The sequence below is a fragment of the Eschrichtius robustus genome, chromosome 7 (assembly GCF_028021215.1).
Source record: "Eschrichtius robustus isolate mEscRob2 chromosome 7, mEscRob2.pri, whole genome shotgun sequence".
Lineage (NCBI taxonomy): Eukaryota > Metazoa > Chordata > Mammalia > Artiodactyla > Eschrichtiidae > Eschrichtius > Eschrichtius robustus.
This window is the reverse complement of record NC_090830.1, coordinates 76,285,869-76,408,459: the sequence shown is the minus strand read 5'-3', so window position 1 is coordinate 76,408,459 and position 122,591 is coordinate 76,285,869. Positions and strand designations below refer to the sequence as shown.

The following is a 122,591-nucleotide window of genomic DNA, read 5'->3' as shown; positions in this document are numbered from 1 at the left end:
CTGAATTTATGCTAATGAGGTGGGCTTGGTGGGCTCCAGGTAGCTTCTGGATGAGGGCTTGTGGCACCAGAGGAACCCACCCAGGGATTAAAGGGTTGGAACTTTCAGCTCCACACCCCCGCTCCAGGGAGGGGAGTGGGGCTGGAGATGACATAATCACCCATGACCAATGAGTTAATTAATCATTCCTACATGATGAACCTCCAGAAAAACCCCTAAATAATGGGGGTTCAGAGAGCTGCTGGGTTGGCAAACACATCCGCCTGCAGGGAGGGTGGCACACCCCAACTGCATGGGGACAGAAGCTCTGGACCTGGTACCCTGTTCATTTGTATCCTTTATAATAAACCAGTGATAGTAAGTTAACTGTTTTCCTGAGTGCTATAGGCCGTTCTAGCAAATTACTGACAGTGAAGGGGATGTGTGGGAACCCTCGATTTTGTCACCAAGTTGGACAGAAGATTGGGCACCCTGGGTACCCCATACTTGTGACTGGAGTCTGAAGTGGGGGCAGCCTCGTGGGACTGAGCCCTCAACCTGTGGGGTCTGGGGCTCCATGTAGTTAGTGTCAGAATTGAATTGAATTGAATTGTAGGACACCTAGCTGGTTTCCAGAGAGTTGGAGAATTTGTTGTTGGTATGTATATAAGAAAAAAGAAACCCACCATATTTGTTGTCAAGAGTGTTGAGAGTAAAAACAGTGCAAAGACCCAAAGGTGCCAAGGGCTGGGGTCTTGCTTTAGAGGAACTTGTGCTCTCCCTGGGGGGACAGGCTGGCAAGGGCAGAGGATACAGGAAACCCTGCGGCTGCAGCCAACTCGAGAGCAGACCGATTCCAGGACCAGGGAGGGGACGGGAACGTCTGGGCAAGTGGGCAGGCCCCAGTGATTGGTGGGATCCGCTCCCTTGGCCCCATGTTGCTGTGGGCTCGCTGTGGAGGCCTCTTTTGATAAGGCCTAGGAATGGAGTAGCCACACTTTCCTGCCTGGAGGGCCCTCGACTCTCTGTCTGGGGTGGGGATGAGGCATAGAGGCATTGCAAGTGGGCGGAGTTGATGCCTGTTGCAGGCATCACCAGAGAATGTCAGGGAAATATTCGTAAACAGTACACTGCTGCACAGCCACCGGGCATCATCATTGTTCTGAAATGCACGTGAAGAAGAAAAAGAAGGGGGGAGAGAAAGGAGGAGGTGAGGGAGAATAAGAAGGAGAAGGAGAAGAAGGAGGGCAGGGGAAGAGAAGGGAGGGAGGAAGAAAGGAGAAGGAAGGAAGGAAAACTCAAAACATCCAAAGTGCTCTCCACTGGGTTGATATTTTACAACTCTCGGCGCTATGAGAAAGCATCCTGTCACTCCTTGGCTTGGAAATACCCTGAAAGTTCTGAGTGCTGGACAGAAGCCATCTCACTATTACAAAGGGACTTGCTCCTGGCCCCAGGGAGCTGGGATGTGATGCTAAGGACTGGCTGGGGAGGCCGCCTGGTGTGGTGGACAGAACTGGAGCCAGATGGCCCTGGGCTTGGATGCTGTTTAGGCATCCCTAGGAAGACAATTCTGGATTCCCTCCTCTGATCATCCCAACCTAACAGCCTTCTATGAGGCCCAGAGGGGGGCCCTGTAAGTAGTAACAATTGCTCTCAAAAAGCTCTGGCTGCCCTCCCCCTCCCCCCAGCGACCATCTCCTTGAGCCTAACACACAACCCCGTGAGGTCGGTACTCTGGTTAGCCTCATTTTACGTATGAAGAACCCAGGGTGCTGAGAGGTTAGTACCTTGTTCAGAGTCATGCAGCTGATAAGCGACAGAGCCAAGATTCAAATCAACGCCTTTCTGCTTCCAGAACTCAGTCAGGGGTTCCATGAAAGGAGGTTGGGAGTGGGGAGGAGGCTCACATAAACTCCTCATTTCACCCAAAGCCTTAAAACCTGTAGGGGATTAAGCAATAAGAAGAGCCTGCACAGCAGGAAGACCACCAGGTGGAGGCTGAGGCTTCATCAGGCTGATGCTGCCATCTCGTGGCCTTTCCCTGTCACTGCCATGCTCCCAGGCTGGGCTGACTCCGTGAATTTCCTGCTTTCTAGGATTTCCTGGGCCCCCAAGCAGGGCACGTGGCTCCTGAGAGATAAGGAATCGTCCATAACTGCTGACCCATAACTCTCTGCTCCCACATCACTAGTTCAAGTCCTAACCACCTTTCTGGCTCAAACCACCTCTCCTCTGCTTTGCTCAACTGCTCCCTCTGGGGAATGTTCTGGACCTCCTGGAGGCTCCAGCCCCCAACCCCATCTGTCTCCCCTCCCTGCATTGGGCATCTTCCTTCCAGCCTGAACCAGCTTAGATCCCATAGCCCATCATTTCAGTAACATCTTGGCAATACCCTCAACTCCCACGCCCCTCGTCTCCCAGTGGCACTGCCGGCCAAACCCCAGGTGAACCCACCTACACCTGAGCGGAAGAGCCTTGCTGGAGAAAGTCCCCAGCAGGCCAATGGCTCCACTCTAAATTCATGTCACCAACCTGGGATGGGCCTCCAGGATACCGGCAGTCCCACGACACGTCTTATTTCCTGCTCTCCACAGGAAGGGCTGCCATCTTCCTTCTCCACTCATCTCAAACACCTGGACACACCCCATAGTGAGATGGCCTTGCCTCCTGCCTCCTACTTGGCAGAGAAAACAGAAGCCACCAGAGAGGAACTTCCTCATTTCTCAGCACCAAATATGCTCCCACCTGCTCCTGTTTTTCTATCTTTCCAGTTACAACAGGAAAGTTGCCCTCTCTGTCCTAGGTCTGCTCCCCCTCCGGCTCCAGATCCCAACCCCTCCCCTTCCACCAGCTCAGGAGCCTTTCAGGATCCACTGATCCTTCTCTTTCTTACACCTTCAACCTCACACTCCTTAATGCATTCTTTCCACTGTTTCTTTTGTGTTCTTGTTTGACGTTTTCTGATGGAAGTATAACCTACATATAGCCTAGTGTAAAAATCATAAGTGTAGAGTTTATGAATGTTTACACAATGGATGCATCCATGCCACCAGCACCTGGATTAAGAAATGGGACATTACTAGTGACACGAGCTGGAACCTGTGACCTTTGCAGTAGTGGATGGGGGAGAAATGGCTCCAGGGTGGACCATGAGAGCTGTTTTCAAATATTTGATAAGCTTTCAGGGACTAGAAGACTTAGACTTATTCCTGTTGGTTCCTAAAATCAACCCCTACAGTGAAAATAAGTAAGCACTCAAATGTCAGCTGTTATTATTACTGTTAATAAGTGATGAGTTCCCTAACTCTGGAAGTATTCAAGCAGAGATTGGTCAAGCCCATGTGTGGGCCATTTTGAAGGGAATTCTGGCATCAGGTGAGGGTGGATTAGATAATGGCCAAGGACCCCCACCTCTGCCATCCTAGAAGTCCATGAAATGGATCCCAGTGAGCCCCTGCAGTTCTCAGGGGCTTCCCTGCCCAGTGTAACCCCCTTGGGTTATCACAGCATTTACCGGTGTGAGTGCAGGGCATCTGTCCCTGAGCTCCTGGTCATAGGGGAATCGCTGGGACCTGAGGGCTGGCAGCTTAGCCCTGCCCTGGGTTTCATCAGGCAGAGGAGAGGCTCCTGGGAAGAGGACCACCCAAGGCTGCCATCCCATGGAGGGATGCAGGAGGGGGGCTGGGGCTGGTGCCACTGTCCTTCTGATGCATCTGGGGGAAAGCAACGCCCAGGCAGGGGCCTCTCGGCAGTCTGCAGAGAGGGCCAGGGGCTCGGGACCCTGCCCCAGGCAGCAGAGCCCTGAACCAGAGCAGCTCTGAGCCTGACCCTCCACTGCTTCAAAACCTCTCCGCAGCTCCCACTACCTAGTAGGTCCCAGACTGGGTGGGCCTTGTTTGGCCTACCCAGTATTTAAAGAAATTTGAGCCAAAAATTACAAATGGAATGATTTCCCATGCAAATCCTAATCCTGGTTTCTGGTTTCTAAGAGCAGGAGCCTGGAGCAGCCCTGGGTGCTCACCCCTGCCTGGCAGCCACCGTTTGAGCCAGTAGTGACGGCCTCCCTTTCGGGTGGGCTGTGGGGTCTCGGGTGAGCCACAGTCGCCACTTCCCCCTAGCACCTCCCTGTTGCGCTGAGGCCAAATGAGAGAAGCCATTTAACAGAACACTTACCCTCCTGTTTCCTTGAGACCCGTGCTGCTAACGACAGTGGAAAGTGGGCAGTATGCTGAGACAGCCTATGTTTCAGGAAACAGCCGAGAGGGCACATTTCTTTGTGAAGCGTTAATAAGGCTGCTTCTCTTGTTCACATGACCGAGCAGCATGGATCCTGGAGACGTTTCTTTTTGACCCCTGGCCTCAGGGAGCAGATCCGTGGGTGAACCTCGAGTGGGTGGCCTTATGGGGAGCCATGCCCCTGTGGCAGGTGGGTCAGCACGGCCCCTCTGTCCTTCCCAGACTGACCCTGCCCCTTCTCTGACTCCACGAGCCCTTTGCTCCACTATGGGCTTTCTCACCTCCGTACTTGTCATCACGCCATTCCTGCCACCTGGTGGTCCCTTGGACCCAGCCCTCCACCCCATCTCCACCTGCCTAGATTCCACACCTTTCAAGGTGGGCCAGCTGGTGACCCCTCCCTTCCTCGTGCTCCCTCGTGCTCTGTTGGTGTCCCTCTCAGGCTGGCTGCTGCTCGGTCCTGGTGTACCCACTATGAGAATTCACTTTTTATTCCACCGAGCGGCTTGAGGGCTGAGTCCAGGTCTGATTCACTCCCCTCGGCACTCCCTATGCTGTGCAGGTCTATGGATTAGATCAATAAATATTGACTGAATTTCCAGATATCCAGACCTTCTCCTTGAGGAAGCTTCTTAGGCCGAGGAGCTGGGATGGGCAGATTCAAATCACCCACAGTGAGGCCTGGGCTGGGCCAGCCCCTCGGGGCTGCTGGAATAGCACAGACTTGCTGGTGCCACCCCCCTCCCTGCACCCCCCCCCCCATCTCCCAGGTTAGGGTCATTAAGAGGACACCAGCACACACCCCTCACACTCATGCACACACCCAAATAGGGCCCTGAGGCCACTTTAGCACCTCCGGCAGACAGCAGCCTTCATATCTGGCCCATCAGCTGCTAAATAAAAGGACAATAGCATCTTCTCTTTGTAAGAAGTTTCATAAAAGAAAATTGCTGCTGACTTTTGCCTAAAAGCATCTTCCACAAAACGCATAATTGAGAAACTGTCTGAGGGAAACCAGCCCCAGCATTCTAAAACATCTTTGTTCCAGAAAGTCTTTGTGGACCCCAGGCTAGTTGGAGCCTCTCTGAGCTTCCGTGGTCCTCTTGCCCACTGGTTTCCCTGTTTCCCTCTAGGCCGTGGCTCCGAGAGCCACGTGTGCTGCCCGGACCTGGCACCCAGCAGTGAGGGGCACTGGGCCGAGTGAGATGGGCAGCAGCGTGGGGGCCTCTGCCTGCCCCACCAGTTTGTGTGTTGAAATATCAGGGCCTGGCGGTTCCTAATCTCAAGCGCCTCCTGTCCCTGCAATGTTGATCCAGGGCAGGGATTATGGTTAGAAATGGCGACCTGTTGAGAACAGTCCCTAAACTCTCCAAGAACCCAGTTCAGGGAAGGCCAGGGCCTTGGTGTGAGATGCTTGTACCTGGTACAGGAGGCGACAGCTTGCTTGAGGGCAGCTTTTCTGACTAAGTGACAAGGGAGGAGGTCGGGAGGGAGAAAGACATCCCGCTGTTGGGAGCAGGGAATTGTTGGCCGAGGCAGTGAATGGGGGCGCAATGGGAGGTCAAGGGGGAGGTGTGGAGAACAGGCAGCGCAGCCCCCAGTGACCTGTAGAGGGCGCTACCAGGGCCTTAGTTGAAGAGGAGGTTGGAGTTCCAGGATGGATGGGTTGAGCCTTAGCAACAAAAATGAATCTGTCTTAACAACAGCAAGGGAGAGAAAAGTTAGGGACCTCCATGGAGACATCATTAAGGGAGGCTGCTATCCAGCGGGGAAAGATGGTGTCAACAAAATGAGTATCTGAGCAGTTATTGGAAAAATAAAACTATTTCATGTTTATACCTTGAGGGCTTGAGACTCTTGAATCAAACCCATTATATTTAAATATTTACATGAACAAATGTATGTTTGTATATGCATAGATCTTCCTGAGGCGATATATAAGAAAAGTAGCAATTGCCTCCATGGGGGAGGACTGGGGACTGGGGAGGGTGGGAGGGAAGGGGGTGAGACAGGAGGAGGAGGATCTACTTTTCACCTATTCTTTTGTACTTTAATTTTTAAACCATAAGCATTATCATATTTTGAATTAAAATGGGCAAAATTTCAAAAATTTGCTAAACGGCAGTGGATGAGGCCTTCCGGAGTCTGATCTCAAGGCGTCGGCTGGGGTTGGAATGGACTTTTTTCTCCTTTTGGCCCCTAGTGGAGGAAGGGGCAGCCCGTGGCCCGTCCAGACCCAGCAACCCTTCAGGGGCAACAGCGGGTGGCCTGAAGATTGCTGGCTGTGCCAGGCTGGCTGGCATGTGTGGCAGCCTTTTCACCTCACTGCTCTGCTCTAGGGCATCTCACTGGGCAGCTACTCGGTCACAGGGGTGGAACTAGCCCATCTTCTGCCTGCCCCTGGTTTTCCATCATCCACCCTGGGACAGTGACAGAGGAGGGTCCAAGGGGTGGGGCTGTCACACCCCTGCCTAGAACGAGGACCCCCCCAGCCCCAAATGACAGCACTACAGCAGCCAGAGAAAACTTACAGAGCAGCAGGTCAAAGGCCTCCATTTCATGGATGAGGAAACTGAGGCTTGGCGAGGGATAGTGACCCCCTCAGCATCAGGACTAGAACCCAGGTCTCCTACTTCCCAGGCTGGAACTCTTTGCACCCCACCAAGGAGCAGGTGGCAAACAAGGCCCTCCTGCTTAGGTGGTGGGCAGAGGGGGAGAAGTTTTAAAAGGGTACCCTTGACTCCTGGGGGTACCCTAGATAATCTACTTGCCTATGGGGGCTACCTGTACAAAATAACTTCCCTCTACCTGACCTTGCCCACCCCCTCCCTGGGCTGCTGCCCCACCTCAGGCTATTACCCCTTTCCTTTCCTACATACAGACACACACACACACACACACGAATGTGATGGCTCCAGGTACTCTGGGTCCCCAGAAAAAGATGACAATCTGAGTGGTGGGTCTGTGTGCGTGTATGTGTATGTGCCTTGCCTCCCCCGCCTCCCCCACTAGGCCATAAACTTGCAGAGGACCCAGACCGCAGGTGCTCCCTACCCACAGTGGGACAGACAGGCCATCCTTGGCATACACCTTAGAGCCACAGGTCCCTGAAAGTCAAAGCTGGCAGGGCCCTTCAGGGCATGAAAAGTTTAGAAAAGGATCCCATAATAGATAACTAATAAGGACCTACTGTATAGCTCAGGGAATTCTACTCAATAATATGTAATGGCCTATATGGTAAAGAATCTAAAAAAAAGTGGATATATGTATATGTATAACTGATTCACTTTGCTGTACACCTGAAACTAACACAATATTGTAAATCAACTATACTCCAATAAAAATTTTAAAAATAAAAAAGAGTGCCATGGCCAAATACATGTGGGACACCCTGCATTATGAGACCAGCTTCTTCACACAGGCCTTCTCAGAGCCTTTAATGTGCTGTGACTCTCTACTATGAAGCCAGAGGGTGCTCTTACCCCAAACTTTAGAGATCACAAAATTTACCCACAGAGCAGGCAATGCATGCTGGATAATGTTGGGACCACACTCAATTCACACAGGGAGACCTGAGGTCTACAGGGTAGAGGGGACCAGGGCCACTGCCAGCCGGATGACACCATTGTGCAAATTAGCAAAAAGAAATCCCCTCAAACATTTCCAGGACTTGCCTGGTGGCGCAGTGGTTAAGAATTCGCCTGCCAATGCAGGGGACATGGGTTCGGGCCCTGGTCCAGGAAGATCCCACATGCTGTAGAACAACTAAGCCCAAGTGCCACAACTACTGAGCCTGCACTCTAGAGCTCACGAGCCACAACTACTGAACCCATGTGCTACAACTACTGAAGCCCACATGCCTAGAGCCCGTGTTCTGCAACGAGAAGCCACCACAACGAGAAGCCCGCACACCGCAATAATGAGTAGCCCCCGCTCACTGCAACTAGAGAAAGCCCGCGGGCAGCAATGAAGACCCAATGCAGCCAAAAATAAATAATAAATAAATAAAGACATTTCCATCTATAGGAAAATTAAAACCAATGTGTTGATGTTATTAGAACAAGAACTTTTACTGCCATCTGCTGGAAATATCTCATAGTAAATACATAAATGTACAATCTGTGTAGGAATGGCACCACCCTCCCCCTTAGATATGGCATTCTTGTCCAGTGATTAAGCCCAACCATGCATGACAGCCTTGGGTCTAAAGTCACATAATCCCAGCCCTCCCATCATTCCCTTTCTGCTGGCATGATTTTCTTATGTCTCAGGTGAGTGCTCTCAACTGACCTCAGCCACAGCCCCAGCTGGGAAACACTCTTCTGAACTTCTCAGAGGCAGACAGGGATGCTGAGGGCTTCATGTCTGTTGCTCCTCCCGCCCACCACCTAGCCCATGACAGGCTCAAATGACTGACTCCTGAACACATCCCATGAATGCTTACGCACTGAGAGCACTGGCTGAGGAGCAGGGACTGGGATCCAGAGGTAGCATGGGCTCTGACTTGCTGTGTGACCATGGGGAAGTTCTTATCCCTCTCTGGGCCAGTCTTCCCTTTTGTAAAATTAGGCAGTTGAACTTGATCACTTCCAGGAGCTCAGAGAGCTCTGGCAATGACCTCCTGGCCCCTAACGTGTGGAATTTTGAGAAAAGCAGGAAGGTCATTCCCAATTGCTGATAGAAAGACATTCAAGAAGACAGCCGATAGGACTTACCTGGCAGTCCAGTGGGTAAGACTTTGCCTACCAATGGAGGGGGTGCGGGTTCAATTCCTGGTCAGGGAGCTAAGATCCCACATGTCTCAAGGCCAAAAAACCAAAACATAAAACAGAAGCAATATTGCAACAAATTCAATGAAGACTTTAAAAATTGTCCAAACCACTAAATAGACATTTCTCCAAAGATATACAGATTGCCAACACATGAGAGGATGCTCAACATCACTAATCATTAGAGAAATGCAAATCAAAACCACAATGGGAAAGGAAATAGTCAATCAAGTCCAGGAAGCGCAGACAGTCCCATACAGGATAAACCCAAATAGAAACACGCCGAGACACATATTAATCAAACTATCAAAAATTAAATACAAAGAAAAAATATTAAAAGCAGCAAGGGAAAAGCAACAAATAACATACAAGGGAATTCCCATAAGGTTAACAGCTGACCTTTCAGCAGAAACTCTGCAAGCCAGAAGGGTATGGCAGGACATATTTAAAGTGATGAAAGGGAAAAACCTACAACGAAGATTACTCTACCCAGCAAGGATCTCATTCAGATTCGATGGAGAAATTAAAAGCTTTACAGACAAGCAAAAGTTAAAAGAATTCAGCACCACCAAACCAACTTTACAACAAACGCTAAAGGAACTTCTCTAGGCAAGAAACACAAGAGAAGGAAAAGACCTACAAAAACAAACCCAAAACAATTAAGAAAATGGTAATAGGAACATACACATCAATAATTACCTTAAATGTAAATGGATTAAATGCTCCCACCAAAAGACATAGACTGGCTGAATGGATACAAAAACAAGACCCATAAATATGTTGTCTAAAAGAGACCCACTTCAGACCTAGGGACACATACAGACTGAAAGTAAGAGGATGGAAAAAGATATTCCATGCAAATGGAAATCAAAAGAAAGCTGGAGTTGCAATTCTCATATCAGACAAAATAGACTTTAAAATAAAGACTATTACAAGAGACAAAGAAGGACACTACATAATGATCAAGGGATCAATCCAAGAAGAAGATGTAACAATTGTATATATTTATGCACCCAACATAGGAGCACCTCAATACGTAAGGCAAATGCTAACAGCCATAAAAGGGGAAATTGATAGTAACACAATCATAGTAGGGGACTTTAACACCCCACTTTCACAAATGGACAGATCAACCAAAATGAAAATAAATAAGGAAACACAAGCTTTAAATGATACATTAAACAAGATGGACTTAATTGATATTTATAGGACATTCCATCCAAAAACAACAGAATACACTTTCTTCTCAAGTGCTCATGGAACATTCTCCAGGACAGATCATATCTTGGGTCACAAATCAAGCCTTGGTAAATTTAAGAAAACTGAAATCGTATCAAGTATCTTTTCTGACCACAATGCTATGAGACTAGATATCAATTACAGGAAAAAATCTGTAAAAAATACAAACACATGGAGGCTAAACAATACACTAATAAATAACCAAGAGATCACTGAAGAAATCAAAGAGGAAATCAAAAGATACCTAGAAACAAATGACAATGAAAACACGATGATCCAAAACCTATGGGATGCAGCAAAAGCAGTTCTAAGAGGGAAGTTTATAGCAATACAATCCTACTTCAAGAAACAAGAAACATCTCAAATAAACAACCTAACCTTACACCTAAAGCAATTAGAGAAAGAAGAACAAAAAACCCCCAAAGTTAGCAGAAGGAAAGAAATCATAAAGATCAGATCAGAAATAAATGAAAAAGAAATGATGGAAACAACAGCAAAGATCAATGAAACTAACAGCTGGTTCTTGAGAAGATAAACAAAATTGATAAACCATTAGCCAGACTCATCAAGAAAAAAAGGGAGAAGACTCAAAATCAACAGAATTAGAAATGAAAAAGGAGAAGTAACAACTGACACTGCAGAAATACAAAGGATCATGAGAGATTACTACAAACAACTATATGCCAATAAAATGGACAACCTGGAAGAAATGGACAAATTCTTAGAAAAGCACAACCTTCCAAGACTGAACCAGGAAGAAATAGAAAATATAAACAGACAAATCACAAGCACTGAAATTGAATCTGTGATTAAATATCTTCCAACAAACAAAAGGCCAGGACCAGATGGCTTCACAGGTGAATTCTATCAAACATTTAGAGAAGAGCTAACACCTATCCTCAAACTCTTCCAAATATAGCAGAGGGAGGAACACTTCCAAATTCATTCTACGAGGCCACCATCACCCTGATACCAAAAGCAGACAAAGATGTCACAAAAATATAAAACTACAGGCCAATGTCACTGATGAACATAGATGCAAAAATCCTCAACAAAATACTAGCAAACAGAATCCAACAGCACATTGAAAGGATCATACACCATGATCAAGTGGGGTTTATCCCAGGAATGCAAGGATTCTTCAATATCCGCAAATCAATCAATGTGATACACCATATTAAGAAACTGAAGGATAAAAATCATATGATGCAGAAAAAGCTTTCAACAAAATTCAACACCGATTTATGATAAAAACCCTCCAGAAAGTAGGCATAGAGGGAACTTGCCTCAACAAAATAAAGGTCATATATGACAAACCCACAGTCAACATCATTCTCACTGGTGAAAAACTGTAACCATTTCCTCTAAGATCAGGAACAAGACAAGGTTGTCCACTCTCACCACTATTATTCAACATAGTTTTGGAAGTGTTAGCCACAGCAATCAGAGAAGAAAAAGATATAAAAGGAATTCAAATCAGAAAAGAAGAAGTGAAGCTGTCACTGTTTGCAGATGACATGATACTATACATAGAGAATCCTAAAGATGCTACCAGAAAACTACTAGAGCTAATCAATGAAGTTGGTAAGGTTGCAGGATACAAAATTAATGCACAGAAATCTCTTGCATTCCTATACACTAATGATGAAAATTCTGAAAGAGAAATTAAGGAAACACTCCGGTTTACCACTGCAACAAAAAGAATACCCAGGAATAAACCTACCTAAGGAGATAAAAGACCTATATGCAGAAAACCATGAGACACTGCTGAAAGAAATTAAAGATGATACCAACAGATGGAGAGATATACCATGTTCTTGGATTGGAAGAATCAACATTATGAAAATGACTATACTACCCAAAGCAATCTACAGATTGAATGCAATCCCTATCAAACTACCAATGGCATTTTTCACAGAACTAGAACAAAAAATTTCACAATTTGTATGGAAACATAAAAGACCCCGAATAGCTAAAGCAATCTGGAGAAAGAAAAATGGAGCTGGAGGAATCAGGGTCCCTGACTTCAGACTATACTACAAAGCTAAAGTAATCAAGACAGTATGGTACTGGCACAAAAACAGAAATATAGATTAACGGAACAGGATAGAAAGCCCAGAGGTAAACCCGTGCACATATGGTCACCTTATCTTTGATAAAGGAGGCAAGAATATACAATGGAGAAAAGACAGCCTCTTTGATAAGTGGTGCTGGGAAAACTGGACAGCTACATGGAAAAGAATGAAATTAGAACACTCCCTAACACCACACACAAAAATAAACTCAAAATGGATTAAAGACCTAAGCGTAAGGCCAGACACTATAATACTCTTACAGGAAAACACAGGCAGAACACTCTATGACATACATCACAGCAAGATCCTTTTTGACCCACCTCCTAGAGAAATGGAAATAAAAACAAAAATAAACAAATGGGACCTAATGAAACTTAAAAGCTTTTGTACAGCAAAGGAAACAATAAACAAGACAACCCTCAGAATGGGAGAAAATATTTGCCAATGAAGCAACTGACAAAGGATTAATCTCCAAAATGTACAAGCAGCTCATGCAGCTTAATATCAAGAAAACAAACAACCCAATCCAGAAATGGGCAGAAGACCTAAATAGACATTTCTCCAAAGAAGATATACAGATTGCCAACAAACACATGAAAGGATGTTCAACATCACTAATCATGAGAGAAATGCAAATCAAAACTACAATGAGGTATCACCTCACACCAGTCAGAATGGCCATCATCAAAAAATCTACAAACAATAAATGCTGGAGAGGGTGTGGAGAAAAGGGAACCCTCTTGCCCTGTTGGTGGGAAGTTAAATTGGTACAGCCACTATGGACAACAGTATGGAGTTTCCTTAAAAAACTAAAAATTGAACTACCATACGACCCAGCAATCCCACTACTGGGCTTATATCCTTAGAAAACCATAATTCAAAGAGTCATGTGGGACTTCCCTGGTGGTGCAGTGGTTAAGAATCCGCCTCCCAATGTAGGGGACACAGGTTTGAGCCCTGGTCCGGGAGGATCCTACATGCTGCAGAGCAACTAGGCCCATGCGCCACAGCTCCTGATCCTGTGCTCTGGAGCCCATGAGCCGCAACTACTGAGCCCGCGTGCTGCAACTGCTGAGGCCCACGTGCCTAGAGCCTGCACTCCGCAACAGGAGAGGCCACCGTGGTTAAAAGCCCGCTCAGTGCAGTGAAGAGTGGCCCCCGCTCGCCACAACTGGAGGAGGCCCGTGCACAGCAATGAAGACCCAATGCAGCCAAAAATAAATAAATAAATAAATAAATAAATAAATAAATAAATAAATAAATAAATAAATTTATTAAAAAAAAAGAGTAATGTACCACAATGTTCATTGCAGCTCTATTTACAATAGCCAGGACATGGAAGCAACCTAAGTGTCCAAAACCAGATGAATGGATAAAGAAGATGTGGCACATATATACAATGGAATATTACTCAACCATAAAAAGAAACGAAATTGAGTTATTTGTAGTGAGGTGGATGGACCTAGAGACTGTCATACAGAGTGAAGTAAGTCAGAAAGAGAAAAACAAATACCGTATGCTAACACATATATATGGAATCTGAAAAAACAAAAATTGGTTCTGAAGAACCTAGGGGAAGCACAGGAATAAAGACGTAGATGTAGAGAATGGATTTGAGGACATGGGGAGGGGGAAGGGTAAGCTGGGACGAAGTGAGAGAGTGGCATGGACATATATACACTACCAAATGTAAAATAGCTAGTGGGAAGCAGCCACATAGCACAGGGAGATCAGCTGGGTGCTCTGTGTCCACCTAAAGGGGTGGGATAGGGAGGGTGGGAGGGAGACGCAAGAGGGAGGAGATATGGGGATGTATATATACATATAGCTGATTCACTTTGTTATACAGCATCAACTAACACAACATTGTAAAGCAGTTATACTCCAATAAAGACGTTAAAAAAAAAAAAAGTCCATACCAAAAAAATCTAAAAAAAAAAAAAAAAAGACAGAATACAACCTGAATTTTTTATTAGACTAGGAAATATAATTTATTTCATAAAAATTAATTTTGTTACAATAGGAATGCTAAATGTTATTTACAGGTTGTAGTTTACAGAATAAACAGAGGTGGGATTGGGGCCATCCCTGCAGCCCTGCAGCCCCAAGCACAGAACCATGTCCATGGCCCAGGCGAGTGGTCCAGCCCCTGGCCCACATGACAGCTGCTCCCTGCACCCAGGCTCTTGGTCACCTCTCCTCAGAGGGCCTGCTAAGGGACCTGGCTCAGCTGCCTGGTTGCTGGGGAAAAGGGACCAGAGGGTCCTGGATCATCCAGGAGTGGGGAGGGTCCCTCTGCAGCCCAGGGCACTGCGAGGGAAGGCCGAGGGAGAGGCACATAGAAGATACACCGACTGACCCTGTGGACTCAGAGAGGGCAAAACCAGGCACGCCAACCTCCAGATGGCCCAGCCTGGACGCAAGGAGGTCACACATGCACACACAGGTGGGGTCACGTTCCCGGAGAGGATCGCTGATGTGCCCGTGGATAAAAGCCCACGCACACACGCACACACGCACAAACACACCCCAGAGATGAGAGAGACGTCAACAGCGCGCGAGGGCCCTGCATTCCTGCAGCGGCACTTAATCTGCGGTTCTCAAGGTACTCGGCTGCGTGGGGCTACCTCTCAGGCCTGAATAAGCGGAGAAATGTCCATCCCACCCTGAGGCAGGCAGTCTGCAGACGTAGTCACAGCAGCCGTGGAAGATTGATGGAGCCAGCAAATCCTTTCCAGGCTTTTATTATAAAGCTGGACAGTTTGAACCCTCCCAGGAAGCTTCAGCCAATTGGTTCTGTGCTCCAGGCCCTGGTACACAATTTCTGGGAATCCGATTAGAAATGGCACCTGGGGGGCTGGCCTGGCCTCATCCACCAAGAGCTCCCGTCCTGGGCACTGAGGAAGCAGCATGCTTCTGAGGGTGGGGCACGGAGGAGGGACATGGCAGACCACCGTCAACTTCTACCCACTAGTGTTCCCATCAGGAGACTAGAATGACGTATCAGAGCCCAAAAGTCCTCAGACAGCAGCTGTGGGGCCTTGGTAGAAAAAGGAAAAGAGGCCCCAAGAAGGCAGTCATATGCCTGAAGTCACACAGAGGTTTAATGGCAAAGCTGGAGCTTGAAAGCTGGTCTTTGGACTCCAGGCTGCCCTCAAGCTACCACACAGGCCCACACAGCTCAGACTAGGAGCGAGCCGGGATGCTGAGCCTGTAATGGACAGGCACCCTTGGCAGGGAAGGCTCACTGCCTTTGTCTGAGGCAACGTCCACACAGGCACTGGGGTAATGAAGAGCCATGGTCTCAGCCTCAGGGGCCCAAGCCCGATGCAGGCCTGGCCCCTTCAGCAGCCCTGATAAAAAGGAACCCTCTCTCAAACCCAGCAGGCCCTTGACTGCCCACAGCCAACCCATTCCCCAGGGGGGCTGGTGGGTGGTGAGAATCCCACTATGATACATAAGCCCCCTAGTGCATGGCAGGGAAGCCAGGTTGGGGACAATGGTTGGGACTACAGCCCCCAAACCTGCTTTCCTCCCAGGAGACCAGACTTTCAAAGGCCAGGATGCTCATGGACCTGCTGGGGCAAGCCCTGGGGTCAATGCCCAGAGCTGGCACTTGCTTTGGCTTGGGTGCCAAGGAGGAGAGGCCTTTGACGTGGCCTCTGTGCCAGCTCAAGATTCTGGTTCCAGCCATCACCAGATGGCCCAAAAAGGGACCCTGATGGCCCCTTGGAACATCCTGGAACAGGCTGGCGAAGGGATGCCAGGCCCTCCACCCTGGCAACGCTGCCTGTCAAAGCTTCCTTCAAACTCTGTCAGACTGCGGAGGGAGGGTGACAGTAGGGTTGCAGGGAGGTGCCTGTGGAGATCAGAGCTGGGAAAATAGCCCTCCACCCTTCCTCCTCCACTCCGGGCCAGTGTGTAAAGCACAGCCAAGCAGCCACCTCCCAGCCTCCCATGCCACCCGCAGGGATGGCTGCTAACACGTTCCTCAAAGCCACACCGACCCCAGAAGCTCAGGCTTCGGCAGCTAGAGAGGCCCTCTTATCCACCCCTTCTGTTTTACAGAAGTAACCAAGCCTGGGAAAGGGCAGATCCTGGGCATTAGGAGAACGCCCACCTGCTCCAGCCCACCTGGTCTAGAGGCTGCTGGGTGGGCGTGTCCTCGCTGGCCTCACCCTGGGAGACAGATGTGTCCATGGGGCATTCTCATCCCTGACTTCTCTCTCTCTGTTAGGGCTCCCCTTCTGGGCCATGCCCCCTCTCCAGAAGCCACCAGACCACAGTACTGGAAATTCTCCCTGGCTCACAGCTGGGCTGGCCCGCCAACATTTTCCATCCCAGGGCCTCTTAATCTGGATTCCTGGGAGCCCAGACGAGACTTGGAGCACCTGCCTGGGGCTGTGAGAGGGAGGCAGGACTCCACCCCAAGCCAGATCTCAGGGCTCCTTGGCTTTACTGATTCAGCATCTGCTTAAGATTTTAGAAAGAAACATGCGACCACAGCTCAAACCTCATCTGACCCTGTAGAACTGTGGAAGCTGAGGCCTTGTTAGAATTTAGTCTAAGATAAAATCATTAGCAGCAAAGTGTTCCCTATTCAGTCTCTCTCTCCCTGATTCACACACACACACACACACACACACACACCCCCACACACACACACACGCTCCTGGCCAGAACCACGAGCATGCCCACACTCACCCATACTCAAGAAAAGCGTTTTCTATTTTTTTTGTGTTGTTTTTTCATTTTCTTTTTCTTTTTTTTCTTAAAAAGGACTTATCCAAATATCTGGATAATAAATCATTTGCGTTTCCTAAGAAACTGGGTTTTCTTTTCCCTTGTGGTTGTGGTGTTTTTCTTCTCGTTTTGAGCCTTACTAGAAGTCTGAAGCTTTCTTTCTTTCCTTCTTTCTTTCCTCTTCCTTTTTGCTTGTGGACAGGAGAAAGCAGTTTGTCTGAACTGTACTTGACTCTTCGAAGAGGAAAACAGTGTGAAAGGAGAAAGGGGCTTAGGGAGGAGGGAGAAATCAATAACTGCGGAAGAAAATGAAGAGCACAACTAAAACAGACGCCCCCAAGAGACCCTGGGGCAGAGGGTGGAAGGGCCACCTCCTTGCTCCCCTAGCTGCCTCCAGAGGCCCCATCCCCATCCTGGTTCCTGCACAGCGGTCTGAGGTCAGGAGACAGCAGGAGGTGGAGGAGGACCGCTGGGTCCTCCCAACAACAACGTCCATGGATTTCCTAAGGCTGGTCGTGGTCTGGGGGTGGGGCAAGGGGAGGAGGAGGAGGAAGGGCGATTCTGGCTGTGAGCTTGGGAGCAGAGGAGGCCCAACTGCCCCACAGGAGGTTGCCCTGGGCCTGCCTGTGCCAGCCACCTGCTGGTCCCTAACAGCCCGCGGGTTTGGGGCAGCTCAGCAGTCCCCGTCGGTGGCCATGGCCACCAGCATCTCACTCTTGCCCATCTCCTCCAAGGCACTCGCCAGGCTGTTGAGGTCCCCATCGTCCTGCTGCAGAGCTTCCCAGAGGTCGAGGATCACACCCGTGGGGCTCGCTTTTGTGGCAAAGTAGTTCAGGTACCTGATGGAGGGAAGGAGAAGGACACTGGGCTCCCAAAATGCTCAGCCCCTCCCAGGAGCCTGGGGTGGAGGGAGCACTGGGAGTACATCCCAGGAGCACCGGGACGGTGCGCTCTGGGCTCCCACAATCCTGGGTCTGAATTCCAGCTCCTCTGCTTGCAGGCTGTGTGGCCCTGGGCAAGTCACTGCTCCTCTCTGAGCCCCAGTCTCATCTCTAAAATGGAAACTGTCCTGCTCATCATCGGTCATCATCATCGTTATTACTATCATTGAAAGACACTGGTCCCAGGAGAGGCTGTCCAAACCTAGCACTCCATTCTCTCTCTCCATCCCACATTCGTTCTCTGCCTGCTCTCACCCGCCCCATGCACTCCCCTGAAAGCAGGAACAAAGCCTTTGACATCCTTATAGATCCCACCCATTTTTAGTAAGATGTCTTCTACATGGCATCTGCTCAATGCAGGTTTATTAAATGGTTTCTCAGTAAGTGTACCCTGACAATAATGATGACTAATTGCCATTATATTTATCCAGCATTTTAAGTTCTCCAGAAGAGTTTTGACACCAGGATGCATTCTGTCACCCAGCAAGCATTTCCAAAATACCTGCTCTGTCCTGGACACAGGACTGCTGACGGTGATCACACTTGGCTGGTATCCTGGCTTTACCTGATTCTCAAGGGCCAGCACCCTGAGCGCGATGCTCCTCAAGGAACCAGCTTCTCAGACTTAGCACACCCAAGCCTGAGCTCCTGGTCTACCGCAAATGGCGGATCCACTCCTGGACCGTCAGGCTGCCTGCCCCACCTGCCCCATGGGGACAGAGGGAGGGGGGCGGCTGTGGTCCAGGCCGGGTGGGCTGTCCCGACACTCACCGGTCCATGGAGAGCTTCTGCGCCAACAACCGCCAGTCATTGCCGCGCGAGTTGGGGGCGTCCAGGCTGTTGCATATCTTCTGGCGGATGGAAAGGGGGATCTTGAAGGCGTAGGGTCCCAGCTGGGTGGTGACTGCGCTGCTGGGGGCGGAGCAGAGGGCGTCCAGGGAGCCAGCAGGCGTCTGGAAGAGCAGGGGGCAAGGGTGAGAGGGGCAGAGGGCTCCCTGTGCATGGCTCACTGGGCATCTGCCCCTCCGGCCTTCCTGCCTGGGGACTGTGAGCTCTTGGAGGCTCCGGCTGCTCAAAGGGCTCCTCCCCTGGAAGGTCAGCTCTCCAGGGCCAGGGCTGCACACCCCCCTCCCCGCCCTCGGGGTGCACATGCTAATGCACTGCCTGGGCCAGTGCTGATGCCATCTCGTGATTACAAAGCCACAGGGGGCCTCAGCCCCAGTCTAATCCATGTGGACCCACTTTTACACAAACGCAAATGAAGTCTGGAAAGGAGAAGTGACTAATCCATGGTCACATGCCACGTTAGTGGTAGAGCTAGGTCTAGACCAGGGGTCCCCAACCGGTCCGCAGTCTGTTAGGAACCAGGCCACACAGCAGGAAGTGAGTGGCGGGTGGGCGAGTGAAGCTTCATCTGCCGCTTCCCATTGCTCGCATTACCTCCTGAACCATCCCCCGCACCAACCCCCATCCATCTGTGGAAAACCTGTCTTCCATGAAACCGGTCCCTGGTGCCAAAATGGTTGGGGACCGCTGGTCTAGACTATATCCAGTGATCTTTACACTGCACTGCAAGGAGGGCCTAGCACTGCTCCCTGGGTGGCCTAGGTTTTATAAACCTCAATCCGGATTATAGTGGTGGAGAGCCACAGGCTTGGGCCAAGCGTTGGCTTGATACAAGGTCCATGATACCTGCCCTCCCTAAAACCTTCTTTCTCACCTCCCAGGTGGGGATCCTCGTATCTGTCTCCCTGGTGGTTGTAAAGATTTGGTGAGATCTGGTACAGGCCAAGCCCAGGCTCGGCACTCAGTAAGTCACAGCTGTTAGCAAAGAGTGACCAAGTCCCAGCTCAGACTTGGGAAGTGAGGGGCACAGCTCTGTGGGAGGTGGCCTTTCCCCCAGATGAGGGGGAGCCTGGGGTCTGCACGCTGCAGCGCCCAGCCCCGTGGGGTGTCCGCTCTCCGGCCCTCACCTCTGCCAGCGTGGTGTGCAGCTGGAATATCTGGCCCTCCCCCTCCACCTGCCGCACGCAGATCTTGCAGGTGAGCTCCGTGGAGGCCAGGCTATGCCTCTCCAGGGTGAAGGTGCAGTGCAGGGCCTTCTGGCTGCCACTCCAAATGTGATAGAAGGGGATCTCCTGGGGGAGGAGAGGCAGGGTCAAGGAGGCGAGGCCAGCCTGCCCTGCCCTCGGGGAATGGAGGCGGAGGCAGGTAAGGGGGCCAGTCTCAGGGAGGGTTGGGACCTCTCCATCCAGGTGGGCAGAGGAAGAGGAGCTGGGCAAGGGCCCTTCAGTTGAGAAAGGGAGTATATGGGTGAGAAGGCACGAGTCTGAATATGTGACTGTGTGTGTGCATGTGCCTGGGTCTGGCAAGCCTCGTGGACTCAATGGTGTCACACAGATGGGCGCGTGCAGAGGGATGTGACCATCAGAGATTAGTTTGGACAATCTGCCAGCCATGAACGCTCTCAGAGATGGTAAGGTCTCTTTAAAGATGACGGGTACAGACACTTGTGTGGGGGAGTGTGTGACAGGGGTGGCAGGGGGAGGGAGACAGAGAGAGACACAGGGATGGGAGTGGGGACCAAGGCTGCAGGACCGAGGGAGGAGGCAGGGAGGGGAGTTGGACTTCTCTGGGCAGCCCCGCAAGTGCGCCCCTCCCCAGCTCCATCCCTCCCCCTCCTGCGGCCCAGCGCTCACCTGGTACTTGGCCAGCAGCTTGCTCCTCCAGTGGGCGTGGGGCATGTCGTGGAGGGAGAGGCGCAGGTTATGGTAACTGTCCTTAAACAGCAGGGGTTTTGGCTCCTCCACTAGGTAGCCACCCAGGGTTCGCTCCAGCTCCAGCACCTCCTGTGGGCCAGGGAGCAATGAGAAGGGGGAGCCCATCACATTTGGCCAAAGGGCCCTTTCCTGCTGCACGTTTGGGGCTTGGGGACACACGTGGGCAGAGGGAACTAGGCTGTAACATTGAAGGCAGGGAACCATCTGAGCCACGGGGCTGGGATTTGGTGAGTGCTCATAGAAGACTTACTGTGTGGATAGATGCATGGATGAATGGATGGAGGGAAAAATAGATGGATGAATGGACAGATGGTGGGACAGGTGGATGGATGAATGGCTTTACAGATGACTGAATAGATGGACTGATGGATGAATGGATAAGTAGATGGATAAATAGACGGGTTGACAAATGGATGGATAGACAGATCAACAGATAGACAGACAAAATGATGTGCAGATGAATATACAAATGGATGGGTATAGAAACAGAAGAACAGATGGAAGAAAAGATAAATGCGTGGATGAGTGAGGGCTGGATGGACAGATAGATTATGGACTAAATGAATACACAGACAGATGGGCAGAAAGTTGGATGGATGGATGGATGCATGGATAGATGGGTGAATGGATAGATGGGTGAATGGATGAATGGATGGACAGACGGATGGATGGGGATTGAATAAATAAAGATGTTAGCCAATGCCATCAAGCCAATATGTGGCAACTTCCCTCTTGATCTCCATTCCATTCTCTGACTATAACTAGATGTTAGCCAATGCCCTAATACCAAGGGATCCAGGCTGCAAGAGCATTTCCCAGGAGCCTCTAACCTATTATGGGCCTCCTGCAAGTTCAGGTCAGCCTGGTCCCAGCAGAAGATACTCACTCTCCCACAAGGCCTTTTAACCTGTGTTGCATCAGTCGGCAACTTGGAGTTTGAGACAAGTCACATGAGACTGAGAGGCAAAGGAGATAGAAAGGCCCACAGATCGTGGGCGGGAGGAGGCCTGGAGCTACAGGAAAGGAGAAGGCTTCATAGCAGCAGGGGATGGAAGGATGGAGAAGGAAAAGGGGTTTAAATAGGGCCAAGGCTCTGTGCTCTTCCACTGTTTGTCAGGATGAGACTGAGATCCTGGGGACTGGTGGGAGGGCTGGGCAGAGAATGGACAGGGTCTCAGAGGCTGGGGGGACAGGGTGGTACTAACACCTGCCGTTATCAGGTTCTAGGTGCTAAAATCTGGTCCCTTCGCTTTCTCTCTCTTCCTGCCCCGAACCCCTTCTCATCTGCCGTGCACTCCCCTCGCTTAAGGGCACTGTCCGTTCTTTTGCACACACTAGGAGCTTGGCTGTCAGCCGCCCCCCTCCCCCTCCCCCTGTTCCTCCCATCAGTCACTGTTTCTGTCCATTCTACTGACTAAACAGACTCCAGGCCCCTCTCCAGCTGTTGTCACTGTCTGTTGTCCAAGGTCCAGCTGCAGCCTCCCAATTGGTCTCCCTGCCTCTTGTCTACCCATCCCCACTGCGTAGCTTTCAAAAGAGCACCCATGAACAGGTGTCCACCGGGTCTCTGCCCCCGCCCACTGGATAGGTTCCAAATTCCTTGCCATGACCCTAAGGCTGTTGGGAGGCTGAGCCCTGCCTGTCTCTCCAGCCCCACCTCTCACACCCCTGCACGCTTTGGCACACAGAACAACACACCTGCCTCTGCATAAGCCGCTCTGTCTCCTGGAATGCGCTTCTTCCTTCTCTGCCCAGAACTCCCACCTGTCCCTTGGAGCTTAGGTCTAAGGTCAGCCCTGCTGTGAAGCCTTCTCAGACCCCCTCCCCAACAACCAGGACCTGCCAGCCCCTCCCAGGCTGATGTTCCCTTAGCCCTGCATCAGTGATCCCCTGGTCTGTCTCCCACCTCTAGCCCGCAGCTTGGTGAGGGCAGAACTGTGCCCAACTCATCTCTGTATCTCGAGGATCTGATGCGATTTCAATGTTTGAGGAACAAATGAATGACTGAATAAGGCTGATGGTGGCAGAGAGTGCCTGGCAGGTACCATGATCTTGAGGAGGGGGATACTGGAAGGTACCATGCAGCCGGCCGGCTGTGGGTGAGGTACCCGCAGTGTGCAGGCCTGTGTGGGTACCCATGGCCTGGCCTTACCTTCAGTGCTACGGGCGTGTCCTCCAGGCAGTAGACCCTGAGGCTGTACTCCAGCGAGGTGCAGAGGGCGGGGGCGAAGATGGCCAGCTGGAGCCGCTTGACTGCCGAGCGGGAGTAGGACTCACCCGTGAAGACGTAGGTGCCCAGCTGGTCCAACAGGATGTGGCAGGACCTGGCCTCCAGCTGGCAGTAGCAGGGGGTATTAAGGGTCTCCTCACCCAGGGTGACCACCTCCTGCAGGGTGACAGTGGGGGTGAGGTGGCTGCATCAGCCAAGGCCCTGGAGAGGGTCCAAGCAGGTTAGGCCAGGAAGAAAGGGGCTTCCTCTCAGCTCCCGACACCTCCTGGGGCAGGTTGGGTTAGGGGACCCGGCCCCCCGGCCTTGGCTCCTCACCTCCCAGTGGCCCTGGTGGGCCTGGGTCTTGAGTTGGAAGATCCAGTCACCGGCACTGACTTCAGCGCAGTGTGGCAGCGTGAGGATGACGGGGCGGCACAGCAGGAGGCCCGTGGGCCCGCAGGTCACCGAAGGGCTCAATACTGTCTGGGTCCCTTCCGAAAGCGGGCTGGGGTGGGGTGGAGGGCAGGAGGGAGGCAGTGAGGGAGCGTTGCTGGGCCCCCCGCTCTGCCCCAGCTCCTGGGATGGGAGAAGGCAGGACTGCACCCTGGGGGCTCCCAGAGGCCACGGGTTAAGGAAAAATGGCACCGGCCTTGAGATCGTTTCTAAATTTTTGCTATTACTCTGCAATATTCTCATAGCCAAATCTTTGCTCCCATTTTCAAAGCTTCTGCACTCCAGGGATGTTGTGGATAGGTGCTGCTAAAGTGCCCTCTGGAAAGCTGGTACCCATCCACGCTCCCACCGATGCACCGTGGGAGGGCTGTGTTCCCATTCTCTCACCAGTGTGAAGGTATTACGACATCTGAAAATATCTTTGCAAGTTGATGAAGCAAAAAGACTTCCAGTATCTTATGGCTGTCTGAATGACTGTTTCTGTGACTACAAATTAGGTCAAAGATTTTCTCATAACCTATTGGCCGCTATGTGTGTGTGTGTGTGTGTGTGTGTGTGTGTGTGTGTGTATAAGAGAGAGTGTGTGTGAATCACTTGTTCATATCCTTTGTCCATTTTTGTACTGAGATGTTCAGTTTTTCTTATTGGTCTCCCAAAGCTCTTTACATAGTTAGGATAGTAGCCCTTTGTCATACTGTAGCCAGCTGGTCAACTGGCTTTCAGTTTTATGGTTTGTTGTGCTGGTTTTGCACGGTTTAAATGTGAACATAAGACATAGCAATGTCTTCCTTGGAGAACAACCTCTGGCCTTAGGATTGGACTTGGAAGGGGAAATGGTGACATTTGAGCCCAAGGTGGGCAAGCAGCAGGGAAAGAGAGGCCGAGGAGGGGGCAGCCGGGCTGGGGCTGGGGTCTCTATACTCACAGGGTGTTTTCTGCCTTGTTGATGAGGAGGTACATCTCGTAGAACTTGCCCTGGGGAATGGCTCCATTGGGCACCAGCAGGCTGACCCCTAGGGGGAGAGGGAGGTCAGTAGGGAGGGGCTGGAGGGAGTCCAGGAGCTTAGAACAGGGGATTGGGAGTTGGCCCCCATCTTGGAGCAGGGAGAGAAAGACATCTGAGCTCCTGGTGGTCACCAGCAAGGAGTGGGGAGAGGGGACTGGGTGCAAGGAAAGGCCAGGTCACTGACTGCAGAGGGGCTGTCAAGTAGCAGCACAGGGGCCGCTGGCATTGTGACGGGGTGTAGAGATGGGGCAAAGACCTGGAGTCTGAAGGTGCAGTGCCAGCCCCAGCCTAGCTCAGTGTATGACGCTGGGAAACTGTCAACTCTGGCTCTGCAACCTGAGCTGGGCAGCCCTGCCTTTTCAACAGCACTCTGTAGGTTTGTTGACTACATTGGGGTATTCTTTCCCACTCACCAGATGGTGAAACTGAGGTTTAGAGAGTTCCCCTGCCCTTGTGAGGCAGAGGCAGGACTGGACTCCAGGTCTTCTATTTTATAATCACTTCTTCCCCTTGGGCCTCACTTTCCCCATCTGTGAAATGGGACCAGGGAAGCCCTATCTTCTGCTGGGTGAGTGTTGGGACTGTCTAGAGGGGACATGCTGAGGACAGACTGATGGGCGAGCAGAGCAGGGACCCACCTGTGTCGGGGATGCTGAGCCTCCCGCCCAGGCAGCCAAAGGTGCCGCTGACACTGCTCCCCGGGTCACGGGGCATGCCCAGGAGCTGCTGGGAGCCGAGGCTGGCACTGCGCAGGTGCAGGAAGTGGGCATCCCGGGCAAAATCACCAGGGTACGTGCCGGGTGGCAGGACTCCCAGCAGGTCAGCCCCGTCTGCCAGGCCTGGCCCAGAGCTGGTGGTGCTAGAGTTGTAGACCTTGATCTTGAGGTTGGGCAGGGGGTCCAGCAGGGGGGAGTTGGTCATTGGGATCTTGTCGGCCGAGTCCTGCAGGGCGTACATGGGCCCGCGGTAGATGCCCGCACTGGCAGTGAGGTCCGGAGGCACAGATGGGTGCAGGAGCTGCGGGTTGTCTGCAGGGCCGGGGGCTGCAGTCAGACCAGCCGTGCCTCGCTGGCCCCGTCCCACCCTCTGCACCTGCCGGGGGGCCTTCTTTTACAAAATCCTACCCAAACATCCAGCTCTGAAAGTTTCCATCGCCACCTGCGGCAGGAAGCTTAGGGACTCACCACCTGGGTTACTTCTTTCCTGCATCTCTCTAACCAAACTCATCCAGTGATCTTTAGAGAAAACTCTAGGAAAACCTCTTGAGGGAGTCAGGAGCCTCTGCTCTGGTCTGGCTGCTCTGGCTGGCTGCCACACCCCCTGGGAACCCTGCCTGCACCCGCCACCCCAGGCGTTCCCAGGTCCTTACTGGGCCTCGCAGTCTTAAAGTTGACTGGGTGGAAGCCGCCAGTGAGGGCGGCGGACGAGTCGGTGATGTCGGTGTCGAAGTCCCGGCAGTTGCGGCGGTATACGACCACCCCTACCACCACGAGGACGACCACCACCACGAAGATGGACACCACAAGGCCTGCGTACAGCGCCACATCCCCCGAGGACTCCAGAACTGTGGGGACAGGAGGGCTGAGTGAGGGCCAGGGGGCAGAGACCCTGGCCCTGAGGGAGCCAGAGATTCCCTTGGTCCCCGGGGAGAGGCAGGGCCTGGGACAGACTGGTGCTGTGCTAGGTTCTAATCTGAGCCCTGCCAGACAGGCTGGTGACCTCAGGCAAGCCTTGAAACTCTCTGAGCATCAGTCTCTATAAGTAAAATGGTCTAAATGTCCCTGCCCCCCTGCCCTGCTTCCCTCCCCGTGTGGCAAGGAGAGGCAAAGGGACTCCTGGAGTTAACACTCCCAAGAGTTAACTCATTGCTCTCTGCCCAGGAGGTGACAAGGCGCCTGTGGCTCAGTCACGGGACCACTAAGTGTCCTTTCAGAGCTGGGATTAAGACCTAGGGCCTCACTAGCAGCCTGCAGCAATCCCTATAGGACCCAAGGCCCTGGTTCCCGGAAATCTCTGCAAGTAGCCGCTCTGAGCTCACCTTCCATTCTGTGCTGCGGGCAGGAGGTGGGGCGGGGGGGATGGAGGGGGAGCAGGAGGAGGGGAATGAGATGCGTGGCAATGGGATGGAGAGGAGGAAGGAAGGGGCTCAGGGAGGCAACCCATGTTGACACTCCCCGCCCCCAGACAGGCTGCTGGGCTGGAGAAGGCCCAGCTCTGGGTGAGGGGCAGGTCAGGCTGCTGCTCAGCTAGAAGTAACTCCACATAGCTAGGCAAGGAAGTGTTGGGGTCCAGAGGTAGGGTCCGAAGCAGGGCTGTCCAACAGAACTTTCTATGATGATGGCACATCCCGTGTCTGCACTGTCCCCCATGACAGCCACTAGCCACGGGTGGTTATTAAACAACTAAAATGTGGCTGGCTTGACTGAGGAAATGAGCTTTTAAATATATTTATTTTCAGCTAAGATAAATACAATTTTCAAGCCACACGTGGCTAGTGGCTACTACACTGGACAGCACAGCCTAGCCAAGATGGCTGCCCTTCCCCCTTGTTTCCTTTGGGAGCTCCGGGAAGCCCCTGTCCACTCCCTCCCCTCCCCAGGGACCCTCGGAGAGGAAGGCCCGCTTTCCTTCCTGGTGGTGGCCTGAGCTTCAGCAAAGTAGGGCAGGGCTCTCAGCCCTCATTTTTGCCTGCTTCTATCACCTTCTGGACCCCCATCTCTCCTCATTCTTGGGCTCCCCAGGAGAGCTGCCGGAGAAGGTCCCCAGGGCTGGGCTCCCACCTCTCTGGGGGCTTTGCCTCATGACATCGTCACTAATCATGGGGGTCACTTGCCTGGTGATTTACAATACCTAATCAGTCACCAGTCTGGCCCCCCTGTGAGTTGCACTGAAGGCCTCACTACTGATTTGATAATTCCAGAATCATTTGGAAATTGTGGTTTAATTACCACACGCCAATCTGCCCAAGCAGCTTTACTACAGCGGAGCATAGCCCCTGGGGGATGGATGATGAGCCCCCAGGGTCTGACGCAGAGCAGCGGGCATCCCAAGGACCTAGGAGGCTTCAGTCGGCTGCTGGGGGCACAGTGAGGGGCACCAGGAGGGGCAGGTGTGGGCCTGCTTGCTGGCCCCCTCCCACAGAGGACAACCAAGGGGTGGGGCTCGGAGCACCAGCTCTGGCCAAATACTTAGGTTCGAATCCTGGCTGGATCCTTGGGTATCAGTTTCTTCTCCTATAATGGGAGGGGTCAGGATGGCATCCTAGGGCCTTTCTGTCAGCCGAGGGTCTGCCTGTCTGACTGTGATGAAGACCATGCCACATGCAGCGTCAGGTGCTGGGAACCCCGTGGAGGGCTGGTAGTGGGCACCTTCAGCTCTCCCTGCCCCTCGCCCTGCCCTGCACCCCACCCCCTGGAAAAGCCAGCCGAGGAAAACCAGGGATCCCCCCAGAGGAAAGAGAACAGCCATGAAATGGGACTTACGGTGGCTTTTGGGGTCACTTAGAGTTTTCTTATCTGTTGAGGGAAATAAAGGGAAAGACAATGACACAGATGGCAGGGTAAGGGTGGTAGAGGAGGTGATGGGGAGATGCATGGATGAGATGACAGAGTGGCAGGCGGGCAGGGGCCCCGAGGGGCTGCTCCAATGCAGGCTGGGGAGGGGGGGCCGGGGGGCCCTTATCTGGCTCCAGAGCCCCCACCCTGGGCCCTGCCTTCCAAGGACTCACTCTGCACGCACAGCCCGTCGGTGCAATTCTTGGAGTCAAGGAGGGTCCCGCTGCAGTCCCGGCCTCCGTTCTGGGGAGGGGGCGCCATGCACTCGCGGCTGCGCCAGTGCGCACACTCGGTGCTACAGGCCGACCACTTGCTCCACTCCGTCCACGCGCCATCGACTGTGGGGACACAGCACGTGGTGCATGGGGACATGTGCATGCACAGAATGCACACACAGTTATGTGTGCACAACACAGCAGTGCATGCACACACACACACACACACACACACAGTGCAGCAGGGAAAGAGGAACCCAAGACACACGCATGCCATCCAGAGAAATCCATGCCTCATGCCAGTGCAGAGACAGGAGCACCAAGTGGGCGAAGACAGCCCAAATAGACACATAAGGTCACTGACGCAGATACAGCCCAGGGCACAAGTGTACACAAAGAGGTACAAACCCAGGGTGAAAAACACCACATCAGTCACACAAACATGTCACCAAAGAGAGAGAACACAGACCAACCGATGGGGCCACAGAGTAACACAGAAGGAAGACAGGACTGCAGCAAGGTAGGGTCAGCGGCCAGGTGTGTCTAGCAGTCAAGGGCAGGAGCACAGGCTCTCTGACCCCAGGAGCCTCTGGGGCCCCGGCCTGGGGGCTGATGCTGAGAACCCTTGGCCTGGAGAGCAGACCGCCCACCCCTCAGACCGCAGCTCAGAGCCTCTGCCTCTGTCTCTCCCGCAGCCCAGGGCAGAACAGGAGGTCAGCGGTCAGAGCATCCAGTCCAGCCTGGTCAGCCAGCTGGGGGGCCCGGGACAAGCACCTTCTGCCCCCACCGTACCCCGACGGGGAGAGATCGGCTGTCCTGACTGGCAGAGCACAGAAGGCGGGGCTGGGGCTGGCGTGGGGCTGGGTGTGGGTGGACTGCCACCTGGCCGGTGGCCTTACCTGGGCACACGGTGGTGCAGGCAGTCTTCTGGAAGGCCTGGCCCTCACAGAAGGCGCCTCCATTGAGTGGGGCGGGGTTGGTGCAGGTCCGTGTGCGCTTCTGCCAGCCGCGGCCACAGCGGTTGGAGCAGGGTGACCACTCAGCCCAGCTGGACCAGCCGCCGTTCACTGCAGGGGTAGCAGTTGTCAGCAGGTTGGCCTGGCTCTTCGCCCCGTGGGCCCCCCAAGCCCCATCCTCCAGCCACGATGAGGCGCCTCTGCTGAGGCCTGGTCCTTCCTAGTTGGACCCCTCCTGCCTCCAGGGCTGGTGACTCAGATACCAGCGGGCAGACCTGGGCTACATCTGTCAGCACCAGAGGCGACCAAGGAGGTCACTGTCTATTCCCCACCCCATTGTCCAATGGCAAACAAAGGTTCAGAGAGGGCTGACACTTACACAAGGTCTCCCCATGAGTAATGGGGGGCTTGGAACTGGAACCCAGTACAGGGCTCTTTCTACAACACTCATTTCAGCCATGGCTCTGGCCCTCCCGCCCAAGGGGACAGCAAGGAACAGCTGACGGGCCTGAGCAGTGGTCCCTAACTGCTAGAACAACAGGCTTGGGGATGGGGATACTGACTGGGCCCTGCCTTAGCCCTGACTCTCAGAGAACTGGGTCTTCCCCTTCAGGGATAAGCAAAGGGCCTGAGAAGGGGCAAGTGCTCCTGGCTGGGGACCCAGGAGTCCCTGACTTCGCCACTAGCTTTGCTGTGTGACCTTGTGAAGGCACCTCCCCTCTCTGGGCCTCCTCTTCCTCCCCACCTGTTCACCAAGGTCCTGCTGGCTTCCGGGTAGGGAAGGGTCAGCTGTATAGCCCCAGGCTCTCCCCCTCCGTCGGCTGTGTCCTCCCCCGCCCCACCCCCAGCCCACTCTGGGCCGCACCATAGACAATGATGGTGGCGGTGGTGCTGCGGCGCTTGGCCACGATGTTCTTGGCCACGCAGGTGTAGTTGGCCGTATCTGACAGGCGAGCCTGGCGGATGATGAGGTTGTGGTCGATGGTGAGCAGGAAGTTGGTGTCCTGGGCGGGGTCAATGATGTCCTCATTCTTGAGCCATTCCACCTGCAGGGGCAGGGTTGCAGCTGTGAGGGCCCAGGGCCCGATCCCCTGCACCCTGGGAGTGGGCCCTCTCTTGGGGGGAAGGGAGGCCTGACCATAAACAGGACTGCAGTTCTAGCCATGTCCACCCACGGTGGTGACACAGGGGGCAGGGCCTCCACGGGCCAGGCACTGTGCTGGACACTACAGAACACAGTGCTTAAGATGACCACCCACCAGCTGAGTGGCCTTGGGAAGGGACTTCCACTTGGCCTCAATTTCATCAACTGTAAGATGACATTTAATAGCACTACCCATAGGACTACTGTGAGGATGAAATGAATCAGTATATGGAAAGTGTGGAGGCCATGCCTGGCTCACGTTAAGTATTGATACTAAATAAGAACATGTCGTCATCATTAACTCTGCAAACCGACTCCCTTAGCCAGGGTGAGAGGCCTGGCAGGTGATTAAAAACATGGTTCCTGGTCTGGCAGACCTGGGTGTGCAAATGCCAGCTCTGCCACTCACTAGCTGGGTCACCCTGGGTGACCGCTTCACCTGTCCCAGTGCTGTGTTCCCAGCCATAAGATGGGATGGCAATACCCACCTTGAAGGGTTGCTACGAGGACCAGCGTGCCGAGTGCCAGGCACATGTGGGAGCCACGAGGGGTAGCTATTACAGAAGGTGTCTGTCTGAGCTCATTTCCAGATGGGGGCCTGGGCTGGGGGGAAGCTAAGTGATTAGAGCAAAGGTTCTGAGCTGGAAGCCCAGGGTTCCATCTTCCCCAATCCTGTTCTGAGGTCCCTGGCAACAAAGCTGAGACGTTTCCCCATGCCCTGCTCTGACTAGAGGACCACCAGTGCAGGGAGCGGGAGAGAGGAAGCAGGTCTGGAACACAAGCAGGGCAGTAAGAGGACAGGTGGGCATCACCCAGGGATGCACAGGCCATGTGGTGCAGGAAGGGGTGATCAGCTTGTGGGCTGAGTTTGTGCTCAGACGCACGTATTATGATACACATAAAGCTGGGGCCTTGGGTTCTGGGTGGGGTGGGGGAAAATGGTGTATATGGCCACTTCTCTTGTAGGAGATTGAGCCTGGGGTCAACCCAAGGAGCCCTAGGGGTTCCTGCCCCAGCTCTGCCCCATCCTGTGGGGTTATGCCCATGGAGGGCCCAGCTGGGGTCTGGCATGCGCCGAGTTCTACAGAGGTTGCAGTTCCTTTCTCTGTCTCTAGCCTTGATATCCCCATCTGCGAAATGGGAGGGCTCTGGAAGGCTGAGGCATTGTGGCTGGTGGTAAATATCATGCCTGGCTGGCCTCTGCCATGCCCAAAGTCCCCCACGTCCCCACTCACCTCAGCCACAGGCACCCCCTCTGGTGGGCGGCATTGCAGGAGAACTTCATGGTCCAGGGGCACTTCCTTGCCCAGAGGCTCCTGATCGAAGTTCTTGCGCAGGTCTGGGAGAAGGAAGGAAAAGTGTTCCAAGGCACAGTCAGGCGGTGCAGGGAGGAGGCCAGTCAGGCAGAGCTGGATCCTGAAGGGCCCCATTCTAGCCACTAGGTGGCAGTGCACACCAAGAGAATGTTCACGGAGACACCCGGCCTTTACCTGGAGAACTTTTCCAAGATGGGGGCCTCACCAGGTGGACTCGCGGGAACAAGCTTCCCTCCCTGACTCTGGGATCCTATGCACATGGTGACCGGGGATGGTGAGGAAGCTGGCAGCTTCCTTATATAAAAGTAGGCAAAAAAGGGCCGTTAGAAATCCTGGGGCCAAAGGTGGCACAGGTTCTGGGTCATGGAGCCTTCTGAGCTGGCATCCCTGTGCCCTGATGTCTGCGTGTGGAATTCTCTCCCCAGGATCCACAGGGAAGGGAAAAGGGCCCAGGAGAATGGGGTGAGGGTGTCAGGGTGGCGTACATGCAATGCGGACATAGGCCCGGCGACTCTTGGTGGTGCCCGCAGAGCTCCAGGCCACGCACTGGCACCAGTAATCCTCCAGCCCAAACAGCTCCTCCACCTGCTGCCGCGACACCTCGATCTGCACCTCTCGCACCTGCAGGCCTGGGACGAGGAGAGACACGCCATCAGGGGGCAGGTCTGAGGACAGAAGACACTGGACATGGGACCATAATATCTCTCTCCTTTCCAACCCCCCGAGTCCTGTGGGCTCCTCTCCCAAGTGCCTCACGTTTCCATTTTTCTCATCTCATCTGCCTTGAGCCTGGCCCAAGCCACCATTGCAGCTCACATGGAAACTCAATGGCTAACCCAAGCCCTCTGCCCCCATCCAATCGACTTTCCACCCTGCAGATAGCTCTTCAAAAGGCACAAATGGCATGTCATTCCCCTGCTATGTCTCCAGTCATCCCAGTGTAAAGACCCAGACCTTCCACGTGGCCTCCAGGCCCTGCACGATCTACCCACTGCAGCCTCACCGGGTGTCTTCCAGGCCCTCATGTTTTCCTGGCCTCTCTAGCCACAGGGCCTTTGCACATCCAGTCCCCTGCCTGGAACTCTCTTCTGTCCTTTCTGTGTCCAGTGAACTCCCAGTCACCGTCAGTTTTGGGCTGGGCCTCACTTCGGAGGGAAGCCCCCTGATGCTGGCCCACCCCCACCAGCTGTCAAAGTACCGCTCAGCACTCCCACAGCTGCACTGGACATTGGTCTGTGCAGTTATCATTCCCCACCCAGCCTGATTCCCTCATGGCACTGACCATTACCTGGAACTGTATTATTTATTGACGTGTTCATGTGTTAACTGTATCTCCTGCAGGAGAATGAGGTGGGGCTTTGTCCTGTTCACTGCCGTGGCCCAGGGCCTGGCACAGACAATGGGCTCAACAAATATGAGGCAAGCATGTGGCCTCTCTCTGGTCATGGCTCAGGAGCCTGTGGGGCTGGAGTTGAGGGAAGGCCCCTCTTCCTGGGAACCCCAAACCTCTCAATGATTCCCTGCTAGGGCCCAAGGGCCTCCTTGAACGACTGGATCCACCAGCCCACAGAGAAGGAATCACTCACTCTTTGCCAATCCTCCCTTGACAAAACCCTCTACATTCTGGAAAGGGATAAACCCTCCTGGATGAGGGCACCCATCCGAAGCTCCTCCCCAAAGCTTGTGGGAGAACTATAAGGCCTCCTCCACCAGGAAGCCCTCCCTGACTACCCCCGTGGTCTCGGAATTCCTAAAGCTATTCCTCCTCGCCATCATGTATCTGAGCTCATCCTCTCATGGTTGCTTGTGGATTCTGATAAGCCCCTCAAGGGCGGGACTGTTGAGTGTACACATTGTAGTCCTGTGGCATGGTGGTTAGGTGGAGGGCTGGACTGCTTCTTGACAGGTTTGAATCCTGGCCCTACCTTCACTCCCCAACTGTGTGACCTTAGCTAAGTTACTTAGCCTCTTTGAGCCTCGGTTCCCTCATCAGAGTAAAACACTCAGGGTAAATTCTAAATGAATCATGGCAATTACAGCACCCAGCCCAGGCTGGACACAAATCTAATCTGGCAGCTCATCTGGATCTCATCCAGCCCCTTCCTTTTACATCTGGAGAAACTGAGGCTTGGAGAGGGTAGGTGGCAGGCCCAAAGTCCCAGAGCAAGTTGCCAGCAGAGCTGAGATCAGCTATCTGGCGTCCTGCCCCAGTTAGAGCTCTGCCCAGTGATGAATGACACCTCTCTGGACCTCTCCCAGTGAAATCATTGCCTTAACTCTCCTGCATCCTGAGGGAGGGGGGCCCTTGCACTGGGAGCCCAGACAGTGAGGAACCCCTCCTGGTGGCCAGGGATCTAAATTGGAGGGGGCTGGTGTTTGCTGTGGGTGGAGCACCAGGAGAGAAGAGGCTTCTTGGGGGACAGCGGCCCTGCCTGCTGGCAGTGGCTGCCTGGACTGCTTGCTCTACAAGCAATGCTGCATGGCCCGGGGCAGGAGAGTGGGGCCCTGCCCTTTATCCACCAGGCTGGGAGCCTGGAGGAGTGGCCCCTCTCAAGGGGGTCATCCATCCAGAATGTTTCAGGAGCACCCAACAGCTGGACAGATAAGCTACCACCCAGCAGGGCTTGACACCGTGGCAATGGTCACCAGCAGGCAAAGAGGAGGACAGGGGCCTTTGGTCTCCCAGACTTGGGCCCCAGACTAGGTGTCCCCCTCAGCATGATGGCCAAGTGGCAGGCAGTGCCTGGACCAGGACACCCAGAGTTGGGCTGCCTGCCTTGACCTGGCATGAGCTAGTGGGTGGGCTCGTCCCGCCTCTTTTGGCCCCCATCCTGTTTTCAGGGCTTCAGAGAGTGCCAGGGAGGGCTAGCGGTGGGGTTATACCTGTTAAACCAGCCACACTGCTGCCAAGGGTGTGGCCTGCTGGACCACTGTCCATTCTTTGTAGCTAATGGGGACAACAGTGTCTTGATTTCTAGGGCTGGCAGGACTTGTGTGCCTGGTAGCAGGGGAGTAAGAGCCACCCTGTTACTAATAATCACAGGGTCTGTGAGGGGCCCTAGCAGGATACACTGTCCCCTTGCCCTGAAGGGCCAGAGGGGCTCAGGGGGATAGAGAAGTAAGAATAGGTTTCAAGAGGAAAGAAGCCAACAAAAACCCAGAAAGAAGATGGAGGAAACAGGTGTTTATTGAGCACCTGCTGGGTCCTGGCACTGTGCTCAACGCTGTACAGGTACCACCTTGTTCCATCCTCACCAAGACCTGTTAATATCCCAGTTTATAAAGAGAGAAACTGGGGCTCAGAGAGGTTGAGTGACTTCCTCAGGGTCACACAGCCAGAGCATGGGGCAGCTGGGATATGGGGTTTTTTTTCCTTTTAAAAGTTTCTTTTTTGGAGAATTCCCTGGTAGTCCAGTGGTTAGGACTCCATGCTTTCACTGCCAAGGGCGCAGGTTCAATCCCTGGGTGGGGAACTAAGATCCCACAAGCTGTGTGGCGTGGCCAAAAAAAAGAAAAAAAAAATCAGATAAAAAATCCTTTTCTTGGGACTTCCCTGGTGGTCCAGTGGTTAAGAATCCGTCTTGCAATGCAGGGGACGCAGGTTTGACCCCTGGTCAGGGAACTGAGATCCCACATGCCACGGGGCAACTAAGCCCGTGCACCACAACCAGAGAGAAGCCTGCGCACGGCAACGAAGAGCCCGCACACTGCATCCAAGACCCGATGCAGCCAAAAATAAATAAATAAATAATTTTTTTAAAAATCGTTTTTTTATTTTTAGATTTTGAGTGAGAATGAGACTCCAACTCTAACTTTTAAAATTCTTGAAATTCTTTAAAATTTTTGGTAAAATATACATAACCTACAACTTACCATTTTAACCAATTTTTATGGGACAGTGTTGAATGACATTAAGTACATTCTGGGGTATAATTTTAGCCTGAGTGGTTCTGAAATCTGTCAGCTTTTCACAGAAAAATAGAAGTTGAAGGAGGAAGAAAGAAGGAGAGAGAGTGAAAGAGAGTATGTCAGGGGAGAGACACAAGAATGAGACTGAGGCAGAGAAAGAGAGAGACATAAGGGAAAAAAGACAGACACAAAAGCAGACAGAGATGAGAAGGGAGAAGCAGGAGAGACAGAAGGAAAGAAGAGAGGGCTGAAAAAGGAGGAGAAAGAAAAGGTCAGGGAAGAGATGGTAAAAATGAAATCAAAGCCAAGGCAGGCTCTGGGGCAATGGAGCCACCCCGAGCCTGGGGTCGGTTGGGGCTGCCCAAAGCTGGCCGCCCGCAGGCGACCTGCAGTGGGTGGCCCCCCTCCCTGGCCTGAGTTGGGGAAAGGATTTCCACCCCCGAAGGTCTTGTACTGTAAACAGGGGCTGGGCTCTGGGAGATGTGAGGAGCCCCAGGCTCTGCCTCCTGCCTGGGGTGGGGGGCCCCCAGGGACCTGCACACATCCCACGCTTCCTCCTAGTTTCCCACGCTTCTGCCACTCTCCTCTCCTGCAGGACTTGGGCTACATCCTAGCACCACCTCTATGATTATTTACTTAATATTTCTGGCCTTTTTTTAAAAACCTAAGCCAATTGATTTCTATGAAGGAAGCGTTGCATCATTACTGTGAACAAAAACAGTATCACTTCTCACCAACACAGAGGACCTGTGAAACTAGCGATGGTCTAGAATTCTGGTTGGGTGTTGGGGGCAGGGCTGCGATACAGAGCAGGCTCCTCTTCCTTAAACAGCAAGCACAGCAGGTGCTGGGGGAGCAGGGAAGAACCCTAGTCCCCGACTGGACCTGCTCTCTGATGTAAGCACAGGACGGAAGGAAACTGGAAAAGGGAGCTAGCTCTCAGCAAGGGATTTGGTGCTGTTTCACCTGGTCACCCAGTCAGACAGGGCAAGAGGCCAGGCCTTGGGGAAATACTGGTCCAGGGTGAACTTCAGAGGGGACACTGAGGCCCAGGGGCACCGTGGCTGTATGAGGTCTCACATGGAGCCAGGGTGGAGCCAGGCCCAGGACCCTCTGGGCCTGGGGTGACCCAGGGGTGCCCGGCGAGTGGGGTGGGCTCACCGGTGGCCTCGTCCAGGCTCTCCTGTGTGACGTGGTTGTTCTGGCTGACCCACTCGCCGTTGCACTTGAAGTAGATCTGTGTGGCGGGGAAGGCACGGCAGTGCAGCTCCACCGGCTTGTTCTTCACGATGTAGGCGTCCTGTGGCTCCCGCAGGAAGTGGGGCAGCGGCTCTGCTGGCGCCGACGGGAAGGAGTCTGGGAGCACCTCGCTGCCAGAATCAGTGCCTGCAGAGGGTGGAGGGTGGGAGGGCTCCATGAGGTCACAGGCTGGGAGGCCTGGGTCCCCTCCATCCCTTGGGGGCCCTGGCAGAGAGAGGAGGCTGGGGGAGGAGGAGGGGTAGGCAGCTGAGGAGACCTGCTGGGACGCCCTCTATGGCCTGGGCGAGGTCTGACACTCCTGTGGCCTCCGTTTCCCCACTGTGACCTGCTTTTAAGAGGCTGTGTTTTGGAGCCAGTCCCAGCCCTGTGATGCTGTGTGATTCTACTTTTTTACAGATGGAGGAGTCAGGGTGGACCAGGGAGGTGAGGTGACCCATCAGGGCAAGGACACCCCTCTCCAGCCCTCACCACCGGCCCTCCCCAGCCTCCCTCCAGTTTCCCACGGCGATGCCACAGAATGTGAAGAGCTGGAAATGGGCCTGAGGCTGGAGCTCAAACCAGGCCGGCTCTGCCCCGAAGCCACAGCTGCCCTGTGCAGCCCCAGCCAGCCAGGTTGATGGAAGCAGGGAGACAAGTCAGGGCCCACAGGGGCGAGGGTGGGCTGAGGTGGGGTGGCAGCACCAGGCCTGGGCTCCCTGGTGCTTGTTCCCAGAGTGCCGCCACCTCCAGGAAGCCCACGGCAGGCAGCAGCATGCAGGGGAGACCACCTTCCCTGCAGCCTCCCCCCAGACCCTCCCTTCCTCTGGTCTGTGGCTCTGATCCACCCCCTTTGCCTTTCCTGCTTCAGCCAAATCCACACCCTCAGCCCTATGGATGAGGGCACTTGGGAGGCTGGGAAGGCAGTGAGGCTGTGCCGGCGGCCATCTCCTCCCGCAAAGGGGCCAGATGGAACCCCTGGCCCCGTCCGGCTCCCTGGAAAGAACAGCACCTCGGGAGGTGAGACAAACAGGAAGGGAGAGGGGCCTGGCCACCACCAGTGTAGGGAGGGAGGGAAACCAGGCCGGGCCAGGCTACTGGTTTACAATCCACGTAGGAAAATTGACTTTCCAATGCCAAGCCCCAAACAATCAGGTGGCTGCGGACAAGTGGCAGGGGGCTTGTCCTCCTCTGCTAACTGCTCCCGAGGAAACAACGAATTAAGCTGCAGGGGTGCATGTGTCTGCCCAGCCCCTCGCCAGCCTGCCGCAGTCCTGTCACTGTCCCAGCGCTCCAGTCCATCAAGTGGAGCTGGGGCCCCAGGAGGCCATGGGTTAGACACGCTCAGCGCTCGGGAGCCCCCCTATGGGCAGAGGGGCCAAAGGGACACATGGTTCTTCAAGAGCAGAATGAACAAAACGTGCCTAACATGCTTTCTCAGTGTCATCTCCTTGTGGATCACGAGCTCCTGCTAAGACAGGGGCTCTGAGAAAATGCATGGGTTGTCACTGGCTCCAAGCTCTGGGCTGTGGGTGGGGTATGTGTGCGTGGCCTGGGGGACCGAAGGGGAAGCCAGCAAGAGAGAGGATGAATCCAGCATGTTCCCTGTGACCCATGGAGAGCCCTTAACTCCGACCTCGTTACTTTGTCTATGAAGAGGGCAGGAAAATGAGCACTCTTCCTCTCTCTGGGATCTTTTGAGGATCATATGAGATAAACATGCATGAGTGCCTAGGAGGAGCCTAGGTACAAATTGCTGCATCAAAATAGCAACTAATGCTTCCCTGGAATTAACTGCTATGTTTTCAGTTACATAGTTAACTAATTCTTGCAACAACTTTGTAAGGTATATTATATTGGTCCCCAGTTTACTGATGGGGAAGCTGAGGCTCAGAGCAGTTAAGCAACTTGCCCAAGATCACACAGCTAGCAAGAGGCAGAACCAAGGTTTGAACCCAAGAAACCAGACCTCAGCGTTGCCCCGGGCTCCACACTGCCTATCTTTGGAGTAGCTCCATAACACTGTGGGTGTCCCCATACCTGAGATTCCTAATAGACCCTGACACTGGCCGGGTCTCTGCAATTACGGGGGCTCTCTCATCAAAGGGCCAGCAAGGCCGGGACTGTTTTTCGTGTTTCAAAGCTGGGGAAATTGAAGTCCATCAAACTGATGCAAGGTCACCTGGTTAGTGGGCATCCAAACTAAGAACAGCACCGAGGATTCCCAAGGCCAGGCCAGGGCTCCCAAACACCTGCTTTCCTCTGCCAGACAGGGAGACACCTTCTCTGTAGGTAAACTGGCAGCCCCTAGGGTCTGGGAATGTGGGCAGTTCATGGCGAGATGACACAGTGCCCAGGGAGCTGGACATGGGTCTCCCGGTAGCCTGAGAGCTGCTCACTGTGGCCCTCCCGCCAGGCGGGCAGTTCTAGGGAGAGCAGGGTGGAGCCAAGAGGACTCCATGCCCACCTCCCACCACCAGCATCCCTGCTTCAGTCTCAGGCCTGAGGAGTGTAGGCCAGGGCTCAGGCTTCAGACTCAGACACCCCAGGGTCTGAACCAGTCCTGACTGGCCTCAGGCACCTCATCTGTGAAATGGGGGGACTGGACCCCCCTCTGGGGATGGCGGCCATGAGAGCAGGTATATGGGAACCCATGGATGCAGCTGCAGGCTTGCCCTACCTTCTAACCACACAGCCCCCAGCCTCCAGGTGACGGCCGCCTTGGCTCTCTGTGGCACTGTGGGCTGCACTTATGACTTTGTTTTATAACCCTAATGTGGCTCATTTACAAAGCAGGCGGAGACTTGACTGAGGAAAGTCAACATTAGACATCCATTAGGGCAGGAGGCCCGAGTCTGGCGGCCCCGTGCCCCACCCTGCCACCCCACCCCTCCTCTCAGCCCTGGCACGAAGACTCAGCCCTGGTCTTGGCAGGAAGACGGCTGGGCGTCTCATCACTGCCTCCCTGTCATTCAGGGCAGTGCTGGGTGGCTCTCTATGCAGCCACTGCCCACTTGCCCACATCCCCATCCCCCAGACGTCCTGCAGGAAACAAGGAAGCAGCAGCAGGAGCCGACCTGAGATTCTTCCCCACAGGGACCACCATGGACTACGTGCTGGCCGGCACACAGTAGGTGCTCAGTGAACACAAATTAAAGGTGTGTGGGAGGTGCTGCCAGGGCCTGGGTAGTGACTGAATTGGGCCCCTGTCCTGACCAGTGGACACGTCCCCTCCTCCTTGGCCCTGGCTTGGGCCTTAGCGGCTGAGGAAGGTTCTGCAGGTGTCCTGGAGGGGGGCCACCTGAGCCTTCCCTCTCCAGCTTGGAGGAGGAAGAATCATGAAGTTGGGGTACTTCCTGGGTACTCCCTCTGCCAGAGGCCTTCAGAGGGTATTTTATATTAACTCACTGAGTCCTGCAGCAATCCTTGACAGAGGTTCCCAAACTTTTTTGGTCTTTAATGTCTTGGTAATTTTTACCCAGTAATTTTACCCCAAGGCCAAAAGAAATTGCTAGTGGTTTTGTTTATTAAGTAGTTAGATCCAACCAGCTTACGTGTGTGTAGGTGTGTGTGTGTATATCCTAACAACTTAGTATCCATTAGGAAAAATAATACACGTAAATTGAAAGAAAGGTAATATTTGTATTCCATTCCTATATAGCCACAATAACTTATAATGGGGATATCTTGGACTCATAGTGGACATTGCTACCCTCACAGTTTGTCTCAGAGTACTCCCAAATGCCAAATTCCCAGCTTTGCAAAGGTATGGTGCCATCTAAAGGAAAGAAGTGTGTGTGACGCTGAAATTGTAAGCTATCTTGAGCTAGTAGTTGTTGTGGTATCTGGCAGCTGTCCGGTATTGCTGTGTTTCCATGGAGATTAAAAATATACCACAGCACCCCCTGTAGCATCCTAGGGTGCCTGGGCACACAGTTTGGGAACCACATGCCTTTGGGAACCACATCTCTATAAGTTAGGTACTATTATTAACCCCATACTACAGATGAGGAAACTGAGACCAAGAGAGTTTAAGTAGCTGATACAGGGCTATAAAGCTAGTATGTAGCAGAGCTGGGGAGCACATCCAGACAGGTAGACACCTGAATCTGACTTCTGAACTGGGAATTGGCATTTATGTCCACTATTTGCCAGATGCTTCAAATAGTTCATCTAATTTACTCCTCACACCCCCCAAGGTGAGCATTATCTTCCCATGTTACAGATGAAGACATGGGGCATCAAGGGACTTGCCTGAGGTCACCTGATCACGGGAGGAAGCCAGGCTTGGAGCCGTATCCCTCGGTCACCTGTCTCCCTGGCTTCACTACTGCTCTCCCCACTGCCCCGTCTTCACAGAGGAGAATAGAACACCTAGGAAAAGGTCCCCTAGGAGGAGGAGTCTTTGCCACTGCCAGGCCAGATATGAATTTCCCCCTGGTGGGAAAATGGCCCACATAAAGTGTGGTTTTTTCCAATAGCAGAATTCATTTGAACCTATAGTTGCAAAAATGCAACCTGCCTTTACAGCTGCATACACGAATGGCCTAGCTAATCCAAAATGAAGGTATGAAATAGAACGCATCCCTGCACAGATGTAACCAAAGATGGTCAAACATAGGAAAAGAACCACTGAAGTCAGGAGCCCTGGGTTTTCACCCCAGCTGGGGATTGGCACTGCTGTGTGGCCTTCCTCTCAGGCCTCGGGGCCTCTATCTGTCAAATCGGGAAGTTGGTAGAGCCAATCTCTTGAGCCCCACTCTGGTTCTCACACTTTGAGATTTGAAGATGCCTGATGGGGAATCTGTTAATGTAGGACAGGGCACTGTTGGGTAAAGTTTTTCTTCACGAAGCGAATTTGCTTAAAGTGGGGTCACCTTTCTTGCCAGTGTTATTCCTGGCGCAAAGACCCAGCACCTACTGGGATCCTAAGACACAGTGTTGGGGGGAGGCTGGGAGGGAGGAGGAGGAACTATTTGCTGCTGGGCTCTGCCAACCGTGACGCAGCCCACCCACCCTGGCCTCGGATGAAAATGACCATTGGAGTCTCTCTGGTGGGCACCATTCAAACCCTCGCTTCTCATTTACCTATTCCTGCCTGTATGGGGTGTCTTGTCAGTGGGGCTCACTTGGACGCACTGAATCACAGGGATAAAGGTTACTGCAAGGGCCATCTCGTACGACATCCCCCTGCCCATCAACTCCGTATCCAACCTTGACTCACATACCTCCAGGGATAGGGAGCTCACCACTGCCTTTCTCAGCCAGGCTCTCCTTTAGACAGATCTAACAGAAAAGCTTTCCTTACTTTCTGCTGAAATTTGCTGTCAGAGGCTCCAGCCATCGCTATAATTTCAGCCTCTGAGGTTACACAAAACAGTGAGCTTCCTCTTCCCCACGACAGCGTACCAGCCTCTGAAGGTTGCGGCCTGCCCGCCCTGGCCGTCTAGCCTTTCTTTCAAATATTCACAAGACACCGTTTTGCATCTCCTCACCACCTGGCTTCCTCATGGGCAAGTTCCATTTTGCTCACAATCCACTTAAAATGTAGGGAGGGGAGGGGACCAGGGTGGGGGTCTGGTGGCGCCTCCCTGCTTCTGGCAGCTCGAAGGCTCCTTGGCAGTTGTGGGTGGCTGCTTCTAGAAAGCAGGGAGCACACCACACGGTTCTTGGTGTCCCCCATGGGGTCCAGGACAGGGTACCCGTCCCCTGGGACAGGAGTGGCGCTTGCAGGACAGAGTGAGGAGTCTGAGCCCGGTCTCTACCTGACAGCAGGACCCGTGCCAGGCCGCATGCTCCTTCCCAGGGGCTGGGCCTGGGCAGTGCCAAGTGTGGAGACACACCTGGCAGGTGGGAGGTCCTGATGGGGTGGAAGTCAAGGCCACGGGCCTATTTAAGAGGTACCAGAATCTAAGCCACTAGAATAAGCAGAAGCCAGGGGCCTTGGAGATGAAAGAAGTGGGTTCAGGACAAAGGTAAAGAAACCATATTTCCCAGAACTACCCCTGAGAGGAGGGGGAGACTAAAACTACAGCGCTCAGACATCCCTGGATGGGAGACTGTCACTAGTTGCTAGGGGAGGCCAGAGGGGTTGTGCTTCCCTTACAGTGACCCTGAGCCTGGGGCCCAGACGGGACTGGCGCGTGGTGGAATGGGCTGGCCTGAGAGCCAGCAGACCAGCTCCAACTCAAATCCTCACTCTGCCACTGAGACCTTGAGAGGGCCTCAGTTTCCCCATCTGTGAAAAAGGGGCTAATAGGTAGTGCCCTGTCAATTTTGAGGTGTTGTTGTGAAGTCAGCTGAGAAAACAGATGCAAATGTGCTCTGTTAACTGGGTAGAGCCCATGCCCCAGGGAGAGGCATCAGACAGGAAAGCTTCTCCGGCTGAGCCGTGTGTGGGGAGTCCTGAAACCCCGCACCGGCAGCCTCCTCAGCCTATAGACACCTGAGCCCCTGTAGGCCAGAAGCACAGCAAGTCGAGTGCAGAGGCACCCGGAGCCCTGTTCTACCAGCTCAGAGAGGGGAAGTGACCAATGCAACATCACACAGCAAACTAACAGCCAAGCTGGACCAGAGCCCCATTTCTGGTTCACGGCTGAGGCGGGAGACAGCACAGCATGGCATGGCTATGGGTAAAAGCTTGGGCTCTGTATTTTCCCATGCCTGGGATGGAAACTCACTACCATCCATCTCAGCCAGGTCCACCCCTGGCCAATAGGGCAGAGACCTCAGAGGCTGCAGTGGTTTAGTAGAGAAGGCCTTGATACCCCTGTCCCCTGGTTTTTGTCCCCAGGTGGGTGACAAGGCCAGGCCTGGGACACCCCCCATCCCGGGCTCAACTGCAGGGGGTGGGCATCTGTAGCTGAGCAGGGCTGGCTGGTGCGAGGCGGTGCCCACACTGAGGAGCAGGACTGGGAGGGGAGAATGGGGGGCAGGCGGGAGGTGAGGGAGAGAGAAACGCCCCACGCTGGGCACATTTATCATCAGCAATCACAGTCTAGCCCCTGGACACCGGCTAATTCTCACCAGACTTGACCTCCCACTGCATGGAAAATCTCTTCCATTCACTGTGAGGTGGATGTGCTCAGTGGGGAGTGGGGAGAGGGCGGGGAGAGGAGCCCACTTATTATTATGTTTTAAAAACACACAAACCCCACATGGAAGGACCCCTCCCTGGACACAAAGCCCTTCTTCCATCTGGCCCTGGCTTCTGGCGGCTGTGGAGTTCAGGCTGGGGCCCCCTCAGAGATGGTTACAATGGCCGTTACTGGTGACAAATGGGGGCTGGTGGGCTTGGGGGGGCGCCGAGTTCTTCCTAACAAAGGAGGCCCCTTGCACAGCCCTTTTCCCATACCCTCTGCAGACCTGCCCATGCCCATGATGTCACTTCCTCTGCTGGCCACAGGAAGCAGCCTCACCAAGATGGCCAGCTGGGGCAGGAGCCTGCATCCTGAAGGGGTGTCTGGCTGATCCTGAGAAATCTTTCCCCTGGAAGGACTTGGGACAAGTGAAGGATCTGATGGGAGTCTGGGGACGAGGCCCCAGGGCAGGTGCAGAGCCCTGGCATGAAGCCCGGGCCCCATTTTCTAGGGGTCACATGGCTTACAAAACAGAGAGAGGACACTACAGCTCCTGGGTCATTGGTCTATCCGCAGACTCTCAGTGGTACCTGGGGAAGCTGTATTCCCACCGGCCCAGACCCTCCCTTCAGACCCTTCCTCTGGCCACTGGGTTCCCTCGGCCTGGGCCTCAGTCCCTCTAGGGCCAATTTTTAGTTCCCCTTCCAAGTCCTATTCACTGTGCCTGGAGGTCTGGGCCCTGAGAAGGGGGCATTCTGCTTCCCCTTCTTCTCTTAGACAAGGAACGCAAAACCCCCTCATCCACCACCCTCCAGATAATAACCATTTATCCAGCACACAATGTGATAATAAACATCGACAATATAATAATCCTGTGAAGTAGGCGTTCCACTTCACAGATGAGGAACCTGGGGCTCAAAGAAGTGAAAAGCCATGCTCAGGCTCTCAGCTACCAAGAAACAAAGCTCTTCCCATCAAAGCACAAGGCCTCCTTTGGCCCACGATGCCCCTGAGGGACCAGCAGGCGGCAGCTATTGTTTCGCCCATTTTGCAGATGAACAAATGAAGTCTCTCCAGAGTTCGCTAGATTGCTGAAGGGGAAGAGGGTCTCAGCTTCCTGACCCCAGCACTTGGCCCCCCTTCCTCTGTGGGCCTGACAAGTCTTGGACTTGTATGGGATGCCCCAGCCAAACAGAGATTCATCCTAGCCTGGGAAAGGCCCGCTGGTAGCCTGGTGCAGCCCCTAAGACGTCACACTCAGACACACATGCTCACACCAGCAGACCCACCCACGCCCTGCTCAAGGTCACAATCCACAACCAACTCCCCTGGACACCCAGAGAGCCCCTACCAGGCTGGGACAGTGGCTCCTTTCTTAGGGCTGCTGATGTCAACTTCAAGGCAATGGCAGTGACTCTGGCCTGTGGGGGACCTGCTATTTTATTTGGTCATCTCTCCCCCATCCAGAGTTGGGATGGGGTGAGCTTGAGTTGCAATATCAGACTCCACCAAACACCCAATAGCTTAGGTCCCCACATGGGGAGACCCCCCCTTTCCCTCCCCTGCATCCAACCCATGATGCTGCCAAACCCTGATGCTACCAGGTAAACCTTCAACATGTGCTTCAAACTCCACGACTGCCCACCACCACCTCCTACCGTCTCCAAGCCCACGTTGCCCGGCCCAGAATCCCTTCACTGTGCTCCCTTCTTCCCCTCTTGCCCCCTCAAATGCACTCTCCTCACAACAGCTGGGGTAATCTTGTAAAATACAAAAAATCACTCCCCTGCTCACACCCGCCAATGGCTTCCATTTGCACCTGGAATGAAGTCCGAGCCACCACCGAACCCCCAGACTTCAGAGGCTCCAGGCCACCCAGGCGTGTTTCCTGCCCTTGTACATGCCTGGTTTATTCTCACATCAGGGCCTTCGCTGCTCTCTCCTTCTGAAATATACCTCTCCCCGCCCGTCTCCTGATATTCCTGGGCTGACTCTCTGTCACTGAGATCTCAGCGCAAATACCAGTGCCACCTCCCCCGTGAGGCCCTCCCTGACCACCCAGTGTAAATTCACCATCCTTGACGCTATCTTCACATTGTCCTGGTTTGTTTGTTTTTCTTGACAGTGTTCATCTCTCTCTGGAATTACCATCTCCATGTACTTGATTGTTTGATGTCTGTCTGGACAGGTCTACTCTCTGGAAGGCAAGCTCCTTGAGAGCCTGGAAATCCTGTTTGCTCGTTTAGCTGGGCCCACTGAGGACACAAGACTTTCTCCATCTGTGCCGCCCAGCCTCTCTGGAAACACCTGGGGTGGCAGGTGGGGGTGGGAGGGAGCAGCCAGAGGAGGTGGGCATAGGTTGGGCTGACCTGGGCCATGGGAACCAGTCACTTTGGAAACCCCATCCTGTAGGATGCCACCAACTGATGGAACCTCAGGGACCATCTAATTACTGTCCTCTAGGATGGAGACCAGAGAAGGGGTGGGCTAGCCTTAGATCACAAAGCACCTGAGCAGCAGAGCCAGTAAAAGAAACTGGCCTCTAGACTCCAGGGGGAGTGAGGACTTTATTTTAAAAATCCTCCTTTTCTTTCTAGTGAAACTACGTTTTTTCTTGACCTCTTCTGATTACAATTTAGGAAAAAATGAGGATGACGATAAAAATCACCCATTCCCATCCCCAGGTGACCAGAATTAACACTGGACATTGGTCCTGACTTTTTTTAGATGCGCACATATTTTGTTACTTACTGGGTCTTGCCAGACACAGTCTGTGTATCCTATCCTTTCTTTCAAGGCTGTTAACTGAGGACTTTTAAACCACAAGCGAAGCGCACCAGGCATCTCCCTCTCCCTCTCTCACAGTCACACACGTCACAGGGGCACACGCCAGCTGGGCTGACTGCTCCTGCATGGCATTCCGGGTTGTTGGAGGAGCTGCAGGATGCAGAGCTGGTGTGGGAGCTGCTAGGCAATGACATCAGGATCTCTTTGCACATTTGGGCGCTGGGCAGAAAGATGTCGGTGTCCTGTCCCTGTCTCCCAGAAAAGTCAAAATGCCCATGGGTACAGCCTCTGGCCCAGGGGCTGCCTGACGGGTTACATCCCCGCTGCCCTTCCAGGTGAGGTATCCCCAGGCCGCCCTGGAAAGTTCAGGGTCAGGGCTGTTCTTAGAGCGCCCCGAGGCATAAACTTCCCCTGCCTTCCCAGCGTCATGCTCTAGGGTTGAGCCACCCCTCCTCGCAAAGGGGAGCTGGCTGCCAACACATTGCAAAGTGGAAAACCTGTGTGATCGTTGCGAGCTGCCATCAGCACCGTCACCACACCTGGCCAGACCCCACCCCAGCGCTGGTGTGGGCCCTCTGGCAGGCACCAGGAGGTGGCTCAGACCCTGGGCTGCGGGGCCCTTAGAACTAAGTCCAAGCCCTTCACTTCCAGAGGGGGATCCTGAAGCCAGAGAGGAGCAATGCCTTGTTCCAGTGCAAACAGCCGGTCAGTGGCTGCAGCACCTCTGGTATCTTGGCATCACATTGGCATAAAGAGAATCACAACAGGGAGAGAGGAAGAGGGGTGCCCAGACTCTGGCCTTTGTCAACCTGTGAAATGGGGCAAGGGACAAACCGGGAGAGGTGAACAGAGAGGTGGAGAGTCACAGCAAGAAGGACAGAGAAAGAGAAATCTGAGAGCACCTGGCAGTGGCGGGGGGTGAGAGGGGCTCTGTTGGGGTCTCTTGTACTTTTCTGAACCTGGAACCCACTTGGGTTCCTGCTTGGGGCCCTGGAGGCAAGCGAAGAAGGTGACATCCATCTCTGGCCTTCCTCCACACTCAGCTCTGCCTCTTCCACAAGGCCGGCACCAGCCCTAAGGCTCCATGGGCCCCAGGGAAGGCAGACCTTGCAGATTCGGCTCCCAGGAATACCCTGCAGACCAGAGGTAGGGAGTAACTGGTCTCAGGTCACACAGAGGGTTGGAAGCAAAGCTAGGACTGGAATGTGGGCATCCGGGCACTCAGCCCAATGCTCTTGCCCTTGCCTCTCTCTGGTTCCAACAGTGGGGAAGACCCTAGCCCTGAGCTTGGGTGAGCAGCTGAGCTGTCAGGGGTGGAGATGTGGGGAGACAGGTGGCACTGGCCCAGGGGAAGGCCTAGATGGCCGCGCAGGTGCACCTTGAGGGAGACAGGGCAGGGACTCACCCCCATTCCTTCATTCATTCATCAAACATTTTCTGAGTGCTTCCCCTTGATCATGCCTATAGCAGGATCTGGAGAGCAACAACCAAGCTTCAGTTCCACCAACAAGAAGCTCACAACAAAGGTTCAAGGTTAAGGACCCAGACAGCCTGACTCCCAGACTCATGCTCAGTCTGCTTCCAGCCTAGCCCCACAGCCATGTGATGGTCCTTCTGCCTGCTGAGCCACCATCAGTGCAGAAATAAATCTACAGCTTTGTCTGTAGCTCCCTCCTTCTCCATCAAGGAGTCAGTCCACCTCCTCCAGGAAGTAGGCTTTGACTACTTCTGCCTTGACGACTGTAGGGATTTCTCATTCTCCGGCTCCTAAAATCCCTCGTATTTCTTAGGCTGAAGCACACTGGTGCTGCCACTGGCTCATGAGGTGACCTTAGGTAAGCCACTTCCCCCTGGACCTCAATCTTCCCTTCTGGGAAATGGGGCCACTTTGATTTGCTTCACCCTCCAGGGTTGTTGGGAACATCAAGGTCAGAAGTGTGAAACTGTTTTGCCAGCTGGGCTGCCCTGTGCATTTGCTAATTTTTATTATTGCTTTTCGCAGTGAGAAACAGTAGGCGTACTTTCTCTGGGCTGGCAGGGGCACTGGCTGACATCTTGGCCAACAGCTCCAGGGTCTCCCTCCGGGTTTGAGGTGCCGGCCAGGTGCCCCACTCCCCATCCCCCACCCTGCCCCGGCCTTCCAGCTGCTGCCCAGCCCACTCTGTGATGACACAGAGCTGCAAAAGGCTGATGCAAGCTGGAAGAAGGGAATGAAACAGACTTGAGTGGGGCGGATGGAGCTCCACCCCCAGACCCGTGGGACGCCGGGCCCGGCCCCTGACTGCTTGTTTGCACCTGCTGATGTAATCGCTGGGTCTCCTTGGCTCAGGGCCAGGCCTGCTCACCTCGGCCTTCAGAACCAGAGGAAGGGTGTGAGGTCACGGCTGCGTGCACCACGAAAGGGCTCTTCTCTCGGGGGGTGGTGACTGGGCCCCAGTGAGGGCAGAGGGGAGGAAAGAGCCAGAAAAAAAGCATGAATAAGAGCACGGCTCAGAAGTAAGTAGGACCTGGGTCAACCCCAGCTCTGCCACTGTGCCACTTCAGGGGACTAGTCCCATGTCGCTGAGCCTGGACATAACAAGCACTCAACTTGTCACTGTCTTCTAGGGATGTCTCAAGGCGGATAAGGAAGTCTGAGAGAGGAAAAGAGAAAGGATGGAGGCGTGGTCCTGTGGAAAGAAAACACCAGAATAGTCCTGGGCTGGCCACCAGCTCACTTCCTGGGGCCTCAAGCTTGTTGATCCGTAAAATGGGCACAACATCTCTGTAGGCCACCTTACAGAGTTGGGGCCGGAGGTGTGAAAGTGTGACGTGACACTAAAGCATGTGGATATCTCGGGGGACCTGGGGACAGTTGGGGAGAGGTTCTTGCCGGGAACCTGGGGCTCCCAGAAGCTGGGTAAGGAAGGTGGGGCTGTCAGCTCTGCACTCTGCCTCGCCTGGCCTCAGGAGCCTCCCCTCGGGGAGAAAGGCACGGAGAGCAGCACACACCTCCCCAGAGGCCTCCAAGGAATCGTCAAAAACGCACAGGTGACAAGGACAAGAGCCAGGACCCACTCCTGGAAACTGCAAGGCCACCTGCATGCAGTCGAGGGCTCCCCGCCCCACGAGCCCAGGGGCTGGGGATTGCCCTGTCTCCAGACTATAATTCTCAAATCTGGTTTCCCTGGTGATGCCTTTGCTCTTTCACTGAGAAAGGGTGGGGGAAGAAACAGCCTCACATAGTTCATGTGTCTTTTTGTTTGACACTGAAGGCAAAAAGACAGGAACCAGCCAGGTGGGGAGGAGACGTCCATCTCAGCCGTGCCCAACTCCTCAGCCCGGGAGAGAGGGGTTACCTTTCCTAACTGGGCCCTCAGTTCTACTTGGTTGCACTGGATGGGGAGTTGCACTCCAGCTGGGATTCGTGAGCTTCCCTGGCCACAAAGACCCATCTTTCCCTTTAGCCAACCACAGCTACTGTTTATAGGCTAACCCACTCCCAGGCACTGCGCAGATCACTAGGAGTACATCACCTACCTGAATCCTCCCAACAGCCTTCGAGGCAGGTATCTTATTCTGATCCCCAATTTGCAGGTAAGGAAACTGAGAAACAGAGAGGTTAAGTAACTTGCCTAAGGTCACAGAACAGGGCTGTCAGCGCTTCAATCTGGATCTCCCTGACTCGAAGACCATACTCATTAACCTCTATGCCAGTGGTTCTGAAACTGCAGCATGTCCCAGGATTAGCTGGAGGCTTGGTAAAACCTCCGCCTCCACCCAGAAGTTTCCACCTAGCAGGTCTGTGGCGGGGCTTGAGAACGTACATGTCTAACAAGTTCCCAGGTGCTGCCGCTGGTCCACTGCTCGACACTCCTGTGCCTCCCAACAGAAATATAAAACACTTAGCACACATAATGGTGCTTAATGCAGGTCAGCTCCTTTCCCTGAGCACTTCTCTGATTCAGCTGGAGACCTTTCAAGAGGAACTAGAGGAATTACATGGCAGCATTGGTGCCAGTTGCTTTAGCTTGAATCAGGCCCCCGTGTGTGGTAATCAAGATCATGATACCCATCACCTGCACCTGTGTTCTTGCAAATTACTTAGCCTCTCTGGGCCTCAGTTTCCTTATCTGCAAAACGGGAGTAATAATATTTCTAGGAAACACACTATACACACAAGTTGCTTAGAGCAGTGCCTGGCACATCAAAAGGGCTTATTGAGTATAAGCTGCATTACTTTTTTTTTTAATTATTACCATTGTTACTATCTACTTCATCTATATTATCTTTCCAACAATGTCTATCCACCTCCACTGTTTACCTACAGTCACTCAGGGGATAAGTAACTGGCCCAAGTCACACAGTCGCTAAGCAGCAGAGGGAAGATTCTGAGCCGGGTTTGGGACTCCAGTGGTAGAAACTCTCTACCACGAGCAAAGAGCGAAGCCCACTCTGGCTGCTTCCTCTGGAAAGGATGAAGAGCTATTTTCTTACTTATGTTTCCTGTGCTTCCTTCTAAACCCCTAAGCTTAGCCCAGGGTTCTGTCAGTGTCACCCGTGAAGGGAGAATGTCTCCAGTAGGGAACCAGAGGCTGTGTCAGCCACCCACACTCAGTGACCTTGGGTGGCCAGACCCCTGCCCTCTGTGTCTGTCCATCTATCCCCTGCTTGCTCCTCCTTACTGGGCACCCTCGAGGTGCGAGGGTTGGCTTGGCATTGGCTGGTCCAGGTCCTGTGAGAGGGGACGGTCACTTGTTTCTCCTGAGACTCCCTGCCCCCATCCCCCCCCTCACGGGATCCCCAGTTCAAAACAATGGAGGCTTCAGGGCGCCCTTGATGTAAAGGTTCAGTAGGTGGCTAATTTTAGCTGAGAAATACTCGGCATTTTCCCAGCTGCCGTCACTGCCGCACTGTGCGCTGGACAAATGGCCTAGGTTTTCCTCCCCGATTGTTCTCGGCCGGGGGGCGAGGGGCTGACTCCAGCTCAGGACAATTCCCTTTGTGTCTGCTTCCGGGTGACTCTTAATAACTCGTGGGGACAGCCTGAGCTCTCAGGCCCCTGCCCCCACCCTGGCTACAGGGCCCCTGGCTTCATAGTCAGGGCATCTCAAAATGCGGCACTGAAACAGGACTTGCTGCTCACCCTCCTCACCTCGCCAGGGGTGGGGGCAGAGAAGGAGGGCTTGTGGCCTGAAGGGGCCTCCTGTGGACAGATGGGGAAGCCAAGGTGCAGAGACGGTGTGACCGACCTAAGCACAGCCCGGTGCTCTTGGCACCAGGTGCAGGAGAAATCCCGCCGCTGTCTAAGCTTCCACCCAGCACGGGGACACCTCAGAGTGTGAGACCCCAGACTGCAGGCCTCCCATTCTCTTGGCCTCCAGTGGAGACACCTGCCCTTCCCCCACCCCCCTCACCTGGCTGAATCCCTCCGTCCTCAGGTCTCACCTTGAAGGTCACCTCCTCAGGGAGCCCGGCCCTGACTGCACCCTCCCAACTATACTGCGGCCCTCGCTCTTCCTCCGGTATTTCTTTTCCTTACTGCCCTCATCACCTTTTCTTAGTTACGCACTCATTGTGTATTTCCTTATTTAATGCCAAGTCCCCACCAGATTCTGGGGTCCCAGGGGCAGATACAACATTTAACCACCTGTGTGGGCCCTAGGGCAGGGTCCTGGAGCTCCACTGTGCCAGGGGAGACTGGGGGTCCCGGGGGAGTAGCTGGGGGCACTCAAGGCTCAGAACATTCGATGTATTCAGCCGTTTTCAGCAGCAGGATGGCCTAACTGGCACTTTCTGCCTGGACACCACCCCTGGCTGGATGACATGTGTATGCCCACTGCTGACCCCCAGTGCCAGCTTGGCACACAGCAGATGTTCAATAAACGCTTCTCGCATGAATGAATGAACCTTCTGGGCTCCTCTGGTTCCTCCTCTCCCTGAGGGAGGAGCCCCGATTCGACCTATGCCCCACCCTTCCCATGGAAGGCTCTGGAAGCAAGAGAAATGAGGCGCCTTGGGGAAGGCACCCACGGCCCAGGGTGGCCCCACCCCCGAGGGCTGTTTGCTGGCCTTGCAGCCCCCAGCTCTGCCTGGCCCCCCACTGCCCCAGCCAGGACCCAGCATGCTATAATTAGAGTCCTCCTTCCAGGCTCCAGTAATGAGGGGTGTTGGGTGCCAGCCGTAATTACAGCCTGGTTAAAGCGAACAGGAGCCGCCCCCAAGCCAAATTACAAAGTCTGCAGCCGGACTCCCTCCTGCCCCGCTCCCTTTTTATGGGGCTGGTTACAGGGAGGGACCGGGGAGTTGACAGAGAAGCCAGCTCAGGCTGGAGCTGCGGTTTCGGAAGAGTGGAAAGCCGAGGAGAGCCCAAAGTCTGGCCTGTGTTGCTTTGAAACTGTCCTTGCACCTCCCCCGGCCCCACCCTCATCAAAAATGCCCTTCCAAAGCCGAGGTTGGGAATGAGCAAAGAAACCAGCTGAGGCTGCTCTTGCAGTGCATTCACATCCTCGCCCCCATCTTGGGGCTGAGCTCTCTGCCAGGCCAGGCTAATGGCTCCCCGCACAGTCGTATTTCATGGGCACAGCCAACATCACCCCTGTGTTACTAACCAAGGTTCGGTGCTTAACTAACTTGCCCCAGATCACACAGCCGGTAAGAGGCAGACCCAGGGCTTGAGCCAGGCCCACACAGGGAGAAGGTTCTAGAGGGTAGGTACATTTCATCTTGAGCCCCCTCACTGCACCGGGCATGGGGTGGGGCACAAGGAAGGGCTCAGTGAGTCCTGAGAATGATGAGTTTTGCACATCATTTGAGAGGTCTAGCTGAGTCCTCTCCCTTTTAGAGATGGAGAAATAGAGACTCTGATTTCCACTGGTGTCTCAGGATCCAGAGGCAGAGCTAGGATGTGGGTGACCTTGTTGGTCTCAGAATCTCAGGATATTAATATGTAAGGGCTATAGAGAAAATCTATTTCAGGGGCAAATACACAGCAGCCTGGCCCATCCCAAGGCTGTGATAGACATCACTAATTGATCATCCATCATGGCAGGCCTGGACATGGCCTCAGATTCCTTCTCAGCCCAGGACCACACAGCCATACCAATCAAGCAATGAAGAAGATTCCACCATCCCTGATCTAATTAGTTCCCATTCACCCTCAGTTACTCGAGGGGAAAATGGAGCCCAGAGAGTTGGGGTGACTTGCCCCAGTAATGGGGTGACTCTTATTCCTTAATGACCCATCCTCTGTGGATGCCAACCTGCCACTTCCCACTGCACTCTCAGCCCAGCCTTGTCAACTCGGGGCTTCCTGTGTGGGAAAGACTCCCTTAAGGCTCCCTCCAGGCCCTGCAGTACTCACCCAGCTGGCTGATCTGCTGCTCTGACCAGAAGGTGGCTTTCATAAGGGACTGTGGGGGAACAGGCTTGCTCACTGGTGGAGGTGCCCCAGATGCAGCAGTGGAAACCTCTCCACATGGCCCTGAGCTGCCCACATGCCCCTTCCTGGGCCCCTTGGCTGGGCTCTCCTCCCAGCCCAAAAAGCTGGCTCCAGCCACCCCCCGCTGCCCACTCACCACAATTGGCCTGTAGTGACTCAGTCTCCTTGTTACCTCTCCTCCTCCTCCTCCCCATGTCTTCTGCCCCCGGCGTCCCCCGCTCTGACAAGCCTCTTCAATAGCGCCTTTGATCCAGGCTCTCCAGCCTCTTAAACAGGACGGCCTTCTGCCGTCAGCAAGGGGTGTTGGAAAGAGGTGGGTGTGGGAGGACGGTGACCATGACAGGACAGGCACAACCCTGAGGTCCTCACCTTCTCATGGCCCCCCAATCCCCCACCCCTAGCCTCACCAGGATGACCAAAGGTCCTGAGCTCAGAGGCCCTCCAGGGAAGCTGTGAGAGCCGCTGAGCTTTCTGGGAGGTGCCTCTGCCTCACCCAGCAGTGCCAGGCCTGGACCGGAGGGCATTTTCAAAAGGACACTTTAATTAGGGAACAGGGAGGCCAGCCAGCGGGATTATAGGCCACACCCGGAGCCGTCAGAGGCCTCTAAACTCCCAGGCCCAGCCTTCCTCTCTAGCCTCCACCTACTACCACCTCCTCCCTCGGACTGTGGGGACGGGAGATCCCTGAACAGCCCTGTTCGCTGCCCCCATGGTGGGGCCCCTAGAAAGGAACACTGGATGTCTCAGGTGTGGTTGCTTGAGCTGAGGTGTGGCTCTCAGGCATGGAAACAAGGGTGCTGAAGACGGCTGGCAAAATTGGAGAAGCCATGCTCAGGCAGGAGGCAGGAGCAGTGGCCACCCCTATGCTGGGCCACGAAAGGGACTGGGCACCGGAGACTCCACCCCGACCCTGTGTGCCCCCACCTCTGTCCACCAGTAGGGACAATGACAAAGGTCTGCTTGTCTCCTAGAGGCTCTGGCTTAAACCCAAACCATGCTGTTGTTCCAGGCGTTCTCCCCAGCAGACAGTGTTCTCCCACACCTAAGATGGGCAGCCTTGGAGCTGCCCAGGGCTGTCTGCCCCTAAATGTCAGGAGTGGGGCAGAGGGCCCAGGCCCACGGACCTGGCTGAGTTTGGCTGTGGCTGAGGCCCTGTGCCCACAGGTTTTCTCTGTGCCCTGAGTTCCTTCTCTATAAAATGGGGAGACCCATGTGAATCTCCCAGGCCTGTTGTTCAGATAAGCAGAGTCACAAATGTGAAAGTAATCAGCACAGGGCCTGGCTGGGCTGCTCAGAAAACTCATGCTGGACTTGGTTAGGGTTGAAGACCTGCCCATATACTAAATTCATCTCTCTGGGCCTCAGTTTCTTAATATTCAGGTGGGTGAACAGTGCATTCTTCTTAAAGATGTGAAAGTGTTTTATAACCTATAAAGGGCTGTCCAAGTCTAAGATTAGTCATTGTGATTTTTCTAAGGAACAGCTACACTTACCCTTCTTCCACCCTGTCTATGAGGTGAGGCTGGCCCATTTCTAACCCAGCTCACTTGTGTGAATCTGGTGACATCTGGCTCACGTGGCGCCATGCGGCCGCCTGCCCTGAGGTTCAGCCTATTCTTTGTTATCTGCCAGCTGCCTCTTGGACAGGGTCCTTGGGCAGGGAGGACAAAGGGGGGGCTATGGATGCTTAGTTCTCTGGGGAAGAAGTCTTTACCTATTAGGTGAATCCTCTGCTGGGCATCAACCCCAAGAGAAAAGGCAATGTTGGGGTGGGGACCCAGGGGACCCTGGGGGCAGACGGGCATGGGTGGGAGCCGGCTGGGCAAAGCCCATGCTTGGTTCCTCCTGCCCTTTCTCTGAGGGTACTCCAGCAAGGTTCCCTGGGATGCCCCCAGCTGTGTAACCTTGGAAGAGTCCCCTCCTCTCTTTGGAAGTACTTCTTCCTCTGAAATGACACTCTTCAAGTACATGGCTTATCCTGCTGCTCTTGGCTTGGCGGGAGTGGAGGGTTCTGGGAAAGGCAAAGGGAAGCCAGCCCCTTCACACAGCTCAGTGAGAGGCCAGGTATCCTGGAGGGGCCGCAGGGCTGGTCTGGAGGGACGTGGGGTGGCCTCTGGACACTCTAGAAGCAAAAGTGGTTGAGACCACGAGGGCTGTACCCTGGCCCTGCTGGCGGCCAGAGGTCAGCATGAGGCAACGCACAGATTCCTCCAGCCTAGACCCAGACCCGGGGAGCCCTGGCTGGAGCTAAGGCATCAGGAGGGTGAGGCCCTCGCTCTCAGTGGAAAGAGCCCCATGCACCCAGGAGAGACTCAGCATCAACAGCTGTGGGATTTTAGGCGTGAGGCTTTACCTCTTTGGGCCTTGGTTTCTTCACCTGTATCAGCCCCTAGCCTAGAGGATAACTGGGAAGAATGAGTGGGACCATGTGTGGAATACTTAGTACAACGACAATTCCCCAGTAAAGCAGTGCTGTTCTTGGACATGTTGCTTCAAGTCCCTGGGCCTCTGTTTTCTTGTCTGTAAAGTGGGCATCAGGACCTCACTTACCTCCGACAGATCACATGTATGAGAGGCTTCGGCACAGGCCTGGTGCGTAGCAGGCTTGCTAGGTGTCTGTGGAAGCCGCTGCAGCCAGGTGACCTGGCAGACTCCCCCACACACCTGGCCACAGCCCACCCTGGTTCCAGGGAGGGGACCAAGCCTCATCTCAGCCCTGCAACACGTGCGGGTTGTTTTCTCAGCCCTGGTTGTCAGGCCCCAGACAGCTGCTGGGCCCCCAGCCAAGGGCAACACCTTCCAAACCCACATAGCCCCTCTGTGCAGCACCTGGCATGAGGAGGCGGGAGCTCACCGCCCAGCTGGGGATGCCTTCCTGCCAGGGGCTGGCAGGGAGCCGGGAGCCCGGGGACATGGCCTGATTCTGCCCATTTCACAGATGGGACCCATCAAGGAGGCACTAGCTACCTACGTGACTGGTCTGGGTGAGCCCGGAGTGGGGAAGGGTCCAAGAGGGGCACCGGGGGTCCTTAGACCCCTGACCTGAGGCCAGCACCTCCTCTTCACCTAGATTTCCTCTCAGCCCAAATTGCCCGATTCACTTTCTCTTTGGGCAGAGTGATCCCATTTAACAGATAAGGAAACAGAGGTGAATGGTGGGCCTGGTGAGCTGGTGGCTGAGCTGGTGGCAAAGCTGGGGTTCAACCCCAGGGCTTTTCTCTTCCCACCGTGAGGCCAGGCACATCAGCTGGCAGATGCCAGTGGAGAAGAACAAGGCGAGATCTACGGGTGCCTCTCCACCTGCTCGCCCCTCAGTGCTAGGCAAAGAACCTCAAGGAGCACCTGCTAATAAACAGAGGGCTCCATCAGGGTGTGGTCTTCCAGGGTCCCTCCTTAACCTGCCCCTGCCAGGATAGAGGACACTAGACCCCCTTCCCTTCCCACTCCTGGGGCTGTCTCAATCCTCCTTCTTAGTAAACTTCCTTAATCCCCCTGCCCTTCCTTCTCCCTGGACCCTCACTGCCCCCCAACCACCAACTCCACATTCTCTACTTTGCCTCAACCTCTCTGCTTTCTTTGTGGTCTTCCTTTCCACTCCACTAGGCTCCACACTGGCTGGACCGTTCTTGTGACATCCCAAGGAGGCAGGGAACCTGGGCTCTTGTCTCAGCTCAGTAATTGACTGCTGTGTGACCTTGGACAAGTCCCTGACTCTCTCTGGGCCCCTGCTTGCCCATCTGTCATTGAGAGGTTAGGTGAGAAGTTCTGAGGTTCTGTGAATATCAAAACCTACCAAATGGGACTTCCCTGGTGGTGCAGTGGTTAAGAATCTGCCTGCCAATGCAGGGGACACGGGTTCAATCCCTGGTCCGAGAAGATCCCACATGCTGCAGAGCAGCTAAGCCCGTGCACCACAACTACTGAGCCTGCGCTCTAGAGCCCACGTGCCACAACTACTGAAGCCCACGCACCTAGAGCCCGTGCTCTGCAACAAGAGAAGCCACCACAATGAAAAGCTCGCGCACCGCAAAGAAGAGTAGCCCTGCTCACCGCAACTAAAGAAAGCCTGCACGCAGCAACGAAGACTCAACACAGCCAAAAATAAATAGATAGATAGATACATAGGGGAAAAAAAACCCTACCAAATGTTCAGATTGGCGTGCTGGTGGGCATCTGGGACCTTGGGCTCCTGGCTCGCCTCTCGGCTCCCCACTGGGGCCCTGGAGAAGCTGGTCCAGGGACTGGGCTGCCAGGCAGTACCACCCTCTGCACCCCTGAGTCCCTGCCTGGCTCCATCTGTTTTCTCAGAGCCTTCAATGTGCCTCTGTCTCTGGCCTCTGCCTCAGTTCCCTCTGCTCCCTATTCAGTCCTCACCCCATGGCAATGGTGGTTGCCCCGTCACTGGAGCCTGCTCCTGGCAAAATTATTTCCCTCTGTGCTGGGCTTCCATCAGTCAGTACGTACAACAGCCCAGGCAGGGCACTGGGGGATGAGGTGGCCATAAATCACAGTGGCTCCCTCTCTGCCAGCCTGGCTGCTGACAGCCTGGAAGCTCGCTGGCTCAGCTGAGTCTCCCTTCCTAGAGGAGTTGGGGCCAGGCCTGGAGTGGCTCTGTGAGGGACAGTGGCACAAACGTATGGCAGGCACACAGCCACTTACCCCATCACCTCTGGTGTATTACATTGTGATAGCAGCACCCCAGGTCCCTACAGAGTGTCACCTGGTGATCACTCAAGGAAGGGGACATGGTAGGGACCTTCCTTGGCAAGTCATCGTGACGCAGAGCCTCAGTTTCCTGGTCTGTAAAATGGGGTGGTCATACACCAACCCGACAGAGTTCATGGGAGGATTACCTGGGACCTGCCGACATATACACAAAATGCCACAGAGTATGACTCAGTAAATAATCACTTGCCTTCCCCCCTGTGTGGGCTCAGAGTTGGGAGCCGTGGTGGCCTGTTTGCATACCTTTAAAGCCACATCTCTTACACTATACTCTTCCCTTTTGAAGCTGGACAGGGACAGCTCTTTTGCTTGGAATCCAAACCGCCAGAGGCAAAACAATTCTCAGCAGAGCTGCTGGAGTCAGACCCACCGTTTGGAAAGGGTGAGAACTCAGCCCGGGCTGGTAGAGCACAGGAGTCTTTGGCATCCTCAGTAAACAAAGTTTGGTTGAGAAAATTAAATGAGATCACAGGGGTGATATTAAAAGAGCAAATTGCTTTAAAGGGTTTCCGCTGGCTGCAGATCTCCCTGCAGATGGATGGCGCTAATTACCAACAAGGAGTGGCCCCCTCCGTAAGACAGGTCTCTGGGGGCCCCGTGTTAGGGACTCTGGAAGCAGGAGCCCTGAGCTCCTTTTGTCTCCAATTCACATTCCCTGCCCCCATAATTAGGGGCACCTGGTGAATGCGAGCCTGCGCTGTCTGGGAAACACTTGTTACCACCTCCGATGCCCATGCATATCTGCCGGGACTTAGGATGAACTGAGAATAACTTTGCTCCAAATCCACAATACAGACACATGTGTCAAGGAGGGCATGTCTTCTCACCTAGAATTCTACTTCTGGGATGCTCTCCCGAGGAGCTCAACCAAGCTGTGTGCGTGGAGATGTTCACTGTGGTGTTATTTACCAGGGTAAATAGAGGGGGAGGAATGGGTTGAATAAATTAAAAGTATATCCCCAGTGTGGATGATTCTCAAGTATCAACAGTGCTGTGTATGAAGTCTATGTAATCGCAAGAGAAAGGTCCATGTAACCATGTTAAGTAAGGAGACCAGAGTGTGAATGGAAGCATTAACTTGGATTACACCATGAAACAAACCTGGGCCTGAGCCTAAAAGGAAACATACTAATATGTAAGCAGTAGTTGGGTCTGGGTGGTGGGATGATGGCTGATTATTTTTCAGACCTTTGTTTTCCATTATTTGGGGCAATATGGCAACATTATTTGGCCTTTATAAACAAACAAACAAATGCTTCTCAGTACTCAGAGGTACTGGGGAGAGGGCCAGAGCCTGGTGTTCTTTCAAAGAGCCTCAGGGCAAGTGACCTTCAGGCTGCAGTTCTGGAAGCAGATCGAACAGTCTAGGCTCATCAAATGCCTAATAGCCTAGGGGCTGGGAGCTTGTGGAGGCCAGTGGCCATCTACCCTGCTCTGTGCACCTGTCGCCCCAAGAAGGCCTCTCTGGGGATGTCCCGTTGCTCTCTGGTCAGGAAGAAGGTGGGGGGCAGGGAGAATGGCTGGCTCCAAAGCCAGGAAATAAATCTTCTCCCCCAACCCGGCCTCTCCATTCAGGCCAGCTTATTGATGGAGACCCAGGGGTTCTGGGGAGAGCGAGCTGCCTTCCCAGGATGCGTGAGAAAACTTCCCTGTGCTGAGCCCACAGCGTCTTGTAGACTCTGGGGGCCCATCCTGGAGGCTTCCTCTGGCTGTTTCCTGGCGTTGTCAGCCCCACAGCCGGTGAAAGCCGGGCACCCACAGTTCAGAGCCGACTTGCACTCCTCCCCCATCACCACAGCCTGCTGGGACCCAGGCCTTGGGGCGGGTAAGATGATCTCCATGGGCCTTATCAGATCTGATAGTCTGTGAAGGGAGGAGATCCCCATCAGCCCCCCTAGGAAATGCACCCCCCATGCTAGGTGCAGAGAGCCATGGACATTTGCATACGATTTACATTAATTTGCATAACCACCTGCTATAGTGGAAAGAGCATTGAACCAAGAGTCAGAAACCCTGGAGTCTAGTCGCAACACTACTACTGACTCAATGTGACCTTGAGCAAATCCTGTCCTCTCTAGGCATCAGTCTCCCATATGTTGAACTGGGGATGGCACCGCAGGTCTGTAAGTTGGCATGGCATGGTGGGCAGTAAGGACACACATGGAGCAAGCAGGTGGTCCCTGGGACCTCCCCCTCCCAGGTAGGGACCCCTACCTAGGACAGGTCCTCTCTGAACACCTCCTGAAAGACATCCCTGAGCCAATGCTCTGGCCTCCTGGGCCGCCCCCGGACCATCCCCAGGCTGATGGGTCCCTGGGAAGGGAGAGTGCTCATGGCCCTGCCCAGCTCCCCTGGCCCTCCCCCGCTTGGCAGCCTTTGGGAACGCAACAGCTCTGACACCCTGGAAATGCATTGAACCAAGGGCCAGGGAGCTTGGCAGGGCCCCAGGAAGAGGGAGGCAAAGCCCCTGGCTATCCAGGGATTGAGAGGACTTGCGCGCGCGCGCACGCACACACACGCGCGCGCACGCGCACACACACGCACACGCGCGCACACACACACACACACACACACACACACACACACACACACACACCCACCGCCACCACTGTAGCCTGGACCAAAACAGTGTCCAGTGTCCCGACATCTGCCATCCTGGCCTTCCCCGAGAGCCTGACCACCTTCTGCAGGTATTTCCTGGGCAATGGAAAAGGAGGAGGTGAAAAAAACCCTCATTCCTGGGAAGCTCAGCTGTTGCTTCTCCTTGCATCAGGATCTCTGGGGCACAGTGTTGGGGGAAGGGCAGGACGCCAAAACTCAGGGAACTGTCTATTCTGGCACCTGCACCTTGTGCGGTGGGGTGCCCAGTATGGTCGTACTGGGGTGGGGGTGTGGCCCTTCTGATACTCAGCCTTTGGGGGTCCCCTAAGGCTGGGGTCTACAATGAGCAAGTGTGGGGAGCAGAGGGCACAGGCCCAGAGCCCACAGTTGATGAGGGAATGGATGGGGGAGGGGGAGGAGTTAGAGCTCTGAGCTTCGAAGAGCCAAAGAGCTAAGAGGGACAGGGTGGGCTGCCCTTAGACCCTGGGGCCCTGGCGCTCACGCCCTGCCCTCCTCCCACCCTTTGACTTCTCCAGGAAAACCCTCTCTGCTCCCCTGACCCCCACCCCCTTCCCTGCCTGCACTCTACTCCCTTGGCAGAATAGATTGCTAGGGTCTAACTCAGGCCCTGGATGTCTCCGGAGCTCTCAGCCGTCTCCTCCCCACTCTGGGTGTACTTTAATGCCTCTAGCACCCACAGGTGCTGTCTACTGAGGCAAGTCCCCATGAAGGGGTCCAGTCTTGGGCAAGTCCCTTCACCACTCTGAGCCTGTTTCCTCCACTGCAAAATGGGAAAGATGCGCCCACCCCTTGCATTGTTCTGAGGACTAAATGGAGGCAATTTAATGCAAGCTCAGCACAGTGTCTGGCACATAATAAGAGCTGGAAAACGCTAGTGGGCTTTATTATTAGCAACCTCTTGGAGCCTTAGTTTCCTCTTTCGTACAATGCGATACAAGTCCTACCTTCACAGGGTGATTGTGAGATTAGAAAGGGATGAGAGACATGAATGCACTCCGTAAACAAAAGTGGGTGAGGCTGCGGGCGTGAGGCTGCTATTACTGATGCTGGGCCCCCTGCAGGGAGCAGGTCAAACCTTGCCCCGCCCTGATACAGAGCCACAGAGGGAGCCGCCTGCTGTAGCCTAGTGCTCTATCACCATGTCTGCTGCCCTGGCCCTAAGTCATCCCATCTGATGGATGAAAAAACTGAGGCCCAGAGAGGGCAACAGACCAGCCTACAGTCACACAACACAGTGAGTGCACAACTCTGAAGGAACTAGACCCAGAGAGATGAAACTCAAGATTCAGACACCACTGAAGAGAGCACTGGACAGAGAGTGCAGACACTGGGAAAATACTGTAATATATACGATAATTATTTTAACCCAGATCTCAAGTTACTTTTTTGTTAAGGGAGTAAAAAAAAAAAGAAAGCACTACATCTCACTTTGTTTACTTATAAAACTGGCACACCTGGTATACTTAAAGATGCAAAGTCCCAGAAAAGTAAGGTCGATATGAGAACAAATGAAATGGCTGGCTTGAAATATACATCCCCAGCCTGTGGATTTTTTCAGAAAAGAAAAGAAAAACTTAAAGAAAAATAAATAATCCCCATTTCTTCCCTGCCTGTGTACCACTCTGCAGCTGTGAGACTCTCCCAGGACAGGAGTTATTTCTTGGTTCATTCATTCCTTTATCTGCCCAGGACTGACTGTGGGGCAGGGGGTTCAGATGGGGATGGAGCTGATGTAGGGACCGTGTACACTCTGCAGCTTCCATCACTTTGCAGGCACAAGCGAAACAATCTGGAGACACAGTATTTAAAAGCAAACTTATTAAAGTGCAGGCCACCCTCGCCATGTACCAGCACGTGATGGATTCTCATTTCCCTTTGAAGGGCAAATGGAAAATCGCTCTCACCCATGGGGAAGGGCTCTGTGGCCTGTGAGTCTGAAGTCCAGGGCAGTTGCCAGAAGAAAATCCAATTCGTCTTTAAATGCCATTTACAGAGTGTTTCTATCACACCAACCACCCACAATATTAAAGGGGAAAAAGTAAAAGTTTAAAAACTGCATGAAGGGGCTTCCCTGGTGGCGCAGTGGTTGAGGGTCTGCCTGCTGATGCAGGGGACACGGGTTCGAGCCCTGGTCTGGGAGGATCCCACATGCCGCGGAGCAACTGGGCCCGTGAGCCACAACTACTGAGCCTGCGCGTCTGGAGCCTGTGCTCCGCAACAAGAGAGGCCGCGATAGTGAGAGGCCCGAGCACCGCGACGAAGAGTGGCCCTCGCTTGTCGCAACTAGAGAAAGTCCTAGCACAGAAACGAAGACCCAACATAGCAATCAATCAATCAATAAAAATAAAATCTTTAAAAAAAAAAAAAACTGCATGAAGACTTATGAAGACTGCAGCTGTAGGGATCAGCCTTAGACAGACACATCATCGGTGTATCTGTCCAGGCTTCCTTGACCTGTCGCCGTGTCCCGCTCACCAGCTGAGAAAGGATGAGGCTTGCCAGGTGACAAGGCAGAGAGTGTGTGTGTCTGTATGTGTTTATGTACGTGTGTGTATGTGTATATGTTTGGGAGTATGTGTGTACATGAGTATATGTGTTTCCAGAGTGTGCGAGTATGTAAGCACAGGTGGAAATTTATGAGCACGTGTTGGAAAATCTCCTGCTTTCCTTACCTTGACTCCCTTAGCAGGAGCCAGGATTCTCTAGTTCAACCAAGCAATGGAATGACCTCTGACAGATTACCTCTCCCTGCGTCCTAGTTTCCACATCAATATATTTGGAAGACTGAAATAAAACAGAGATAGCAATACTGTGGTATGATTGCTGTCATGGCTGAGCCCATGACAGGCATCACTAATCAACTGTGGCACTCTTTCTGATGGAGCCTGATCTTAGTCTCAGAACCAGCACAGCTCCTGGAAATCATTATTGCTTGTTCAGAGTTGGTAGGCAAGAGGAAACCTATTTGCCAACCCTGAACTCGATGGTCTCTAGAGTTCCTTGCACCTCTAGAATGCTGTAAGTATTCCCCTCTTCAGTTTCTACATGTATCTGGACTTACGTTAGAATCTATGGGAAACAGATTCTGCTCACATGAAAAGTTATAATCTATATCAGGGTGCTAGGAGTCAGAAGGGGGATAATCCTTCATGAAAGCACTGGAGAGTAATAACAAAACTTTGGGATTTAGCCCTGGATCAGCGATGGCAAATACCTGGCGTCAGCGCTACCATATTCCAATCCCGTGCCCAGAGCAGATGATGTGGCCCTAGAATTCTTCTCAACATAACACACCACGTAGTCACCCTCAGGCTTTAAAAACAGCCACCTAAGATGAACCGTTTTTTTTCTTTTTGTTTTTTGGTTTTTTTTTTGGCCACTGCTGCCCTAGATTTTGAGAAACAGGCTATACAGGCCTGGGGAAGCTGGGGTTATCAGGGAAGACTTCTTGGGAGAGGCAGGAATTAAACTGGGACTTGAGGAAGCACCCAAACACCCAAGCAAGACCAGACAGATGAGGAAGAGAGAGAGGCTGGGGCTGGGGAGGGGCCATGGCAGGGATTCCCAGTAGGACCCAAGAACATGCCAACCAAGGCAGAGGCGTCCTGTTTGGATCCAGCACTAGAGCTGGAGGGTCAGGGTCATCCCTGGAGACCAGGTAAAAGGGGCTCTGAAATCTGCCCCACTGGCACTGCCCCCTGATTATAGAGTGTTTCTATCATACCAACATGTGATAAAGGCATCCTGGGGAGCAGGGCCTGGGGCCCCCACAGGGTAAAAGACCTTCAGCAGCCAGGAAGCCTGGACCCAGTGGGGTGTACCACGGGCTCCCAGTGGCCCTGCCCTGCTCAGGAGTGGTAGGTACTTGTGCCATGGTAGACCCCTGAGGGGGCAGGGAGATGGGCACCTGTGGCTCACACATTTTCCGCCTGGCTCTCCTGGGCCTGGGCATGTGCTTGGCGAAGGAACCACCTTCCTACCCCATCCAAAGCAGCAAGGCCACAGCCTGGGTACCAGAGTGGGAAGCAAGAAATCTGGGCTCCAAAAGGCCCCACAGACACCAGGATATGTGGCCAGTATCCTATAAGGGACCTTTCTAGAGGCCTAAGTACTCTGTCCTGTGGCCTTGGTTTTTGCCTCTGTATGATGGGCTATCCCACCAACCATATGTCTGCAATGCCCACTGGGCTACTTGCCTCCTTAGCCACCTTGTGCTTTGGGGGCCATGGGGGAGGCATGAGGGGTGATGTGAGGGAGGGGCCAGAAACCATGCCAGGGGGCTCTCCTGGAGTTAGGAATGACAGCTGGGAAGCCACCCTCAAGGACAGCTCTAGATCCTAAGAGCCTTGCTGGAGAGCATGGTCTCAGCACAGAGCTATAAGATGCCTTCCCACAGGGCTAAGGGCCCATCTCAGCTGCCACTGAGCTCAGAAACATACGCTCACACGTCGGAACATCACTCTCTGTCACTACGGTCCCCACTTCCTGGGAAGCCCCCAGCCCTTGCAAGCTGGCGCTGGGGCAACTGGGCCAGGATTCGAGGGCAGCCAGGAGCTGGCAATCCCGAATGGGCTCCCCTTGGCAGCCTGGCTGTGTTGGAGCAAGAGCTCAGGCTGCTGGTGCCCAGGCTGCAAGACTCTGGTGCCAAGGCCAGGTGGGTAGCACGCCGCAGACACCCAGGAGGACTTTGGAGCTGGTGCCAGCCCTTGGCATGTGAGCAGGCTGGAGACGTGGCCGAGATCATGTTCTCACGTGTGCATCCCACCCTGGGGTCACTCAGGCGCCCATGTGGGGCTACACAAGGAGGGACAGAAAACCAGCACACAGAATGGCCCACCTGAACACCATCTGGGGCCCCCCAGCCTCTTTGCCAGAAGGAGCTATGTTTGGGACCACCTGGCCGACCGATGCACATACAGGCCTATGTGTACACCACTGCCTGGAGGAATAAGGAAGAATATACAGGTGGGAGTGGAGAAGGTAGGTCAACGAGGCATGTGCTTTATATCTTTCTGTGTGTGCTTGTGCGTGTGCGTGTGTGTCCTCTGCCTCAGTGTGCGTGCGTGCGTGTAAGAGGGTGCATGTCCATGTTCACTGTGAGTTCAGGCATCCTCCTGTGTGCACACAGGAACATGTGTGCAGGTCTGTGTAAATGTGCATGTGTAGGAGCCACTTTTAAAACAAAGACCCTGGGCTGCAAAGGAAAATGATGAGATTCTTAAGAACAGCGAGCGCAGCAGATACTAGCCAGTCTACTGGGGGCTGTTACACTAACTGCGTATCCATTCTGCCTAATACATAAATTACTAATGTAAATTAAAGCATAATTGAAGCCCTTTAGGCCCAAATATTTAAATTATTTAACAGGCAGTCAGGAATGAGAGAAAAAGGGAGGAAGAGCTGAGTTTAACACCCAGAGGAAAAAGTGCCAATTCAGGGGAAGAAGGGAAGGGTAGGCCTCCACCAGTTCAGCCCTCCTGGATGGGGGTGAGGATGTGCCAGCCCCAGGTGGAGCCCAGGGAAGGGAGGGCCCCTCCTGCTCCACGACTCCTCTCCCTGGGCTCTGTCTGTACTGTCTGCCTCCCTCTCTTCCTTCCTCCCCTCCAGCTGCAGCCTCCCAGGGCACTCCTGCCTGGGTAAGCACTGCTGAGGCAAGAAGCAAGGCTGCCTGCCCAGGGAGGGTGGCCAGGGGAGCCTGTCTTCTGCTTCTCAAAGGCTCTGCCATCAGGAGAATGCGAGCTGGTCCAGGGGCCCAGGGCCCTTGGACAGGTCCCCAGTGTGAAGGGCATCTTCATCCCTGAGACATCACACACATGGCAAGGCAGCCCTGGAAGAGGGGCTCGGGGCGGGGGCCGCTGAGTCCATCCCTCATCTCACAGAGGAAGAAGATAAAGGCACATAGGAGGAGGGTGATCATAGCTAGCCAATAGCATGTGTGGTGTTCCGTGTCCCCTCTTCCATTCCCTGAGGTCTCGAGAGGGGTCTCCCAGATACAAGTCGGTCCCCAAATCACTAGAGAGCCTTACTTCCCCTGGCATCAGACCCCAGGGCAAACGAAAGGAAGCATGTCTTTCCTCAGGCCCTCTGTCTGATGTCTATTGAACCTGCTGCCTGGTTTGCCATAGACCCCTGTGGCACAGAACTCCCAACATTGCACTGGCTCCAGTTAGGGGAATATAGGTATTGCTCACACTATCCAGGGCCTGGGAGCTGGGGGTGCAGAGGAGAGGCCCAGGCTCAGGTCCCTGAAACAGGTCCGTTGGGCTGGGGAGTGAGCATCAGGTTAGAAGTGTAGAGGTCGGGTCTGGTGGGCGCACAGAGGGCAAGGCCCCCAGCTGACAGTGTCGGCAACGTCTGGCAGCTCGTCTAAGAGCAGAGCCCTCAGTGGGCGAAAGAGAAACAAGCCAGACCTGTTAATTCGCCCCCCTCTCCTCTCCTCTCTGGCGTGGTACCTGGTCGGAGTGGTAGGGAACCACTGGACAGGCTGGCCAGATGGGACAGCGCCTTCTCCATGGGCCTGCACCCTCCCTCAGGCCCAGCTCCAAGGGCACCTGCCCCGGAAGCCTTTCCAATGTGCCCCGGATGTTCACGCCACAGCCTGAACTGCTGCCACCTCTGTGTGACCTCTCTGTTCCCAGATACCATGCGCACCTTTGCAGCAGGAACACACCTTTACTGTCTTTACTGTCTCAAGGAACCACCACCAAACAGCTGGTGCTCAATGAATGTTCAGTGACAAGCTTCCTGGACAGCCCTGATGGGCCTGGACATGTCTTTGGTGGACAATCAGGGCCATCGACTTTTTCACTGGGTTTGCGCTGGCACCTGGGGAAAGGCTGGCATCGGCGTGCTCCAAGCATGATCAGACGGGTCCTGGACAGCCTGCAGGGTGGGTCCCTGATTGCAGAGGGAACGGGCAGGGGAGTGTGGATGCGTCGGTGCCAAGCCCGCCCCACTGCAGGGAGCATGAGGAAAGAGGCACTCTTCACGGGAGGCTGCCCGCTGCCGGTCGGCTGCTCCCTGGGTCTGGTTCCTGGTCTTACAGATCCTGTCTATGGAGAAATACCGTGGCTTTTTTTCCCTCAGAGGGCAAGTGGGATCAAAAGCATGGTGGATGTGAAAGGGTTTTGACAAATGCAGTATGTTAGGATGGTTATATTCTTCTTTCCTCCCTTCCTTCCTCCCTTCCTCCCTCCCTTCCTCCCTCCCTCCCTCCCTTCCTTCCTCCCTTCCTCCCTCCCTCCCTTCCTTCCCTCCATTCATTCCTCTCTCCATCCCGTCACTCACCTAATCACTCATCTACTGTTTCTTATGAAGAAATATTTAATGTGTACCTACTCTGACATGTGACTTGGTCACCTTCTGTAGCGAAGGAGCTCAGAGTGCACACAAGGGCATTCCCTGTCTGGTCCCCACTTCCCTCAGGGAGGACTCCTCTACCATCCTGACACCCACCCCGTGAGGACCTTGCCTTCCCAGGCTTGGAGATCCCACAAAGCCATTTCTCTGGAAGGAGCCCTCTGGGATCCTCTTCCCCTGGGGTCTCCACCTTGCTGGGACCCCTCCACGTTCCCTCACTCCCCTCAGAATCTCTCTCCTCCAAGCCTGTAGCACCCTCCTCCCCACCTTATCCACGAAGGAACACCTGTCAGCTCTATCCGTGCTTGAGAGGCAGCCTCTGCTCGCTGGTGGTCTCCTGCACTGGGGTCTGATTTTTCCTTAACCTTCCAAAGGTGGGGAGTCTTATTTCCCTGGTTAAGCTACCAGCTTAACCAGCTGAGGTCAAGCCCAAGCCTGGGTCTCAGGCCTCTCCGGGCATCTACTGCGTCCACCCTGAGCCAGGCGTGCCACGCCTTTCACAAACCCTCAATGAGAGAAGGAGTGGAGGGAAGACAGAAACGCGGGGCAGGTGTCGGGTCTGACAGTTTATGGGGCAGTCACAGCCCCAGCCTCCTCAGGTCCCCCTGAGGCGAGCAGAGCCGACCTTATTTGCTCTGTTTTCACAGAAGGCAGGACCACAAGCTGGGTCACACAGGGACAGGAGAACACAAACTCTGTGGCACCCCACCTGAGAGCCCAGGTCACCTGGGTACAGAGCAGGGACTAACAGAGCCCAAGAAGCAGAGGGTTGGGCTGGCTGGAAACCACTTTACCATGATGTGTGGCCAGGCCCGAGCAGCACTTAGCCTGCTGCCCTCCTGGCCGCCAGGGCTGGGATGACATTTGGGGGACGAATCTACCTCCTTGGCTCCCACCACCAGGGGCTCGCTGGGCTGCTTCTTCCCTCGGCCCACCCAGGCTCCAACCTCTGGGAGCTCAGAGCCTCTTAGTCTGTACCACCAGACCCTACCTCAGTTCTGCTAAGGAAGGCCTGACGGCAGGGCCCTCCACCCACAGAGTCAGCCCCCATTCCTCATCAACAAGGCAGACCTGGGCCCAGATCAGCACTTCTCAAACTTGAGGTAGGTATGAATCAGCTGAGACCTTGTGGAAATGTAGACTCTGATGAAGGAGGTCTGGGGTAGGGTTGAGACTTTACTTTTCTAACAAGCTCCCAGGGGATGCTGGTCCGGGGACCACACTTTGAGTAGCAGAACTCTAATGGGCTCCCAGTTCTGCTGGTCCGGGGACCACACTTTGAGTAGCAGAACTCTAATGGGCTCCCTGTTCTGCTCCAGCTTCACCCCACTCTTCAAAAACACACAGCCCCAGCTTCCCAGAGAGCCAGCATCACAGAGAGAGGACACGTCATGCAGAATAAAAAGAAATCTTTTCAAAAATGGTCCCTGAGGGTGGGGGGAGTAGAGGTCAGAAAGAAGAGAGCCTGGGGACAATAGTGAATAGAGTTGGGATTATTTCCTGAACTCTGACTCCTCGTGGGAACGGGGTTATGAAAAGCTTTTCTTAAAATGGTTATTATTTAGTGGGCTGTCCAAAATAAACACACACACACACTGCACGGAGCCATGCAGGAAGTGAGAAACATCTGGGAGACATCTGGCTGCCGGAGAACAGGGAAGAGGGTTGGGGAGGGCCAGAGGGAGCTGGAGACGGTCTGTGTGCCGTGGTCACCCACAGACACATGCTGACACGGCAGCAAGCCCTGCGCCTGCCGGCCAACGTGGAGCACATACATGCACGCACACACGCACATGCACACGTGCACACGGGGCAGTCCCAGTGACTGCCAGGACCCTTGCTCACAGTGGGGCTGAGAACACAGGTTCTCGGAAGCGGACATCCTTGCTCTCAGCATCCGCCTCCCCTCCTCCCCTTCTTGGATGCTGTTATATTTATGACTTGCCCCTCTGAGTATGCAAGCTGAGTGTTTTCCTTCCACCTGCTCCCTGGTTATCCTACAAAAGCAGCCGCGGGAGGCAGAGAGAACCCTGGAGCAGGCATCAGGAGAATGGGGGGCCACCCTGCTCTGCCCTGAGCAGTGGCGTGACCAAGGGTGAGTCTCGAGGCTCCTCCAGGTCTCAGTTTCCTCTGAAAAATGAGAGATGTTATTCTCCTGCCTGGCTCACCGGAGACAGAACACTAGAGAGCATCCATCCAGCTGATATTTATTGCGAGCCAGAAAACTGCCGGGTGCTGGGTGTCATTTTAAGAGATTATGATTCAAATCTCAGCATTCAGGTTTAGGGTGTAGCCATAGTGCCTGAGTGGTCCCAGGGCGGGAAGCCAGGCTGCAGGGACAGACCTGCCACACCCTGTGAAGGCTGGGGCTCAGAGACTCCTGCTGGTGGGGCACTGGAGCCCCCTTTACCATTTCTGTTCAGGGAGTGATATATGAAGGAGACTTGGAGGGTGGGGACCTTGCCTATGCAATTTTGTGTCCCCAAAGATACCTGGCCTAATACTGGCCACAGCAGAATAGGTGGACAGTAAATAAACATGGAGTTGTGAAAAGGGCACAGACTCTGGAGACAGACACACCCAGGTGCAGATCCTGGTCACACCAGCTGTGTGACCTTGGGCAAGTTGCTTCACCTCTCTGGGCCTCGGTGTCCTCAACTACAAACTGGGGAGAACAACTCTTAGCTGCAAGGGTTAAGGAGCATGACATGTCAGGCTCTTCACACAGTGACTGGTGCCTGATTAGCACTCAACAAATGTTGTTATTACAAGGCACATAAGTTGCCACTGTGTGTGATCAACATTGCCATAGTCATTACTTTCCTCTATGTTGCAGAAGGCTTTGAGACAAGCAGAGAGCCTTCCAGCCCACCCTGGACTCTCTGGTCCTCTTGCCTTGGCTATTCAGGTGTGGCGGCCTGGAGGGGTGGTCTGTGAGGAGCCCCTCGGGGGAGCAGGGAAGGGGACTAGCCCTGGCTGAGTGCCTACTGTGGTGCCGGACACATGATGGAGGGCATCGTCCCAGGACCTTCAGAGCTGTGCTATCTAAGACAGTTGCCACGTGTGGCTGTTGAATCTTGAATTAATTAAAATGAAAAATCCAGTTCCTTAGTTGCACAGCTGTAATTCCAGCGCTCAATAGCCACATGGAGCACTGCTACCGTCCTGGACAGGATCCCACCTGCTGCTCTGCTGCTGGCAGGGCCAAGCCCAGGACAGAGCAGGTGGCACACATGGCTCGCTCCCCATCCCCCAGGTCTCACCGAGGTGCCTCCTATGCGTGCATGTGTGTGTGTGTGAGATTCTGGGAGCCCCTAAGAGCTCAGACCCAGGGGTCTGCATGGCATGAGGGGGCAGTGGGCACCCTTGGCCTGCAGGTTAGAGCTCCCACCCTCCGCCGGGGGGCAGTCAGGTCTCACAGGAGATAACGGCCACACGAGGGCCTGAGAGGTGGCCTTGCCACATCCCAGCTGCAAAGCGTTCCTCCTGGAAGGTTGGTGCCCACACGCTGTGTCTGTCACTCTCAGAGGGATGGCCAGGCAGACAGTAGCCCCTCTGTACTCACCCCCGGCCCCCCAGGCAGAAGAGGGGAGTCCTGACTGGGTGCTGCAGGAACCAGATGAAGATGCTGCTGCCCCTCAGGAGCCCCGGGCAGTGTCCCCTCTCCCTCGGCGGCTTCCTCTTCTGGCTGCACTAGATTGGGGGACCTCACAGCACCTCTCCATCAATTTCACTACTCTCTGGCCTTGTCCCGTGGGGCACCCAGAGCCTCTGCTCCCTCAGCGGCACAAAAGGCGATCATCTCGCCTGCGGCAGGATCAGGTGAGCTCATGTGTGTGAGCACCAAGCACAGGGCCTGGCACACAGTCAGGGAGGCTACACAGGAAGGGAGAGAGGGAGGGCCGAAAGCGAAGTGGCCCCCTGAACCCCACCCCGTTTCCCTGCCCCCTCCCCGCTCTATTCTACGGCGGCCGGCGGGCGCTGGCTGTGGTTAGCCCAGGAAGAAGCGTTGGAGGCCTCAGCAAAGCAGATCAGCAAGATGGGCTTCTCTGCAGCCTCTAGGAGCACCAGGCCACGTGTGAGCATTTCACTAGTGCCAGGGACTCCGGGGCAATCCTCGCCTCCTTGCTCTGTGACTCCAGGCCAGCCCCACATCCTCTCTGGGTTGTAACCTCATCGGAGGTGATGTACAGGATAACAGGGCAGTGGCCTGGGCTGTGATTGGCCTCATTGCTAGAAGTTTATTATTAAGATTAACCTGGCCTTAACCCACTCTAATGGGCCCGGGAGCACCATGATGATCTTGTGTCCTTGGGCGGCACTTAGAGGCTATGGGCCTGGACTTGGGCAATGGTAATGGGAGGCTCCTTCCAGCTCTGACAGCCTATGATTTAAAGATAGAGATCTCCTGGGGAGGTGCCAGGCCAAGAAGAAGACGGGACTCTGTCTTGGGCCCAGTTACTACTGTTATTGTTCAAGTCCAGCCCATGCTCCCAGGGACAAAGCTAGATATGCCCGATAAGCACATTTCCCCTCCCTCCCAGCCCTCTGCCTACTCAGATAATATGGGGCTACCTGCGCAGTGCTCAGCAGGGGGCGGCGGGGGTGGGGAAGGACAGCAAGGCCATTCCCAAGGGCGGCTCTTGGCTCTAGGGCTCACGTGCTCACTGTGGCCTCTGGCTCATTCCCTGAGCAGACCAGGGCCACTGGGGCCCGCACTAACCTTGGACATGGTCAGCCACCAGGTTCCATGACGCAGGTCCTCTGACTCCAGAGGGCTGAGCTGCAGTACAGACGTGGAGTGTTTGAGGAACCCTTCAAACGTCCTTGCGACGAGCCAAGGCAATGGCGAGGACATGCGTGGGGAGCTCTTGCTGCAGCCATGCGGTTATTAGTCTCTCTAGGGGGCCCCTTGGGCATCTGTGAGGCCTCAGGCTTCTCAGGGTTGCCTGGGCAACCTCTCCCCAGAGCCTCAAGATACAGGCTCTGAGAGCTGTAGAAGGCAGCCAGGCATCATGAAGGCAACGGTGGTAGTGCTGTGATTACAGGTGTGGGGTCTGCAGGTGTGCTGCCAAAGTATGAGACCCCAGCTAGATGCTTGGCTTCTCTGGAAGATGGAGATAGGGTTTCCACCTACGGAGGCTTTCAGGAGTAATGGAGTCAATATAAACAGAGCACAGAGCTGTCCCTGCCATACATGGAAGCTACCAAGATGACAGACTCTTAGAAGCATCAAGCCCTGAAGCAAAAACATCATAGAGTCCTGGACTCCCAGGCTGTTAAGTGAAAAGAAGCGAAGCAGGCCATCCTGAACTCCCCTCCAGGCAGGAATTCCCGCCAAAGTCTTCTTTGGCCCTTGGGGACTGGTACTGAGGAGCTAGCGGCCTCCTCTTACTTCTAAGGGCTGGCAAAGGAACCTCCTTCAGTTTCCTCAGCCACAGGTGTCCTCAGGCTAGAAGAGTGGCCAGAAATATCAAATATGCCTTCTGCTTTCCCCTGCCCCTGGAGGAGTAGTGGGGGATGGATGGGGGGGACAGGGGGGGCTGGGTCTCTATCTTGGTCAGAGAGGAGACAGGCGTCCACCAGGCAGGGAGGAAATCGCTGCTGCTGGCCTCTGCTTAGCTGTGACCCTAACAGGAAGCGACTGCGTGGGCCCCTTGGAAGGCTGGACCCTGAGGGAAGAGAATGCAGGACGAGGGATGGAGACTGGACCTTCCAAACCTTGCCGCCCACGCCAACCCTGCTGGCCCTGTGCCCACGCTGGAGCCTAGCAGAGGCAGGCCACACGCATCACCGTCACCTCCACATCTGGGACACTGGTTCTTGCGGGCACTGCCCATGCCCTGAGAGCCTTCATTCCTTTCTGAGGTTACTGGGGTCCTTGGGGAAGGTGAAATTAAGACTCAGGAGGTTACGTCAGCGGAGGAATTGTTGTTTCCTTAGTGGCAAGTGCCTGGCCCGCTTCCAGCGAGTGGAAGCCAGAGGAGGCAGATTTAGGCTTGTTCTGTTCAAGTCATCCCCAAATGGAGCAGGCCGCCGGCAGGAAGAGTGACAGTGCCACTCGGGGTGAGGAGCAGAGGTTGGCATGTGAGAAGCATGGCTTACAGGCTCTGGGGCTCTTTGTGGGGCAGAGCTTCTGGGGGAGGAGGAGAGACCATGGGGTAGGAGGTGGGGACAGGGAGGCAGGCTCAGCAGGGGCAGCATCTAACGTGCCACCCTCTCGCCCTGTCTGAAGCCCCCAGAGCCCCTCCATTCCCACCTCCAAGCACCCCACATAGGACACCTGTATATTTCTTCAGGAGCCGGAGGCCAGTCTCCCCCTTGGAGCAAGCAGCTTCCATAGGGCAGGCCTGGTGGTTTCTATGTACAGGGTGTACCTGCAGAAACAGGGGAGAACCCTGCGAAGCTGACCTGAGAAATCTGGGCTTCAGGCTCACCCAGGAACCCTCTGGCACTCGCTATCACTCAAGGCCCAGGAGCCTGCTGCCCACCGCCCACCTGGAGAGCCCTGCTCTTGCACTGATGAACAGAGAACGGGGTGGGGTGGGGTGGAGGTGGAGTCCAGCTTAGCACCAAATACTAGTATTAGCATCAGGAGAGGCACAGCATACACTTCCGAGCAGTAACAATTTACCAGCCCTGAGCCAGACACTTCTCTGGGATCCTCCATAGACCCTCCCAGGCTCCTAGGCGGTAGCGACAGGGGTGATGGGAGGAAATGGGGCGCAGGTGAAGTGATCGGGCATCCGGGTGACTCACGGGGGATGGGGGGAGCTCCTAACTGCTCGGCAGGATAGGGACCCACAGCCTGCCTTCCCTTGTCCCACCCACCCCACTGATGAGATGGCTACTGTCAGTCTCATTCATTCCCTGCACCTGCTGCCGCTTCAGCGCCCCTTCCCCTTTACTAGGCTTTCCTGGGGGAGGGGGTCTCTGTTGACCCTAGATTATGGAAGATGGTTCCCCTTCCCAGGCTGCTGCTAAAACCCACCCTACTACCCCGAAAGTCATCACTGCTGTGTGAACCCCAGACTGCTAGGTGTCTGCGAGGTGAGAGGAGGTGGTAAGTCAGCCTCTCCTGGGACACAGGCACCCCAGGAATAGATAGTGTGGGTTTGGGGTGGCTGGAGGACAGGCCACTCAAACCTGAACCCACCCTCTCCCCCACCATCGACCATCTAGGGTGGCTCAAGGGCAGGGAAATAAGTTACCAGGCTTCAGTTTCCAAGTCTGAGCTGGAAGAGGCCCAGTGGGAGACTGCAGATGCCGTGGGGAGGGGAGACGCATGGAGCCGGGGCCTCACATGCTGGCAAGGTCGAGGCAGGTGGGGAGGACTCAGGACAAGAGTGAGTGGAGCTGCAAAGCTTGGGGTCACCGGAAGGCTGGAGAAGACAACACCAACTCTGCAGAAGTGATCCCCCAACAGTTTTGCCTCCCTGCTCCCTGGGCATGGACCAAGGCTGTCTGGAGGGTGTCCGCCCCCTTCAGTAGCCATCAGAACCCTCCAGAACAGTCTACCCCTGGGTTCCCTGAGCAGTCCCTTCCCAGGACTCCAAATGGAGACTGGTGTTTCCAACAGGAAGCAAGCTTTCCACCTGGGGCAGGGGCCACCAGCGCGGTCTTATTTTTAATGATCACACTCCTATTTATTTAGTTTCTGAACGGTCCCTGATTTCTGCCTGAGGGAGTTACAGGCAGTCGGGCTATTTGTGGTGAAGTTAATGAGGCGATGCAGTGGAAGCCACTTCTCTCCCACCCCCCTGTGGGAAGACAGAGGAGGCCCCTCCATCCCCAACTACCTGCCCGACAGGGGCCTCTCCCCACCCTCCCCAGCCTTCCCAGCTCAGGTTACCACCCCCCCTCTCCCAACCCCCTCTCCATGAACAAGGAAAATGGACTGGCTGGTGTTTTACTGTTTTTACTTGCCTTAGGGTAAGCATTAAATGTTTCTTAAGACATAAAAAAGGACTTAAGGAGCCCTGGTAAAGATCATTCCTGCTCTCAATAAAGCTGTTCCTTCCCAAACCTACAGAGGCAGCAGGCTGAGTGAGGACGGAGGCAGGGGCTCCTAACGCACACTTGACCCTACGCCTACTCTGTACCAGCCACAGTGTACGCGCTGCACATGGTAACAGCTCACATTGAATCTTCACTACACTTACCCCCGTTTTACAGATGGGAGAACTGGGGCCTTGAGAGGTGAAATAACTACCCAGGGTGACACGGTTGGTTAAGAGGTAGAACTGAGTTTGGGATCCAGGCTACCAGACTCCAAAGTTCCCTGACCACTGAGCAATATTCCCCCTTCACATGCTCTCATTTAAATTTTATGACAATGGACGTTATGGGTTGGATTGCCATTAATTCCATTTCGAGGTTGAAGATGAGTCTCAGATAAGCTAACTTGTCCCAGGACACATGGCTAAGGAGTGGGGAAGGTGGCATTTGAACCTAGTCTGTTGCCAGAGCCTGTCCACATAAGCACGAGTCTAGGTGACCAAGAGACAGGGGGTCCTCGGGGGATGTGTTCACAAAGCTCCATGGCTCTCACAGCCCCAAAGTTCAGGTCCTGGCTACTTGGCCTCTGCCACTCCATACCCACCCTGGGCTCTGAGCTGTGATCCACCCCAGGCAGGCCCATTTGCCCCTACATTCCTGCTTCCTCCAGGAAGCCTTCCTCTATCCCAGCCATGGAGACCCCTCTTCCTCTGAGCTACAGAAAACGTGAGCTCTCTCCTTAACCGCAATTTTGAGAGCTCCTTGGGGCAGGTTCTGGGTCCCCTTAGGCTAGGCACAGAGAAGGGAATTAGAAATAATGGGGGCTTCAATGTTCTCAGGAGGAGAAATCCAGGAGCAGATCCCTCTACAGCCTCTTGAAATCTCCACTGGCCTTCAAAGAGCTCCAGGGACCCCTGAGCCTAAGCCTCCCCATCCATCCCCCCATACTTCCTTTGCACAGAGGAGAAACCAAGGCACAGCTAGTGGTGGGAATGGGGAGGAAGCACGAGTGGCTGGTGGGTTTAAATGGGGGCTCAGGCAGAGGGAGCCCAGCACACATGGAAGAGGAGGTCGCTGTCCATCCGGGTGGGGTGGGAGAGCCTGGGCCCAGCTCCGAGGAGCTCCGAGAAGCTCCGAGAAACACTTTACGACTTTCTAAGTGGGCGCTCTGCTGACAGCTTAACGGCCAGCTCCTCCCAGCCCCGGCTTCGGCTTCATATTTACGAGCTGAAGGCTCTGAGGGGGAGGCTCAGGAATCCAGCCCACACCACCCCATCCTCAGCCCTCTGGCTCCGGGGCCAGGAAGCCATAAAAAATGATGTTGCATAGCTTCCCTTCCCCCAAATGGTTTTAGGGGTGTGGGGGAGGGGACGGTGAGCAGAGGTTGGGGGGCAGGGAAGGTGTAGGGCCTTTTCCAAAGCCTGCACAAGCAAATACTCATGGAGAGAGAGGGCTGGCCCCTCAGCCTCCTGACACCCCATGGCCCAGGCTCCTGCAGCAGCTTTGCCAGTCCTGGGGTCCCCAGCCTGTGCTGCTAACAGCTGGCCATACTTGTATTTACGCAGCACCGACTCCAAGCCAGGGTATCACCTCCTACATCTCATTTAATCTTCACAACAACCCTGGGAGGTCTGACAAGGTTTGGAGAGGTGGTATCTGTGGGCTCGGGTCTCTGCTGTCACCTCCCGCCCCCACTGAGAGAAGGCTGTGTGCCCTCATTCACACAGGCTGCCCTCCCCCCACCCCCCAATGTACAGCTGAAGAATGTAAGGCCCAGAGAGGGAAAGGAACTTGCCCAAGATCACACAGTATGTTAGTGGTAAGGCGTGGACTCCCAACTCCCAGTAAGTGGAGCCCATGATGCAAACTCCTGACCCCTGGAAGACGGAAGAGCATCTGACCTGCCAGGGGGGTGAGGTGGGCATGATCCCTTCTCACTCTGAACGGGTCTCCTTGTCTGTACGCTGCCTGAATGTGACCAGATGTGCTCCAGGGGGAGCCCGGGCCTGCTAAGGCTGGGCTTCTCTGATGGTGCCTAGGCCCAGGGGATGGGGCTGCCCCTCCTTTTCAGGCTGAGGCCAGGAGGCCACGAGAGCCCTGGCCGTTCTCTGAGACCAGTCCCCAGAGCTGGAGGCTGGACGCTGGGAGCCCTCCAGCACCCTCCCTCCCCTGTCCCTAAGTGTCCTCAGACCCTGTCTGGCCTGGGAAGGGCCAGCATCTCCCACAGGATGTGGCCGTCTGGCTGGCGGCAGCCTCCACCACATCCCCTCTGGGCATTGTCCAGGCCCACTGCTGAGGAACGCTGACCACGGAATTGACCCCATCCTCTGTCCCCATCCCAGCCCCCAGCCCACATACCTCTTCTTCCCACTGAAGTGGGTCAGTCCACCCAGGGAAACCAGTCCTCGGCTCTCTGCTGAGCTGGGGGCTCAGGCTGCAGTGGGGGCTTAGTAAATGGCCGTCAAGACCCCAGGTGGGTGGCTGCATGCCTCCTGGTCCCCCTCCCCCACGCCTTTCTCTGTGCTCTGAGCCCCCTCCCAGGTGGCCCCCCTACTGAGGGGTTGTCTGCAGATAATCAGGGAACAGATTCGGAAAGTAGGAGGAAAAAAAGCACTCAGGCGCCAGACAGGATCCTTATCTTCTGGGGCGGAATGTCAGAGGCAGCAGCAGCAGGGCAGGAGTCCTGCAGCAGAGGAGGCCCTGCAGCTGCAGCCGGGGAGGGGGAGGGGGGACCCGCCCTGGGCACTGGGGAGGGAGGGGGCCGGCATGGTCTGTTCTGGGCCAGCAGAGGCTGAGGACCAAAGGGAATCTGGCCTTGCCTAGGAGGGGGTCTAGACACCAAATCTTCCCCTCTCCAGCCCAGCTCTCAGGCCCTACTTGTTCAGACTGGCCCTGGAAGCTCCCCAAGAGAACCAGGGAGGTGGGCTGAGGTGAGTCCCCGGACACTGCGGCCCAAAACTGGCTGGGCCACAAGACTCCGGCCAAGTTCCTGACTGGCCATGCCTCAGCACTCTCACGTGTAGAATGGGGATTAAAACCCCCGCCGCCTCTTGCACTGCACTACTGGGATCCTCCACAGAGATGTCTGTGGAAACCAGCAAGGGCCGTGCAAAGGGGGGCTGTGCTCTTGTCTGGTGCTCCCCACCCAGGAGCCTTCCCTGCCGGTTCTCACACAGCTTGGGAGCCCAAAAGAAGGCCATGCAGGGGGTTCTGCTTCTCGGCATTGGCTCCCCCACATGCAGTGGTCCCTCTCACAAAGCAGAAAGCAGGTTTTCTGATGGCGCAATGTTTTCCCAGGGTGCTCCATAAACCAAGAATAGGATCAAGGAGCCATGATCCCCTGGCCTGGACATTCTCCTCTGGGGCTGGGCTAAACCCCAAGGATGAGGCGTCATCTTTGTGGGGCCCTAACAAAGGCCCCTGGAGAAGGGCAATGTCAGTGGGGGTTAAGGGCACAGGCCCTAGATTTGGCTTCATATCCAGGCTCTGTCACTTGTCTGGCTATGTGACCCTGGGCAGGTGTCCTCACCCCCCAATCCCCACCCTGGGGCCTCGGTTTCCTCCTCTGTAACATGAGGGAGATGTCTCTTTCACTCTAACGTTCTGTGACTTTACACTTGACCCAGCAGCTGGGGGACAGGAAACACGTACTCATACACATATCAGAGAAACATCAAACTAAGTGTGAGCCATGTATCTTGGAACACCCTGGGGCCACCTATGTGCACCCTGGTCCTAATTTCCTGGTGGCCTCAGCCAGGAGCAGTCAGAGTGGGTCAGCTTCCTGTTGGATTTCGGCTAGTTCATCTCCCAGGGTAGAAGCCAAAAACGCCAGGGAGTGTCCATGAAGAAAGGCTTCTGGCAGGCACTCGGGATTAAAGGCATGCTCCCCTGTGCCCCACCCATCCCCAGCCCCATGAGGGCCTGGCTGGCTTGTCCCCCAGCTGTCATCGGCAGGGCCTGGTTCTCATTAGCTGCTGTGGCAGCTGGGGTGGGGGCGGGGGATGTGGGGGCAGGCTGTGAATTAAAGCCAGTCTGGGACAGCGCCCACCTTTGGGGCTGGAGTGAATGATGGACAGGGGATGGGGAGGGGGATGGGAGTGGGAGGAGGAGGCACAGAGGCATGGTCAGTGGGAGGGGCGAAGGTAAGAGCTGGCTGGAGCCCCAGCATTTTCCGGGCTGTTATTCTGGGCAACTTTTTATTTATTCAGAGGCTGGGGATGCGGCTTAGCATCTGTCAGCTCAATATTTATTACAAGCACATTGGCCTTGTACCACGGAGCCCATGACGGGTCCACCGCAGGACCCTCTCCCCACATCTCCTCCCTGCCAGGGCGCTTGAACACCTGCAAAGAAGAGCTGCAGGGCAGCACCTTCCCAAAAGACTACCTAATCCAATTCTCTTGGTTCACCGTTCGGGAAACTGAGGCCCAGAGGGAGAAGCAGCCTTGCTCAAGGTCACAGGGCACTCTGGTACCTGATCCCTGATCTCTCGGCTTTCAGGCCCCCAGAACAAACACTGCTGCAGTAAAAATACCACAGACCACACGGCGAGATAGGACAGCGCCTTGCCCTCCAGTCCCCCGCCAGGTGCAGGTAGAGCAGAGAGGAATCTTGGCACAAGGTCAGCTTTGCCACAGGAGTCTTTTACGAGGTACTCAAACCCCCACCCCCTGGCCTCAGTTTCTTCCTCTGTACAAGCAAGGTGATCACACCCACCTCACAGAGTGGCTGGGAGGACTGCATGGAAAAAAAACTGGAAATGGTAAAGTGCTGTCCAACTGGAATTTGTTTATTGATTTAGATGCTGCACAGGCTGGGCTGGGAAGAAGTGAGGCAGGATGGCCATGGGGGAGGAGTGGTGTCTGTCCCTGGCCACCAAATCCCTTCCTAATCCTAGCCTCCAAGGCAAGGCGGGAGGCAGCTGACACGTCAACAGCAATAGCACCCGCTTAACCAACTGAAGATGCATAAATGACCCGGAACAGCACTGCGGGCACCAGTTGGCAGAGCTGGCGTGGACATCACATTCCCTCCCCACCCCCCAGCTCCCAGCCTTCTAGCAGCTGTGAGGTCAGCTTGCAGAGTGGTAGCACCTCCCCCCAGCCACCATGCAGAGCCCAGAGGAGCATGGCACTGCCAGGGCCAGGGCAGGCGCCAGCTCGGATTCCCCAGGTTCCTCCTTCCTCCTGCAACCCCTCTGCCGTCGCTTCTCCTCCAGCCCCCTGATCACGTCCCAGAGCATTTCCCCCACGAACACAAGACTGCGGCTTCTCATATAACACATAAGCTGTGGTGTGAACTTCTGGTAAATGAAGATCTTATTTAAAACTGTGCGCTATCAGGGGAGAGGAAGAGACAGGTTCCAACACAGCTCAGCCGTCTTGCCGGGAAAAGGAGGTTGGATAGAGCAGAGAGCCACCAGTCGCTCCTGGGAAGTCACTGGAGAAGGGCGATGGGGCCCTGGGCAACGCTCCCAACTCACCTATGAGGGTCAAGCAGGGTGTCACTTTCTTTATCTGTGCAAGGAGCTGACCCCCATTGGAGGTTTGGAAGAAACAGTGGCTTAACTTTGCAGGGCTTTGCAAGAATGGCAGACCTTTGGACCAGAGAGGCCTTGGCGATGATTGGATCCTGGGGCCTCTACATTAGCAGCACGACAGAACCACTTGAGTCACTTTTAAAGCTCCCAATGGCCAGGTCAGACGCTAAGCCCAGTTAAGTTAGAATCTCTGGGCGGGAACCAGGCAGAGGTGATCCCATTGATCAGCCAAGGCTAAGAACCAGCAAGCCCTTTTCTTTTTAACAAGAGGTGTGCATCTGAGTCACCTGGGGTACTCTGTCAAAATTCATATGCCCAGACTTCCTAAACCAGAGCCGCTAGGGGCAAAGACCAGGCATGTGAATTTTGAAAAAAACCAAAAACCAAAAAACTCTAGGAGATTCTTAGGTACAACCCTAGTTATTTGTTCACGGAGCACCTGGTCATCGAGGGCCCAGTCTGTGCCGGGCGCTGTCCCGGACCTGGGGGGTACAGTACTGAGTGACATGGCCCCGTCCTCGTGGAGTTGACATGCTAGAGGGGCGACCGGCGATAAGCCAGCAAGCATGGAAGTCCAGACACAAATCATAATTCCCGATGGTAATAAGCGCTAGAAGAAAAACTAACGAGGCAGGGGGATCGGGGAAGGGCTCTCCGAGCAAGGGTCGTCCAAGCTGGGACCCAGATGGCAGGAAGGAGCAGGCCACGTCAAGGTCAGTGGTGAGAGCACCCCGTGCAGAGGCATGTTTACTGACGTGGAAGCTGCAGCCTCCTGTCAGCTGCAGACCCACACTCTCATCAAAACCCCTGTTTACAGGTCCTGGCTACACAGGAAATGCTGAGGAGAGGCCAGTGGTGTCACAATTGCCCTCTTTGGCTCTCAGGAAATTCAACAGTGGCTGGAATAAAGGGATTTTAGAAAATGTACATCTGTCAGGGACCTCAGAGTTCCCTGGTCCAGCTTCCTCAGTTAACAGATGGGGAAACGGAGGCTCAGCAAGAGGCAGTGATTTACTTTGGTGTGGCATCTCAGTACTGAAAGGGTTCAACGGGACCATGACTCCACCATGAGTCACTGTCAGGCCCAGTGTCCACCCTTCCCCCAAAGTCCCTGCTGCTCTTTCTCTCTGTGTCAACAACCTGTGTGTTCCAGGTACAAGGCCCTGATACACCCAGGGGGCTTGGGTGGTGGGAAAGTGGGGCCTCCTCCCATTGTCTCTCTGAGGGTGGGGAGGTCCTTCCTCCCACACTGGGAAGCCCATCAAAGGTCAGAAAAAATGGTGTGCGATAAGGCCATGGAATTTGGAACTTAGTGGGAGCTGGAACTTCCCTATGTGGAAGGCTGGTCCCGCTGTCCACCCCTGGTGAGCATACAAGGGAAGGGTATGGCATATTCCGGGGCGGGGGCGGGTGGCCCAGGCACTCAGGGTCAGAGGACTGACGTCGAGGGGAGGGCAGGGTGGGCAGAGAGAAGGTGGCCGGCTGTCTCTGGAACAACCCTGCCCAGGAGAGGCAAGCTGGGTCACCAGGTCACTCTGCGGACAGACCACTGAAAGAGGCCACTGCTTGTTCTTGCTCAGCCCTTATTTCCACCATGAATGTCATGTGGACAGGAGGGCGAGGCCAGGGGCTGCGTCAGCACCTTCCCTCGCAGGGCCACGGAGTGAGGAGAGCTCCTGTTCCCTGTACAGCTGTACCCGCTACCCTCTCGGACCAACCACAGCTAAAGCCCTGATAGCTCCTCTCAATCTCCCTCTGAGTTTCCTGGGTAAAACCTGTAGGTAAGACAGGGTGCCCTGGAAGGACAATCTTCTTGATCTTTCTCAGCCACGTTAAGAGTGGAGAGGGGCCGGTAAGTGGGGAAAATCCGGTAGCGACAAAGCAAGTCCGGAGATGATGTGGGCAAGTCAACCCCCTCCCTCTGCCTCAGTCTCCCCAGCTGTAAGCAGGGGCCGGGGTGGTGGTGGTGCAAGCACTCACCCGGACAATGTCCTGTGGTTGTTAAGAAGCTCAGCTTCACTTGTGAAGGTGCTTTTTGCATGAAGTGCTCCACACCTGTGAGCGATGGGCACCAGCTGGACGCATGGTGGGTGGGGGAGCCAAAGACAGCACGCAGCTGATTCTCACGACCAGCTCTTGCTCAAGCAAAGAGGACGTTGGGCCCTCATGTGCCCCGTTATAAGGTCTGCCAGGCTTCTGAGGCAGAGGGAGGGGACTGACTTGCCCACATCATCTCTGGACTTGCTTTGTTGCTACCTGCCTTCTAAGGACTGCACCCTCCCTGGCAAGCACTACAATTCCCCGGAAGGAGCCTTGGAAAGGAAGTCCAGGGCAGTGTGATGGAGACGCCCAAGCACCTGGGAACTTCTGTGTAGCCAGCTCTTTACATCAGTGATCAGGGTCCCTGGGGGCTTGGGCAATCGGTCTGGTCCAGTGGGCCGTGATGGGGAGGTGGGGAGGTTGGCTTACTTCAGGCTCCCAGTGGCCTCTCTCCCTGGAGAGTCCAGACCCTCAGCTGGCCCTGCCCTTCCTTCTGCAAGCTGCAAGGACCCAGGGTGGGGCAGAGGAGGATGCTGTCAAGGGTATAATAAACGACTTATTGACTGGCAAGCAGAGTTCTCAGGGCTCGGAGCATGACCTTCCGGCAATTATGCCCTCCACCGCCTGCCCAAGGCCCCTCCTGCTCTGTGGAGACGCAGGTCTGGCTCAGCCCCTTCCTCCCAGACCACTGGACCTGCAGGGGCCTGAGGGGTGCAGACAACCCCCTGCAGCTGCTAATGTTCCTCCCCAGGCGCCCACATGAACACACACCCTCTTGGACCAATCCTTAAAATGGCGCAGGCTGTGGAGAGAGGGGCCGGCTGAGCATGCTGGCTGTGACCAGCCTGTGGGAAAAGCCCAGTTCTGCCCAACAATCCACAGCGCTTTATTGAGGCCAGAATCACATCAGTGGGGGATTCTGTATTTTACAAAGCAGCTCCGAGTTCTGTTCACTCACCACCCAATCACTCCACCAGTTATCACCAAGCAGCTAGCACTCACGGGGACATCCAGGGAGGTACACAGGGGATAAGCCCTGATTCCGGCCCTGGAGAGTGGATGCAGAGTGGACTCCTGGAAAGAGCACTGAATTTGGAGTCCAGAGGCTAGGGTTAGACCTAGACTAGACTCTGACCCAAAAGCTGGGAGGCTGGCGGGGGGGGTCACTTCACTTTCCCTGAGCCCCATTTTGCTCCTCTGCTAGGACCTTCCTCCTAGAGTCATTACAAAGCCTAAATGACACAGTGTGTTCGAACTGGCCAATGTGGGCACGAGAGCAGGCCCAGAGCGGGAGGGAGGCCAGGGGCTCAGAGGGCCTGAAACACACCTGGCGGGCAGACGGAGTATATGTGGATGGGAACCTCACAGGTAAAGGAAATAGCAAATAAAGCAACCACCTCAGCATCTTCCACAGTTCTGTATAGAATGGAGTGTGTGTGTGTGTGTGTGTTTATATGTGTGTGCACGCATGTGTGTGTTGCAAGGGACTGGAAAAGAGGATCCAAGACCCATCTGAGTCCCAAGGAGCAACGTGCAGAGCCTGTAAGTAAATAATAAATAACATATTCCACATCATGCAACGCCATTTGCCCACATGAACTAATTATGATGTTGGTCCCACCTTTTGTCTGTGTGGCCAGTGGTGTAGGATTCATTATCCCCCATTTGACAGAAGAGGAAAGCAAGGCCCAGAGGGCTGTAGGACCACACAAAGCCAGGAGTCACAATTTAAGCCAGGGCAGGGATGGCACTTGGGGTCCTGTCCCTCTCCTCTCCATCTTCCTCGGGGGCAGCACAGGGAATCTGTCTCCCCACACAGGGCTCACTGCTTGGATCTATAAGCAGAGTGGGAAGGGGCATCTGATGAGGAAGCAGAATGTATTCAAGAGGCCATGAAAAAAGAATGAGAAGAGAGGTCTGGGTCTGGCCTGGTCTTATATCCATTTCTTTCTTACATGAAAGGTTGCATCCTATAGATACTATTTTGTGCTTTGCTTCTTTTACTTGTCAGTATGTCCTACGAATCTCTCCATATCAGTTCTTGAAGAGTTCCAGCATCATTTTTTAGAGCTGCATAGCACTCCAGTGTGTGGTTGTACCATAGTTTATTCAGCTCCTCTACTGGGGTGTTCGGTTGTTTCCAATATTTTGCCATTACAAATAACGCTGTAATGAATCACCATGCGCATAAGCGTTTTTGTATTGATAAAGGTATATCTTAAGGGTAGATTTCTAGAAGTAGGATTGTTGGGCCAGAAAATAAAGTGTACGTGCAGTTTTGTTAAGTATTGCCATATTAGTTCTCCAAAGGATTCTACCAATTTGCACTTCCTCCAGCAGTGTCTGGAAGTGCCTGTTCCGCATAGCCTCCCCAATGGAATGTGTGGTCACAATTTTTAATTTTTTCCAGTCTTGTACGTAAGAAGTGGTGTCTCAGAGTTGTTTTAATTTGCGTCTTTCTAATTATGAGTGAGTTGTAACATTTTTTTCATGTGTTTGAGGGTCACTGTTACATTTTATTTTGTGAATTGTCTGTTCGTGTCTTTTTCCCACTTTTTAATCAGATTTTTTGGTTCTCTGTCCCTCAATATTTGAGAGTGCCTTATGTATTAGGGATATTAGTCTTTTGTCTGTGGCATATGTTATGAACATTTTCTCTTAGTTTGTCAAATGTTTTGTCCTTTGACTTTCCTTAGGGTGCTTTATTGTAAAAATTTTTTTTAATTTTATGTAATAAAATTTATCAATTTTTAATTTTATCATCCTGGATTTTGAGCCACAGTTAGAATGCCTTTCCCTGTCCCAAAATTAAAGAGAAATTCACCTGAGTTTCCATCTAGTACTACCTGTATGGTATAACTGTTTACATTTAGATCCCTAATCCATTTAAAGTTTATTTTTCTGTTTGGTGTGAAATATGAATCAAAGTTTATCGTTTTCTAAATGGCTACTCAGTTGTCCCAGCATCTTTTTTTTTTTTTTTTAGTTTTCTAGTGTTATTTATTTTAATATCATGCAGAATACAGAGTGGGCAATATCTTGTTCCCAACGCTTTTGTGATTGGTTAATCAACAAGTTATAACTAAGGGTAGCTGTATTCTAAGAAGCAGGTGAGAGGGACGCAATGGCCAGCACCATTTATTTAAAAGTCTATCTTTATCCCAGTGATCTGGGATACCACCCTTGCATATACCACATTTCCACATGCATTTGGGTCTAATTCTGGGCTTTCTCTTATCTTCGAGGGGCCTATCTGCCAACTCAGGCACCAGCTCCACATTATTTTAATTATAGAGGCGTTATAGTATGTTTTAATATCTGGTAGGGATAGTTTTACTTCTTCTTTACCCATTCTTGTGCCTCTAATTGATCTCTCTTGTTTAATTACACTGGCTAATACTTCCAGCACAGTGTTGGATGGTAAAAGAGACAGTGAGCATCCGTACTTTATTACTGATTTTAATGGAAGTGACTTTAGCGTTTCCTCATTAAATAAGATACTGGCTTTAGCACTAGGGTGTGTATATATATATATATAAACGTACATATGTGTGTGTGTGTGTGTGTGTGTGTGTGTGTATTTTATCATACTAAAAAGTATCCCTTAATCCCTATTTCCTTGAATGCTTATATCATGAATAGGTGTTGAATTTTGTCCAAGGCTTTTTCAGCATTTATAGATATAATCATATGATTTTGTTTCTTTAGATTCATTAATATGGTATACGATATTAATTTGGCACACGCTATTAATATTAATAGATTAATTTTGAACCAACTTTTCTTTTCTAGAATAAATAAGGGGACTTTCCTGGTGGTGTAATGGTTAAGAATCTGCCTGCTAATGCAGGGGACATGGGCTTGAGCCCTGTTCCGGGAAGATCCCACGTGCTGTGGAACAACTAAGCCTGTGCGCCATAACTACTGAGCCTGTGCTCTAGAGCCCGTGAGCCACAACTACTGAACCCACGTGCCACAACTACTGAAGCCCGTGCGCCTAGAGCCTGTGCTCCGCAACAAGAGAAGCCACCGCAATGAGAAGCCCACACCGCAACAAAGAGTAGCCCCCGCTTGCTGCGACCAGAGAAAGCCCGCGCGCAGGAACAAAGATACCAACGCAGCCAAAAATAAATTAATTAATTAATTTAAAAAATAGAATAAATAAGATTTAGTCATTATATATTATTTTCTTCAAAAAAAGGGGGGATGGAATTGGATACCAATGATGACAGCTACGATTTACTGAACAATTTCTCTGTCCTCTGTATGCATTATTGTCTGATTCAATCCTCAAGATACCTATGTGAAGCAGGCTTTATCATCCCCATTTCACAGATGAGGAAACTGAGATTAACAATGGTGAAGTAGCCTGGCCAACATCACACAGCTAGCAAATAAAAGAGACAGGGCTGGATCTTGGGTCTCATTGATTCCAAAGGCCTTAGTACTACACGGGCAGCATTATTTAGCTGTTACTTGGATATATTAAAAATGCTTATTATTTGATAAGGTGTTGGAAGGGGTACACCTCTGTAGGAACTGGGGGGAGGGCCTGCCCCTACTTCCCAGAACCCTGAGCTGCCCTCCTTAGCCCATCCTGCCAGAGGTCAGCAGAGGAAGGTTGTGATGCGCTGTGAGGGCTGCCGACCATGCGGGCTGCCCCAAGGCCAGGCAGCAAGCAGCCTTCAAGGCCTGCCATGTCCCCTTCCAATCTCAGCCTTGATCGGTCCCAGCATTTATGTGTCAGGCTCCAGACAGTGTGGGAACAACTCGGAGAATGAAGACGGGCCCAGGGAGGTGCTGGGCTGTGAGGGAACAAAGCAGAGGGAAGAAAACCCTAACCTCCACTCCCTGCTGGTCCTGACTGTCCTGTTTTCTAAGAACAGGCAGCCGGCCGAGGGATTATGTAACTTCTGGTGGGCATGGCAGATGGCGTGCTGGCTTGGACACCTCAAACCCAGCACTGACACTAACCTTCCCTGACGTGGCACCCTGGCCTCCCCTACTCTGGGGTGTGGAGCAGAGAGGGATGGGAAGCGACCCAAACTCTTGTCATCTACCTCAATAGCCGTGGCCACCTAGGCCACGGGAAGAAGTCAGGGCCCACCCGCCAGCGGGAGGTTCCAGCCAGGGAAGTGGAAACGCAGGCCCTCTCCTGCCTGCCCCACAGCGAACAGCTCTCTGCACAGCCCCTCGGGGAACAGAGCCTGCTGTGTCGGCCTCCTTCCACCTCAGATGAGTGGCCCCTGGGGTTTGGAGAAGTTTCCAAAGCACCTGTCCAGGCATTTTCTCCCAGGGCCCTGCCTAGCGTTCAGCTTCTTTTATTCCTTTTGCTGATGGGTAAACTGAGGCTCAGAGAGGGTGAGTGATTTGCCTGTCACACAAAGACAGATCTGGCCCTACATTTTCCTGCTGGTGCATCCCACTCTCTACAGACACAGCTGGCCTTAGGGCTGAAGATTCCAGACTCCTAGTCCAGTGCTCTTTCCAAATGCTATGACAATGCAGGCTTCTCCTCAGGCGGCTCACCAAGTCACCCTGTGGGCCATCCCGAACCTTATGTCTAATACTCCCCACGTCAAGAGGGGAATATTGGAAAGAAAGGAGGGGTGTAACCAGCGATTTGCAGGTTGATTTCCTCCCAGGTAGAAAGAAAAGGGAGCTGACCTTTACTGACCATGCCTCATCTCGTTTTCATCTCCCCAACAACCAATCAGGACCCCCATTTCACAGTGAGGCGATGCAGGCTAGGGGAATTACAGCTAGTGTCGGAGCCAGGACTTGAACCCAGTTTACTGATTCTAGGGCAGACCTTCTTGCACTGGACAGATGAGGACACCGAAGCCCAGAGAGGGAAAGGGACTAGCTCAATGCCACACAGCAGATTAGCTGCCGGCTAGGATTAGAATCCAGGTTTCCCACTCCTCAGTTTAGGACTCTTTCTGTATGTGTGCGTCTGTACAGAGTGGGATGCACCAGCAGGAAAATGTGGGGCTAGATCAGATTTGCAGCAGGGGTTGCTGTGTCCATCAGCTCTGGCTATCTCGGGCTGCCAGGCAGGAGTTCCAGATGAACCTGTGTTAGGGGCTCCTGGCAAGGGCCGGCGGGTGCCCAGCTGTGAGCGTGGCAGTGGGCCCAGGACTACTGCTGCCTCGGCTAAGGGCCTGGGGGTGCTTAATCTCCCAGGGATGCTCCCTGAATGTTAACACTGGACGCAGTGCCAGGGGGAGCCTGGCTTAGCCAGACTCTGCAGCCAAAACTGCTCCCCTGTATCAAACCCAGCTCCTGCCAAGACGCTGCTGGCAGTTGCTCTGGAGGGCTGAGGCCTCCAGTCAGACCCTGCCCATGAACCTTCAGATATACTGTCTCAGCCCACACTTGCTCCCAGGCCCCAGGGCCAGTGTCCCTGCAATGGACATTCTCTTGAGCCACTAGAAGGCAAGGTGGAGGGGAATGATCAATGGGCTTGGGACTGCAAATAGGAAACAAACATCTTTTTTTGTCTGTTTGTGTTTGTTTCTTTGGCCGTGTCGCCTGTGGGATTTTAGTTTCATAAGCAGGGATCGAACCAGAGCCCTCAGCAGTGAGAGCACAGAGTCCTAACCACTGGACCCCCAGGGAATTCCCAGGAAACAAACATCTTTAAACGGCCTGGACCAGCCAGCCATGGCTTGTGAAGGCCACCTTGCAGATAAGTACAAAGTTTACCAGCCCAGCAAACGTCTGCTTGTCTGCTTTCTCCACACAAAGGGGCAGAGGGCACTTGACGGCAGTCCTCGATTAATTCTTTGTGGTTCCACTGGATTCAGTGAGTAAATTCTTTGCTACCTAGGGGCTCTGACCACTGAAGACTTGGCTCTGACATCCATGGTACCTTGTGCATAGTAAGTGACCAAAGATGGAAAGCAGGAGAGAATGAAGGGAGAGAGGTAGGCAGAGCGGGGGAGGGGTGGGGCTGTAAGCAAAGCAACGAGAATCTTCTAATTCTTCGGGTGCGCATCTACAGTGGCAAGTCCAAAGCATGGCAGGGAGTGAGTCACAGCAGCCTCTTGGGTGAGGAAGGCTTGCGTTGAGTTCCTCATTCATCCGTTCTACAAGTGTTTATCAAGCACCCTTTGTGTTCCAGGAACTGTGCTGGGTGCCAGGGACATGCGAGCGAGCAAAATCAGACAAATCAGACCCAGGCTCCCGAGGTACCTAATGTCACAGTTGCTCTCCTGTCATCTAGTTGTTTTAACCCCATCCTGTCTCCACCCGCTGACCCTGCCTCCTTGTCCCCAGGGCCCTGGCTTGGGTGACAGGAAAGAGAAGGATGGGAACGTGCCCCATAAGACATACCCCACCCTACCCCAGGTCACTCCTCTGTCTCTGAACCTCTGTCCTGCTGTGTCACAGAATGACCAAAGGTGGGATGGAGGAGGGGAGCCAGGAACAACATTCCTGGAATCCCGACTCAACTTCTTATAAGCTCTGCATCCTCCGTGGGTGTCCAGGCCCAGGCTGGGCAGGCGGGCGCCTCTGATTGCATTACAGAGCTGCTTGCCTTCGGCTCTGTCTCCTGACACCAGTAATGCCTCCAGACACCACTCAGGGCCTCTGGGGGTTGCAGTCTCCTGGGTGATCTCAGCAGAAGACGTTCCTCCCAGACCCTAGGGATGCCTCCTGATAGCCACCAGGCCCAGGTGGGCATCAGGGACCAGAAAAGGCAGCCTCCTTCTTCTTGCCCCTCTCCCTGGCTCTCTGGTCAACGAGGAAACTGCCACCAGGAACTCTCTGTCCCCCTGCTTTCCTGCCCAGAGATGTAGAGGGAGAGAAGCAGGGCCCAGGTCCAGCCAAGGGGGCAGCCAGACTGGGGGCAGGGAAAGGCAGGTAGGAGGGAGGCCAAGGGGAATCAATGGAACCTACTCTGTGCCAGGACTGCATGTCTATCTCACATCACATCACCATCCAGTGAAGTCAGCGGGGTCATCCCCACCCCACAGATGGGGACGCTGGGGTACACAGAGGTTGAGCCACCTGGCCCAGGAACTCAGTAAGAGTCAAATCCTTTTAATTCCAAAACCTTGGCTCTTTCCACTAAGAAGGGACCCCTGGCTCCAGAAGTCTTGTTTTACCAGATGATCAGATGGCTGAATTCAGAATCCGTTTCCTGGGTGGATGTGGCAGACGTTCCCACCCCACACCTTCACATACACACCCCCTACCAAGAAGGCCCTTTCGGTTCACCCAAGCTCTGCTCATCCTTCCAAAGCCAGTCAAGCACCATCCTCCCCTCCTCCAGGAAGCCTTCCCTGACCAACCACCCGGGCCCACAGGAGCTTCTCGCAACAGCTGAAGGATTTCCTATTGTTATCACCCAATACTTGGCACCAATAACAATGAGGAGGAGGAGAAGGTGGACAGTGAGTTTTACTGAGCGATTTAGAATGTGCAAAGCATTTGCATACATTATCTCATTCATCCCCACAAGGAGCTGATGAGATCGGTGCTATTACCACTCCCCCTTTACAAATGAAGAAACTAAAGCTCAGAGAGGGTAGACAACTTGCTCTAGGACACACAGCCAGACGCTGGAATAGCCACGATTTGAACCCAGGTAGTCTGACTGCACAGCCCTCCCTCTAAGCACCACGCCAGATCCCTCCCAGTACACACACGTCTCGGCTCGTCCTCAAAAGGGCTCCTCTCTGTTGCCCCATCATACACTCCCGTTGCACCCCAGCATTACAGGCCTGGCACGTGGCTCATGCTTCAAGAAGAGACACAAATCAATTCAAGGGTCAGGCCAGTACTTTGCCCACCTCTGACCCCAGAGCCCAGCACATGCTCAGATTGAATTAATGTCCATGTGCACCAAGTTTTAGGGCTCGGTGTGTTCCAACACCCGATGTGGTGACAGGAGTCCTCATTCCCCATCCCTGCGCTCAGCCACCCTCCACCCCTGAGAAATGAAACAGTGGATGGGACAGTGTGTTCCTGCCACAGCCTCCAGAGGGCCCCCTTGAGCCTTGTGGCGGTGGCAGGGTGGGGCAGCAAGTGCCTCTCTGCTCACATGCCCAGGATGCCTTTGGCGATGGGGTCCTTCTCTGCCTCCCGGGCCCTGCTTGGCATCTGGGGCTCTCAGTCTGTGAGGCGGGAGTTGCTTATGAAACAAGAAAAAGGGACCGAGGTCCCAGAGGGTGATTTATAGCTTTGGAGAGAGAGACCCAGGGCCGCCTAATGCTCACAAGGGCATTCTAGTCGATATATTGACCTTCTGGAGGGGCCTCTGTAAACACAGTGGTTCTGGGCCATGGTTACCTCTGTATCTTGTTGGTTGCTGGGGCCTCTTCAGATGGAACCAGACAAAAACCCCAGAGCCCCTAAGGATCATCCTTCCACCTTTCCCCCATCCCAAATTTACAGATGGGACCCAGAGAGGGAAAGGCACTCGCCTAAGGTCACACAGCAGAGAAAGAGCACAAACCAGAGTCCCCTAACTCGCAGGCCAGGAGCTGCTGGGCCTCTAGGCCCTGAGCCTCCCTGCTTTCTCCTCCCCCAACTCCCCTGGAGGAGGACGTCTCCGGCATCGCATGGCTCTCTCCTGAGGAGGCTGTGCCTGAGCGCTCCCTGAGCTCACTGTGTGCCAGGCCCTGTACTAAGTGCTTTATAATATATCAGGTCATGTGATCCTCAAAACAGCCCTGTGAGGACAATATTATTATTATCATCCCCATTTTACAGATGAGGAAACTGAGGCGGAGCACAATTACACGAACTGCCCAAGGCCACAGAGTTAGTAAGTGGCAATGCTGGGGGGCTATGCTAAACTCCTCAGAATCCCAGTTGGCCACACCATGCACCCACAGCTGAGGCCCTGGGGAGGGGCCTCTGTGAGGAGGGGTAGGTAGAGGGGCTGGGGCTTCCTGGAGGTGAAGAGAAGTGAGCTTGCCCCCTCCAACTGGCTCATGGAAGTAGCTGGGCTGAGGATTCTGTGCTTCCCTTCGTACCCACTCTGTGTTCTCTGGTGGGCGCCTGGCAGAAGGCAAAGAAGTATACCTCCCCATGCCTCCATCCCCAACATAATCCCTACCATTTCTTAAAAAGCGTTTTCTGGGCGCACTCCATCTTCAAGAACCACAGAGAGCAAATCAAAGAATAAGAAATCTTTTCATCTCCAGTGCAAGAGGTAGCTGAGAGGGGTGGGTCCCCCAAGGCACATCCCTTCAGTTGGGCCTGGGAAGGCCAGGATGGAAATATGGCCGAAGGTTGGCTCACCAAGGATTGGTGTCCACGCAGGATAGAGGCCTTGCAGATGCTGACAGGGCCAACTTCTCAAGAGTGGGAGAAGTCTCGGGCCTTCTTCACCCCTGCCCCCATCTTGTCTCCTCTTCAGAAATGCTCTTAGAAAGACCCAAAAAAGAGAGTCAAGGTCTAGCTCACATCACCTCCTCCAGGAAGCCCCAAGGCTCTCTTCCCTGAATAGACAGTTGACCCTTGAACAATACGGGCTTGAACTGTGTGGGTCCACTTATAGGCAGATTTTTTTTCAATAAACATAGTACCTGTATTTTCATTTTACAGATCTTTAAATTAACTGTGGGGGGTTTCCCTGGTGGCGCAGTGGTTGAGAATCTGCCTGCCAATGCAGGGGACACGGCTTCGAGCCCTGGTCTGGGAAGATCCCACATGCCGCGGAGCAACTAAGCCTGTGAGCCACAACTACTGAGCCTGCGCGTCTGGAGCCTGTGCTCCGCAACGGGAGAGGCCCGCGCACCGCGATGAAGAGTGGCACCCCGCTCGCCGCAACTGGAGAAAGCCCTTGCGCAGAAATGAAGACCCAACACAGCCAAAAATAAATATAATAAATAAATTAATTTTAAAAAAAACAAAACTGTTTAAAAAAAAATTAACTGTCGGGATGAGTTTATGTTCAATTAGAGATTACAATATGTGGAATCAAAAGAACTAGGGTTTGAGTCCTGATTCTATCCAAACCATTTTAGCTTCCTGCCTTTGGGTGAGTCACTTATCAATTCCTTTATTTTTGAGGCTGAGGTAGTAGACAGAGGATTTTTAACTGCTGGGGAGTCAGCGCCCCTAACCCCGAGCTGTTCAAAGGTCAGCTGTAGTGTCATTGCTCTCATTTGCTACATACAGGGGCTCTCGGAATGTCATTTACCATTTTTTGGAGTGGACATCAGCATCCCTCACACACAGTGACCACCTTGAGGGCTGGGGCCAGGGCTGCTCTGGCTCTGACCCAGGTCTGAGGTGGGCTTCCTAAGTGGCACCCACCTCCCCAGTGGGGTTCTTACAAGGACAAACTGAGGTCTTACATATGAGGGTTTTATAATCTGTAAAACAATATGTATATCGGTGGAGCTGTGATTTTCCTATAGGTCTCTCTGGTCCACAACAGCACACCTTATCCTAGAGTTAAGGATGGCAGGGGAACTGGGAAAGCAGGAGAGCACTTTGTGACCACGGAAATGAGGAACAGTGGAGTCCAGGGCTCATGTATGTGTCCGTGTGTGCACGTGTCCTCTTAATTGCATCCACGAGAGTCCCAGGCCCAGCCGTGCCTGCCCATGTTGCTCTCCATGAGGGATGCCACTCACCCAAGCTCTGCTTGCCTCTTCTCCGGCAAATGTCAGTGGACACCCCACTCCCCCTGGAGGGCTGAAGCATGAACCTGACCCAGGTCAGAGCAGATCTTCAAACCACAGGCCCTGTCACTGTTCTAGGGAAGCTGGGAGCTGACTGCAGGAGACCCCAGGACTCGGACCCCTGTCCTCCTGGGGGTAGGCACTGAAGCTCCTGGACTGGCTTTAGGGCTTGTCTGTGGCCAATCTGTCCCACCTGCCCTCAGTGGGGGAAGCCAGCTTCCTCCCTTCCAACTCCACAACCTGGCATTCAGACCAAATGGACCAAATCCTGCTCACCTGGGTCCCACCTCAAACAGGCATCCCTAAGAATACAAGAGAGGAGCTTCCCAAGCCTGGTGGTGACTCACCCTCCCCACACAACACATTCCTATTTACACACAAACACACCACAGCTGCACCCATATGTACACTGCATACCTCCCCCACCCAAACACACACACAGCCACCTACATCACACATCCCATATGCAAAAGGCACAACTCAGCACACACACTCATTCCCCCTGCACACTTCACCTCCACGCCCAGCACCCAATGCAGCACCACACCTACCCTCACCTCCCACTGCACACTCCCGCCCCCGCCCACCTCCTCCATACACATTCTCACCACGCTCACTCCTCCATGCATGCTCTCACACCCACATCCTGCCTTCCTCGAGAAAAGAGCCGCCCAGTGGCGGGGAAGTTGTGAGGCACTGGGGGCAGCCTGTTCTGGGAGGTGAGAAGGAGGGAGGCTCTGCTGCGAGCTCACTCCCTAACCAACCGTGCCCTGAGAGCTGCGGGCTCCCACAGACTGATTTAGCTCCGCAGGGGAGGGGGTGGAGGGGACTGGCCAGGGGGCCGAGGGGGATCAGGGTGGCTCAGGATAGGAAGGGAAGGGGGAGCGGGCGGTGCCGAGGTGCGCGCAACCCCCAGGTACCTGCGCTGAATCAGCCCACCAGGCGGAGATGCTAGCCGGGCCGCTGTGTCCGCAAGGGTAAATTCAGGAGCTTCCAGCAACCCAGGGCTTTGGGAGAGAAGGAAGAGGAAACAAAAGGGGTAGGGTGGGGGGAGCGTGGAGGCGGCTGATGTATGCCAGCACTTCAGCAAATGTTTTCGCTGCCATTAGCCTCGCCGAAGCTTAGGACAGGAGAGAAAGGGGTGCCACGGGGTACCGGTGGTTGGGCCTCGCCAGGGCTTGCCTGCCCTGCGGGGTCGTGGAGGGCAGTGGCTGACCCGAGTTCGAATCCAGCACAATCTAGCCGCCCACGCAACTCCCAGCGAGGAGCCAGGCTTCTCCCAAAAAGCCCGGAGGACGGAGGACGGGGTCTCACCTGGCCCCGGCTCACCAAAATGCACTATCACCAAAACGCACTAGGTCGGGTGGGGGAGAAACTCCCCGGGCTCCAGCAGCACCCGGCTGAGCGCAGGCCCAAGGGGGGCAGGAGGTGGTGGCCCAGGCCCAACTTCAGAAGCAAATCAAAAGGATGGAGGGCACACATTCCCTCCACCCTTCTGAAACTGCCCTTCCTCAAATTATTCTAATTATGGTATTCTAAATTTTCCTTTAAAAAAAGGAAAGAAACAGAAAAACACAGAACACACTTGTTTGGTTTCATTTTGCCTTCACAGCTTTAATGACTCCATTTGTGGAAGCTGTTTAGAAAACTGGGGAGGAGGAGGAGGAGAAGGAGGAAGAGGCCAGAATCACCAGCTCTGGCCTCAGCGGCCAACTTCCTCCTCTCTGTCCCTGGGTGCCAGCCTGCCTAGGTAGCAGTTTCTCTCTACTTCCCAGCCCCACGAGGGCAACCCCTAAACCCCAGCCTATGACCCCTGCCTCTCCTCCCTTTCCTCCAGGCCTCAGGGTGCTCCAAGGTGCCTCCTTGCTACTCCAACCCCAGCGATAAGGTTCAAATGACCATATGTTTGGCCAGCAGGCCCGGGAGGAGGCTCCAGGATGGGCCAATGAGAATCACCAACCAAGCACTTGGAATGTAAGAGATCCACCTCCCCTCCAGCCTCATCCCCAAAGTCCTAGGCAGCCCAGACCCTCCTTAGAAGACATTGCTGGTAAAAAGGAAGGGGAAGTGGTAGGCAGACCTGATGACGTGGTCTGACAGCCAGGAACAGGTCATAGTACCTCAGTCCAGGAGAAACTCAACAACAAAGTGAGTGCAGGAGATGAGCCCCCAAAGCTTCAAAATAAAAAAGTAAAAACCTATTTTGCCCCCAACTATACAAATGGGTACAGAGCTCTGAGGCTGGCTTGTGATTTATCTCACCTGGGGCAGGTGGGGCTTTTGCTGAGAGGATCAGTGTTGGAAGGCTACCCTTGGGCACTTGCCTGGTCTCAGGGTCTCACCTTGACCTTTGGCCCAGCCCTGTTCCACCTCTCCCAGGTCCCTGCTCCCAACTTCTTTCCACCATCCCCCGGCAAGTCCCAGTCTAACTCAGCTACCAAACCTACTTCATCTTTAGCTGCCTGCCTTAGCTGGGCCTTGATTTCAGAATCTCAATCCCAGACCCATGCGGCCAGTCTGCAGCCCAGGTGGAATAAAGGAGCCACAACTAGAATGAGGTTTATGAGGCCTGAGTTCAAATCTCAGCTCTATCCCTGAGTCCCAGTGTAGTCCTGGGCAAGTCAGGGCCCGTCCCAAAGCTTCAGCAGTTAAATAAGTGGATTGGAAGAGAGAGGAATTGTTTCATCCTATGGAATTCCCAGTTTGGGGGCTGGGGAGAGAAATTACATACAGAATTCCTCCCCTGCAGTGGTACTTTCACTTTAATGAGAAAACCCAGTAAGACACTCTTGATTTTCCATTTGTTTAAGTGAAATGGGCATTTGGTACAGAGTAGAGGAAGACAAGGACAGGCCACCACCACACATACACACACACACACACAGCAGAGACACTAGGAAAACTTAGAAAGACACTAGGAAATTTTAATTGCACCTTAAAAAGAAGTGCTATCATGACACCTTGGTTCCTTCTCAACCATCCCAGCCAGAGGCCAAGGAAAGGCTCATTAAAAGCTCCAGGAAAGGCTGAGGGGTGGGTGGGAGGAGATTCCCAGGGCCAGCCTGGGCTTTTGAAGTGGATTCTCCTGGCCAGTCACTTGCTGAAATCTTCTAAGAGTCTCGGGTTTATGGTTCCAGGTTTGATTTCTCCACCATCAAACTTTACGGCTTAAAAAAAGATTCTCAGTGCTGGAAAGGGAACTCATTCCCATATTCACTGGGAATGGGGGTGGGGGAAGGAGAGAGAGGTGCCTGCCCCTTGAGGAGAGCCTGCACACGCCCAAGAAGGAGCTTCCCCCTCCCATGGATGGGACCACAAGGAGGAGTCCAAAGTGGCCTGAATCAGCCCACTATTGGACAGAAGCCCTGGATACAAATCTGTGATCTGCGGTCACTTGAAGGCAAGATTTGAGGAAAGGCTACATCCTGGACTTCATTTTCCCCATCTGTGCAATGGAGCTCATGAGGAATCACTGGGAAAACCTAAAGAAAATTCTGAAAAATGTTCTGTGCCTGTGGCATTAGAGTACAAGGGCTGTGTAGGAGGAAGGGGCATGTTCTCTCTCCTGAAGGCAGGTTTCTGAGGGCAAAGGGAAGGCAGCAGGCTGACCCCACCAGTTGGCCCCTCTCAAGGCTGGTGGACAGGCAACCCCTGTGCTGCACTAAATAATGAGCACAATTCCAAGGCCAGTTCTGGTCGCTAGTGAGAAATCAAAGCCCGGTATTAGCCACCCATTTCTGGCTGGGCACCAATCATGCTCAAATCCATCAAAGCCCTGGGCCTGGGGTTTCTTCTGGGGAAGGTGGGGACTAGAGGCTTTGTTAAGCAGGCAAGGCAGGCCACCCCCAGCCTCCCCAGCAGAGCCTACTCTGCAGCTCTGGAGAGCTCTAGGCCAACCAGTCTTGTCTTTCTCCTGCCTCCCCAGCTCCCCACCCTCAGTAACCCCAGTATTTATTTCTGATACCCTTGCCCTGCCGGTCCAAACACAGCTTCCCAAGACCCAATCCTGCCCATATGCCATTTACAGAGACTTCACCCAACCCTTCAATCACCTCCCCTCAAACACCCCCAAACCAGAAACCAACAACCCCAACCCAGCACCTCCCACACCCAACTGCACTCTTTAAAACAAAGTTGGTCACTCAGCAGCCTGCTTCCTCCCCCATCATTACCTTCCAACTTCAAAACACTGCTTTAAATACCAGAGTCTGCCCAAATCATAATTAACGTGGATCAAATGATTGTGTCGTAACTTTACAACACAGGGTTGGCCAAAAAAAAAAAAAAAAGTGGGGTATGTGCTAAAACCAAGCCCTCACTCCTGGGCCATGGGAATCATTAATTCCAGAGTGAGGAATAGCTGACTGTAAGTGGGAGAGGCGGGCGTGGGACGTTCGGGGCGGAGGGGAGGAGGGCGGTGGACGTCAACATCCAAGCGGAAGGTAGAGGGGGGAGGGCTGCGTCATCTGTCCACTTTGTGCACCAGTTTTCGGAGTCAATGCAGGATGCGGCCCACGCCCACCCAACCTCGGAAGCCCGGTGCTTGGTTTCTGGGGGGAGAGAGTGAGAGAGACAGAGGCGGGGGGGGGGGGGCGGGGGGGGGGGGAGGGAGGGAGAGAGACAGAGACAGAGACACAGACAGAGACAGAGATGGGTTGGCTCCCGTGTGTCCACCCGCTCCCCAGGAAGACGCAGCCCAGTCAGCTACGCCCGGCCCAGCTACAGACCAGCGAGACGTGTGCACAACCACGGCGGGAGAGGCGGAATAGGGACTTTATTTTAGGAGCCCACCGACTCCCTTAAGGCATCTTGCTGGGTCTGAAGTAGGAGCGTGGAGAGCGCACCTTGTCGGCTTCCCAGAAGGGGAGAGTGTCAGTGACTCATTTAAAAGGAAACTCGTCAGGATCACTACGTACTCCTCCCCCCAACACACAACACCAACACCCAGAAAAAAAATTCTTCCAGGCCTGCGGATCCCAAGATCTCGAGGAAAGCTGTACGTACAAGACAGCCCTATTCCCTTCGATAACAAAACCCTGCAAGCTGGCCTCATCTGGCTGGCGGAGCGGACCCGCGCTTCCCGTGCTCCCCAGGTTTCTTGCTCCCTCCTTCTCATCTGCGGATTCGGGTCTGTGCCACGCTAGGAGTCTGGGCGAGCCGGGACCTGGACTAGGAAGTTGCCGGCGAACGGCAAGCGAGCGCACACCTGGCCTGTGCAGCGACTGTGTTTTTTCGGCGCCGCTGCCAGGCGCGCGCGAAACCAGGAGTCCCCCGGAGGCCGGTACTCCGGGAGGCGCAGACCCCGACTTGGATACCGTTCCAGGGAAAGGAAGCGATCTCTCCCTTCCAGGCGGGAGCTGGAGGGCCTGAGCAACACCCCCGCCCCGCCCAGCCCCGCGAGATGGCTGCGCCATCGCCCACTTTGCTGGGGCAGAGAAATCTACCTTTTAACTTGGGCGCCCTTACCGCGTTCCCTGTGCGCACTGACGGAGCGATGGACCACCTCAACTTCAGGGCAGAGTGAGGCGCCAGGGTCCCCTCGCTCCCCTCCCCCATGCCCGATCGCTCCCTACCTGCTTGGCTCAGCCTCAGGTCCCAGCAGAGCAGGAGTGTCAGCAGTAGCGCGCCCCGCGCTCCGCTCCGGGCCCACATGCTCCCGCGGCCCGGCTCGGGTGCCTCTCCCCCGGGGCTCTCTCCCTGGCCCCAGCCTCGCCGCCGCCGTCTCCGCCGCCGCCGCCTCCTCCTCGCCGTCCTCCCCGGCGCCCGGCCGCGCCAGCCCGTGCCCTCCGTGGGGGCAGAAGCAGCCACGCTTCGCAGAGGGCTGCCCGGCGCTCGGAGCGCGATGGGTACCCGGCGCCCGCTCTCCGGCCAGGCTCCGGCGCGCCCCTCTCTGCGCTCCTCAGGCTCCGGGGCTCGAGCGCTCCCTTGGCTCCCGCGTCCTGGCTTCGAAGTTGCGCGACTGAAGGTGAGAGCGCTCAGCGGCTCCCGCAGCGGCCAACACCGCGCCGTCCGAGCCCCCGTGCGCGCCTGCCTGCGCCCCGCCGCTGCCCGCGGCTCCGGCGCCCTCGCCGGCCCTCGCCTGCCCTCCCCGCCTGCCACAAGGCCGAGCGCCGCCGCTCGCTCGCCCAAGTGAGTCCGCGAGCTGAGCGGAACAGCGCGCGCGGCCGGGGCGGGGCCTGGGCCGGCAAGGGCGGAGCCGGCGGAGGGCCTTTCTAGGGGGTAACGACGGCCCCTTGGGCGCGGCCTCGGCGGAGCTGGGGGCCCTTCAGGGGGGTCCTCGCGAAACGCTGGGCCCGGAGCGCTGGAAATCCCGGCCGCTAGATCGTAGCTGAAAGCGGAGTCTGCCCGATTTTTGTTTCCAGGAACTAAAGAAATGTATCTTGGCGCTTTCCTCTGACTTGGTTGGCTGTGTCAGCTTTCTCCTCTGATTAAACTCAGGACTCTGTCGTTTTTGGCTCCCTGGTCTGTACTACGTAGAATCTATGCCTTCTACAGGGGGCGCGGTGGGGGGGGGGGTCTTTCCCAAAAAAGCTCCTTAAATGAGGAAATCTCAAACACTCAAGTCCGTGTTAAGCAGGGGCTTACAGCTATGTGGACTTGGGCATGGATTTGGATCATCCTGTTTGGCCCTACTTGTGGGTATGACCTTGGGCAGAACTGTTTGACTAGACCCCTCTGAACCTCCTGTAGCACCCAGGGCCTAGGATGTTACTCCCCCCACCCCACCCCCACCCCCACCCCCACCCCCCCGCAAGTGACAATGGGGCATAGGGAAGCCATTTTTGGCTCGGGTGGGTGTAAATTTGGGCTCTGCCCCTTACCTGCTGTGTGACCCTGAACAAGTTACTTAACCATTCTGATGCTTCCTTCATCATCTCCAAAATGGAGAAAAATGATAATAACAATTTTATAAGAGAATGTAGAACTGAATTTTTAAATATATATATAGAAACTACAGCACAAATGTCAGTAATCTCTCTTTCCAAGATCTCCCCTCTCAGCCAATCTGATTCCTGGTGGAAAATCCTGACCACCCAAGGGTGAGCCAAAGGGCATGTGGAGTCAGGTGGAGTTTGGGCGGTGGGCGATATCTTCCACTGACATTAGAAGGGGTGGATCAGCTAACACTGGCAGGGTCCTTGTATGTGCCAGGCATGGGGTTAAGCACTTTTAAACACTTTATATGCATCACTTCAGTTAATCCTCACAACTCTCTGAGGTGAGTACCATTTGTATCCCCCTTTTATGGATGAAGAAACTGAGGCACAGAGATGTAAAGTCATTTGCCCAAGATCACACAGCTTTGAGTGAATGAGTGGGTGACTGAAAAGGGCAGGAGAGATAGGATTGGAAAGGAACCCTCTGAGCTGGGGATCCTCGATGCTTACACCTCTTCTGGGGCTGGCAGGTGAGAAATGACTGGCAGCCAGCAGGAATGCCTCCTCCCCGAGCCCTGATCTGTTCACTACTTGGGATTTTTCCAGAATTGGGATCTGGAATCATTCCTCAAATACAGAGGCAGTGGCTGCTTCAGGAAGGGGTAAAGGAAGGCAGAGAGAGGTCCAGCCAGGCCCAGGAGTCAGTAGGGGGGTAGGCTGGAATAGGGTCAGTGTCCGCAGGGGCGCTTCCTAGACTGGAGGAGAAAGGACTTGGGGGCCAGAACTGCAGGTTGGAAGGGTTGCTGGAGGGGGCAGAGAAGCAACAAGGGCCTGCCCCAGCTGTTTCCCCAGAGAAAAGAGAAAGGCAGGACTGCCCAGGACCCCCCTCCACACACACTCCCCCCACAGGTTGGGGTCTGGAACATGTGGGGGAGTGTGCATGTGGTCAATCCACCTCCTTAGCCCTCCCTGGCCAGGCACCCAGGACCAGGAGCGTGGATATGGGTGAGCGGGACTCCCTGGGAAGAACTTAGGCCAATTGAGAAAGGTCCCCGTGGGCAAAGATAGGTGGGTTATTTTTAGCTTGGCCCAGGCAAGGGCAGTGGGTGAAGGAGTCAACAGCGCATCACACCCAGCCAGCCCCACCCAGCCACAGAAGTACAAGCACACATACGCACACCCAGCCCTAGACAGTTACAGGCACACCTACAAAGGTACACACAAGCAAACATACAACAAACATATACAGGTGCAAAATGACCCTCCCAGAAACATTACAAGGGCACCCAACTGCAGAGACACCCACATACTTAAGACACAGGATTTTAAAAAGCACACACATACACCTCATCACAGACACAAACACACACACAGGCACGCACACCCAAAAGCACAAATATACTCTTGGGCAGATGACGCTAAAGACAAATAGATACTTAGATGCTTAACTTTCACCAGGCAACACATATAGGGACACGTCCGAGGCCCAGCATCTGACTGTCAACACCTGGCACAGGCACAAGGTCAAGGGCTTTATGCTGGACAACTTAGCAGGGACCTCAGTAGAACCTCGGCAGGCAGGGACCACAGGGCAGGCACGCTCACTCTCTCTCTCTCTCTCTCTCTCATTCTCTCTCTTAACCAGAAGGACAGTGGGTTATTGGAGATTTTTCAAAAAAGTTCCAGTGCTCAGAACTTTGCTGTTCAGACAGTAATTGCACCAGGCAGGCCCTTCTAGTCCTAATGTCAGGTTTCATGACTTTAATTCCTAACTAGAGAGAAGGGGGACCGGGGCGGGGGGTGCAGGCAAAAGGAGAGTGGTCATTTCCCTGTCTTCTGCTGGCCCCCGTCCCATTTCCCCCAAGCTGCAGCCTAGAAATATGCCCATGGGAGGTCCTAGACCCTGCTTTCCCTCCAGGGCTCCCATATCGGGGTAGGGGACTTACCACATTGGGATCCTTCCATAACTCCCCTGCACCCTCTCCCCTGCTGTTCCAGTGTTCCAGTGTCCAGAACGCCCCTTCTCCAGTCACCTGCAGCTAAGCAACCACTGCGGGTGTGGTTGCTTCCCAGCCTGGGCATCTCCAAGTGCTGGCCCTCAGCTGGGGCCAGGGAAAGGACTTCAGAGGGAGTCAGACTGCCCTGAGCCCACACCTTTCCCCAGTATGGGTGAAGAATGGGCAAGGCCCTGGCCCTGGGATGACACACTGGAGTAGCTGGAGTAAGAGTTACCAGGGTGTTCCCAAACCCAGTGCCATCAGACTCACAGCAAAGAGGTCCTGCTGTGAGTTAAGAAGGAGGATGAGGGACTTCCCTGGTGGTCCGATGCAGGGGGTGTGGGTTCCATCCCTGGTCAGGGAACTAAGATCTCACATGCCGCATTGCACAGCCAAAAAATAAATTAATTTAAAATGAATGAATGAATGAATGAGGATGAGGCAGTGAGCTGCTTGGAGACCGGGCCTCCGCCTTCTTGCTCACCATGATATATCCAGCACCTCAGACTGTCCCGCACATAGTTAGCATACATAAATATTGGTTGAGTGGATGCATCAGTGAGGCTGGGGAAAGAGGGGTTACTGGTTAAAGGGCCTACAGCCTTGCCAGAAGGGGCCCTGGAAGGAGCCTCCCACCTCCCCTCCATTTCCTAGGGGGTTTATGGGGCCTGAGGCTGGAAGTGGGGCAGCCTTTGTGCAATACAGCAGCTTTGAAATCAGTCTCAGAGCTAGTTCTGACACTTAGTGGGGGCTGTAGTGCTTCCATGGGCTACCCTCATTTATCCCAAATCACAGGTGAGCGTCGGAGACAGAGTTCTGGAATCTGGAGCTGAGCTGATGGAAAACCAGACGTGGGGCTGCTCTTTCTCCTGGGAGAACTTGGGCTGGCTGCTGAGCCTTTCCAAGCAACACTTCCATCAGTTATAAAATGGGAACAATAACTAGCTCGTGAGGTTAAAAAGAATATACAGAATGCCCCTAATCTGGCAGAATACAAGCCACTTATTTCATAATAAGGAGCAGCTGTCGGGGTGCCCTGCAGGCGTGGCTGGCGCCTTTGGCTGGCGCTTCCCGCTGCGGCCGGTACTGGTATGCTCGAAGGTGCCACTAGGCGGCGCGCTGCAGCGCACACCTCCTCCGCGGCCGCTTCAGCCTGCGTCCCAAAGCAGTGGGTCTGGAAGGGAGATTCGCTCCGGCTTCCACCTTGGGGCCGCCCAGGAGTGGATCTCCACTTCAGGTTGACAGGGGAGGGGGCTCTCAGACCACTCGGTTTGCAAGGTCTTGGGTGGGAAGGTTTGGGGATGAGTTCATAATCCCTCCCCTGACCCATCAAGGCCAGGATGGACCCCAAACGCCTGGACCTTGCTGACAACAACCTTATGAGACGGCTACTGTTACTACCCCATTTACCAGATGAGGGAACTGAGGCAGAGAGAGGTAGCTTGCCCAAGGTCGCATACAGCTAGTAAAGGGTACCCTGGAGATTCAAATCCAGGCAGAACGGATCTCAAGCTTGTACTCTTTTTTTTTTTTTAAATCGAGGTAACATAAAATTTACAATTTTAACTATTTTAAAGTGTACAATGTAGTGTTTTTTTAGTATCTTCACCTGGTTGTGCAACCACCACTACTATAAATTCAATAACATTTCATCACCCCAAAAAGAAACCACATACCATTAAGCAGTCACTCCCCATTCTCCCCTCCCCTCCCCCTCCCCCTGGCAACCAGGAATCTACTTTCTGTCTCTATGGATTTGCCTATTCTGGGAATTTCATATAAATGGAATCACACACTATGTGGCCTGAGTCATCAAGATTGGGCTCTTAACCTCTCTACTAAATAATGTGACAACCCTCCACCTCCTCCCCCACTCCATACACATCTTTTCTCTTACCTCCAGGGGAGGGCCTTCTCCCTGGAATTCAAGCAGTGTAAGCAGTCATTCACAAAAGCTCTGGGGTCAGGCAGATCCGGGTTCAAATCCTGGCTCTGTCTTGGACAATTTACTCTGCTGTTGTCTTCTCAAAATTCTTTGCTGTTGTTGATTTTTTTAAAAAATTTAATTTTAGAGCTGTCTTAGATTTATGAAAAAATTACATAGTACAGAAAGTTCCCATATGCCCCTCACCCCTGTTTCCCTTATTATTAATAACTTACATTAGTATGGTGGATTTGCTACAATTAATGGACCAATATTGAAATATTATTATGAACTAAAATTCATTTAGATTTCCTTAGTTTTTACCTAACATCCTTTTTCTGTTCCAGGATCCCACATTACACATAGTAGTCAGGACACTAAGGGCTTCTCTTGGCTGTGACAGTTTCTTAGACTTTCTTTGTTTTTGATGATCTTGACAGTTTTGAGTATTATTCATCAGGTATTTTGTAGAATACCCCTCAGTTGGGATTTGTATATCTTAAAGTTCTTAATAATTTCTGAACAAGGAGCCCTGTTCAAAATAATTTTGCACTGGATCCCATAAATTATGCAGTAGGTTCTGCTTGTGGGTTATGGGGCACAGAAAAGGCAGGTGAAGCCAGAGCTGGAACAGGCCACAGACTGTGGCCACCATGGCTTGGTCCTGCCTGCATTGGTGGAGGGAGCTTACTTAGTGCTCTAAAGGGGAAGCGCTGGGGGCTAGACAGAGGAGTGAGAAGGAAACTGTAAACATGAAAGAAGACTGCATTCCAGGCAGAGGGAACATTTGTGAGGAAGGCCTAGGGTCAGGAATGTGGATGGTGTGATTGGGGGTAGCCGGGTCCAGGTCCTGACGTGGTGAGTCAGAGGTGCCTATGGACTTCCCAGCACACAGCTGTGACCGCAGCACCGACCAGTGATTACAGGAGTGGTCGCCATCTTGAAAAATAACAAAGCCAGCTAACGTATACTAAAGCAATTACAGCAAGCCAGATACTGTGCCAAGGGCTCTGCATGAATTAGCTCCTTCAATCTGTGGTAACCAGTGAGATTGATGCTATGATTATCCCCATCTTAATGGGAAAACTGTGACTGAGGTTTCCCCACTTAGTGAGACAGAGCCCAGATTCAAACCCAGGCAGCCTGGTTCCAGAGCCTACACATCCAACAAATCCCCTGGGTGTAGTTTTTTTTTTTTATCATAACAATGTGATTTCCCTTTGTTCATTTCCATTTTTCTTGGAGGTAGGCGTTAATCATGGGCCCATTAAAATGGAAACGGGGGCTCGGAGAGGGAAAGGGACATGCCTAAGGTCAGCTGGTTAAGTACTGACTCTGAGCTTTAAACCCACATTTTTATGACCAGTCCACACTACCAGCCTCTTCCAGATCCTCTCTGGAATTCAGTGGGAAATTATTTATGTAGAGGGAAGAGGAAGAGGAGAGGGTACAATCTAATAGGGAGACTATAAAATAGCAAGATGGACCTTTTAAACTTTCTCATACTCTGTTGTTATAAACGTTCCAATTTAAATGTATTCTGGTAAACATCAAGTTACTTTGTCTAATAAAAACATCAAGGCACTTCACATTTGTTTTAAAACTATAGAATACAGCCCTTGGCATATAGAAATGCCTTTTGCCATTTCAAATATGTCTAATTTCACATACAGATGGCCAATAGGCACATGAAAAGATGCTTAACATCGCTAATTATCAGAGAAATGCAAATCAAAACTACAATGAGGTATCACCTCACGCTAGTCAGAATGGCCATCATCAAAAAGTCTACAAATAACAAATGCTGGAGAGGGTGTGGAGAAAAGGGAACCCTCCTACACTGTTGGTAGCCATGTAAATTGGTGCAGCCACTATGGAAAACAGTATGGAGGTTCCTTTAAAAAACTAAAAATAGAGTTGCCATATGATCCAGCAATCCCACTCCTGGGCATACATCCAGACAAAACTATAATTCAAAAAGATACATGCACCCTTATGTTCATAGCAGCACTATTTACAATAGCCAAGACAAGGAAACAACCTAAATATCCAACAACAGATGAATGGATAAAGAAGATGTGGAATATATATATACAATGGATATTATGCAGCTATAAAAAAGAATGAAATAATGCCATTTGCAGGAACATGGATGGACCTAGAGATTATTACATTAAGTGATGTAAGTTAGAAAGAGAAAGATAAATGCCATATGATATCACTTATATGTGGAATCTAAAATACGACACTAATGAACATATCTACAAAACAGAAACAGACTCAGACATAGAGAACAGACTTGTGGTTGCCAAGGGGGAGGGGGTTAGGGGAGGGGAGGATTGGGAGTTTCGATTAGCAGATGCAAACTATTATATATAGGATGGATAAACAAGACCCTACTATATATAGCATAGGGAACTATATTCAGTATCCTGTGATAAACCATAATGGAAAAGAACATGAAAAAGAATGTATATATGTATAACTGAATCACTTTGCTGTACAGAAGAAATTAACACAACATTGTAAATCAACTATACTTCAATAAAAATTTAAAAAATAAAAAAACCCAAATATGTCTAATTTCAGAATTGCTCATGTGACATTTCCAGTATTGTTCATATAATAAGGGCAGTTAATCAAATTAAACACAATATTTAAACTATCCAGAGACTACAAGATGATGTAAATAATTCACTCACTGAGATAAATACTTAAATCAACTTTATTTACAGAACACTATCTTGATAATTATAATTCTGTAAAGCTTTCTTTTGGGCAAAAGTGTGACCACTTTAGTTACAGCAGTTCCTTAAACTAAGACTGAGGGAGAATTCAAAATTAATTTGGAAGAGAGGCAAAATCCCCGCGTTTCTTTTGTGGTTGTGGACTTTTAGGAGCAGCTTCTTTTGAAGCCTGAGTCAACACTGAAGATAACTCACTGTTTTCAGGATACACACCAAAGAAACCCTACAGTGAAAAGGATTCTTGAGGTTGAGCATACAAGCTTTCCACAGGACCAGGAGGAAGAAGAGGTCCTTGAGCTGTGAACTCTGTCCCCTGGGATGCATCAGCAAGAAAGATCTTAATTGAATTGAGGGAGAAGCAAAGGAAAGAAACCCCATAGGAAAGGAGAGGGTGTGCATAAGGGGAGGGGTAGCGAAAACCTTTCCTTACAGGGAGCATTCCTTGTCAGGTCCTCTGATGCTCTGCTCTTTCTTGCAATATCAGCCATCAACTCATCTGGTTCTCTTTGTTCTGCATTTTTGCTATAAAATCGACCCCACTCTGAACTACGAAGATGGACCTATTTAGCTTTCATTGTTTGCTTCTAGAGCTGCTGTTCCTGATGACTCTATCATTTTTTTTTTAATTGGGGTATAGTTGCTCTACAATGTTGTGTTAGTTTCTGCTGTACAGTGAGGTGAATCAGCTATGTGTATACATATATCCCCTTTTTTGGATTTCCTTCCTATTTTAGTCACCACAGAGCACTGAGTAGAGTTCTCTGTGCTATACAGCAGGTTCTCATTAGTTGTCTACTTTATACATATTAGTGTATATATGTGATGATTCTATCATTGCTGGCATCTTTTAAGCAGGACTTGAGGCTGTCAGTGTGAATGCCTACATAGATATACATATTCTGTCTTAACATGGCTAAGCTTTTTGAGAGTTTTACTTTTTCTTTCAAGTAGTTTGGTTAAGTTGTATGGTGATTTTTTTAAATAAATGTATTTATTTTATTTATTTTTGTCTGCATTGGGTCTTCGTTGCTGTGCATAGGCTTTTTCTAGGTGCGACGAGTGGGGGCTACTCTTCATTGCGGTGCACGGGCTCTAGGCATGCGGGCTTCAGTAGCTGTGGCATGCAGGCTCAGTAGTTGTGGCTCGCGGGCTCTAGAGTGCAGGCTCAGTAGTTGTGGCGCACGGGCTTAGCTGCTCTGCGGCATGTGGGATCTTCCCGGACCAGGGCTCGAACCCATGTCCCCTGCATTGGCAGGCGGATTCTTAACCACTGCGCCACCAGGGAAGCCCAGGTGAGAGATTTTTAAACAAGTGAAAACTTCAGTTCCAAATTAAGAGAGCTATTAAAAATTCCAGTGGCTGCTACCCAGAACATCATCACCCAAAGATGTGCAGTAATCAGGACTTAAGACTGCTGTCACCTGGTTGGTGTCATCTGCTGGAACCAGGAAAGCCCAATGGTGAAGAAGGTCAAGTCTGAGGAAAGGAAGTTAAGAACTAGCACACCCATGCTCCTGCCCAGTGTGTCCTCTTCTCTCTCGCTTTAAAAAAATTTGATTGAGGTGTAATTTACATACAGCAAAGTGCATAGGTCTTAAGCATAAAATTCCATGACATCTGGTAAGGGAAAACACCTAGTAACCATGATCCCAATCAAGATTCGAACAGTTCCATCATCTTAGAAAATTCCCTCCTGTTCCTTCCCAGTCAGTCCTCACCCTGCAGGGGCAACCACTGGTCTGATTTCTAACACTAGAGACTAGTTTTTCTTATTCTTGAATGCCTCATACATGGAATCAAATAACATGTAGTCTTCTGTGTCTGGCTTCTTTCTCACAGCATAATGGCTGAGGTTCATACCAGGGTGTTGTGTTGTTGTGGTAAAATGGAAGTTCATTCCTTGAGATTGTTGGGAGGATTAATTATTTGAACACTGGGTAATTTGTTTATCCCTTCACTTATGTTGGACATTTGGATTGTTTCCCATTTTAGTCTAGTATGAATAAAGCTGCTGAAAATATTTTTGAGCAATTTTTTTTGTGGACATATGTTTTCATTTTTCAGCAGGAAATGTATAGGAGTGAAACGTTGGATCATCAGGTAATTATATGTTTAATTTTATACAAAACTGCCAAAGTTGTCTTCCAAAGTTATTATAACATTTTATATTCCTACCTTCAAAGGATGAGCGTTCCAGTTGTTCCTCACCAACATTTGATATTGTCTGTCTTTTTAGTGTTAGCCAGTGGGTGTGAAGTGGTATTTCAATTTAGTTTTAATTGGCACTTCCCTGATGACTAGTGGTGCTAATCACTTTTTCATGTGCTTATTAACTATTTGTATATCTTCTTTCATGAAGGATCTGTTCAAACCTATTGTCCAATTTTTATTGAGATGTTTGTCTTTTTATTATTGATTTGTAGGAGTTCCGTAAACATTCTCAATACACATCCTTTGTCAGACATATGTGTTGTGAATACTTTTTCCCAGTCTATAGTTTGCTTTTTCATTTTCTTAAGCGTGTTTCAAAGAGCCAGTGTTTTACACTGATCAAGACATTTCTATACTTTTTCTTTTATGGTTACTGCATTTTCTGTCATAAAGATAGTCTGTTTCCTTCCAGAAGTTTTACAGGAATTAGCCTTTTTATTTAGTCTCCAATTTTTTAAAATGTATAATGTGAGGTAGAGGTTCATTTTTTTCCCATATGATTATCCAGTTTTCTAGCACCATCTTTTTGAAAAGACTTTCCATTTCTCACTGAATTGCTTTGCCCCCTTTATCAAAATCAATGGACTGTGTAAGTGTGGATCTATTTCTGGATCCTCTATTCTGTTTCATTAATCTATTTGTCTATCCTCACCCCAGTACCACGCCATCTTTATTACTATAGGTTTACAGTTAATTTTTAAGCCATCTACCCCTGTTCATCTTTTTCAATATGATTTTGGCTCTTCTAGATCATTAGCATTTCCATTGCTTTTAGAATCATCTTGTTAATTTCCATACAAAAACCATTGGGATTTTGATAAGAGAGCATTGAATATATAGATCAATTTAGGGAGAACTGATGTCTTGATATTTTTCCCAACCCACAAACAGGCATACCTCTCCATTTTCTTAATTTCTTTCAGCAGTGTTTTGTAGTTTTCAGTGTAGAGGCTTTGTACATTTTTATTAAATGTCTTTCTACACATTTTATAGGTTTTTGTGCAATTAAAATATTTTTAGCTCACTTTCTAATTGTTTGGATAAAAATATCATTGACTTTGTATACTGACCTTGTGACTTACTAAATTCACTCATTAGTACTAGTTGTTTTATTTTCAATTCCTTTGGATTCTGTACATACACAAACATATTATCTATGAATAAAAAACATTTTACTCATTCCTTTCCAATTGTTATGAAGTGTATTTATTTCTCTTGACTTATTGTACTGGCTAAAATCTACAGTACAATGTTGAACAGAAGTGGTGAGATGGACATTCTTCCCATTTTCTGGATCTTAGGGGGAAAGCATTCATATTTCACCCTTAAGTATAATGTTAACAGTCAGATTTTCATAGTTATCTGTTATCATATTGAGGAAACTCCCTCCTATTCCTACTTTGCTGAGGTGTTTTTTGTTTGTTTGTTTGTTTTTTAATATCATGAGTGGGTATTGGGTTTCATCAAATGCTTTTTCTGCATCTGTGGAGATAATCATACTTTTTTTCTTCTTTTTCTCTTAATGTGGTGAATTATGTTGATTTATTTTCAAGTGTGAAACTAGCCTTTATTCTTGAAACAAACAATACTTAGTCATGATATCTTTTTTATATATTTCTGGATTTGATTTGCTAATGTTTTGTTAAGGATGCTTGCAATGATGTTCATGAGGGATATTAGTTTATAACTTTAATTTTCGTAATGTTTTTGTGAGGTTTAGATGTAGGGTTCTGCGGATATCACAAAATGAGTAGGGAATGTTATCTCGTTTTCCAGTTTTGAAAAGAGTTTGTGTAAAATTGGTATTATTTCTTTCTTACAATTTGATGGAATTTACAAGTGAAGTCGCTTGGGACTAATGTTTTCTTTGTTGGAAGGTTTTAATTATCAATTCTTTAACACACTTAGGGCTTTTAATATTTTCTATTTTTTCTTGGGCCAGTTTTGGGAAGTTGTACTTTGATGGGATTTATCCATTTTGTCTAAGTTGTCATATTTGTATATGGTTTTAATATGTCTGTGGAACTTATAGTAATAGCCCTTCTTTTGTTTCTGATACTGGTAATTTGAGTTCCCTCTTGCTCTCTCTCTCTTTTTATTTAATCCAGCTAAGGGTTTATCAATTTTATCAATCTTTCAAACAACCAAATTTGTCTTTGATGAATTTTTCTATTATCTCTCCATATTCTACATTGTTTTCCACTCTTCATTAATTCTTTCCTTCTACTTAGTATGGAGTTAACTTGCTCTTCTTTTTCTTACTTCTTAATGTAGATGCTTGGATCATTGATGTTAAGTCTTTATTCCTATCTAACATAAGCATTTAAAATTGTATTTTCTTTTTAGTAGCACTTCAGTTGCATTTCATAAATTTTGATATGTTTTGTTTTTAATTTCATTTAGTTTGTTCAAGTAACCTACGAGAAGGCAAAAAAAAAAAGGAAACAAAGGAATGAGAAACAGAATAAACAAACAAATAATAAAATGGCAGACTTAAACCATATCAATAATTACTTTAAATAAAAATAATCTAAATACATCAATTAAAAGACAGAGATTAGCATAGTGGATAAAAAATGACTATATGCTGCCTACAAGAAACTAATTTCACATATAGCAATACAGGTAGATTGAAAGTAAAAAGGGGGGTGGAATATGCCATGCAAACACTAATTTTAAGAAAGCAGGAGTGGCTATATTAATACCAGATAAAGTAGACTTCAGAGCAGAGAAAATTACCATGGACAAAGAGGAACATTAAATATTGATAAAAGAGACAAAATGTCAAGAAAACACAGAAATCCTAAATGTGTATGAACCAAACAACAGAACTTCAAAATATATGAAGCAAAAACTGATAAAACTGAAAGGAGAAATAGAAATAGACAAATCTGCAATTATAGTTGGACACTTGAACATCCCTTTTGCAACAACTGGTGGAACTATTAGACAGAAAATCAACAAGGTTATGGAGAAACAGAGCAATGCCATTCAGACAATAGGATCTGATATTCATAAAATGCCCCATCCCAAACAGTAAAATACACATTCTTTCAAGTGTTCATGGAAAAGTCACAAAAATCTACCATACCCTAGACTATAAAATTAATCTCAATTAAAAGAACTGAAATCATAAAAAGTCTGTACTCTGACCACAATGGAATCAAACTGGAAATCAATAACAAAACAAAAAAAAACAGGAAAATCTCCTAACACTTGGAAATTAAATAATTACATAATATGTGGGTCAATCAGGGAGTTTCAAAAGAAATTTAAAAAATGCTTAGAATTGGGTGATAATGAAAATACAATATATCAAATTTTCTGAAATGCAGCTTAAACAGCGGTGAGAGGGAAATTTATAACACTGAATTCTTGCACTGGAAAAGAGAAAAGGATCTCAAATCAATTTCATTTAGTTAAAAAAATTGTCTAATTTCCTATGGGATTATTCTTTGACCCTTGAATTATTTATAAATGTGCTGTTTAATTTCCAAATATGTTGTGTTTTCCAGATACCTTTTTGTCATTGATAATTAATTTACTCAAGTGTGGGCACAGAGCAAACTTTTCATGATTTCAATCCTTTAAAATTTATTAGAATTTGTTTTCTGGATGAACATATATGGTCTATCTTGATGAATATGCTGTGTGCCTTTGTAAATAATAAATACACATAAATAATGTGCATTCTGTAATTGTTAACTGTAATATTCTACAAATGTCAATTAGGTAGTTTGTTAGTTGAAAACGACTAACAAATTGATAGTTTTGTTCCAATCTATCCTTAGAAAATTTTTAATCCACTTATTCTATCAAATGCTGAAAGACTAGTGTTGGAATATTCTTTACTTCTTCCTTTAATTTTGTGAATATTTGCTTCGTGTGTCTTGAAGCTCCATTATTAAGAACATAAACATTTAGTAGCATTACGTCTTCTTGATGAATTGACCATTTATCATGATGCATTCTCTCTCTTTATTGCTGGTAATAGTTTTTGTTTTGAAGGCTACTGTCTGATATTAATATAGCAACAACAATTTTTTCTTATACGTTAAGAAAAGCTTGTTTTACATGTTACAGTACAAAATTGATAATTAAAAAGATGGTTACATTTGAGCAATATGAAAAAAGGCAAACAAATCTATCAAATAAATCAATATGAACTTAGATTCATTGTACATATGGACCATAGCATATACTCTAAAAAATTTAGACAGCTTTATTGAAATATAATTGACATGTAATAAACTTCATTTTTAAAACTGCACATATTTAACATGTAAAAACATTCATTTTGGAGATATATATGTAAAAACTTCACTACAATCAAGGTTGTGACCATATCCATCACTCCTAAAAGTTTTCTCTTGTGACTTTGTAATCTCTTCCACCCTCCCCACCCTGTCCTCTCCATCCCTGCCAAGCAAACACTGATCTACTTTCTGTCACTACACGTTAGTGTGAAGTTTCTACAGTTTTATAAACATGGAATCATACAATATGTACTCTTCTTTTGTCTGTTTTCTTTCCTTCTGCACACTTATTTTGAGATTCATCCATGTTGTTGAGTATATCAATAGCTTATTCCTTTTTATTGCTGAGTAGTAATATGTTGTATGGATTTGCCACAATTTATTTATCCAATCATCTGTTGATGGGCACTTGGGTTGTTTCCAGTTTGGGGCTATTACAAATAAAATTGCCATGAACATTTGTGTCCAAGTCTTCATATGGATATATGCTTCCGTTTCTCTTGGGTAAATATCTAGGAATGGAATACCTGGATTATACCATTGGTGTATATTTAAACCTTTAAGATACCGACAAGCTGTTAGTTTTCCAAAGTGGTTGCACCATTTTACATTCCCACCAGTAGTGCATGGTGGTTCCAGTTCCTCCACATTCTTGCCAATGATCGGCATGGTCAGTCTTTTGAATTTTAGCCATTCTAATAGGTATGTAGTAATATGTCATTGTGGTTTTAATTTGTATTTCCCTAATGACTAATGATGTTGAGCATCTTTACATGTACTTTTTGTATCATCTTCTTTGATGAAGCATCTGTTTAAATCTTTTGTCCATTTTTCAGTTGGTTATTTCTCTCCTTATTATTGAGATTTGATATTCTGGGTATTAAGTCCTTTATCAGATATAAACTTTGAAAATCTTTTCCCCCAGTCTGTGGCTTGACTTTTCAGTCTCTTAATAGTGCCTTTTAAAGATCGGAAGTTTTTCATCTTGATGAAATCCAGTTTATCAATTTGTTCACTTATGGATTGTTTTCGGTGGTGTAGCTGAGAAATATCTCTTTTTTTTGCAAAGAATTTTCTCTATGTTTTCTTCTAGAAATTTTATAGTTTTAGGTTTTACATTTAGGTCTATGATTCATTTTGAGTTACTTTTTTGTACATGGTACAAGGTAGGGATCCAACTCCATTTTTTTTCTTTTTTTTTTCTTTTTTTTGCATATTGACATCCAGTTTTTCTAGCACCATTTGTTGAACAGACTAACTCATGTCCCTTGATTTGCCTTTGTACTTTAGTAAAATATCAGTTAACCATCTATGTGTGGGTTTATTTCTGGATTCTTTATTCTGTTCCATTAATCTATTTGTCTGTCTTTATATCAATACCACACTGTTTTGATTGCCCTAGCTTTATAGTAAGTCTTGAAATCAGGTAGTGTTAGCTCTTCAACTTCGTTCTTCTTTTTCAAAGTAGTTTTAACTATTCTAACTCCTTTGCATTTCCATATAAATTTTAGAATCAGCTTGTGAATTTCAACTAAAAACCCTGCTGGGATTTTGATTAGAATTGCACTGAATCTACACACCAATTTTGGGAGAATTTATACTTAACAATATTAGCCTTTCTTTAATTTCTCTTGGCATTATTTTACAGTTTTCAATGTTCAGGTGTTCACATATTTTATCAGATTTATCCCTGAGTATTTTATATTTTTATACTATTTTTTAATACTATTGTAAGTGATATTTTTTAAAATTTCAATTTACAATTGTTCATTGCCAATATATAGAAGTACAACTGATTTTTAAATATATTATTGACCTTACATCCTGCAACCTTGCTAAACTCATTAAATCTTCTAGCTTTTTTGCAGATTCCATCAGATTTTTTACATAGACCATCATGTGGTCTGCAAATGAACAGTTTTGTTTATTGCTTGCCGATTTGGTTGCCTTTTATTTCTTCTTGCCTAATTGTACTGGTTAGAACCTGTATAATATTTTTTTCCCCCAAGCCTTATTGAGATATAATTGATATATAACATTGTATAAGTTTAAGGTATACAACATATTGATTTGATACCCTTATATATTACAAAATGATTACCACCTCCATCGTGTCACATAATTACCATTTCTTTTTTGTAGTGAGGACATTTAAGAGCTACTTAGCAATTTTCAATTATATAATACTGTATCATTAACTGTAATCACCATGCTGTACATTAGACCCCCAGAACTTATTCATCTTATAATTGGAAGATTGTACCCTTTGACCAACATTTCTCCATTCCCTCCACCCTGCAGCCCCTAGCAACCACCACTCTACTTTGTTTCTGTGAGTTTGGCTTTTTTAATTTCCACATATAAGTGAGGTCATACAATATTTGTCTTTGTCTGACTTATTTCACTTAGCATAATACCCTTAAGACTCATCCACATTGTCACAAATGGCAGGATTTCCTTTTTTTCTCACGACTGAATAATATTACATTATATATATGCACAAGCGTTCCCTTTTCTCCACATCATTGCCAGCACTTGTTATCTTGCCTTTTTGGTTATAGCCATTCTAACAGGTGTGGGGTGATAGCTCATTGTGATTTTGATTTGCATTTCCTTGATAATTAGTGACGTTGAACACCTTTTTATGTACCTATTGGCCATTTGTGTGTCTTCTTTAGAAAACTGTCTATTCAGTTCCTCTGCCCATTTTAAAATTGGTTTGTTTGTTTTTTTGCTATGGAGTTGTATGAGTTCTTTTAAAATTTTGGATATTAACGCCTTGTCAGATATATCATTTGCAAATATTTTCTCCCATTTCATAGGTTGCCTTTTCATTTTGTTGATTGTTTCTTTTGCTATGCAGAAGCTTTTTAGTTTGATGTATCTAATGTAGTCTCACTTATTAATTTTTGCTTTTGTTGCTTGTGCTTTTGGTCTCATATCATAAAAATCATTGCCAAGACCAATGTCGAGGAGCTCTTCCCCTGTGTTTCCTTCTAGGAGTTTTACAGTTTGGGTTCTTACGTATAAGCCTTAATCCATTTTGAGTTAATTTTTGTGAGTGGTATAAACAGGGGTCCAATTTTATTCTTCTGCACGCAGTTATGTAGTTTTCCCAACACCATTTATTGAAGAGACTGTCCTTTCCCCATTGAGTATCCTTGGCTCCCTTTTCAGATTTAGTTTACCATATATGTGAGGATTTATTTCTGGTCTCTGGGGTTCTGTTCCACTGGTCTATGTGTCTATTTTTATGTCTGTCCTATACTGTTTTGATTACTAGAGGTTTGTAGTATTCTTTGAAATCAGGAAATGTGATGCCTCCAGCTTTGTTCTTTCTCAGGATTGCTTTGGCTATTTGGGGTCTTTTGTGATTTCATACAAATTTTAGATTGTTTTTCCTTATTTCTGTGAAAAAATGTTATTGGAATTTTGATAGGGATTGCATTAAATATTTAGATGGGCATTTTAACAATATTAATTCTTCCAAACCATGAACATGGGAAAGCTTTCCATTTGTTTGTGTCTTGTTCAATTTCTTTCATCAAAGTCTTGGAGTTTCCAGTGTACAGATTTTAACTCCATGGTTAAGTTTATTCCTAAGTATTTTACTGATTTTGGTGCTATGTTGAATGGGATTGTTTTCTTTAGTTCTTTTTCAGATATTTCATTGTTAGTGTACAGAAATGCAACTGTTTTCTGTATGTTGATTTTATAACCTGCAGTTTTACTGAATTCATTGTTTACTTTTAACAGTTTTTTTTTGTGTAGTCTTTAGGATTTTCTGTATATAAGATCATATTTATCTGCAAACAAAGACAATTTTATTTCTTCCTTTCTGATTTGGATGCCCTTTCTTTCTTTCTCCCTTTCTCCCTGTCTTCCTTACTCCCTTTCTCCCTGTCTTCCTTATTGCTCTGGTTAGGACTTCCACTACTATGTTGAATTAGAGTGGTGAGAGTGAGCACACTTGTCTTGTTGCTGATCTCAGCCCTGTGTGAAATTTAGGCACTGTTCCTTCAAATCATGTTGGTTGGTTCCAACCCCAGCCTCAGGTAGTTTCCTCAAATGAATTTGCTGATCAGTACTCTGCTGAATACTCAAGGGGCAATCTCTGCAGATCTCTGGAATTCTTTCTCTGTACCATCTTCTCCTTTCTAGTGCTCTGTCTTGTGAATTCTAGGTGAGTCAATCTCCCTGGACTCTCAGCTCTGTGTCCTCAACTTAGGGTATCTTCCAGGCTCTGCCTGAAATCCCCCTCCTTGCACCGTAGCCTAGAAATTTTTTCAACACAGTAAGCTGGGGAAATCATTGGGTATACCTCATTTGCTTCCCATATTTCAAGAATCACTGTCCTGGGCTTCCCTGGTGGCACAGTGGTTGAGAATCTGCCTGCCAATGCAGGGGACACGGGTTCGTGCCCTGGTCTGGGAAGATCCCACATGCCGTGGAGCAACTGGGCCCATGAGCCACAATTGCTGAGCCTGCACGTCTGGAGCCTGTGCTCTGCAACAGGAGAGGCCGCGATGGTGAGAGGCCCGCGCACCGCGATGAAGAGTGGCCCCCGCTTGCCACAACTGGAGAAAGCCCTCGCACAGGAACTAAGACCCAACACAGCCATAAATAAATAAATAAATAAATAAAAATGAAAAAAAAAAAAAAGAATGACTTAAAAAAAAAAAAGAATCACTGTCTTCATTATTTTCATGTCCAGTGTCTTGAAAGCCATGTTTCATGTATTTTGTCTTTTTTTTTTTTTTAGTTTATTTATTTATTTATTTTTGGCTGTGTTGGGTCTTCGTTTCTGTATGAGGGCTTTCTCTAGTTGTGGCAAGCGGGGGCCACTCTTCATCGCGGTGCGCGGGCCTCTCACTATCGCGGCCTCTCTGCATTGGCAGGCAGATTCTCAACCACTGCGCCACCAGGGAAGCCCATTTTGTCTTTTTTTATTGTTATTTCCCATGGGAGGGTATATGCAACGCCTGTTACTTCATCCTAAGAGCAGAATTTACAGTTTTCTCTTAAGAAAGAATTTATGAATTTATAAATTTATAGAATTTACAGACTTAATTTCTTTAATTAAAAAAAGAAAACCAGTATTTTATATTTATTCACAACTTTCTTTTTATAGATGCATTTCTTATACAAATGCCTTTCCTTCTACCATCATTTCCATTAACCTGAAGAGTATCCTCATTATTTCTTTAATGTGCATATAATGACTATAAATTCTTTAAGATTTTATTTATCTGAAAAATGCTTTATTTTGTTGTAATTTTTGAGGATTATTTTTGCTGAATATAGGCTTATAGGTTAACAGGCTTTTTTTTTCAACCATGGTAAAAATCTTGTTCCATTATCCTCTAGCTTTCATTGTTTCTTTTTAGAAGTCAATGTTCTTACTGTTCCTCTGAATATACTGTGTCATTTTTCTCTATCTGCTTTAAGATTTTCTTTTTGCATTAGTTATTTATTGCTATGTAACAAATTACCCTAAAACTTAGTGTTTTACAACATTGAACATTAATTATTTCATAATTTCTGTGGGCCAGGAATTTGGGAGCAACTTCATGTTTTTTTGCTTCAGATCTTTCATGAGATTGCAGTCAAGGCTATAGCTACAGTCATCTAAAGGTCTGACTGACATCATAGGATATACTTCCAGGATGCTTCACTCACATGGCACTATCAGGAGCCAGCTCCTTGCTGCTTGTTGGCAGGAGGCCCCAGTTCCTAAACATGTGGACCTCTCCATGGGTCATGCTCTGGTCCTCAGAGCATGGCATCTGACTTCCCCCGGGGTGAGTGATTCAAGAGTAAGCACCACCTCTTATGACCTAGTCTTGACAGACACACTGTCCTTTCTGCCATATTCTTTATTAGAAGGGAGGCACTAAGTCCAGCTTACACTCAAGGGGTGAGAAATTAGGTATAACCTCTTGAAGGGAAGGGTATCAAAGAATTTGTAGACGTGTTATAAAACTACTGTACTTTTCATTTTTAACTTTCATCAATTTGACTATGATATATCTAGGTTGTGTGAGTTTTTTTGCTTGGTTGGCTTTTTGTTTTGTTTGCTTATTCTGCTTAGGATTCATTGAGCATCTTAGACCTGTGAGTTAATATTTCTCATCATTTAATCATTAGTTTTTCAAAAAAAAATTTTTGGCCCATTATCTATCCTTTCCTTCTGGGACTCCAAATACATGTCAGACAGCTTAATATTATCCCACAGGTCACTGATGCTCCATTCATTATTTTTATATCAATCTTATTTCTCTGCTCTTGTTTGGAAAATTGTCTTGACCTAGCTTCAAGTTTCACTTACCCCTTCTTTTGCAATGTTTAAGTCCATAAGTGAATTCTTTATTTCATATAATCTTTTTTCTTTTCTATTATTTGTTTAGTTTGTTTTAGAGTTACTATTTCTTTCCTGAAATACGCCATCTATTCACCCGTGATGCACATCTTTTCCTGTATATAGCCTCTAATATTTTTTTTAATGGGGTATAGTTGTTTTACAATGTTGTGTTAGTTTCTACTGTACAGCAAAGTGAAGTAGAGTTCCCTGTGCTATACAGCAGGTTCTTATTAG

At 51.7% G+C, this 122,591-nt stretch overlaps 1 protein-coding gene across 3 annotated transcripts; it reads right to left on the bottom strand.

The window, feature by feature from the left end:
- Positions 1-14,268: 14,268 nt before the first annotated feature.
- Positions 14,269-102,044, bottom strand: UNC5B (unc-5 netrin receptor B). Of its 3 annotated transcripts, none has more exons than XM_068547755.1 (17): positions 101,557-102,044; positions 36,689-36,913; positions 32,104-32,247; positions 31,538-31,641; positions 30,024-30,204; positions 29,102-29,269; positions 28,161-28,325; positions 27,916-27,948; positions 25,803-25,997; positions 25,072-25,461; positions 24,353-24,440; positions 23,311-23,479; positions 22,918-23,151; positions 20,685-20,834; positions 19,959-20,123; positions 18,757-18,938; positions 14,269-17,883 (listed from the first exon to the last, which is right to left on the bottom strand). In XM_068547755.1, exons 1-17 carry the CDS (start codon positions 101,633-101,635, stop codon positions 17,718-17,720), a joined length of 2,838 nt encoding a protein of 945 aa, XP_068403856.1. In that variant the 5' UTR covers positions 101,636-102,044; the 3' UTR covers positions 14,269-17,717. The 3 variants fall into 3 exon arrangements, with proteins under 3 accessions (XP_068403856.1, XP_068403857.1, XP_068403858.1); XM_068547756.1 differs by lacking the exon at positions 101,557-102,044 and adding an exon at positions 54,186-54,246; XM_068547757.1 differs by lacking the exon at positions 25,072-25,461.
- Positions 102,045-122,591: the final 20,547 nt, after the last annotated feature.

Excerpts from the sequence above, each read along its gene's own strand:
- UNC5B (XM_068547755.1), bottom strand. The coding sequence starts at position 101,635 with ATGTGGGCCCGGAGCGGAGCGCGGGGCGCGCTACTGCTGACACTCCTG. Across the intron at positions 32,248-36,688 it reads GAGCCTGGACGAGGCCACCG|GCCTGCAGGTGCGAGAGGTG; the intron begins GTGAGCCCACCC and ends TCCTCGTCCCAG. Across the intron at positions 25,998-27,915 it reads AAGTGACCCCAAAAGCCACC|TTCTGGAGTCCTCGGGGGAT; the intron begins GTAAGTCCCATT and ends CTGTCCCCACAG.